General features: G+C 35.2%; 17 protein-coding genes, 1 long non-coding RNA gene and 3 pseudogenes across 24 annotated transcripts; 13 read left to right on the top strand and 8 right to left on the bottom strand.

Annotated features, from left to right (window-relative positions):
* Positions 1-6,522: 6,522 nt before the first annotated feature.
* LOC145626194 (uncharacterized) lies at positions 6,523-6,966 on the bottom strand. Its single transcript, XM_081678624.1, has one exon. It carries the CDS (start codon positions 6,964-6,966, stop codon positions 6,523-6,525), a length of 444 nt encoding a protein of 147 aa, XP_081534750.1.
* Positions 6,967-9,282: 2,316 nt separating this feature from the next.
* LOC145626227 (dirigent protein 22 pseudogene) lies at positions 9,283-10,174 on the bottom strand (annotated as a pseudogene).
* A 1,048-nt stretch (positions 10,175-11,222) lies between these two features.
* Positions 11,223-12,883, top strand: LOC145626226 (NDR1/HIN1-like protein 13). The gene is made up of 2 exons (XM_081678656.1): positions 11,223-11,717; positions 12,340-12,883. The coding sequence occupies exons 1-2, from the start codon at positions 11,223-11,225 to the stop codon at positions 12,727-12,729; spliced, it is 885 nt and encodes a 294-aa protein (XP_081534782.1). The 3' UTR covers positions 12,730-12,883.
* Positions 12,884-14,875: 1,992 nt separating this feature from the next.
* On the top strand, positions 14,876-16,409 carry LOC145626224 (uncharacterized). The gene is made up of 2 exons (XM_081678655.1): positions 14,876-15,487; positions 15,634-16,409. Exons 1-2 carry the CDS (start codon positions 14,950-14,952, stop codon positions 16,053-16,055), a joined length of 960 nt encoding a protein of 319 aa, XP_081534781.1. The 5' UTR covers positions 14,876-14,949; the 3' UTR covers positions 16,056-16,409.
* A 3,331-nt stretch (positions 16,410-19,740) lies between these two features.
* On the top strand, positions 19,741-21,053 carry LOC145626223 (uncharacterized). The gene is made up of 2 exons (XM_081678654.1): positions 19,741-20,346; positions 20,475-21,053. Exons 1-2 carry the CDS (start codon positions 19,809-19,811, stop codon positions 20,885-20,887), a joined length of 951 nt encoding a protein of 316 aa, XP_081534780.1. The 5' UTR covers positions 19,741-19,808; the 3' UTR covers positions 20,888-21,053.
* A 4,594-nt stretch (positions 21,054-25,647) lies between these two features.
* On the bottom strand, positions 25,648-27,333 carry LOC145626193 (polygalacturonase inhibitor 1-like). The gene is made up of 2 exons (XM_081678623.1): positions 26,891-27,333; positions 25,648-26,119 (listed from the first exon to the last, which is right to left on the bottom strand). The coding sequence occupies exons 1-2, from the start codon at positions 27,331-27,333 to the stop codon at positions 25,648-25,650; spliced, it is 915 nt and encodes a 304-aa protein (XP_081534749.1).
* Positions 27,334-28,573: 1,240 nt separating this feature from the next.
* Positions 28,574-30,468, top strand: LOC145628374 (uncharacterized). Its single transcript, XM_081680665.1, has 4 exons — positions 28,574-28,947; positions 29,055-29,138; positions 29,765-29,937; positions 30,173-30,468. The coding sequence occupies exons 1-4, from the start codon at positions 28,626-28,628 to the stop codon at positions 30,365-30,367; spliced, it is 774 nt and encodes a 257-aa protein (XP_081536791.1). The 5' UTR covers positions 28,574-28,625; the 3' UTR covers positions 30,368-30,468.
* A 251-nt stretch (positions 30,469-30,719) lies between these two features.
* LOC145628373 (uncharacterized) lies at positions 30,720-35,748 on the bottom strand. Of its 2 annotated transcripts, none has more exons than XM_081680663.1 (9): positions 35,480-35,748; positions 34,008-34,371; positions 33,487-33,609; positions 33,341-33,380; positions 33,181-33,263; positions 32,936-33,013; positions 32,742-32,795; positions 32,503-32,637; positions 30,720-32,395 (listed from the first exon to the last, which is right to left on the bottom strand). In XM_081680663.1, the coding sequence occupies exons 2-9, from the start codon at positions 34,302-34,304 to the stop codon at positions 31,016-31,018; spliced, it is 2,190 nt and encodes a 729-aa protein (XP_081536789.1). In that variant the 5' UTR covers positions 34,305-34,371; positions 35,480-35,748; the 3' UTR covers positions 30,720-31,015. The 2 variants fall into 2 exon arrangements, with proteins under 2 accessions (XP_081536789.1, XP_081536790.1); XM_081680664.1 differs by having other exon boundaries at positions 33,341-33,377.
* A 678-nt stretch (positions 35,749-36,426) lies between these two features.
* LOC145626222 (uncharacterized) lies at positions 36,427-39,759 on the top strand. 2 transcript variants are annotated; one of them, XM_081678653.1, is made up of 8 exons: positions 36,427-36,918; positions 37,138-37,243; positions 37,622-37,714; positions 37,852-38,047; positions 38,161-38,327; positions 38,716-38,921; positions 39,098-39,267; positions 39,407-39,759. In XM_081678653.1, exons 1-8 carry the CDS (start codon positions 36,606-36,608, stop codon positions 39,572-39,574), a joined length of 1,419 nt encoding a protein of 472 aa, XP_081534779.1. In that variant the 5' UTR covers positions 36,427-36,605; the 3' UTR covers positions 39,575-39,759. The 2 variants fall into 2 exon arrangements, with proteins under 2 accessions (XP_081534779.1, XP_081534778.1); XM_081678652.1 differs by having other exon boundaries at positions 38,149-38,327.
* Positions 39,760-47,409: 7,650 nt separating this feature from the next.
* On the top strand, positions 47,410-49,092 carry LOC145626192 (putative nucleoredoxin 1-2). Its single transcript, XM_081678622.1, has one exon. The coding sequence runs from the start codon at positions 47,410-47,412 to the stop codon at positions 49,090-49,092; it is 1,683 nt and encodes a 560-aa protein (XP_081534748.1).
* A 3,948-nt stretch (positions 49,093-53,040) lies between these two features.
* LOC145628372 (non-specific lipid transfer protein GPI-anchored 14-like) lies at positions 53,041-55,602 on the top strand. Its single transcript, XM_081680662.1, has 3 exons — positions 53,041-53,485; positions 53,677-53,781; positions 55,230-55,602. Exons 1-3 carry the CDS (start codon positions 53,146-53,148, stop codon positions 55,379-55,381), a joined length of 597 nt encoding a protein of 198 aa, XP_081536788.1. The 5' UTR covers positions 53,041-53,145; the 3' UTR covers positions 55,382-55,602.
* A 2,332-nt stretch (positions 55,603-57,934) lies between these two features.
* LOC145626221 (uncharacterized) lies at positions 57,935-60,707 on the top strand. The gene is made up of 2 exons (XM_081678651.1): positions 57,935-58,573; positions 60,305-60,707. Exons 1-2 carry the CDS (start codon positions 58,073-58,075, stop codon positions 60,350-60,352), a joined length of 549 nt encoding a protein of 182 aa, XP_081534777.1. The 5' UTR covers positions 57,935-58,072; the 3' UTR covers positions 60,353-60,707.
* A 218-nt stretch (positions 60,708-60,925) lies between these two features.
* On the top strand, positions 60,926-62,082 carry LOC145626220 (uncharacterized). Its single transcript, XR_014110973.1, has 2 exons — positions 60,926-61,491; positions 61,915-62,082. It is a non-coding gene; the product is annotated as an uncharacterized LOC145626220 (long non-coding RNA).
* A 1,884-nt stretch (positions 62,083-63,966) lies between these two features.
* LOC145628371 (nuclear pore complex protein NUP96-like) lies at positions 63,967-78,747 on the top strand. The gene is made up of 5 exons (XM_081680661.1): positions 63,967-66,761; positions 68,248-68,371; positions 74,884-75,032; positions 77,594-77,691; positions 77,911-78,747. Exons 1-5 carry the CDS (start codon positions 64,164-64,166, stop codon positions 78,104-78,106), a joined length of 3,165 nt encoding a protein of 1,054 aa, XP_081536787.1. The 5' UTR covers positions 63,967-64,163; the 3' UTR covers positions 78,107-78,747.
* A 2,730-nt stretch (positions 78,748-81,477) lies between these two features.
* LOC145626191 (uncharacterized protein At5g01610-like) lies at positions 81,478-82,017 on the top strand. The gene has a single exon (XM_081678621.1). It carries the CDS (start codon positions 81,478-81,480, stop codon positions 82,015-82,017), a length of 540 nt encoding a protein of 179 aa, XP_081534747.1.
* A 436-nt stretch (positions 82,018-82,453) lies between these two features.
* Positions 82,454-87,910, bottom strand: LOC145628370 (F-box/kelch-repeat protein At1g55270-like). 2 transcript variants are annotated; one of them, XM_081680660.1, is made up of 2 exons: positions 87,176-87,910; positions 82,454-84,250 (listed from the first exon to the last, which is right to left on the bottom strand). In XM_081680660.1, the coding sequence occupies exons 1-2, from the start codon at positions 87,236-87,238 to the stop codon at positions 83,000-83,002; spliced, it is 1,314 nt and encodes a 437-aa protein (XP_081536786.1). In that variant the 5' UTR covers positions 87,239-87,910; the 3' UTR covers positions 82,454-82,999. The 2 variants fall into 2 exon arrangements, with proteins under 2 accessions (XP_081536786.1, XP_081536785.1); XM_081680659.1 differs by lacking the exon at positions 87,176-87,910 and adding an exon at positions 84,587-87,155.
* A 1,752-nt stretch (positions 87,911-89,662) lies between these two features.
* On the top strand, positions 89,663-95,500 carry LOC145628369 (serine/threonine-protein phosphatase PP2A catalytic subunit-like). Its single transcript, XM_081680658.1, has 11 exons — positions 89,663-90,019; positions 91,007-91,063; positions 91,986-92,069; positions 92,300-92,371; positions 93,014-93,085; positions 93,184-93,224; positions 93,949-94,015; positions 94,149-94,340; positions 94,467-94,556; positions 94,653-94,760; positions 94,910-95,500. The coding sequence occupies exons 1-11, from the start codon at positions 89,927-89,929 to the stop codon at positions 94,973-94,975; spliced, it is 942 nt and encodes a 313-aa protein (XP_081536784.1). The 5' UTR covers positions 89,663-89,926; the 3' UTR covers positions 94,976-95,500.
* A 338-nt stretch (positions 95,501-95,838) lies between these two features.
* LOC145628368 (phytoene synthase 2, chloroplastic-like) lies at positions 95,839-97,816 on the bottom strand. The gene is made up of 6 exons (XM_081680657.1): positions 97,369-97,816; positions 97,229-97,279; positions 96,971-97,134; positions 96,647-96,882; positions 96,365-96,557; positions 95,839-96,232 (listed from the first exon to the last, which is right to left on the bottom strand). Exons 1-6 carry the CDS (start codon positions 97,688-97,690, stop codon positions 96,059-96,061), a joined length of 1,140 nt encoding a protein of 379 aa, XP_081536783.1. The 5' UTR covers positions 97,691-97,816; the 3' UTR covers positions 95,839-96,058.
* A 521-nt stretch (positions 97,817-98,337) lies between these two features.
* LOC145628367 (phytoene synthase 2, chloroplastic-like) lies at positions 98,338-102,920 on the bottom strand (annotated as a pseudogene). Its single transcript, XR_014111421.1, has 8 exons — positions 102,491-102,920; positions 101,780-102,385; positions 100,276-101,698; positions 100,091-100,141; positions 99,509-99,681; positions 99,183-99,418; positions 98,883-99,075; positions 98,338-98,779 (listed from the first exon to the last, which is right to left on the bottom strand). The product of XR_014111421.1 is annotated as a phytoene synthase 2, chloroplastic-like (transcript).
* Positions 102,921-103,051: 131 nt separating this feature from the next.
* On the bottom strand, positions 103,052-105,717 carry LOC145628366 (uncharacterized). 3 transcript variants are annotated; one of them, XM_081680653.1, is made up of 4 exons: positions 105,546-105,717; positions 105,261-105,421; positions 104,300-104,683; positions 103,052-103,873 (listed from the first exon to the last, which is right to left on the bottom strand). In XM_081680653.1, exons 2-4 carry the CDS (start codon positions 105,406-105,408, stop codon positions 103,167-103,169), a joined length of 1,239 nt encoding a protein of 412 aa, XP_081536779.1. In that variant the 5' UTR covers positions 105,409-105,421; positions 105,546-105,717; the 3' UTR covers positions 103,052-103,166. The 3 variants fall into 3 exon arrangements, with proteins under 3 accessions (XP_081536779.1, XP_081536778.1, XP_081536780.1); XM_081680652.1 differs by having other exon boundaries at positions 105,261-105,418; XM_081680654.1 differs by lacking the exon at positions 105,546-105,717 and having other exon boundaries at positions 104,300-104,675; positions 105,261-105,398.
* A 1,102-nt stretch (positions 105,718-106,819) lies between these two features.
* On the top strand, positions 106,820-108,604 carry LOC145628364 (putative polyamine transporter At3g13620 pseudogene; annotated as a pseudogene).
* Positions 108,605-112,742: the final 4,138 nt, after the last annotated feature.

Genomic DNA, 112,742 nt, shown 5'->3' with positions numbered 1-112,742 from the left:
AGCCATTTGAAAACTATCATTATATCAAGACGGTCTAACCATAAACAATAGCGTAACTAATTACTTCTCAAGTTCTCAATACAAATACAGTAGTTTATATCATAAATAACATATATTGCGAAAAAATACAACTCATTCTTGTATATTATTGGGGTTGCGTTATTTGGTCTTATCCTTTTATCTGTTATGTCAAAATTATAGCGCAGGAATAATTTTGATACAAAATAATGCAGGTACAAGTCATAGTTACAATTATATTGACATAAAATACTGGTTTGAGGGACATAGAAACAATCGATCTTATGGCAGGGTTGGCAACTCATCAATTACACAATCTAAGCTGTTTAATTATAAAATCATTTCATTGGATCCTCTACAACTAATATAAATTAATCATTTCAAGTCAAATGCATCATGTAACGTACCTGATCTTCGTTTATTGCAAATTACCCTTTTTATTTTTTATTTTGGGGGATTGCAAATTATTCTTATTAGGGTTGTATGAATATCATTTTCATTTTCATTTTTGATCTAATGAACCAAACTTCCTTTATTTTTTTTTGGGTAAGTAAGATGAAGGGCGCTCTCTACTCCTCAGATGATCAACCTGATTTAAACTACGCCCCAGTAGACTCATAGTCTACATAACCCATGTACCAAGAATGCCACCTCAAACATTTTCTTATGCTTTTTTTTTTACAACCTTTTTCTTATGCTTAATTTTAAGGGACAATTATAAAATTGGGAGGCAAGACATTGGGAAGTAAATAAAGTCAGAGAATTAGAGAAAAAGATTAAACAACACCTAGAATAGATATATTGTTGAGTTTTTGCTTTGTATATATTAGTTTTTTTTTTTTTTAAAAAAAAAAAAAAAAAAAAACTCATGCAACGCCCCTCATAGTATGTGCTTTGTTATAAGCCAACACTGATGATAACCAAGTGCTAGTCTGATGGTAAGAATTATACCTCATTACCTCCTAACCATTCTATTGGAGCATTTCATTTTATTTTTTTTTTATTTTTTTTTTTGACAAAGAGCATTTCAAATTCTACTTGACCTTAATTCCAATAGGTCTAAGGTCTAACAGTTACACCAAATTAAGGACCTGTTCTCATTGACTGAACTCAGCTGAAGTGAACTGAATATTTTATAAGAGAAGGAAATTAGGAGCTGAACTGAGATGAACTGAACTGAGCTGAATTGAGCTGAACTGATCTGAACTGAACTGAGCTGAACTGAGTTGAACCTGAGCTGAATTGAACTGAATTTCAACATAAGAGAACAGACCCTAAAATGACCTTTGTGAAGTTCGGAGACCTATATACTACTTCCGATCTAAATTACTCGCAACTTTGGGGCATTATTTGTAAGATATAAAATATTTCAAAATTGCAAGTAATTTAGACCGGAGGTTTTGAATGACAAAGTTTATTAAACCAAGATGACACATGCTGTACACTTTCACAACACACAAGTGACAAACATATAAAGCCCATAGTTTGAGGGTTTAACAACTTGCTGCTCAAGTACCTTGGCCCACGTAATTCTACAAGACCAGGCCCTGAAATTGTTGTAATATAAGCCCAGAAAATAGAACCCTGATTATCTCTCCTGACTCCTAGTAGCCCACGACATAAAGAGGTTAACCAAAAATTACTTGCAACACTTTGTTTTTATGATTTAATCTCATAATATTTTTTTGGTGTTTAGAGAGTCACAAGGGTGGGGTGAGAACCAATTCCAGGATCTCCTGGAACTGGGAGGGAAGCTCTAACCACTTGAGCTATCCCTCACTCTCTTTAATCTCATAATGTTTGATAACAATCTAGATACGGTAACATGGTAATATCATCGCTTCAAGTCTCCAATATCATTTGATGTGTAACGGTATTCTTTTACAAAATATATCATAACCGCAAAAAATATTAAAATGAAATAAATTTACATAAAATAATTTTGTTGATCTGACTTACTTTAATCTTTGTTACATATTAGATCTATATGCACGCGATACTTATAATTGTTATATTTATACAGTATACTCAATGCATTTTTATAAAATATAAGTAAAATTTAAAGGCATTTTAGGTACTTTAGATGTAAACCATTACCACCACTTTGGCTTATAAAAAAGAAAAGTTATTATATATTGCCTCACTTTCCCACTTACCCATTATAATTTGGTCCCAACTAGACCTCCGAAATTGCTAAAAAGCCATATAATCGAGCTTTCTCCTGAGTGCTTTAAGGAATCAGAATACTTTTGATCACCACATTCCATTCTTGGGAGTTAAGTATTCTGCTAGTAATTAGGAACAACTAATTATGAGATCATTATTATTATTTCATTAATTAATGATTAGAATTGGATTTAGTCTTTCTATCTCAGCTTTTAATACCTCTCAAACTGTGTTGAGAACGAGTTTATGGAAGCATAATTGCAATTAACCTAAAGTAATGATACAAGGCGCTATTATGTGCTAATAAAACACCAAAAATAGAGTTTAGCATAAACAAATGCACATTAAACTATTAAAGTACTACACATATAACATAATAGAATGAATAATATACATCAATAGTGAGAACTTGATAAAAATATACACGTCGTGTACGTACTTCAATTCATATAAGATTAAGATTACTATTACTCTTATGTTTTATGATATGATATCATTGTTTTCATAAGTATAAGGGAACAAGTAATCACAAAAGACTCCCAATAAAAAACTAGTAACAAGCTAAGATATAAAAAGCTGTAAAAAGTTTATTCATTCATACACCACCTATAACACACAAGAAGACTCCCAATAATTGAGACCCATGATTTCACTATTTTTGTACAACTACTAGATAGGATTTTACACGAAGAAATAACAAAATTAACCCTATCAATACCTCACTTTTTATCCTTCTACTACTCAACAAAATACACAAACACATGACAAAACTTAATGGTACGCTAGCTCGTAAATTAAATATATATAACAAAAGCCTTGATTAAAGGAATATAAAATAAAAAGTTTATACTACACAACAATTATACACTAATTAATTACTCGTACTTAATAATTAATATACTCATCAATCATATGATGATGATAATCATCTGCTAAGCAAGGGCCACCAACTTTCCCTAATAGAAGTATGATAAGAAATCATAAACATGAGAAACACAAGAAGAATTCCTACACCCCAAGGTGAACCACCAGCTCTATGGATGGAGTCTTGTTCAGGCAAAGGGATGAACAAACGTCGATCTTCGTAGCTCGATAGCCAATGGACTGCTAACAGAAGAATTACAGGGAATACCATCAGTATTAGCTTCACTTGATCCATCAAATCTTCCCATACTGATTCATAGTTTATGTACCATGAAAATCCTAGAAAGAAAAATACAACTATGAATAAAAAACATAGTTGCACTGGTGGAGGTGACAAATATTGTGTGTAGGAGTTTTGATACCTTGCCATAATTAAAACTATATTTTGTAATTTTTATTATTCAAACTCTTATGAATATATATATGAAGTATGAAGTATGGTTTATTTTGAAATATAGGGTTTCGAATGTTTTTTTTTTTTTTTTTTTTTTTTTTTTTTTTTTGTGGTATGTAAGCTATTTTTTTTGAAAAGTTTTGTGTGTGGTTGTTGTATATAAATGGAAGAAAAATAAGTGGATGGAATTGTTCTGGAAAAAGTAAAGAGGTTCTAGAGTGAAGAAGAGAGGTTTAGTTAGAATGGGGGAGATGCTTTTATATACAACAAAAAGTAGGGGAATTGCTTCTAGTGATACAATAGCTTACTTGATACTCCCTGGATAAATTAAATTATGTTTATGAAACAGAGTGAGTATCTTTTGATATAATAATAGTAAAAGAAAAATAAAGTTAATTAATGTTGTTTGATTGGAGGTGCATAATTAATTAAGCGATAAATAAGTGTACTAATAATTGTGTGCTAAGTGTTGGGTTTAGGAGGAAGCTATGTCCCACGCTCATTTCAAAATTCGTGGATGAGATGCACTACTATTGGAATTAATCAACACGTACAAAGCTAGAAATTGATAAGGAGTAGATGTTTACCATGTCATTCAATTCATTTCAATAATTGAGGTGAATTAGTGTAATTGGGTTGGTCACTTTAATTTGCAATTGTCATTTTCATGAGGTAACTACCAAACAATCTTGTTGTGATCCTACTCCAAACACTCGTTATATATATTTTATGGAGTAATAAATATAATTTCTCTTAGTGCATACTACATGGATCTAGCGATATGACTTTATTTGGTGCATATACATGACTTTTCTCTTGATGGGTCATGTCACTCAAATGTGCATAGGTGGATCTAGTAAGGAGCATGGATGACATATGACCATAATAATAGAGAAAAATGTTAGTTTTAGACAAGTTAAATTAAATAAGATATCCATTAATCTAAGGATTGTAATTAGTTAGCATCCCTCAATGTAATAATGATCTTAGATTTGTCTCTTCAATCATGTAATCATATTTAACAAATCTAATTAAGTATGTAGTGTTCTCAAAAGACATATACTATCACATCCTTTTTGAATCATCTTAGCTTGAGCTATATGTGTGTTTATTAGTGGATGAAACAAAAGGTAGCTAATGGACTAAGATTAGAAGTGTAGCATATCACATGCATGCCTTTGTTTGGTCTTTGTATGTGATGTGACTTAATAGCGATGATCTATAATCAATATATCTGTTACACGTGTGAAAATGGAGTATAACCGTTTTAAAACGCTTGTTGAAAACCGCAAAAAGTCAAATGGGGCAAAAAATTGGAGATGAAGAGAGTATTTAAATTAAAAGAAATCGCGTGTTATCACGCTTGTCTTGCTCAAGTAGGTAACCCTATCGAGCTAATTTATTATTTAAAACCTTTGAAATAATATGCTATTAATTAATAAATACACGGCTTTGTCATGGCTTTACTTAGATTGAAGAAATTCTGCTTTTAAAATTATGCCGATCCATGAAGATACTTTGAGGCCGGTGTTAAGTTCAATGGTATAGATTCTTTCATGCACAGTAATTATTTAGTTTTAGCCAATGACTACTTGCCACGTACAACCGACCATGGACCAAATTATGGGAAAAAGAGATCTAAAATTATGCTAATTTTTCAATACAATATACTCATTATTGGGAGGAGCATTATCTGGAAATGCTGGTCCATCTTCAAACTTTAGTTTTTTTTTATCACTTTATCTATTTGTATATTGTAAATAAAGCATATTTGGAAGGAAAAAGAAAAAAATAGGGGTATACAGTAGTCTTATTATGCGCATAAAATGTGCTTGACCAAATATCTATGTGCAATTGATACTGTTCCAAAAACCCAAGTGCATGAACTGATTTATACATAATCCTTTTTAATGAACCTTCTTGACCTCAAACATGTGACTTTTAGTTCTCTATATATAAGTCCATGCATAACGTAAGTTACGCAATGGTGATATTTAATCTTGTACGTTTTGAAATTCATTTAACCTTAACCGTGCAAATAACATGGACATTCATGCGTCATCTAGCCCACATAAGAAAGCAAAAGTTCTATCTACAATACGTATATGCAGCATGAAGTCCCGTGAGAAGAATTTTTTTTTGTATTAAAACAAAAATCATCAAGATTTGACTTTGTGAATTGTATAAAATTAGTCAATATAATCTCAAAAACGCTTGGCATCGTCGCCTGTAATTATCGGTACTTATTATACGCACACAACGCAATAGCCCGTAGTAATTAGGAGTATGGGCTTTTGTGCAATCCAAAAAGCTTTAAAGTTGATGGTATCCAAATTTCCACAAGATTAGGCCTTTCTTGAAAATATATGGTCAACAATTTCAACTCTTTTAAGCCAACTTTGGGGAAGGTAGGCTTGATCAATCCAACAAAATTTAGGGTTTTCCTAAAATTTACATGTACATTAACACAAGTTGGGGAGTAATAAGACTAATAACTATTGATCCATATGAATATATTATGCCCCACGTAGTTGGCTCATTGTTTGTAGTTTATTGGAGTAAACCCCACAAACACCTAATTAGCTTAGATCTTATCTTCACTCTTAGCCAAATAGAAATATTGTTCCACTTGCATTAAGAGAATGATGAATGACTTTCTTGACTCTTTTTTTTTTTTTTTAATTAAAAAAAGTTTTTATTCACCTAATGAGTATAATTTAACTAATTTGACATCTATTAAATTAAGTTATTCACATACCAAGATTTAAGATTTAAAATGGTAATGACGTGTACGAAATTTGATCATAGATCCGAATAACCACACTAAAAAGTCTAGAACTACAATGAAACACTAAAATTACATAGTTTGATGACTTTGATCTAGATATAGTGAGGAAGATACATAGTTTAATCAGATCTTATTGAATACAAGCATAAAACCACTTGACTAATCATCATACATACAATAATTAAAATTAAGATAAAAAAACATAAATAATTGAAAATGATGAACAATGTAATTAAGAAGGATGAACTTTATGAGAAGAAATCCCTTTCCAAGCAGATTTCATAGAATTAGTAGCAGAATTAAGAGCACCTTCAATATATTTCTTAGAAGCAACATAAGCAGCAGTTTCCATAGTTTTACCCATCCTTCTAGAAGCTTCACCTAAATTCAACAAGCTATAATATTCAGCCATGGCTTCAGTCTCCAACTCTTGTTGAAACCTCGTAAACTCTTCCATTGCGCTTTCCATTGCTGAATTTAGCTCAGCCTCTGCTTCTTCCATGGCTTCTTCCGCGCTTTCTTCTTCTCTGTTACACTCTAACTCCATTGCTGCCCATGATTTGTACGCCTCGATTTCGAATAATTTCATTAAATCTTCTATGTTTGAAGGATCAAAGCTCTTATCGTTGAGAGCTTGGTTTGATAAGAAGCTGAATTGAGCTATCAAATCTTCCATTTTTAATTTTTTTTTTTTTTTTGGGTTTGGATCTGTTTTTTATTCAGAATTAAGCTTAGTACTCTGTTTTTGTTTTTATGAACTCTGTTTTTGATTGAGAAAGTGGGTGGTGAAGAGTTATGAAGGGAGGATGTTTGGATAGATATTGATATTGTTGTTGGAAGACATCATCATATGAGCAAGTGGCTAAAGAAATTCCTCCATTTTCTTTTTTCTTGTTTGTATAACAGTAAAGTTATACCGGTAACTTTTGACTTCTTTTGCTTGCCTAGGGCCTGACTGAACTAAATTGAAGTGAAAATAATTTGAAGAGAACAGACCTTAAGAGAGTAGGTGTTCATTATTATTGATTTACGTCTACTACTGGTAGTGGTTAATTTTTATTTTGGCAGCTGTGAATGGTACAAATTTTATAATAAGAGTTCCTTACAAACCCATTACTTCTGGTACCTACTTTCAATTTGTGGGAACACTTGAGAAAGTCCAAGTTTATTTAGTTTGATAAACAAAAAAATGTAGTTTAACAGTGAAATTTGTAAATTAATCAACAATTTTTCATTATTTGTAAACCTTACGCTTGTTGATTTTATTACAGAATCATCATGTTGAATGACATATTTGATCTGCATACGGAATTTTCATTTGATAAATGTTTTTTTGTGTATCAGCTAGATAAACTATAGTTTACTCGTTAAGGCTTGCAATCTAATCATATGGATAACTTAGGAAAACAGAGCTAAGATAATATTGTAGGTCATTAGTTGAATCTTAAAAAAGAAATAATAAGGGTCTGTTCTCTTCGGCTTAATTTCAGTCCAGTTCAGCTCCTATCAGTTTAGTTCATTTCGGTTTCTAATTGCCTTCTCTCACAAACAATTTAATTCAGTTCAGCTCATTTCAATAAACCAGAACATGCCTTAAGTAAAACTATTAGTAATGGTAGTAATGTACAATAATAAAAATGGGCTGTTGGTCAATAAAACTTGAAGTCAAGCCAACCCATACCAGATGGGCTGTTGGGCCTGAGCCCAAAGGCCCCAAACTCTTATCAAAGTATTAGATCAAAGATTCAAGATGTAAACCCAATACCAGGCCATGTTTAAGATTGTGACTTTTTTTATTTTTTTTTTAATTTTTTGAAGGGTGACTAATTAATTTGATTATGTGACATCAAGTAAATGTTTCCCATTCCCTCAAAAAAAAAAGAAAAAAAAAAGAAAAAAAGAAAGAAAAAAAAAGTAAATGTTTCCCATAGTTGGTGCAAGTTTTTATTTATCTTTGATAATTGTAAATTTGTAATCCTACCAAACCTCAATATTGTGATCCTAACCACCCACTATTTGAATAGTCTTTGAAATTATGGCTTTGCCCATGTTATAATTGTCAAACACATACTCACACTTTAATTTCATTTTCTATGCACATTTGTTAATGGCTACTGCACTAATTAATATGATAAAGTTTTTTTTTTCAACAAGTTAAATTGTATGGACTGTGACCAAATATAATTGTAATGATAGCAAAGTATACTTATTTAGGTGTTTGGAATTGACTTCAAGAGAGGTTACCACTAGTTAAAACAGGATAACAGTCCAGATACAATACTATTTATTTTTGCTAATGAACGATTATTTGATTATTGGCTGGTTTATTTAGCTTGTTAGCTAAGGTTAAGGCGTTAAGCTAAGCTAATACATATGAAGTGATATTAGCAAGATATGCACCAGAAAAAATATGTTTGACCCATTGATTACATATACGGAGTAAAATCAAATTTCGATCAAAATAATTGGAACAAAAGCCCTAATGGGCCCAAATATTCATAGCGACCGTTTATAAACGAGTACATTAGGCACACCTAACGGTAATATCAAGCAAAATTACAAGGACTCATGATGATTGTTCTCTGTTGTATCTTGATCTATATATGTAGACAAAATATTTGAGCTTGCTGAATCATAAAGTATTGTTCAGACAACAATACTATGTTAAAGTATTACAAACACCATGATTATTTGACTAAGCATGTCTTTAACTTTTTGGATGCCTTGGATGCTTCTTGTTGAAGCTTCATTCAACTCATTCATCAATATTAATGTGGACCATATCATGACTACGACTATTCAAGTTAATCAAGTACTAAGAAAGCTGAATCTTTTACCTATTTGTGCTTACTGTTTGGCGCTTTTTAGATGAAATCACAAAAGTAACACAAAATTTTAATTTGCTAATAACTTGAAACACACCGAATAAACTCTTTGAATTTAAATTTGATTAAATCCATGCGTATATTAAGTTTCAAATTACACAGACTTATTAAGAACCAACAAAATACCTGAAATGGTAATTAAACTCAATTTCAATACAATAACCTTAAAATCTGATAAATCAATTCCTGAAATAGGTAAATTGATTCACTCTTACATATTATCAATAACTTTTACCAAAGTATATGCTACGTTATATCGGTATATGAGAGTGGGTCATGCATATTGACCACTTTCAAATATCTTTGATTGTCTAACTTACTAAAAATGTTTATTTTATTTCTAGTAAGTAGTAATACAAAATTAATAATGCATAACATAGCAATCATATTGAACGGTAGCATCACCATTCTTAAGATTAAAAGTATAAGTCCTAGCTTGAACATAACCTCTAGCAAACCTAAACAATCCACTTCCACCAATCACAGGCATTTCTCTAACCTTATTAAACACCATATTCCTCCCTAACACTGTTATGGTACTACCATTATACTTCCCTTCCACAAAACCAAAGTTCATGGCCATGAGAAGCCCTACGTCCGTTTGGCAAGCCGAGGCGTAGAACCCTTGAGCTCGTCCTACAAGCTTTGACCCTAGTTTAGGACCTTCCGTTAACGGGTTATCAATCATGTTCATCACACCAAACGCGGTGGTGGACTTCCTTGGCGGGTTAACCACCTTGACTGATGTTGGCCTTGGCCCTCCAACGATGTCGTGCCAATAGAATTTGAAGTGAGTTAGCTTTTCTTTCTTGAAGTTTAAACCAAGGACTTGGGCTTCTTCATCTTCTATGGTTCTATCAAAGCTAGCTTGGGTTGCTCTTGGGAGGGAAAGGGAGTAGAAGAAGATTAAGAGAGAAAAAGTGGTTATTTGGAGAAAACTTTGCATTGTGGAAATAATAATGTGGTGTAGTGTGGTAGGGACTTTGATTATTTTTCCTAATGGAATGTGCTTAGTGTTTTGATCTCAACCATATACTTGTATATATAGTGGAATTGAGGTGACCGAGTCAAAGTGAAAAATAAAATATTAGTCTATTGAATATCTCATTAGTAATTCTTTTAGTGAGCTAATGTCTAAAAAAACCCTTTATTATTAATTAATATTTCGTACAAGATTAATTATGTGTGATGCATAGGAGATTAGGAGTAAGATGAAAAGATAGAGTTACATAACCGGTTGATCTGGATCCATACATATTTTTAATGCAATAGATAATTATAGCACGAGGAGGATGTTTGAGTTAAAAATCATTGATGCTTACTAGTGCCGGCCCATTTTGAAATTATATTAGACATATATAGCCCATTAACTCTAGATTGAACTCTTTTTTTTTTTTTTTGGAGAAAAACTCTAGATTGAACATGAAGCAAAATAACTTAAATTTGACCTGAAATAACTTGATTTGAATTTGTCTAGATACAATTGCAATCAAAATGATCAATTACCTACCGGTATATAACTCCCATTTACTAAAAATAAAAATATTTGAATGCATGAAATAGTGTTAGCTAGATTATTGATATAGATATAGTGGCAAATATATATATTTTTTTGACAGAGATATTGTGGCAAATCTCGCGGTAACAATGTTGTTAGTAAAAAGGTGTAAAGTATAGAGTCAAATTTAATATTTGATGTTAAAAAAGTAGTAAATGTGAAATAGAGAGGAAGGGCGTGACAATTGACAACAAGACAAGACGACTTATTTAGAAGGTGTAACAACCTCTCATCCCTAATTTCTCTTTTCCAACCCAATAATTTCCCACCATTATCCACCCTCATCATTTTTCACCATGACAGAAAAACAATACAATTCCAACATAAGGAAGAAAAGGAGAAATCACAATAATAATAACATTATTTTCAACACTACAATGCCTTCCTTGTTTTGCTCCAATAATAATAATCTCATACATTAATTGTTAGAACCCAAAATTTCATCCCCTATTTCCTTCCTCATTGTGAACACCGCTCCCCATTTTATCGATGGAGGAGCGGGTCCCTGACCACGACCATGATCACGACCACGACCACAATCGTAGCTCCACGAACAATGAGGATCAAGACGAGGAGTTTGACGATTTTTACAATATCTATCATGAAAAAAACAATGTAACGGAAAATGAAGACGAGGAAATGCAAATTGTACCATCAACAAAACATGAAGACTCCACTCCACAACCTCATTCAACGTACATAATCCAAGTCCCTAAGGATCAAATATACCGGGTTCCGCCACCGGAGAATGCCGGGATTGTGGAAAAGTACCGGAACCCGGTGCAAAACAACCAAAGTGGGCATCGCCGGCGGTGTGCGTATTGGTGTTTGTCTATATTCCTTGTGGTTGCCTTCATTGTTAGTGTTATTGTTTGTGTGAATCATTTTACGTTGAGTCCTAAGAATCCTGATTTCTCTATCAAGCGTGTTGTTATTAAGAACCCTCCTCCTTCTTCTAAGAAGAATGCTTCTCCTAAAATACAGGTAATTTAATTATTGAATGAATTTTCCTTTAATTTGTGTAAATTGCATATTATTCGTGATGTATGTTTAGTTTGAAGATAATGTTTAATTTGATTTTCTTGTTTGTAATTAATTTCAATAGAGGCTATGAATTAGTTGACTTTTGCTTAATCTTTGAGGTCAATCTTTAATGATTTTATTTCCGATAATTATTCAATATTTTTAGCAATGTATTGAATCAAATTATTAAAAAATTTTAAATTATAAAGTACAAACATTTAGGCAATTCAATAACACATACTCCTTTGATCCTTTCGTAGTTTTATTCCATAGAGATGTTATATTTTACATGCATGTTATCCAATGCACAATACACCTTTTATCCTTAATATACTTAGTTTAATTTCATATTATAAATATCATGAAAACACATATTATAATTAATATATCAAGATCACAAGTGACATAAGATAACATAGATAATGTAAAAAGATTATGTAATTTCCATCAATATTTGTTTGGACCTTAAACAAGTGATATTGGATTTAAAACAAATGATATGATGTTAGCTCAATTAAAATTAGCCTATTGTATATGTATTCAATTCTATTGTATTAGTGCATACTAATGTTGATTGTAATAGGTATCCTTGGAGACAACGAATCCAAATAGTGTGAATGATATCGGTTATGGACAAGGAAACGCCACACTCATGTACAAAGGGAAGGCGATAGGGCACGGCTCGTATCCTGCGCTAGTAAATCAAGAATCAGGCAAATCTGATGAAGTAGATGTGGTTCTTGCAGTTTCGTCGAAAGGAGGGTTGCCAAAGGAATTAGTGTCTCAGTCTCATAACAGCAACAATAATCGTAAAAAAGCACTGGTTTTAAACCTATTATTGAACATCCCTCTTAAGTTAAAGACTTGGTTATTTACCAAGAAAATTGATGTTAAGGTTGGTTGCAAGTTTGAGGTCAATTCTGTTGGAGAAAAGATCAGAGTTTTATCACAAAAATGTGATATCCAAAAATAAACACAATAACGGGAAGAAGATCGACTATGGTGTTCATTTTCTAAACTAGAGTAACTCTCATAAACGAAATTGACTTCTCTGACTTGACTTGTGCAAATTTTTTTTTATTTTTTTTTTTAAAAAAAGAAACACTTATTAGCATTTGGGCTAATTTTTTCCCATTCATTTGTTGCGATGTTTAATTTCTCGTTGGTTGTATTTGTAAAAAAAAATTGACGTTGCATTAAGTAAATTAGTTTGAATCCTGTTCAATGCATGCGTGTTAGTCTTGTTTGATTATACTTTTAAAATATTAATATATTTATAATTTTTACTTACCAATGGAAAGAGGTGATTGTGATTAAAAATAAGAATTTACAAACGCGAAATGTAAGCCTAGCAATTCATAATTCATTTGGGAACATAGTTAATTAGCTATTTGTAGTTATTTCTTGGAAAGAGGATGCAACAAAAAAGAATTCTCCTACGAAATAAAAATGAAATTTCTAATTTGAATACCTCTACTTCAGCTACCATGCTAGATAATCACTGACGTAATTTAAGAATTATATCCACCAAATTTTACTTTTTTTTCATTAAAAAGAAAAAAGAAAACAAAAAAGAAAAAAGAAAAGTAGTTAAGCTGTATCCTTTGCCTGCGCCCGTTGTGGAATTGAATGTCATGGTCAACGGAAAGAAACAATGTTGACGGAAAGAAATAATGTTTCTGCTTAATTATCATAGGAATAATATGGATTATTAATTGGGAAAGTGACTTTCATTCAAACCAAATTTTAATTCTAGGTAGGCATGTGAGAGCTGTTTCTGATGTACGATACATTCAAGTGTACAAAACAGGACTGTTAAATTATTTAGAAAAAACCAATTGGGTGTTGGTGTAGTGGTGATTGAGACTACACTTAGTAGGGAGAACCTGTGTTCGATCCCCCGCAACAACAATTGGGAGGGGACTGGAACCTATACCACCCAGAACTGATCTCCGAATCCGGATTAGCCCAAAGGGTGAACCGGGTAGAACACCAAAAAAAATTATTTAGAAAAAATGTAGAGTGCTAAGGGCTGTTAAATTTTACTTTAAGTTTATTTATTTATTTAAATAAAACACGTCTTTGGTGATTTTTATTTGAAATTAGGTGAAAACATATTATAACAAGATCTCATATAAGTGTTTGTTCTTTATACGTAGATCATTGGTTTGTAGTTAAAGTTCAAGTTAAATAACTCAACTTTGTCCTTGAAACGACAATTTTGATTTTACAACTTTAACAAATTTGATAGAAACGGAACATGACAGATAAAAAAGGTATAATTAAATACGTGTAATATGATTGATTTATTAATTACAGAGTAGTGTAACATGGAAGCATTCTATATCTTCTAGAAAATTTTCATATTAGTTGCTTTATGAAAACAAGTTAAACAGCATGCATGACAGAGTTCCGTTTAGTTATTACATTACTCAACAATACAATTTCTTTCATTCTTTCTTATATTAGATATCCACTTCATCTACTAGAATTATTTCAAAAATAACAATTCAAGATCATTTTCACAAAAGATTAAAGAAACAAAGGTGTAACCAAATTAGCTTGACACATCACAGAAAACTTTTTCTACGAATTTGAACTCAATCTAATATGAAAGTTGGCCTTGACATTTAATACAAGTCTACATAATTAGACTACATACAATCTGTTGAAACTATGCAAAATGTCATTTTTATTAAAACAAAGTGAAAACATTAAAGAGTTTTACTTTTATTATGTTTGGTTGGTATGATTTTCTAGAAAAAAAAAATATGTATAGGATCATTAGTCAACTCTTTCTAAATTAGCTAGCTAATTAATTTCAGCTTTAACCCCAAGCCACCTCTACCTTCACAAGTCACAAGTCACATGACATATGCACATAGCTTATAGCTAGAACACTTTCTTATACCTTAAAACTTCAAATTAAAAAGTCCATTCAAATTTTCAACTCTAGCTTTTTTTTTTTTTTTTTTTTTTTTTTTTTTTTTTTTTAATTTTTTTCACTTCTTTAGAACTCTCTAGAGTTAGACTCCTTTGAATTTTATTTTTACATCTTAAACTCTCCCTCTCTTTTTATACCCCCTTATTCCTTACGCTCCTCTCAACACAATATTATTACACCATAACTTGGCTTCTTTATTTCTCTCTTACTTACATCCCAAGCTCTCAACTTAAGCCAACATCACCTCAAATGGGCACCCTAATCGGGCATGTCTTACCGGGTTTCGGGTTCTTCGCCATTGGATTATGGCACCTCTTTAACAACCTTAGGCTACTAGCTCTTAAAGGACCTTATAAATATAAGTCCCTTCCATGGTTCCCTTCCAACTTCCGTCATGTACGACACCTCGAACTCTACTTGATCATGATAGGTTGCTTCTCTTCCGTCGCTATGGAGCTCTTCATCGGGCCTAACCGCCATCAACCCTTCGACACTGATGGGACTATCCCTTCGAACCACCTTCACAACTTCGAACACTCGTCTATTTCTCTCATTTTCTTTGTCTATGCTTTTTTTGCCCTCGCCCTAGACAAGTGGGGCGGCCCTAGTCTCCCTGCCCAGCACGACGTCCTTCAGTTCCTAACTGCCCTCGCATTTGGGCAACAACTACTCCTCTTTCATCTCCACTCCGCTGATCACATGGGCGTCGAAGGCCAGTACCATTGGCTCCTTCAGTTAGTCATCTTCATTTCTTTGTCCACCACTATCCTTGGCATCGCGTACCAAGGTAACACCAATACACGTGAAATAATTATATATTGTACTCCCTTCGTCTCTATTAATATATGTGTTTTGACTTTCTTAGTATATATGTATGTATTTATTACATTGGTTGATTTTTATGCACTGAACTAAAATTATTTTTATGAACAAAGAGTTTTGTGATTGCGTTCACAAGGTCCCTTAGCATACTCTACCAAGGAGTGTGGTTAATGGTGATGGGGTTCGCTTTGTGGACCCCGAGTTTGATTTCAAAAGGGTGTTTCATGCATATAGAAGAAGGCCATCAAGTGGTAAGGTGTGATGGAAAGGAGTCCCTTCATCGAGCTAAGGCGCTCGTAAACATTCAGTTTAGTTGGTTCTTGATATTGTTGGCGGTCTTTGCGGCGTCGTTTTATGTCTTTATGATGAAGATTTATGGGGATAATATGGAGTATAGTCCTATGGCTTTGTCCGATCAAGAGGAAGAAGATGTTGAAGCGCAGAAGATTGGTGGAAATTTCACTGAAACGCATAGTTTTGTAAGTGGGACCGGAAATAGTAATAATAAGGCTATTGATCATATGGAAAGGTAGATGGGTAACATCTCCGCCAGTTCTTATTTAGCTGTCACATTACTCAATTAAGTATGTACAAAAGAAATAATGAAATTCTTTTGTGTGTAAATAGTGTTTAGGAAGGTTACTAGTGATTGATGGTGAATATTATTGTGTATATTTTTCGATTTTCTTCATTATTCTTCTCAAGTTTACACTTGAATTACTTTAAGTTGGGTCCCAAAATGTGATTAGTGATGATACTTTTTGGATGTTAGCTTGATATAATCGAAGATTATTGATAGGCTAAACATAAAAGGAAGTTTCGTAAAGTTTGCTGAGGGAAGAAATCAAGAATTACAAGGACGCTTTGTCATCTATTTTTTGGTATCATTTTCTTGGCTTGTAGCTTTCAAGGGTTAGGTTGTACTTTTTTATTTTATTTTTTTATTTTAAGTAGAGTTTAAACCAAATTAGGGGTCCATATTATATGCATCGTGTGTTACTCGTACCTTTGTTCTCGAGGCACAAAAAGAATTGTGAGTATATTATGTATCTTGTGTCTATGGTTCGTTGATACGGAGTACAATACTTGAATTGTGAAATAAATTATATTTATATACTAGGTGTGTGTGTATATATATATATATATATATATATAAATCTTTAATGTATTTTTTACTCTGCTTTGTACATTGCTCAGACACTTATTTTAAATTATTGTTTATGTTAATGTCTTATGCATGTGTGTTCATAAACGCATACTAAAAATCACAATTGATATATATGTGCATTTTCTTTCAATCTTTCGTGATTGTTTTTAATCAATGGTGAGATTTTAATATAATTTGCTATGAAATTTATATTGACATTCAAATTCCAATGGTGTGACATTTTATGAATATCAAAATCTAAAAGGTCACTCGGATCGGTAATATATATGTTCATCATTTTGACATTCAATATTATTAGTCACTTAACATGTCAATTTTCTTAACAATTAGAGCTAATCAACATATTAAAGCTTGAATCATGTTATCCTTAAGTAGTATGCATATAGTTAACCTCTTTGACTTAGCTTAACTTATAATAGATAATTTGCTCAAGTTGATTTGGAATTCTTTCTAACTATATAAAGTTGGGATATAAGCTTCTATGACGTATACATATACATACACATCAAAAGCTTATAATGTTGAGCAAAACTAATTGATTATTACTTAACATTTGTCCAAATTCTAATCACTTGAAGGAATGAAACTGATAGTTTTCAGTAAAGAAGTCAAGTATATGTTCTCGGTATAACTCCGACCGAGCAATGATATGATGTACTTTAAAAAAAAAGTCATAATTACTTGTATAATTAAATGTTACTACTTGCATATTTCTTTTAATTTTACAAAAATGTCACTTGCACATTTCTTTCCAAGAAAATGTTACTTGTACATTTCTTTTTTAAAAAATGTTACTTGCACAACAACACAACTGCACAAGTTTTAGTGACATGAATAGGCCAAATAATGACAAACTAACGATGGATGAAAAAAAAAAATTGTTCTCAACAATGGTTTTTGTACAAGCATCTTATAATTAATAAATGACATGTTTGACTTTTGATAAATCATTTTGTAATTAAATTAACTAAACCTAGTAGTGCTTAGCTTATTAACGGTTATTAGAGCATGCATCTCCATTAGAAATTCTTCGTCCTTTGTCAAGAAATTTATACGGTTTAAGGCCCTAAAGCTAATTCTTGATTAAAGAACTAGCTTGGATATTAAATGAAATATAACGTACAAATTATTTTACTTACATGCTACTATACTTTGATCTAGATTAGGAGAATTGAACATAGTCATGATTCTATATAAAATAAAGTTTAATTCATGATATAATTTGCTTCTTATCCAATGGGATTCCATAGTTTTGACCAAAGAAATAAGCAATATAAATACGCTCGAATATGTCACTTGAATATTCTCTAACGTCAAATGTTATCTGTATATATATTTGAATATTCCAGTGACTTTAGAATAAGGGTATACGTAAACCAAACTGTGTATGTGATTCAAAGATTTGAATAAATGGCAGCAGGCTTATTATCATGTAGAGTAAATAAAGGATCCTCTCATTTTGTAAAGGGGACTCTTATATTCCAAGCAAAGAAATGCCATATTTAGAATAAAAGGTTTCTTTTATCAAGAAACATCTTATTTAAAAAAGGGGTCTCTTATAACCCAATCAAAGTAACCCTTGTTTAGAATATAAGATTTCTTTTATATGGATTTAAAAAAAAAGGGAATTGATTTCACTGATGCTGTTGATCACATTTGTAGTAGTGTGCAAACATTAAAAAAATTTACTTTGATCTTTTTTTTGGTTGGATTCACCTTTTAAGAAAAATATACTCGGATGGGTGAGGTTGGTGAGGCGGCTGATTAAAAAAAAAAAAAAAAAAATTCAAAGATAACTTTACATTAATAAGTTCGAAATAAATATTTTTTTTAGGTATGTGCATCCAAATGTGGTGTTATATTTTTTCCTTACTTGCAATGCACCATTTTGACACTTATTTTAGAAATATATAAGATTATGTAAATAAACCATTGAGAAAATTTTGCCTTCAATAAGAAGAATGTAATAAGTAGTGTTTAAACTGTATAGTTTAATTCATGCATTTACCTAGTCTACTTACTTTTTTAAATAGTGCGTCAAAAAGGTGTGATGAAGGTTAAAAAAAAACAGAGGAAGTGTTATGTACTTATGTTGTTCATGGCTAACCATTAATTTTCTAGTAAGATCAATTAGCAATTCTTTCATATATCATGGAAAGCATAGATGTTTAAATCTTACATTTTGCATATGATAACTATTAATGTAATTATTACTCAACGTCTATACCAATCCTTATCCACTCTTAGAGTCCTAGACAATGCTCAACGGCATCATCTAAAGAAAAGTAGTTAAACTCTATAAGAATTTTCTTTTTAAAAAAAAAAATTAACCTCATGTATCATGTATTTCATTATTTAGTTTAAGCTGGCCTCACTATTAATATAATAATATAATGTAATACGGAGTAATATTTTCTTTATGTCAAAAATGGGAACTACATAACACTAGGTGTACGATGTAGTGATTACCCTTGAATTGTCATTAGTCTTGGTAATTACATTAATTATGTCAAAAATGGGGTTTATTACGATAATTACTCCGTAGTACATTGCTGCCGTAATGTTGTACTCCGTAATCTTCATACTTCATATCAAATGACCTTCATTGTGGATTAATGATGAGGTATTATATTGGATAATTAAAAACCATTTTTTGTTATTTTTGAAATCCTTATCACTCCGTACTACGGAATACTACAATTTTTTTTTTTGGTGCTTAGAGAGCCACAAGGGCGGGTGATGAGAATCGATCCCAAGATCTCTTGAAATCGGGAGGGGAGCTCTAACCACTTGAGCTATCTCTCACTCTCCCGGAATACTACAATTATAATATAATGCATGCTCCATCATTGACACTAATCCCTTACAATTGTATTTTTCAAAATAAAACTACACAAATTTTTATAATTAAACTTTCCCTCCCTTTATATATATATATATATATATATATATATATATATATATATATATATATATATATATATATATATATATATATATATATATATTCCCTTATTCCTTTATTACACTACACTACGTACACCATAACTTAGCTTATTTCTTTCGCTCTTCCTTAGCTTAGCTTCATTCCTCTCAATTCAAGCCAATACCACCTCAAATGGGCACTCTAGTCGGCCACGTCTTACCGGGTTTCGGGTTCTTCGCCATTGGATTATGGCACCTCTTTAACCACCTTAGGTTACTTGCACTTAACAAAGAACCTAAATACAAGTCCCTTCTATGGTTCCCTTCCAATTATCCCCATCTTCGGTACCTCGAACTCTACTTGATAATGATAGGCTGCTTCTCTTCCGTTGCTATGGAGCTCTTCATTGGCCCAAACAACCATCAGCCCTTCGACACTGACGGGACCATCCCTTCGAACCACCTTCAAAACTTCGAGCACTCCTTCATTTCTCTCACTTTCTTTGTCTATGCGTTTTTTGCCCTCGCCCTAGACAAGCGGGGCGGCCCTAGTCTCCCTGCTCAGTACGACGTAATTCAGTTCCTAGCCGCCCTCGCATTTGGGCAACAACTACTCCTCTTCCATCTCCACTCCGCTGATCACATGGGCGTCGAAGGCCAGTACCATTGGCTCCTTCAATTAGTCATCTTCATTTCTTTGTTCTCCACTATCCTTGGCATCGCGTACCAAGGTAATACAAATACACGTATCATTATTATATATTTTCCCTTCGTCTCTATTTGTTCTTGCTACTACTAGGTACTCATCAATATGTTTTTATTATGATTTTTACTAAACTGAAATTAATTTTATTAATAGGAAGTTTTGTGATTGCGTTGACAAGATCCCTTAGCATAATCTACCAAGGAATATGGCAAATGGTGATGGGGATCGCTTTGTGGACCCCGAGCTTGATTTCGAAAGGGTGTTTTATACATGAAGAAGAAGGCCATCAAGTGGTCAAGTGTGATGGAAAGGAGTCCCTTCATCGTGCAAAGGCGCTCGTAAACATTCAATTTAGTTGGTTTTTAATATTGTTGGCTGTCTTTGCGACGTCGTTTTATGTGTTTATCATGAAGATTTATGGGGATAATATGGAGTATAGTCCTATGGCTTTGTTCGATCAAGATGTTGAAGCGCAGAAGATTGGTGGAAAATTTACTGAAACGCATAGTTTTGTGAGTGGGACTGGGAATAGTAATAATAAGGCTATTAATCACGTGAAAAGGTAAATGGATACGCAACAACTCTTTCAATCTGAATTTAGTTGTGATATCTAAAATATGTACAAAAGAAATTATCGAAATCGTTTATGTTGATATATCTTATGTAAATACATGAACACTATAGTTTACAAATTGTAAAATAGTTGTGTTGTTACTTGTACATGTTATACTAACTGGGATTAGCGACACAATGACATACTAATAACGTATAATGACATTTTTATCTATAATATTATATTTTTTTGAAAAGTATCTATAATATTATATAGTAGTACGTTTTTGGGTAAATTGGAAAAATGCCAAAATTAGATCATTTTCATTTGTTCAAGCATTTGGTCAATCCGACTCATGACGTCAACGAATTAAAAGCAACCTTTTACCTTTTTTCTTCTTCTTTTTATTTATTTTATTTTATTTTTTTATTTGTCTCTAACTTTTAATTTTCTTTTAATTAAGTTGACATCTTTCTTAGTGTTTACTCTATAATCTATATTACTTTGTATCGGTTAGAGGCCTTAGAGAGCATCTCTAATAGCAATTCTTCATCCTTTGTCAAACAATAAACGAATGCTATATCATATGAATAATCTTGGGAAAGCTAATTAAGTCTTGACGTACTGAAGATCGAATAATATGATTAGATATTAAAAGAAAATTTAACACACATTGTACCAGTTATATTGAACGCCTCTTATTTCTAGATTATTTTGTTGAAAAATACTACGTACATAAATACTTTGGTTTTACATATTGCTTTACTTAGGCGGACCAAACGAGGTGAAGTGAACATAATATTAGCTAATAAGATGTTTACTCTAGCCCAATAATTAGGAATTATCTTGAATTAATTAATCGAATAATGCCTCTAATAAACTAATTAATATGAATTTTTCAAACATATAACAATTTGAAATTAGATGATATATTTTCCCTTCTTATATTATCCAAGGGATTCCATAGTTCTTAATAAAGAAACAATACGAATAATATGTCACCTGAATATTTTATCTTCAAATATTATTATGATCAATATTTATCATGTATAACTATCATTTTGTTTGAAATTAGCTATTATTTTATCAATTTTAAATTACACTTTCAATACTGAAAGTGTAAATTCATTTGTTTCTTGAAGTTCAATATGGTTCAGATTTTTTTTTTTTCCAGGGCAGTCGGCAGTGCACGTGAAATACTATATACGAAGTATCTCTTTAATTTTCGTTTTCAATCTTATGTCCTTTATGATCTCCTCATCTGGTAACTTTAACGTTAACATAGTTAATTTTGTCATAAAAACTAGCTAGTTAATTAGATTATCAGTTATAATTTAAGTCAACAACCAATCATAAGCTCATAACATAAGAGTTAATTAAGTACAAAAAGTTGATTATACACAATCTCAAACTTCATATGAGTAACTACATACTGTGAGGAATTATATATTTTTATTAAAAGCTCTTGCTAAATCATCATAGTTGGTACACAATCACATAACACACACACAAAAAAAGACACATTTGCCAAATTGCCGTTTCAAGATCCCATGATAACTTAATTAGTTTTGGTTGATATGCATGCATGATCCCCATCTCATAAAAAAGAATCACAAATGTAACCAAAAATTATTATTCGTCTAATATTAATAAAACCCACTATAGCTAAAAAAAGGGGGCATATTTATATAGTTATTTTGTGTTTTTCGATCTCTTACAAGTTACAACTATTATTTGCTCTTATGTTGAATTGTATTCTACATAATACTATATATAATTTTCTCCAATTACATTGTACTATACATAAGGAAATAAAACTATACATTACTTTCTCTTATTGCATTATACAATACATATTGACTATTTAGCCTGCTTTTCTTATAACTATTGTACGAAGTGTATATTATTGTTCATCTAAAACTAATAAGACCACTATAGCTATCCTATATTATATGTATGTATGTCTTTTCTTACAAGTTACACCTATTATGCTCTCTTTATTATAGTTTTGATTATATATATCTAAGAATAATATAATTAGCAATTTATCTGAGTCTTTAATAGGTTAAACTTAAGCAACTTGCTAAGTGGTTAGCAATCTTAGCATGCTCAAATATATTAGTAGTATACTACCACTAGCATAGTCCAATACTCAAAGTAATGGACCAACAAATAGCGAATGGACTAAATACATTGATGGTCCAACAGAATTGGATTGAACAATAAACAGATGAATATAGCATCAATAATGATGGGCTAGTGTGAAATTATTAAATGATACGGTTTATAATGGTAACATAATATTTGTAGGAAATGTATTTTGTTGGAAGTGTTAGTATCAACAACATATAATTCCTTAAATATTTTTGTTTAAGAATATATATTTTATATTTTATTTGTGTTTAAAATGTAGTGTATATATATAATACACACTAACACTTTGATAATCATCCTATACATTTCTTACTAGCGTTATACTTTGCAATTATCATTCTCTTCAAAATGCCTTATTTCAAAGAAACAAAACTAAACAAAACCTTGTTTCTACTACTAACATCAATACTACTTATTATGAGTTGTATAGTGGGAGGTCAAATAGTATTTCAGGTGCCTGGAAGTCACAAAACTATAACTATGGCCTTGAATGCATGTCCAAACTATAGCACATCTCCAACATACATCAAGTTGGTAGATAATTTTTATTATGAGCAAGTCGTCGTTCCAAAGGAAAAAACTAATATTGTACTACTTGGGCAATGGCATGCCAAGAATAGGACCTCTATCACCTTCAATGGAGGTAGCTTGACCAATCAAAGTACAATGGATTCAGCTACATTTGGTAACAAAGTTCATCCTTTTTGCTCTTATGTATTGTACTATTGTGTGTTACATTAGCCTAATGTATTACAATTGCACGATTAATTATATCAAACTTGTTAGTTAGAATTTCCTTTATTTTATACAGTAGGAAATAAAATATTTACTGTGTTTTATGTGTCAATTATCTCTTTAGAGTTTACATTAATCGATTTTTTTTTTTAAAAGCAGTTTACATTAATTGATGATTGTATATGATTTTTTTTTTTTTTAAATATGATGGCTAGAGAGTTATTCAATTATTTGCAGTGTACAATGTAGAGTTAAATTTGGTTTCAAAAAAAAATGTAGAGTTAAATTCTGGGCTTCAGAAATGGGTTTATATTATGAGTTTAAGTTAAACTCTTGGCAACAAGCCCATTTGCTGAAAATAAAATAAATGCTTGGTCGAAGTTTGAGTATGGGCTTTCTAATGGGATAGTAAACATTTCTGTTATTATTGAATTATGACTATGAATGATATGGGCTTCTTAGAAGAGTTGCATAATTGTTTACTATTTAGTATGCATAGTAGGATTTCTAATTATTAATAGAATTAATTACCTATAAAAGGAGTATTTTCATTTTAACAATTAAATTTTTTATTTTTTTTCAATTTCATTATAGGCGTAGAAGGTGTTGGGTTTGTCGCCAAACATATATCCTTTGTTAACGGTGCTGGTCCGGGAGCTGGACCGGCAGTAGCGTTTAGAAGCGTGGCTGACAAAACGGTGTTATACAATTGTACCTTAGATGGCTACCAAGACACTCTCTTTACCCAATTAAATAGGCATTTTTTTCGAGAGTGCAATATCTATGGGACAATAGATTTTGTGTTTGGGTATTCTCATGCAATCCTACAGAACTGTAACCTATTCTTGCGTACTCCCATAACGGGTCAACAAGATGTTATAACGGCGCAAGGAAGGGCCGAAATGAATGACACGAGTGGGATAGTCATTCAAAACTGTACTATCAGTATGGACCCCAATTTACCTGAGAAGACCGGAGAAGGCTACTTAGGTCGACCATGGAAACCGTATTCCACTACAATAGTGATGGAAAGCTATTTAGATACGGTCATCAATTCCGATGGTTGGTTGCCTTGGGAAGGCAACATCACTTCCCTGAACAACACTTATTATGCTGAATACAAGAATAGAGGGCCAGGCAATAGTACTAGTGCAAGAATAAAATGCCCAGGATGCAAAATCTCAATAACTCTAGAGGAAGCCCAACGGTGGACATTAAGGAATTTCATCAACGGTACGGAGTGGATTCCTACAGGAGTTCCTTTTTACCCAGACCTAATAAACTGATATTTATATCTTAATTAATTGTCTTAATTAGATTGATTATTATTATACTAATACAAATATACAATGTATTACTTGTACAGTTTTTGTATGCTTTCTAAAATTTCTATGGTAATGAAAAGTTATGTTGATTGGACTATTGGTTTCATACTTTCATATAATTATAAAGCCTGCTGTTTATTGCTTTGGGCCCAAGCCCAATTCAACTTAGTTATATATCGTGGAATATCAATCGTCATAATCATTTTTTTTAATGCGGGAATTACCTCAAAAGGCAAAGTTGAATTATAAGCAGGTTTGATTTTGAAACAAATTAACATTTTTTTTTAGGGGAACAAATTAACATAACTATACACATGAAAGTAAAAAAGATAGAAGATACTAAATAAAGTAATTGGTTTTTGACGTAAAAGGCCAAAAAAAAAGGAAAGAAAAAAAAACTTATTCAAAAGCAGGAAGCATAAGGCATATCAAGTAAAAGTAATGTCTAACTTAAAGAGTGTACGTTACACACAAATTACTCATATAAGGGAGCTTATAACTGATAGTACGTAACATGACTAATTAAGAGTGTACGGTACACACAAATAAGTCAGGGCAGCTACTTGTTGCAAGGGGGTAATCCCGGCGCATCACAAAGGCACTTATTATTGGTAAAACCAATAGGGCTAAATTGCTTCAAGCGTCGGCCTTTGGGGAACTTACCACATAGTTGGTTGTTGCGGAAATTGACATATCTCAATTGAAGTTGTCCTAATCGTCTAGGAAGCGAGCCATATAACTCGTTGTAAGACAAGTCAATATAGTTCAACCTCCAAGGTAAGTCGACATAGCTGAAATTAAACTTGAAATGATTATCACTAAGGATGACTCGCTCCATTGGTTTATCACTTGTGAACAAAAATGATGCATCTCCTGTGAATTGGTTGTGGTTCAAATATAACTGGTTAATATTTGCTTGACCCAAAGACTTTGGGATTGGACCAGATAGCCCATTCGTATCAAGTCTTAATATTCCAAGCTCACTTTTAAATGACCCAAAACTTTCCGGAATTGAACCATTTAGTTTGAGCCTGAAATTAATATAGACAGACAACACAAGGTTAATACTTGTATATTTTGTATTTGCTACAATGAATATATAATATAGTACATTGTAATATAAAAGTAGTTAATAGTTACTCCCTTCGTTTTTTTAAGTGCCCCATAGTGACATGACACGTATGCCGATGTAAAATTTTAACAAATAATATCTTTAATTATTATTTTATATATATAATAACAATTGAATATTAATTATCTACTCATAGACAATACTCACAATACTATATTTTTCTTATGTATGATTAACAAACATTGGTCAGAATATGTTTACTGAGTAGTGTCAAAATCCCCAATAGACACTAAAAAAAACGGAGGGAGTAATATACAAGTACAAAAGTACTCGTATAAATTTATTTTTATGCACATGTGGGACTACAAATGCTAACAATGATAAATTGCCAATAGTGCAATGCAACTTTGTAAAATTGATTTCTTAAATTATTATTTTATAAATAAACATTTGTTATTTATTAAATGAAACATTTTGATCAATAAAAAGAATATGTAAATTGCAATTGCAATTAAGAAATCAAATAACAGAAGTTTGAAATTGTGAATTGAGACCCCTGTTTTTTTTTCAACGAGTCATCAATGTCCCAAGGAGGCAAGGATGTCCCAACTCACAACTTCAAACCCTTTAAAAATTACCCCTTTACAGCAATTAATATATAACAACTGGGTAGAGACTAGAGAGCTACATTCGTTTCAAACAAAAAAAAAAGAGGTAGAGAGGTACATACCCGCTAAGAATAAGTACTCCAAGGTCTGGAAGGAGCGACAAAGAGGAGGGAATAGTCCCTGATAAACCACAATTGAGAAATTGAATGGATTGCAGAGTCTTAATCTGGCTTAAAAATTCAGGAATATGTCCAGTGAGATTAACGTCAGCCAATGTAATAACCATGAGATTAGAGAGGTTTGCGATTGTTTCGGGGATTGAACCCGTAAGCTTTGGCAGGTTATCAAAATCAAGAATCTCCAGAAATGGAAGATCACCAATCACCCTAGGAATTTCACCCGATACATTAGCTATACTAGCTTCGAAAAAGCCAGTTAGATGGAACCCCGTGATTCTGCTTTTGCCTTCACTTCTTACATGATTTTCATCGTCGCTACAAGTAACAACATCCCAATTACATCCTGAGAAAGGGTACACGCCGCCGAAGTGATCTTTTATTTGCATCAGCACCTTTATATCGTCTGGGTGGCATGATGCTCTCAAGGGTATAATCACTCGTAAAAATAATAATAATACGAACAAGACCCGATAACAATTACAATGGTTGTTAGAATAATTCATCTTAATTTTTTTGTTTTTATTTTTTAAACTCTTTTGTTGAATTGCTTGCTTCTTTGCACATTCATATATATTAATGTGTCTGTAAACAGTGCGAATTGAAGCTCATCAATGTGGTTGGTCAAATCTTTGTCAAAACTAATTGATTAAGAAAGTTAATATCTCGTAAATCTCTAATAGTATAATAAATCTTTTCATATAATGTAATATCTCTATAAATGGAATAAGTCTTTATGTGAATATGTAACCAAGTATCTTTTTTAATTATTACATACCTTAAATACAAAGTAATATGAAATTGCATTGGAAACTATAAAATCATCAAGATTGAGTCATCGTATCAAAATCAAGATTGAGTAATTGGTCAGTCAAGTTTGGCTTCTTGTTATTTTCAAGTCGAATCAAGTTTTTATGTATTTCATAGCAAGGTTGGCTTGCTTCATTGGATCATTGCTCGGCTCGATGGGTCTGAACAAAAGCTCATTCTTTTCTCTAGAGAAAGGAATGAAATAGGTTATTGTTGGGTTGGATCATGTATGTTTAAATTATGCCTTTAAACTATGGGTAAGTTTGTGTTGATTTTTCCATATTCAAACAAGGTAACAATTATTAAGGGTTGCAGTTTGGTTTTAATTCACATAAATGAATTTTTAAGTTTGTCATCAACCAATCAATCAATCAATCAATAATGATAGCAAAATTATAACAACATTAAACACAGGTTAGACACAAATGTCATCTCTTAATCAATGGAAATCATTGAAGTTTTGATTTGTAAATCATTACTCGTATTATTCACCACTAGAAATCGTTGGACTTATGTTATTCTATATGGATCGGCAAAGGGGTTCTATTATACTAACTTCACACTGAAATCAAAATCATGTATAAAATATTATTCATCTTTTAACTCAAAAAAATTGCTTATTTTATTTGATTTTCCATAAGAAATTCTAGTTTATAATAACTCCCTTAGAATTTCTCATCCAACCTTACATCGTTTGTGTTAATCATAATTTATGAATTTATCTAATGTTCTATTTAAAAATAATATCCACTACTCAAGGCCCACCAAGCTCAAATCGATCCAAATTGAATATCCTCTTTATAATCATAAAATTGGTTCCTTTAAAATCAGCCATTAACAATTAAATTTTGAGAAGAGAGAGAAAACAACAATGGCGTTTCCATTAGTACAGACCACCTCATCTTTGCAATCAACCCATTTCAAGTTATACAATCACAACCCATTTTCTATTGCTTCTACTAATACTACTTTGCTTCCCAAATCCCTTCTTCCTGGATTTCCAATTGGACACACATTAACCCTCATATATCTAATCAATTCCAAACCTTATTGTAAAAAAATTACTAGTAATAAAATTGCAATTTGTGCTTCTTTGCTTGAGAACCCTGTTTTGTGGGCTGGTAGACTTTGTGTATTTTATGCTCTTTTGAAGACTGGTTTAGCTGGATCTCAATCCAACCCTCTACTTTCAGGTTATTAATTTTGGGTTTATTTTCTCTATTTAGAATATTTTTTATGTTTTTTGTTTGGTTATGTACAATTTGAACTGATGGGTTTATTGGGATTTTACTAATTTCAGGTTTAGATGCTGAAATTAGTCATGATGATGATGGTGCTGATTTGGGGTTCTCTAAATGGTTGGAGAAGTTCCAAAAGAATCCAGGTGTGTGTATTTTCATTGATTTTAGTATAAAATTGTTATTTTTTTTTGGCATGAATGTTTAATTTGGTATGTTATACTAGTATATGTTGGAAAAACATAGTGCTTAATTTTGTTAACTTGAAGTTTTCTGCATTGCTCTAAAAGTGGAAAGTGGTATGTGAAAAGGATTAAAGGACATTTACTAATTAGTAGTTAGGCTGAATAAGAGTGTGCAAATTTGTGACTAAAATGGGTGTATCAAAGCTAATTTGACAATTATGTTGCCTTTTGGTGAGAGTTTTGCTCCAACTTCGACTTTCGAATTTGTTCCTTCAAGTTGTTTATTTGTCTTCGGCTTGTTGATCTAGATCAATCAAATTTCATTTTTAGCCTGTGGAATTGAGCAACTAAAACGTATTTGAAAAGATTATTGAAATTTATCCAGCAACCTTGGCCATGACATTGAACTCTAGGAGAACATTAATCTTATGATCATAATCGATGAATAATTGAACTTAATTCATGTCAGTTTAAGTTCAACATACGACTTCTTTTGTGCCAACAGCTGTCTATCTATTTAAAGTTGCACGTATTTTTCACAAGTTTGATCAAGGGAGTAAATTGTGTTCAATTTCTACATTTACTAGACAAAGAAGCTGCTGACAAGCGAAAGTTGGTGAGCAAATGGCATCCTACAACAAAGGGAACACTAAGGAGGAACTATAGGATACCTTCCAAGCCAGAAGGGCGACGACTTCTTAAAGCTATTGCGTCCTTGCTCTCTGAGGATGATCACTTTGTAGACGCCTCTTCACTTAAGGTAAAAGGAACAGAAATATCTCTGTATGAGTTCCATAGAAGTAGGCTGTTGAAAGGTTACACTTACACATCACGATATATACCTTGTGTCCACTGGGATTTCTAATGTTAGTTATGTATGAAGAAGTTGCTTAATTTTTGCTGTAAAGTTACTGTGTCCTCTAGACTTCCATATGTATAAAATGCGTTTCTGCATGTTCTAGCCTTTCCTTATCATTAGATTTCTTGTGTTACAGGGCTGCCAGATTAGAAGGGAGAGTGCACATGGAGAAAGTGTGTGTTGCAACAATGTTAGAGCACTATTTGACGAGCTCCCAACGCCACATCTCATTGTCGAGATTACTCCATTTCCTGCCAGACCTCTAACAGAGAAGGATTATGCCAAAGCGGAGAAATTAGAGAAAGTCCTCAGATCTAGCCCGTCTGTTTGATTTTCTTCTCTATAGCTAGGCAACTAACTTTGTAAATAATGACTTGACATGGTTTACATTTGCAACTCGGCTCAACCTTATTTTCATTATCCTCTTGCTTTGTTTCCAGACTGCAACAACCTGTTATGTCAAGGATCAGAAGTTCCGTGTTGAATGAAAGTGTTTTATCCCCCCCTATTATAAAAAGCATACTTCGTATAGTAGTGTCAACAATCATTCAAGTGTTATTTTGATTTTATTTTGTGCTAAAATGGCAGGATAAATTTTTTTGGCCACTAATTTGCTTATTATCTATGCCTAGACGGACTAACCTCCATAAAAACTTTGTTTAAAGAAATGAAACCCAACTCTGTTTTCAAATAGATAAACAAAGGGGGGAAAGATCAGATAACCCTGCCAAAATGCCTAAAGTAATTCCTGTCAGCCAACTGTTCTGGTATTACATCAAGTAGATTTATCGCCATTCATATCTCAAGAAAATTAAGCAATTGTAATCAAGACGCTAAACAAGGTTGTCCATTTATAGATGAAGTGTGCCTAAAAGAAAGAAAGAAGCAGATCTAGAATCCTACATGAGCCATGTTATTTGTTCCAGCTCTAAGCACTCCATGCAGCATAACTAGGAACTCGTAGGTGCAAATTTTGTGGTTATTTGACCCCAACAGATGCCATCAGGTCCTCGTATTCAGGATCTGAGTCCTGCTTCCTGGCAACCCCATTGTTGTTTCCCTGAGGCCGAGGAGCAGAGATAGAAGAAGGAGAAAAAGGATCATAAACTTGTGGTCTGCCAGATGGGCTGGGGCGCATATTTGCAGGAAAATTGCCTCCAGGCCGACTCAAGGAAGGGGCAGGATAACTTTGCTGATATTGAGCTGGATGCCCTACTCTAGGAGGATAAGGACCACCGGCATTTGGAGCCTGAGGAACTGGACCAAGGTGTCTGGGACCCATGTGTTGATTTGGGTTTGGAGGCCCAAAGTGGCCAGGACGTGGGCCCATCTGATTACCAAATGGTGGACCTGGGAAGTTTTGTCTGACAGGGTGCTGCGTCGCATTTTGCAATGCTGGACGGAATGATGGCCCTTGTGGTGCAGGAGGCAATGGTGCTGATATAGGTCTTTGAGATGAAAATTGCAAGCCTGGTCCAGGAAGAGACTGTGATGGTGCCACGTGTGGTCGTTGAGGTTGGAAAGTGAACCCACTGGAACCCGGAAGTGTTAGCCCTGGAGCTGTTTGACCCATATGTTTTAGGGGGGTAAAACTTGGTGCATGAGGTGCAGAGGATGAAGGGAGAGAATTTCGCATTGGTCTTAATGCATTATTTGAGGATGGATGAAATAGTTGTGTTTGTGGTGATAGTGCAACGCCCTGAGAAGGCATGGGTGAGGAAGACCGCATTTGTGAACCCATTGTAGGAAAGCTACCAGAAAGAAGAGATTGTGGAGCAGAAGCAGGAGGCATTGCCCATCCAGAGGAGGTCGATGGAGGAGTCATGCCTCCCTCAGCTAGTTGAGGAGGCGGGTACCTGGAAGAACCTGCTAAAGTTGGCTGATGACCTACTAAAGGAGAGGAAGTTGAAAATGGAGATGCAGAAGCAGAAAGATTCCTTGGAGGACCAGTTTGGCCTACAGAATAAGCAGGAGGCATATATGTGCCCGGCATAATTTGTGTTGATGTATGTAACCTAGGGGACGGAACTGCAGAACTCTGGTGAGATGAACCAAATCCATATGGAGCAGGATGTCCAGGTCCAAATAATGGACGTGGAAGTGAGGGATTGAACTGGAAAGCCATAGAATTGGGAACAGGTGCAAGTCCAGAAGGTGAGTTATATTGACCTGCTGGCAACCATGAACTTGGGTATGGCTGAAAAGGGCCTTGTGAAGAAGTTGGTATAGATCCTGCACCTGATTGCAGTTCTTGGTTTGCCACAGCTGCACTGATTCCATGAGTAGTAAGTATGTCCTGACCCCCATTATCTTTATCTCCCGTTACAGAGTCTGTAGTTGTAGAGGCAGTAGATTTTACCTGAAAAGCCAAAATGACTTGAGCAAGCAATCTAATGTAGCTTTGTAAATTATAGATGAAATGGAAAAATAATAACAATAACAAAGTGGTCATAATTAGGAACTCACTGGTACTGTGCTAAGTAGCAACTCAATCAAGGAAGCTGCGGCATCAGCTTTCTCATAAGTGTCCGAAGTTATACGAATATATACCTCCTCACAAGATGTTATAAGATCACTCCCATCAGATGCAGTAATTTCAACCTAAGTACAATAACATGATAAGACAGGAGAATTGAGAAACTGAGGGGTTAAAAAGGTCAAGTACAAAGCAGATAGATTCCATATGTTGCATATGAGAATATTACCGTTTCCTTGGTCTCTGGCTTTGTGCCACAAACTTGTATTTTGGTTCCAGTTTCCTACATTTTACCATTTATTTACAAAATTTTACATAAACATTAAATATACTGTTCTTACTTAATTCTTGTACAGAAGATGAATATGAGGAAATTTGCTAATTAGAAGATAAGTTTAAAAGCAGGATCACAACAATACTAACCTTTTCCAATCTTTTCTGAATTTCACCATCAGTGCCATATACTAGGCCAAGAAAATTGTAATCAGGATGTGCTTTTACCTATAATGCACATACAAATTTATCAAGGACTTCTGTTACATTGCTATCAACAGAGGGTTCACTATTCAGTAAACATAGAACAGGTGGAATTAAGGAAATAGAGAGGAAGTCATGCGTAAAAATAAAAGGAAGTCTAGCAAAGTGTCAAGAACGAAGTTTGGACGTACAGGTATAGGAACTGTAGCTTCCCTCACTACAGGCTGATAATCAGATGGTGCCTTGTAATTTGGATTCAGCTTCAGTATTTCCCCTGCAGACGAGCTTAAGTCTTAAACAGAAGGAAAATTCGAACAATATTTGAACATGAAGGTCAAGCAATCAACATACCTATAGCTTCTCGTCTCTCAAGTTCCAAACTTTGCAACTTCTATATCAAAAAAGGAAATGCAAGGGAGTTTAATGGATCAGAGCGAAATAGATACAGCAAAAACATAACAAAAAAACAAAAAGAATATGGAATGAACATTTTGTACCTTGAACTCAATCTGCATAGTAGGTAGCTCACCGTCTGGAGCAACTCTTGCTGACTTTGAATCTTGACTCTCACTTCCTAATGATCCTGATTTCAGCAGCTGCGTGATTTGATCCACTCGAGTCTGCCCAAAATTTGTACCACCACAGAGGCAGTATTATCACTTATTGGCACCTGGAATGGGAAGCTTCTATGTGAACAGTCACAAGGAAGAGATGGACTTTATAGCACCAAGTGAGGAAATGGCGATCTCTGTGGCATCATAAGCAGGACTCCTTTCCCTCAAACAGCCTGGTGCTATAATCGTCTTCGACCCATCTCTAAATCTTGAGATTTTTGCTCAATATTTTTTTTTTGTTTTATGAAAACGTAATCCCCAAAAATAATAATACAAAAATTTTAAAAACAAAATTCAAATGCAGAGGTTCAAAAGGAACATTTTAACATTAGTTTTTCATAAAATCCAAACTGACAATAAGGTAAGAAGAAAACCATGGGGTTGATGAAAGCCCAATTTGGTACCTGATACGCTAAAGCTCTTCCCCTCCTAACAGAAGTATCCTGGGTAAGATCAGGGCTCCACTTAGTTTTCCTATGCAGTTGTCTGTTAGTTTCATCTATAGCGGCATCATTGCTCTCAGTTTTTTTAGCACCTTTGAAAATGGGAACTAGTGAACCTGAAAACTTGTTTTTGGGTATAACAAAACCAGCTTTCCCCTTGAACATTGATGTTTTTGTGCCGGTGGTAGATGATGTAGATGGAGAAGCTGCAGCAGCACGTTGTGCCTCAACATTGGTTGTGTCAACTTTTGCACTCATATTTTCAACACTCAAACTTGCCTCTAATACTCTTTGAAAAATCAATGCATACAGACCATGCTGCAGTCTAAAAATGGACAATACCAAAAGTGAGACATATACCAAAGGAAATAATACACTGTACGTCTATGTAAACATACATAAACACCTCTCATATAGCATATAACAAAAAAAAAAAAAAAAAAAGGCTCAACTCAACTAGCATGACCAGCAGGCAAGTGATCAAGACAAAAACACCCTCCCCCCTCCAGTTTTTAGCAATTAACTAAGTAGTCCAGGACATGAATTGCAGCCAGAGAAATTTCAAAAGATTTCCTTACATTCTAGCAAGTGCCTACTTTTTCATTTATGCTTACCAAATATTCCTCAAGCTCAAGCCCTTGTAATTAATCAAGACAAATTCGCGCAAATTATGTTGGAAATCAACCTTAATTCAAATCCAAAGGTTATCCTCAAAACCAACACATGGCACTTATCATGCAATTATAGATGACAGTGTTGATTGCTCAACCTCGGTAGCAGATATTGATTACAGGCAAAATTGTCAAACTCAACTATAATACTGTACATAACTCAAAATGAAGTGGTGAGTTCAAGCACCAATATCAAAGTGTTGAAGTTCCAACACCGAGGCATGTGATTAGATGAATCAACCGAAACATAGGTCTAAGGTCCAATTAACCTAACAACCATTCAAAAATCATATGTAACTCCTATTCCTGGTACTGAAATTAATGAGCTATTCCTATTCTCTGCAAATCAAGTCCACTTTCATAATTATTAAGTACTCGAATCTAAAACTATGTAGTATCTAGGTTCAAATTCCAAGCTAAGATCCCCTTCATCACCAAAACCCCAGAATGTTAAGTCACCTCATTTATGATACATCAACCAAATTGATAACCCATTTCAGCAAAAACCCTAGTTTAAAGTTGGGAGAAGGAACCCAGTTTTATGCGAATTGTAAATCATTCATCAATGGCGTAAACAATCTAATAGGGGGCTCAATCAACCCTCAAATCGAACTTTTTGTATGAGGTTTCCTATGTAATACGGAATAATGATATTAATTAAAATAAACAAAACCCTAGTTCAACATTTGAGATGCTGCAAAAAGATAGAGAAAGAGTGACTATGTAATGTAAGCAATGAAACAAGATAACACAACCATTTACCTGAAAGCGAGTGGCTTTGAATTCGATTTCCGGAAAAGTTTGAGTTTGGCTCTGAATCTTCTGATTTGTTCTTCAAATTGGGAGGAAGGGCGCAGTTTTCAGGTGGGAGAACTGGAAATTGGAAGGAAGGGATGAAGAACAATGTTGATTCTTTGAGCTATTTGCTTGTGTTATGAAAGAAAGCACTGGACATTTTCTTCTTTATTTTCTCCACTCACAAATTCACTCAACCAGTCTTCTTCTTGTCTCAAGAGAACCTCTTAACTTGTTTTCCTAGCACGTACTGACTCACGAGTTTTGTTGCGAGCATAATGTGCATAATGCTACCGAGTACATTAATAATTTACACCCTAATACTCGTAATTAGTAAAGATCAACCAACCTATATAGTCAAGTAATCAAGTTTACGGTCTCTTATAGTACTCTCTTTGTGGGATATGATTGAAAATTGATTCACAAATAGGAGGTTTAAATTACTTGTAAATCACACTAATTACTTCCTTTATTATTCCTCTTCGGGTATTGCTACTAAAAACTTTTAATGTCAACAATTGATCATCTAATTAAACTAAAAGTTATTATTAAATTGATAGTTAATTATTATTATTTTTGGTTGAAAAATATAATTAGTTTTCAATATCTGAATATCTTGCATTTTCAAATTCTCAATCTTTAATTTGGTCTAATTTTGGACCAAACAACCTCGACGGATGCATTTTTTGCATTTAAAAAATTTCTCATTTTGTCAATTGTCATCGATTAAGGGCTAAATGGTTATTAATAGAGAGAGTTGTTGGTTTATTTTTTCTTGTGGGTTAACTACTTAAGAGGGTAGTTATGTTATGTGAGAATGTGAGATAATTCTAACTAGATAAACACCTAATGCAGGGGTAAAATTGTAAAATCACGTGCATAGTGTGTTGTAAAGTCGTTACTGTCTAAAGTCTCTCTCCTCTTTCCCCATTTTCAGCCAGTAGCCATTACAGCTCCGATTGAAGCTCCATTACCAAACCTTCACTTACCCAGTTACCAAAGCTTAAATCTTTAATCCATAATCATTTGATTGAAAAATGCAAAAGAAGATTAATTTTTGAAAAGTAGCACCTTTTTTGCAATTGAAGCTCCAATGAATCACACAAGAACAATCTTCAAATACGCAATTTCATCAAGGATTCTTCTTCTAACCCTAATTATTCTATGGAGATCTCTTCTCAGTCCTTACGATACTTCTGCATCTATAAACCCTAATTGTCTTTCTGATTCTTCCCAATCCAAAAAATCCCCAATTTTATTCCCTTCAATTGCTTCCGCCATTGAAGAAAGCATTGTTTGGGATTCAGTCTACTTCGTTCGAATTGCTGAATGCGGTTACGAGTACGAGCAGTCTTACGCCTTCTTCCCTCTTTTGCCTATCCTCATTTTCCTCCTTTCTAACTCAGGTTCTTATTTCTCTCTCTTTTCTTTGTAATTTCGTTAATGTCAATACATTCAAGCACAAAAATGACCTAATTTTAAGTTCAATTGGTGATGATGATTGTTAATCGACGAAAGAATTGATTAATTTGACATTTTTTATGCTTAATTGAAGATTGACTATTTTCAAGCTGAATTATTGTGTTTAATTTCTGAATCGTATCCTGTTTGGGCTTTCAAGATAGTTTTCCGGCCGTTGATTTCGGTAATCGGGTATAGAGCTGTGCTGGGATTGTCTGGTTATGTGATCAGCAATGTTGCCTTTGTCTTTGCTGCACTATCTTTATACAGGTATCCCTTCCTTCTTTAATTCAACTTTATTAGCTAAACTTATACGAAGTATAAATGATGATAGTATATTAGTATTAGCTTAAAATTACTGGAATGATGCAAATTATTGCATAAATTGTACTTTGCATTGATCTTCTTCAAGGGCAATTTGGCTTATAAGTACTGTAGAAAGGTATACTATCAGCTGGCCATTTGCAAGGTTCGCGTTTGAAAGACACTCAATTTGATATAGTAATAAGTATTAGTTATGAATTGTAAGTGTTCTTTGTCTTTGTACACCTTCATTGACTTGTAACTCTTCACAAATTTGTGATAAGATGGAATATCTGTGCAGGTAATGTTTCTCATGTGTTGATGTGTCATGTTGTTTCTTGTCAGGCTTTCGGTGGTCATTTTAAAAGATCGAAATGCATCTCTGCGTGCATCTATCTTGTTCTGCTTCAATCCAGCTTCGATATTTTACTCATCAGTGTACAACTCTCTGTCCTTTAATTAAGTTTTTAATGTTATGGAGCACTTAGAATTTACATATTTAGTTAGTTTCGAGTATAGAGTCATGCTTCTATGTGATCATGATATCTTCTCTGACTTTATTTTCTGATATGCAGTTATTCAGAAAGCTTGTATGCTCTACTATCAATTGGTGGTGTGTATCTTTTGATGTCTGGGGTAAACAATGTGCCTGCTCTATTGTTTGCGCTCTCTGGTTTTGCAAGGTCGAATGGAGTGCTTAATGGTGGATATTACGGTTTTAAGGCCCTGCACCAGTCTTATTATGCCATGTATGTGAAGAAGCGTGCTAATGTAAGTACTATTAATTTGCTTCATGTCTAATGTCTCATTGTTGCAGGATTTAAGAGTTTAAGATGCGATGTCCTGATAACGTTTATATTCATTGCTTTCAGTTGGTTCTACAGATTCTTTTAGCAGGAGCATTGCGGTGTATATGTATTTTCATTCCTTTCCTTGCATATCAAGCTTATGGCTATTATAATATCTGCCATGGACGCAATTCAGATGAAATGAGACCTTGGTGCAAAGCAAAGATTCCTTTGTTATATGGTTTTATCCAGAGTCATTACTGGTATGCGATTTCTCTATCCCAACAGTTTTCACTGATAGTGCAGTCAACCTATGCTTTGTTGTTCCATTGTGTTGGATTTGTTTCTGTATTCCAGATTGTTTATTATATTATGAGGCGATCATCAATATGTAATCCACTGAACAACTAGCTTGATGCCATGACTTATAGAGCTGTTTTATAGATTTTCTTGGCTGGTTACACATGTTATGTTTTGCCTAAGGATTCACCTTAAGCTTCAAAATTTCTGAAAAGTGCTTATATTTTTAAAAAAGTGGCCTGCGAGGACTGAGACTGATTCATGGTTTGACAGATATAGTCATTGCATAGTAGAATATCTGTGTTGTTTGTCTTTCCCACCTTAACTGTCTTGAATCGTTCCTTGTTTCAGGGGTGTTGGGTTTTTGCAGTATTTCCAATTTAAGCAGCTACCAAATTTTCTGCTCGCATCTCCTGTGCTATCTTTGGCATTTTGCTCAATTATTTCTTACTTGAAAGCTGATCCAGAGAACTTCTTTTCACTTGGTTTTGGAACAGCATCAAAGAAAAACAATGCAGCTTCTTTGGAAGATGAATATCTCTCTGCTGCAAACAAAGGTAAGGTGATAATGATATCTGCTTTTGTATTGCAGTCACTAAGTGAATACTTGTTGTGTCTATATGCATATTTGTCTCATGGAATTGGTTATAGTTCTTGAAGAACTATGTCATATTTAACTTCAGCATTTTTTTTACCGAGCCCCCTTCAGAATCCATTGTATTCTATTTGACAGAGCCTATAATTGTGAGGCGACGACCAAAGTCTATGATTGTTGAAAGATCCGTGTTTCCTAAAGAGAATCAGGTCTCGGTTAAATCTGGATACTATTCGGCAAGTGTGATTCCTTTCATTATTCACTTGAGCTTCATGGCTGCCACAGCCTTCTTTGTTATGCATGTTCAGGTGATAGTTATTCTCATAGTCGTTTTTAAAGTATTATGTTTAGAATCTTTTGTAGAATATGGATGAGTAGGATGACTACTTTAAAAACTTCATCTTGGAGTCCTTATTTGATTTTAATGCTTTAATTCTTTCTTTGCAGGTTGCGACTCGGTTTTTATCTGCTAGCCCACCTCTCTACTGGTTTGCCTCTTACTTGATGACTTCTTCAGGAAATAGTCGGCGATGGGCACAGTTGATATGGGCATATGCTGCGTTGTACATACTCCTTGGTAGTTTGCTTTTTTCAAACTTTTATCCATTTACTTGAACATTAAGGATGTATTAAGGTCATTTAGGCTCCTTGTCAAAAAAAAAAAGGGGGGGGGGGGTCATTTATACTCGTACTTGCATTCCTTGGAGGAAACTGGAATGGCAGCTTAGGAATGCCTTTGTATGTTCAAACAGCTACGGACTTACAGAGTACAGTGAGAAAATCTGGGCCTGGACACTTCATGGGCAATAATGTTGGGCATAAAAATGGGCTGGACATGACAATTTGACAAAGATTGAAACAAATTTGATTGATAACCTGCAATTTTTTCCATAGCCCTATGATACTTGTACTATAGCTCCTACTAACAATTCATAGTGCACTATGGAGTAAAAGTAAAACGAACAAACAAACGAAAAAAAACCCAAAAGGAATTTAACTTTCAGGCTCGAACTCAACCAACACCATTAGATCAAAAGGCAAGAATTCATGTGCATAAATGAATTATTGAATTGATACTTTGATCAGAATAAGAAGCGTTATGAATATTAAGATTATATATGCAAAACAATATAAGGAAAGATAAGAGTAGTTGATTACAAAGTCAAATAAGTCAGTGTCAAGTATCAAAACACTGAAAATTTAAGGTCACCGACATAGCTACATAGCTAATAATCACTAGACTAATTATACTCCGATTCATAGCTAACAATCACTAGACTAACAATACTCCGATTCATAGCTAATAATCACTATACTAACTATACTCCGACCCAACAAGCTAAGCTGATAAGCTGATACTCCGATCCAACGTTAAATGTGAACAAAACTACTTGTCGCTTCTTTAAAACTAAACATCTTTCATTTTTTTTCTTTTTAAATGTGAACAAAACTACTTGTCGCTTCTTTACACCATGATTCCATCGAAATTTCTTTTTTTGATTACCATGCTTGCAGTCAACTTGAGTAAAGTTTGAGTCAAAGATTAAAATAACTTGCTTCAAAAGCTTCGATTTGAACTTCGGTGATGTTCCACATTGAATAGCGACCGGTCCTAATTTTTTTTGGAGCTCTCTTAGCAAATCTTCAGCTACCATACCGGTATAGTCCCCTTCGGTTTTTAGGAGTCCGGGTTTTTTTTCACTGCAATACACAATAACTAAAGTCAACGATATTTTTTTTTTTTTTAATGATAAGAGACAAGGAATGTTTAAGCTTAATTAGTTACTAACTTACTACAGTAGTACAACGATATTTTTTTTTTTTTTAATGATAAGAGACAAGGAATGTTTAAGCTTAATTAGTTACTAACTTACTACAGTAGTATTAATTATTACAATAAGTACTGAAATTTAATTCATATACATGCTAACATTCTAGGCAACCAGAATAAATCATACAATAGCCCAAGCCCGACTGTCCAAGCCCAACTGGTCATCTAGCCCTTTCACATTTTTATTTAACAAATCAACCCAAAGAAACAAACTTTTGTAAATTATAAGGCTACACGTTAATGAAGCTACCCGTAATCAATCAACTGAAGTCAGCCCTGCCACATCAGCTCTGCCTCATAACAGAATTCCCTAGATTTCAGGAAATTAGTTACAGATATTTTGTTAAGTTAGTTACTGATATTTGTGGGATTCTTACAGAAGTTTCTAGATTATGTATTGATATATATTCACATTTTCTGCTGTAATATCATTATTCAATCATAATCAGATAATTTTTCCCCAATATTTTCTCTCCTTTTCTCCTTAATTTTTCCAGAATTATCACACATAATACTTGTACAGTATATTTGATTACTTTAAGGTAAATAAAAAAATTCAATTATTTTTTATTTTTTGATTTTAAAGGTAAATTAAGGCTACACATAATACTTGTACTTGATTTTTTTAAGTAAAAAAAAAAATAGATCATTTTTTTTTTCAAACGTAAAAAGAACTAGTAAATCATTTACCTATCTTTTTCACCACTTTTTGAAGCTTCTCAAGTGGACATATCGTCAAGATAGTATTAAAATACTCGAAAACGGTCATGTTGGTTCTTCTTCCATGTTTATCCCACTCTCGCTCCCAATTAATTTCGGGTGCGAAATAGTCACCATAATATGGCATTTTCTTTTCCATTTCGGATTTGATCTTCTCGACCTACACAAATATATATTGTGTATTAATAATAATTTTAAAAAAAGTTGAAAAAAAAGGAAATAAATAGGAGGAATTCTAACCTTTTTAACCTCAAAACGTTCTACTGAATTTTTATCCTCATCTTTACACAACCATAGACCATGGATTGTGAAGTCTTTTAGTAAGTGGTCGGGTACCTTCGTCTTTTGGTTTTCCTTTTGGTCGGAATTTTGGAGCTCATAATGAGTCCATGGGAGCTACAAAATAATGAGTGACGTAAACTATGTAAAGAAATAGAGAGTATATAAAGAAAACATTATAAAAGCGGTATAATAGAAGCATGCATGCACGTATACATACATTTTTTCTTAAAAATAAAGAGAATCTAAAGAAAAAATTACAAAGAAGTGTATGCATAAATTGATAGTATAGAATAGCTAAATACCGCCATTGTTAGTTTGTAAAAAGGTGGAGTTGGAGTTGGAGGTGGAGGTGGAGAAGAAGGAGAAGCCATATTTTTCCTTTTTTTTGAAAGGGAAGGAGAAGCCATATTATCACATAAAATGAGAACGTGTGACTACGTTGAATTTTTTTAGTTTGTATTTTGATGTGAAGTGTTGTTGCTTATATATATATAGATACATGATCACTGATCATAAGGACTAATAATAAAAATAAATAAATAAATAAAAAAAAGGAACATAGTGACATTATTTTAAGTAAAAGAATCATGTCAAAAATACACAATTACACAACATAGACATTAATATTGGTGTCTCTTCTTTTTAGATAAATGTATGTGTATTGTTGCAAAAAACATGAACAGAAGTCACACTGATTTTTTTTAAAAAAAAATAGTTCAACAATAATAGACTCTAAATAATAAATGAAAGTAAAACTACACAGCAATTGTTTATGAATTTTAAAGTACAACAATTGTAAATAAACATATGCATTCTTTAAAATTTTAATTAACAAAATACTCCGTATAAATTTGTGAAGATGTACTTTAGCTCTATGTGTATAATGCTTTAGGTATCTTATTTTTTGATAAATATATTCACAAAATAAAATAGTTATTATTATTGGAAATATTAGCCTGGAAAATGTACGTACATGCAAAGAGCGAGGTAGATCCCAATTATTATGAAGTGATTATGTAATTTAAATTAGTAAGTACATCGGTTTAACCATATAACTTATGAAGTAACATCAAACTCACTGTCTAGATGCTACTTTTCTTTTGTATCTTACATAAACAAGACTGATATTAATTCATTGATTGATAGTTTGGTACCATTAACAACCAACTTATTATTTTTAAATAAACACATGTATACCAAGTACTTTGTACGTAGTGTTTCTTAACATAAACATAATTTAGGAGACATAGCAGTAGTGTAGTTTTCATTAAAATCTTTGCATGTGAATGTACATATTAAAAAAAAATGGCAAAATTAACTTCAATGCAAACTTAAAAGATACTTTAAGGAGGAAGATCGAGTTATCAATACTATATACTAAAAGACACACCAGCAATGACACGTGTCATTTCCTGGTGTGTCCCTTATATTTTTATTTTTATTTTTTTTTTTTTGAAAAAAAAGTTATATAAGGAAAAAATCTTTCTACATATAAGTAATAATTACATATGAAATATACAACAGTATGTAGAAGATTTGATTTAGCTTTCCAAAAAAAATATTGACAACTAATAAGTTAAGCAACTAAATTAAAAATAATATTCTTAACATACAAGTAATTTGTGACATGTGAATGTGGACAATTTATTTAAGGAATGAAAGACATACAGAGTATTATAAATTATATATTTATATACGTTTATTACAAAAAAAAATATATATTTGTTTCTTAATTTTTTAACCATGTAATAGAAGCTACGGGCTTAAATAATAAAATGTGAATATTAAATCAACAAATAATATTTTTTATCATTTTTTGATTTTGTCATGTTTTTAAAATCAATTATTGAAAAGTACCGTGCATGGCACGGGAACTAACCTAGTATACTATAGATTTGAGTTTTTTTCATTAGATTATTATCTATAGCAATATTTTGATTAGATTATTGATTTAAAATCACTGATCACATTGACAATTAAGGTAGTTATAAGCTTATAACTTATAAGCATAGTAGTCTAGCTTGTTAATAATAATATTGCAACAGTTAAACATTGAAAAAACACTTTAGCAGTACTCGGTAACTGGTATGTACAAGTACATAGACTAGAGCTATAAAATGACAAATTGACAATGTCCCTAAGCTAGTGGCTAGTGCGTGCTACATAGTAGGTACAACTAGTGAACTAGAGTAGTGGCTACTGAAGCTTTGATCAACAACCAAAAAAGTTGATCAAACCAAAAAGTTGAACAATGTAAAATGAGGAATACCATGAATTTGATTTTCGCTCATGTACTCTAGGTCAAGGTATTATTCATATAGTGTGAATGTGTGATATATATCAAGGTGTTATTCATATATATAATGTGTGAGATGAATATCATCATGTATGTGTACTGTGTAGTAGTTGCATCAGCTATAATGCGGGAAGCTGTAGTTCTTTGAGTTGAAATAGCATTAATTCTCCCATAATATCTGGTGATATTGAGGTTGTGCTATCTGTATGACTGGTCTAAAAAGGTGATTTCACATTTTAGTCCATTACATATCTACCTGTCAAAATTTGCAAATTTGGCCTACTATTTTGTAATAGTCTCTTGATGTTCACTACTAATTTGGTTGTTGACAGAAAACTTCTTATGTGAGCATAATGTTATTAATTTCATTAATTTCGAAATTTAATCAACATCTTTAGTAGTGCTCATTATTTAGCATGATAAATATAATTAGATGATTTGAAGATAATAAAATGGATAATTACAATTTAGTAGTGCTCATCTTTCACAGTTGTGAGGACTTTCTATTTCCCTTTTCTTTTATGACATTTCTATCTTATGCATTCGAGCTAGTAGGGAAGCCTGAACTAAAACCTTCACCAACTTCAGAAAGTGGTACATTTATTCTCCATACTTAATCTGGTATAATTACAAGGGGCATAGCCTCGCAAGGCTGTTGGTGCAGCTGCTGCCTCGCACAGCAGCTGCTGCTGCCTCGCAGGCGTGCAGCTGCTGCCTCGCACTATATGCCGACTTTGCTGCTGGTGTTCTGCTTCTGTGCTGCTCCTTATCTGGTGTTCTGCTTCTGTGCTGCTATTATGCTGGTATTCTGCTTCTGTGCTGCTCCTTATGACAAGTCTCGCATATGTTTGTAACCTTGTATTTTATTTTAATTTTTTAGACAAAAATTGTAATATTACAACATTTATTTATGAACATATGTAAGTTTATACATATGTTAGTGTTTATTTACCAATTTAAGTGGAAAAAATGCAAAAAAAAAAAAAAAAATATTTTTTTTGCCCATTATTGGCACCGGTTTTGAACAGGAACCGGTGCCAATAGCCCCTTAAAAAAAAAACCGGGAAGTGCTATTGCCACCGGTTAACCGGTGGCAATCCTTGTTTTTGCCACCGGTTTTGAACCGGTGGCTTTTTTATACGAGTATTGCCACCCCCAAATGCCCACCGGTTCAAAACCGGTGGCATAAGGGGGTTTTGAACCGGTGGCCAAATGCTTTTTTCGCCTAGTGCTTGGAAGATTTCCACCGCCATTTTCGGATTCATTTGAGAAACCTTTGGAATTTGTAAAAAGCTTGAAATTTGGGGAACCGATTGGGGTGAATTCTGACAAATGCTTTTACAATATACTCGCACTACTGTAGTAACATGAAGGTGAATTGCGCGTGGGATACAATTCGACTCAGAAATTGCGTCTTTTAGAAACAAAATTGATGAATAGAGAAAAGTGGGAAAAACTTTAATTAGCTCTTGATTGAATGAAACTACTAAGTTTGAAACAACATCACATTGAAATGGGAGATGGGGTTTTCGCCATTGATGATCAGTTAAGGTTGAGGAAGAAAGAGAGGGAAGCTCGATGAATTGAGAGAAGAAGCAACTAAAATCCTAACACCAAAACCCCTAACTTAATGATTGGAATGAAGCTGCCGACGTGGTAAGGGAGAAAGGGAGGGGGTTAGCAGGCAGTGTAGGTGGGTCACCGGGGGTGGGACGTTCTAGGTGGCGGCTTAATTAGGAAGAGGGGAAGAGAGAGGGTGGTGGTAGGCTGGTGGTTATATGGCCATATGGGTAAGGGAGGGGTTTTTGGTTTTTTTTTTTAAAAAAAATATTATTTTTATAATAATTATATTGTTATAAATTATTTTTTATTATCATTAATGTTACCATTTGCTTATTAGTATTAATTTGTGATTACCATTGATAATCAAAATATTTAGACTTCATCAGTGATAAAAAAATAAAAGTTCGTAATTACCAAAGAGAATTTCTCTAATTTTTTTACATATTATTAATATACTTGATAATTGGCTTAGATGGTGAAATGGTTATCGTTGTTATAAGAGGTTGAGGGTTCAATCCTCCATATTCATGTTCCTTTTAATATCCTATAGATAATAGGTTTTACAATTTACACAATATAAACCCTAATTAGCAAACACATACACTCCCACTATCTCCTCTTGAGCGTAAGGTGGTAGTGGTCCGATTGACGTGCTTTGTCCGGGTAGTAATTTTGGTGGTTCCTCTCTCACCCAACCAATCTTGTAATAAAGGACGTTTTATTCAAGTCCGTAGGCTAAGTAGAGGAGCAACACTTGGAGCTATATTCTAGACCTGATCTATGGTTAGGCCGGGACGAAGCCTTAAAAAGCAACCCATTCATTGGGTCGGGTCGCTTCTAGTTTCAGGCCAAAAATTTCATGCACAAACCTGCCCAATGACCGGGGCGTGTGGGCTTTTAGAGCCATTTTGGGCCAGGCCAAAAAAAAAACACTAAAATAGCAAAATAATGCATTTCCAAAACCCGCCCAAAAAATTTAAAAATCGGGCTGAAATAAGCTACCTAGAACCCGCCCAAACCTAGGTCGGGCCATATTTGATTAGCTCTACTATATTCTCCCTATATATTTATACTAATCTATTAAAAGACGTTCCTATGAAAGTCTTCCATATGTTTTCCATTGCATGCCACACACTTATATTTAAAAAAAATATGTTCTTCACAAGATTTGAAGACACAACCTCTAATTATAGAGGTGAACATCTTACAACCAAGCTATATGATATTTTATGTTCTCTTATGATGCAAAATATTAATATGTATACCAATTTTACTAACTAGATAAATTATATTGACCCGGGGCATCGTCTGAGTTTAAATACTAGTTTGTAGTTAATTCGCACGTGGAATTTATGCATTAAAAGTATAATTATATATATATATTTTGAAAACAAATATACTTCGTACATTGTATAACTTTGTAGTAGTATAAATATCTATTAATAATATATTTTTTGATAAATTGTTTTATATGTTACTTAAAAATGATAGTCAAATTAGTTTATAAACAGTGAAAAAAAGTCAAGTATTAATACTATTCGGTAGTAAAGAGGCTTTGGGTGATGTTGTGATTAATGGGTTTGAAGTTAGTTTTTGGGGGCCCATATCTATGTTGATACAAGAAAGTTGTTGAAGGAATACCCTAAGCTGCAAAGCATATAAGTAGTGTTGTAGCCGGTTCGTCCCTTAAAACTGTCCAGCAAAGTAAAGAAAAGCGTGAGAGTGGTGTTTGAGAAATCAATAGAATTGGAATTGAAAATGTTAAACTATTTAGTTATTGGTGGTGATAAATCAGCTAAAGAATTGGATTCTTTTGAATCAGATCCATCTGGAAAAGATTCATCTTCAGAATTATCACTGTCGTCGTCTTCATCGGAATATGAGTCTTTTCGAAAAGCCAAACATCGTCGGATGGATGATAATTTAGAAGTAGACAAAAAGGCGGACATAGTAGCATTGTTGTCGAGCAGCAGCCGTGATTTCTTAGTTGACAAAAACGGTGATCGAGTTAAGATAAGCAGTCTTCCCCTCTCCGGTAAATACATCATGATCTGTCGCTTTGACCTTCCTCTTGAATCTTTCACTATACAAGGTAATATATTATGGGCTCTTAAACATGCTTCTTCTAAGTGGTCTAATTTTCAGTTGGTTGTTGTTGCTAAGATGAGTCCCGGGTCCGAACACGATTCTGAGCTTTTCTATTCCTTTCTATCTTCCTTGCCCTCTTGTCTCGCTGTCCCTTTGGATGATTCTGATTTTGAATTTTCAAGAGATTCTCTTATTTTAGATCCCAGTGGAGTCGTTTTGCAACGTTCTTCCTGTAGATTCCTCATACGCCATGGAATTAAATCTTTACCCTTCACTGAAAACTGGATATTAACCCTTGATAATTATCTTTTCAATAAGTCTCGTGCTAGACCTTTGCCTCTTGAGGATCTCTTAAGCCTTAAACTCTCTGATTGCCTCTCTAACATTGCCGCCACCGACACCATTTCTGTTTCCAAACTCACCGATAAGCTTGTGGGGTTATACCTCTACCTCAACGGCCAGTTGTTAGACACCGTGAATCGGGTGTATCAAGAGAGTCGCTCCAAGAACCGCGAATTGGAGATTGTGTTAGTCTACGTCTCCTTGTCGGATGATCCGCAACATTACATGGACTCTGTTGATGCTGTGTTGAAGGGTAGAGGGATATCATCTTGGTGGAAATCGCCGTTGAATGACTCTACATTCCGGAAGTTGTGGCTTATTTGCGACGAATCTGAGAGGGATGAGCTCATCATTGTCGGACCTCAAGGTCGTTTTGTGGAGCTCAAGGGAGCTGATGCTATTACATTGGAGACTGTCCATGATTTGTATCCCTACTCTGCTGAAGCCCTCGCCCACCAGGAGACTACCAGGCTTATTAAATTGAGTTTGGAGTCATTGCTGTTTCCGAGTATAAACGACTACCTTGTTACCCAACAAGGTCTTCATGTGCATCTCAGAGACCTTCAAGGGAAAAAAGTCCTGCTTTTCATTGCCAACTTTGATCCCGAGGAGTCTGAATTCAAAGTTATAATCAAGGGGATGAACGAATGGTGTGCTGAATATAAACAACACTACATGAATTCCTCCTCCAATACAGTTCTGGTGTTCGCACCTGTCTTCTCAGGTGACTTGAAGTTTACTAAAGAGGAATCGGATCCTAGAATGTCGTTTCTTTGGGACTCCACAATGCAATGGCTCATATGCCCCCCTGATCCTCATCGCCAACTTCAAATATATAATCACGTAATTCCCAAGGGTGTAGTCGGCCATGATTTGTCATACATTGTATTCGGAGAGGATGGAGGAATTGTTTCAGCAGATCGACCTAAATTGTCTAACTTTTTTCTTCCTGGTCAGTTGTACCATGATATTCTTCTTTATTACATTGACCTCTTCAACGATGGTATATGACCATATATATCCGGACTGTTATTTAATTAATTTTACGTTGGATCGGAGTATCAGCTTAGCTTGTTGGGTCGGATTATAGTTAGTTTAGTGATTATTAGCTATGAATTGAAGTATTGTTAGTCTAGATTATTAGCTACGAATCGGAGTATAATTACTAATTAGTCTAGTGATTATTAGCTATGTAGCCATGTTGGTTACCTTAAATTATCAGTGTTTTGATACTTGACACTGACTTTCTTATCAATTACTCTTATCTTTACTTACGTAGTATATTGTTTTGCATATAATCTTAATATTTATAAAGCTTCTTATTCTGATCAAAGTATCAAATTCTTATGCAGCAAATTCAATAATTCATTTATGCACATTAATTCTTGCCTCTTGGTCCTAGGATTATAGTACTACATACAAGTATGATAGGGCTATGGAAAAAAATGGCAGGTTGACAATCAAATGTGTTTCCATCGTTGTCATGTCCAGCCCATTTTTATGTCCAATATTATTGCCCATGAAGTGTCCAGGCCCAGATTTTCTCACTGTACTCTGTAAGTCCAATATTATTTCACAAATAAAACTCTGGACATATGCTCGTAACTTTGTCATTACTCGTGGGTGTCTCGTCTTATTGTCTTAATGATGTTTCCTAGGGGGAGATGCGTCTACGACTCTCCTTTCTACTCCGTATACATTAGCTAGGGTCTTCTGTCAATAAGTTTTGGGTGTTTAGCTAGTGTACAAATCGATCGAGCTGTTGTACGTAGCATAATAATGAGTAATTTTATATCATGAAATGTTCAATTTTAATAGAATTAAGCCAATAATGTTTCCATATTTGAATCCTGCTATGCGCATATATGACCTTGAGCAAATATTATTCTTTCATGTTCTTAGTTGTAGATTGAATAAATTTTTGTTCCAAAATTATCTTATTAAACTCGAATGATTCTTGGACTGAAGAACGGACATCTTAGTGGAACGGAAAAAGTATGTACTCCGTACCATATAATTTAGATTATAGACGAGGGTACATATATAGGCAATATAGCTAGAATTAAATGAAGATTGGGTGCAAATTGGGCTACTCCAGCTGCGATGGCCGATGGTAATAATAATGCATGGTTGTCTGAGATGATCATTCATGATTGGTACATTATTATTATAGCAACTACTTAATTTAATGAAACGTTCCCAACTGTTACTTCCATCTTAGCATTCAATTTAAACAACCCCAACCCTCCCTTTTTATGGAATACCAACTCGTCATTTCTCATAGCAGAGTTTTATTGTGAAAGAAGATACTTATGAATAAATTCTATATATAGGATATGCAGCTTGTATATGGAAGTTTCTGTACGCACTTGAGGAAAATGCATGCACCAGATTTACTTGAAGGACGTGGACAAATAGACAATCAAAATTATTCAATGTCTTCCATCTGTATCATAGTTAGTTGTCAGGCTGTCCTTATTACGTACTCCTCATAGTTAAGGTTATGACATATACTACGTAATTTTACAACAAAGTTTGTTTATAATACTCGAGTCATTTCTAGTAAAATAGTACTCCGTATTTGGTGACTATAAATTCATCACAGGGGAAGGATTATGTACTAATTCTAGCTGTTTTACTAACAGAAATGAACATGAGAATCCTAATTTAGTGTTTCAAACATGTATATTGTATACTTGTATTAGTAATTTAGTGTATTACATTAATTTCACAGCCTTGGTGAATGTACTTTAAATACTTTTATTTATGAACACTATGCTTTTGAAATCAGGAAGTTAAAAAATCCACCCAAAAAAAGCTAAACAAATGGGACTCTACTTAAATTTTGTAATAAAGAAAGCTACCATTATTATAAGGGAAAACGTTTTCCCTGAAATAGTGAAATACGGTATGAATTATGTGCTATAAATTGTAAATATTTTCAATCAAATCATTCAAATGAATATAATTACACGCGGCACTAGTAGGGGTGGGCAGGTGGCAGCACCGACTAAGGTGGGGGCTACAATGCTTTCGTGGACACCTACATGTTGGTGGTGGTATAAATAAAGGTTTAGTTTGGGTGTCACTAGTGGAGGTCGGCAGGTGGCCGCTGGTCAAGTTGAGACGTTGAGCAATGGCTAGGTGGTCTGGTGAGGGACTTAGGGTGGTGATCGGGTGGTGGTTGAACAAAAGGTTGAAAATTTATGACCGTGTCAATTAATACTTAGTGAAATTCGCTATGTGTTATTTCTTACTCCGATCTTTTTATATTTTACATTTGAAATCTTTTGTAAAGAAAATGACTAGTGTAAAAAAAATAATAATAATAATAAAAAAATTAGAGACGGAGATAAAACTCTTTTATTAAGAGTACATTTTTGTTGTTTTTGAATGAGCGAATACTCGTACTTATTTGGATGTTTGTGGTTGAAATCAATTAAGTGAATCAACCCATATTTGTCTAATGCGGCCATAAAACAGTAAAACTTATTGGACAAATATCTTATCACGGCCTCACGGGTTGTTTGGACAAACATCTTTCCTTTGGTATTGACTTAATTTTTACCTTTAGAGCTACGGAGCATCTATATTTTGGTTTCCACGTTGATTGATCCCTTCTTCTACGACACAACGAAGTCACACATTTTGGCATTTTTGCGTGTATAAAAGACAAAAATATTTTTCATTATCTATAACAAAATCGTATCGTTAGGATTGTCACTTATAAGTCATAAAAACCGTCGTAGTATCAAATACATATATCTATATAAGACTATTAGAATTTATATTTTTGAGAATCAATGTTGGTCTAGTGGTTAGATCGTTAGTGGCCCTCCTTCCACCTCTGTGAGATCAAATCGTACCCACGTATAAACCATTAACATTCGTACATGTGTGCGCATATATATGTTTTGAATTTCTTTTGCTTTACACACCATAGTAGAAATGTCAAACGTGAATATGAATTACTGCAATTCTCACAAGACCCATTACGGCACTACCTACCCCGTCCATCCCTCCTAACATAGATAATGCTATGAATTGTGATGATGAATTGACAATATTTTCTTTTGACGATTGGGTGGTCACAATGATTTATTTTGACGTGGGTCGTCCTCAGATCATTATTGTTAAATACACTTAATAATAGAAGCCATACTTCGTGTATAACTGATAGAGTATAAAACATATTCCTGGGCCTCAATCATCAACTTAAGCTTTTGGTTGAATTGGTCCTCTAACATGGTATCAGAGCCAACGTGACATAAAGGTCACGGGTTCGAATCTCATCCACCCCCCACTTTCAAGTAGAATATTAAGCGCTGGGTATGAGGAGGCCGGGCCCATGATGCATCCACACTTTTAGCCCAAACGGGTTTTTGGTTGAGTTGGTCCTCTAACAATAACTAATTAATATCCAAAAAAAAAAAATTGATATGTGGAAGCCAAACTGTCTTCTTCATTATTTAAATTCAATTTTTTAGATAGCCGTAACACTAATATATTATTAACAACACATACTTGCCAAGGCACCATTGCTTATATACTTTAATAATTTCTCAGCCACACCGAATTAATTAGGCGCTATTGATATTTTTTGGTCAATATATAAGAACAAGAATTGATGTTTTTGGAATTCATATAAGTTATTTGCACACTTTTATTTGTGAGATGTGAATTGAAAATGTAACCGAGAATTTTTTTTTTTTCTCTTCTTTGCAAAATTGTCAATTTGTTTTATAGAAATTATTAGCACCGGGACTATGAAATGAATTTCGAAAAATACTCAAACTTGTAATTATAAGGTGAAGCAAAATTGAGTAGAAGAGGGTATATGGGGTTATTGCATTTATTATTGGCTAATTGCTTGTCCTTTCTATCTCTACAGTTGCCACCTGTAATTGGTGACATGGACTAACATTTTAATATGGGCACACTTATAAAGCACCATGCTCCATTATATTGAGCACTACTACCCTACTCACAAAAGCTAAATAACGTCTCAATCTAAGAGTGTTATTTATCTCTTCATTATACCTCAGTTTTCACACACACAAAAAAATGGCAAGAATACATAGGAAAGTAGGTTTATTGTCAATTTTAGTGTTGTTGCTAGTAAGTGAGTGTAGTTGTGACATACACAAGGATAAAGAAGAGTGTGCAAATCAACTAGTTGGGTTAGCAACATGTCTTCCTTATGTTGGTGGTCAGGCTAAGTCTCCTACACAAGATTGTTGTACTGGTCTCAAACAAGTGCTCAAGGATAGCAAGAAATGTTTGTGTATCCTTGTTAAGGACCGTAACGATCCCAGCCTCGGCTTAAAGGTTAATTCTACCTTGGCTCTTAGTCTACCTAAGGAATGTCATGCCACTGATAATGCTAGTGTTGATGAATGTCCAGGTACGCACGCGTACATATCTATTTCTTGCTTCTTATCGTTCAAGCCCTTTGAATTGTACTCCCTCCGTGTCTATTTGTTCTTCGTTTTTTAGATACGGAAGGACAAAAGGAGCTGAAAAAATTATTAGAGTATACTTCGTATATCATTATATTTTTAATTAATATTTCCTTATATTTTTGTGGTTGAACAGCACTTCTGCACTTGGCACCCAATTCTCCAGAGGCTAAGGTCTTCAATGATTTTGCTAAAGCTGCTGCTGCTGCTCCTCCAACCAGTGGGACTCCAGCTTCTAGTGGTAAACTTTGATTCCTTTTTCCTTTTCTAACCTTTCTGCCACTTTTAAATTTGTACAGAATTAATCTAATAATAACCCACAATTAGCATCATGAAGGGGATTGTTAAATACCGCCCTCAAATCTTCGAGTAACGCCCACAAAATAAAACTGAATTTACAAACTTACCCTTTTGTATTAGCACAATTGTTTTTATTTTTTGTTTTTATTAGCACAATTGTTTTTAATTACTACCATCTCCGATCACAACACCCATTTCACTCCACTCCATAAACTTTCACCACCACCACCACTACCTCCCTTTACTTACAAGTCACCGCTATCCAACCTTTGTTAATAGTAGTTAGGACAGTTCGTTATTGGTATTTTGGTAATAGGACAATCAATCTATATCAATTGCTCTTAATTCTGGCTGATAATTTGGTGCACCGCCACCACCACCTTATCCTGCTGTTCAGATCTGAACTAGTTGTGTCAATTCTTTCCGATATTCAACCATTTTTTCTTTTATAATTTATGGAATCCTGAAGTTCTGCGATTTCTCCTTTTTTTTTATAATTATTTTTTCTTTATATGTTTTTTTTTTGGTTATTTGTTTGCTGGAATTTGTTACAAAATGATGAATTTTCTGGGTTCATTTAGTGGATTTTGGTAGGAAACGACCCTTTTTTCGAAATCTCTGGGTAGAAACGCCCAAAAATTTCGAACCACCGTCCAAGATTAGATTTTTTTAGGCGTTTCCTACTCTTATGTGCGAAAAAAATAGGCGTTTTGCCCAGAATGTATTTTTATACGCCCAAAAATTATGTTTGTTTGTAGTTAAAATTGTTATTACAGTATAGTTATTGTTATTAATAATGTGAGAAGAAGACGAAGACGACAATGAAGTAGGTGGTAATTGTGGTGGAGGTGGTGGTTGTTGCCAAGAACCAAAGCTGCAGCTTGCGCTCATGAAAAGGATGCTTATATGAAATCAATGGGCTTTGTTAATAATAATATTATTGATTTTGTTAGTATTTTTAATATTAATTTTGTAAAATTGGAAAAATTTGATTGATTTTGAAAGCTAAAGTGGTTGATCATTGATCAATAGTCATTAGTGGCGGGTGACCACTAGAAAAATTTGATTAGTTTTATAATAAGGGTAGGAACGTATTTTTAGGTTATACATGCGGGCGATACTTGGAGATTTGAGGGCGCCGTTTAGCGTTCCACATCATGAATGAAAGATCAAATCTGCCCACCTAACACATGCTTATTTAAAATTTTATTTTATTTTATTTTATTTTATACAGTACTTTGTATTTAATTTTTTTTTTTATTTATTTTGCTCAGCTCCCTTGTCTCTAAATGAATATTTTTAGTTTAACGGTAATTGTCTCACAAAAAAGTAAAAGTAAAACAAAAAGGTAAGGCAGTTTATTATTAAAGTTGTGATCTTGTGTCGCAGGTAAGTCCACTGGAGGAGGAGGAGGAGGAGGTGGTGGTGGTGGAGCGAGCGCCAAGGAAACTAGTGATAGTGGAAAGGGCAAGGGATGTTTGGTTGCTCAAATGTTTTATGGAGCCTTGATTTGGAGCTTTGTTTCACACTTTGTCTTTTAACAGGATTTTAGAAGAATTGCGTTCATCATATAGGTTTATTAAGTTTTATCTTCATGTCTGCTTAATTTTGTCAATTTTACAAGAATTTCTTCGCGCCCTTATGAGTTTTTAGGAAGGTATATGTTAATGTATTACCATCGATTATTTTTAGTTGTAATTTCTGTGAAACTAATGACATTTGAATAATGACAATAAAAGATCGAGTTGTTACAAAAAAACAAGTCTTAATTTTGTACAATTATTTTAAAGGACTATTATTGTTATTATACGTTTAATGGTGAAATGTAACGCAACTAGCCGGAGGTTAGGCAAGTGGCACCACACATTTATTTCTACCTAGCTATGGTGTTGCTATCCTCATAACTACATTGATTAATGGATTTTCATTAAAATTGCTCATCTATCTAAATCAGCTTTGCCTTTCACAATAATGTGGTTATCATCATATCAGTAGTGTTAAATAAACATGTAGGCCTTCCTTGCTTTTGCAATAGGCAATGTAGCACGGATAGTTTAAGATGGTACGTTATTTGTGTGTGATACTCGACATTGACATGTAATTAATATCGCTATCGTTTTATCATGTGCCATAAGTATTGTACCTAGGCTACTTGTTTCCATCCATAAGTAACGTCGGGTTCGGGTAGTAGTTGTTTGATGGTGATTTGGGCTTTGTTTGAGAAATAGTGGTTGATCGGGTTAGGTCGATGACCTGATTTCTGCGCACAGAGTTAATATTGGGATGGAGGCTGCAGCAAGAGTAATCCTTGGGTACTGATGCTATTTTGGCAACAACATTACTTAGACTAGAGATAAATGTCTTATCTTATCTTATGCTCAGTTGGAATATCAATGTTGCATGAATGAAGATCCAACCTTGCTTTGAATTTTTCAATTGGGTTTTATGGGCATGTTACTTTCGTTGGCCCTATATGGCTGTGGCGTGGCCCATAATGTTCAATTCATTGAGAGGTTGTTAGTCGTTGAGATATTAATTTTGCCCAAGACATAGGCATTTAGCATATATCTTACATTTGTTTACGGAGTAATAAGCCAGGCTTGATTGTTGATGAGGGTTAGACGATTGTAGCAACTAGCACGTGGGCTTACACTCTTAGAGGGGTTTGTCTTAGGCCAATAGAAAACTTGCCCTTTTATTGGTAATTATATCAATCGACTCGTGACTTTGACATGCATTTAATTGTACATTAATTACACAGATTGACTCGTAATTTGGACATACATTTAAAAATTAACACTAATTTTGGAAATATTTTTAATGCCTGTCTAATGTCCTGCAAGCGTTTGGCTTCATAGCCTTCATTTGTACTTAGGCCTGTTCTCTTTAGTTTAATTACAGTTCAGTTCAGCTCCAATCAATTTAGTTTCTAATTTTCTTCTACCATAAACAATTCATTTTAGCTCTATTCAGTTTAGTTCTTCTTTTTTTCACTAAATCATAACAGGCCTTTAGAGTACATGTTTTATCTTACATCCAAGTGTACACAATACCTTCGTTTCATATTATTACAACGATTTGACATTTTCTACTCACACTTTAAGACATTAAGTCATTAACCGTTATTTCTTTATAAATTCCATTTCAAAACTCTATTACAACGGTTTGACATTTTCTACTCAAACTTTAAAACATAACATTGAAGTAAAGAATTTAACACTTAAGCCTTATAGATATCAAAAACAAAACTTATTAAATCACATATATAGCACAAATTTAGGAACATCTCAAATCTTATGTTCTCTCTCCATTCTTAAATTACCTGTAACATTCATCTATTTTATTTCTTATGAAAAGCTAGCAACGTTTTCTACTTTGGCATAGATCACCATTATTTATGCTCTCTTATTATTAACCCCAATTGCAGAACTTTTTGTTGTTATATCTTTTGAACTTGTTTGCATTAATCTTTTATTGTTTTACCTCCCAACAACATAATTACAAAACCTTAATTAACTCCATGCCCCTTGGGGCTTGGCCAGAGCTAAGGATTTGCTTATAATTTTTTAAATTTCAAAGCTACTTGCTTAATCATTAGAGTTTAAAATGAAAATTAGCTTGGCTAACCAAACTAGCTTAATTTGCTTTATCGTTTGGCAAGCCAATTTGCTTGAAAAAAAAATGGAGATAGAATGCTAGCCAAGTAATTGTATATTTATTAACATGCTTGAAAAAAAGATGGAGATCGAATGTTAGCCAACTACTTGTATTTATTAACATATGAAAGACAATAAAACATCAAGTTAATAGCTAACCATCGAGACACAAATTAGCTCATGATTTGAAGTGTCAATACAAGCTTCTTTGACCATTAACTTGCTATTGAAAATGCTCTAACCTTCTAAAATTGATGTATTTTTTTTCATAAAAGGTAAGAAAAATAATCATTCGATCAACGGGTCTTACAACTTTACAGAAAAATAATCATTCGATCAACGGGTCTTACAACTTTACAAGTATTTAGGATCGAATATGCTCTATAGCATTGCATAATCTTATCTATGATCATCGTCCTAATCAGCTTTTGGACTTTTCCTCACTCAGTAATCCATTTTTTAATGTAACTCCATTTTTCTTCTCTACCCTCCTCTCTCCTACAAATTCCGACTCTTCTCTCTCTCATTTTCTCGCTCCTCTGAAAAACCTTCATCTTCAATTCTTCAACATCATCAATGGCTTCCGCAAAACCCTACCTCACCATTTTCTCTCTCCTCTTCATCATCACCATTTCTCTCTCCTTAACTCCATCCTTCTCTCAATCTCCAACTCCGCCTTCCGTCTTCGATATTCTCCCCAAATTCGGCCTCCCAAGCGGCCTCTTACCCAACTGCGTCAACAACTACACTCTCTCTCCCGATGATGGCGCTTTCGTCGTTGACCTCGACACTTCTTGCTACATTCAGTTCGATTACCTGGTTTACTACGAGAAACGCATCACTGGAACCCTAAAAATTGGGTCGATTACTAATTTGAAAGGAATTCAAGTCAAACGATTCTTGTTTTGGTTTGATGTTGATGAAATTAAGGTCGATTTGCCTCCTTCCGATTCGATTTACTTTCAGGTTGGTTTGATTAACAAGAAGCTCAGTGTTCATCAGTTTGAAACTATTCATTCTTGCCGTGATTCCGTTTCTGCTGCTCGCGGCGCGAACCTTCGTTCTTGGAGCTTCGAGGTATTATGATTTCTTTTTATTGTTATGTTTTGATGTTTCGATTGTAATTTAATCAACCTTATTGAGCAAGAATTGTAATATTATTGATTTAGGAATAAGCTAATTATGTTATGAATTGTGATTTTCTAATTTCTATAGCTGAATTTGATAGATTATCCAATTATATTGATCAAGATTCATGTTTGTAAACTTGGCAATTGATAAATCAATGATTTAAATTATTCATCTTAGTCAACTCTATCTTTTGGTGGTTTGTCAAATTTAGTTGTTTTAGTCAAACAATGTGAAATAGGAATAAGACTAATATAGTGGTAGAAGATAAGGTGTGGAATTGTCGTTACTAATTTTTGTATTATTGGCGTCATTTGTTGACTTGGGTAATCAATTTTGTAAGGTTTTTGTGTCTTTCTAATTTTATCCCAGCAAGTTTTGAAAGCTTAATCACTGTAGTTAACTACACCCTTGGAGTTGCCAATTGTAGAACTTGCTTCATGCCGATCATCGGCCTCTGCTTTGTGATTTGAGGAATTATTATGTGTTTATGCCCATCTTATTTGCTTGGTTGAAGAGTATGGATCGACATTCTGTTCTCTAATGTTCAATCTTGCAATGCAATACAATTCTGAGAGATGAAGTTTTAACTACTGACAAAGTTCCTTTTATGGTGTCTTGATCATTCTTGTTAGAATTCAATAGCTATTATAAGAGGCATGTCTTGTACTAGTCTCTTGCTCACATTCTGGACATATGCGTTGGTGCATAAGCTGTCATTTTGCGGTGTTTTCTGCTTAAAAGTTAAAACTGTTGTTACAAACTTATTACTCATACTTACAACGGAGTAGTATGCTAAGTATTAGCATTATTGGTGACTTGGTACTTATCTAATGTTGCTTCTTTCTTATTTTCACCGTAGCACTTATTTAATCCTTGCTTAGGGCCCAAAATACTCCAATAAAGATGCTTATTGAAGAACTTGTTTCTTGTAGCTTTCTGATTTGTTTGTTACTGTGATTGCTTGTGATTGGATTAAGGCCAATAAGGTTATGAAAACTTAGATAATATAGGCTAATGTTTTAAAAGGATAGCATTTGTGTGATAATGTAGTTTGTTCTGTTTGCATAATGTGGTTTGGCATTCCGTTCCCAAAAGGTTTAGAATATCCAATTCAAATCTATTGTTGTAAGTTTAAATACTAACAAAGACTCTGCTCTTGACAATCATTTAAAAGCGTGTCTCTCTTGCTAAACATTCCAAGGATGTGGGCTGGTAGTGAGGGGTGCCTTTTTTTTTTTTTTTGTTATTTTCTGCTTGAAATTGCTAAGAACTTACTGCATGGTAGTTTGTGTGGTTCTTGCATATTCTGCTTGCATGGGTATTGTTCCATCAAGGTAAAATAACATGGTCAGTTGGGGAAATTTAAGCAAAGCTGCTTTATTGAGCTCAAGTTTCCTCTGGTGTTTCAAAATTTACCTTGAAGATAGTACTGGGTATTGTAATGTTAGCTATATAGTCTTGCTTAATCAAGATGTAGAGCTAAGTGAGTGGTTCCATTTTTTAAAAACAAGGCCATACATTTTCCTCTATCTTTAATTTGTACTAATCTGAACATTGTGGTTTAGTTGATGCTTAGTGTTGTGTTGTATGATTGATAGAATTTTTCTGCAGCTTAATTTTTGTTTAGTGATTTTCTTATTAAAATCGTTCTCTTATCTTGCCTTATTTTGTCTGCAGCTTCCACCTCCTATTGATGGAGATATCCCTATGTTGCTGACCGAATAAAATGCATCACTTATCAGTGATGAATGAAGGCTCAGATTGCTTGTTTTCCCCATAGTCTAATAGCAGAAGCTGAGATGGCCTTGCCGTAAGACGGAAGTTTGGTCTCCGGCTGCTTAAGATAAAAGTATAATATGTACATGACCCATGTTTTAAGGGCTTACACTTGTATTACTATTTAGTGTAGAATTCTTCTCTGATGAATGTATCGGAGAAAATGTAGCCTAGTAATACCCACTACCTAGTACCTAGAATATGTGTGTAATACTGTAAACAATCCTGTGATGGATATTTTCGGCATCCTGGAATCTACTATTTCGTACATGTTATCTACTTTGAGTTTCTGCTTCGCTTTTAACTTTGTGGCTCATCTCTGAATATACCAGGCTAAATTCTGTTTCTACGTGCACAATTTGGGATTCATTTATCTCACAGCTAAGGGAAATCACTCTTAAAAAAAAGGCATGCTCATTAGAAAAAAGTGTCCATTAACGTACAGTTTTAATTAAGGAAATTAAATCAGCATTGACTTGCAGTATTGAATTGTTTAAGTCTTTACCAAACTTGGCCAAAGATCATAAGCTCGTGTATCACGGGGAAGCTGTCACCCTCAATCCCCTCATCTTCTGTGTTTTACATTATCCAATCCCTTTCTTTGAAACAGCATATGGTCCAATCCAAGCATGGGTTTCTTGACCGTCTTTTCTCTCCTCTCCCTCATCATGATCCTCTTCCAACCCCCCCAACTCGCAGCGACAGCCATCTCCATCCATGAAATTCTCCCTGCATTCGGGCTCCCAAGGGGTCTCTTACCCGACGCAGTCAAGAACTACACCTTCTCTGCTGAAGATGGCAGCTTCATGGTGGAACTCGAAAAGCAGCCTTGCTATGTGCAGTTGGATGAGTACTTAGTCAGCTACGACGAGCTCATATCAGGCACCCTCAAGCTGGGATCAATCACTAACTTGGAGGGAGTTCGGGTGAAGTGGTTACTGCTATGGCTCAAACTTGATGAGATTAAGGTTGATTTGCCTCCTAATGATAACATTTACTTGCAATTTGGTCTTGTCAACAAGAAAGTTGATGTTCATCAGTTCCAGACGATTCATTCTTGTACTTCTCGGCATTTGTGGATGTTAAAGGTACATTCTTTCTGTAATTCTACCCTTTCTTATTATCAATTTGTCAAAAATTATTGATATAGTACTTGAGATCAAACTGTTACTGTGTTAGACTGGTGTTAAATATGTTGGTTGATGACTAGGTGTAATAATGCCTGCCCTTGCTTCTAATCGTCGTGTAAAATGTGAATCTGTCAAGTTGTTGTTAAGGTCAAATTTTTGGGCCGTGTATCTTGAATGCGTCTCATTATTTATAGTGCATAAATACTCATAAAGATTTGCCACTTTATAGATTTGGTTAGAATAATATACCAAGATTGCTCTTTAAAAAATAACTTGTCATGTATGTGAAAAAGAAAAGTGACTTGTCATTTAAAAAATTATTATCTACATTAGTTGTCAAATTTTTAATTTAATTAATGACTCGTTTTTCTTGATGGCTAGGTGCAACGGTTTCCAGCTCAAGTTGATGAAATGCCAAATTATGCTATGGAATGAATAGTGTCAACTACTTCTTAAAGGGTCTATTAATTGGATTTTCTAATGCACGTGCTTTATTGTACGCCTAATAATTACCTCATTTAATAAAATGCATATGAAATCTTTTGCTCACTTTTTAAAGCGTCTTTATAACGAAAAGTGTATAGATTTAATACTCTCTACATCATAGAAATGCATACATTTTAAGTTTATACACATAAGCACGTCAAGAATTCATTAAAACTGTATTGATTTCCAATTGATCATATTATAAAACGATTATTTTGTATGCAAGTGTATTCGGTAATTCAGAGTCTACCATACTAGACTCTAACTAATCCAGATTAGAGTTGTGTCAAGTCTCTATCAGAAAGATAAAATATTGGAGGGTAGTGAATCATTGTATCTAAGATTATTGACACCAAAACTTCATCTACCTTAACATAGCGTATAAGCAAGCACTGTGTCTACAATAGTCAACACCACTTGTTGCATATTTTCATACCTCTCTATTGAATATGTTAAATACGGGTCTGGGCCGCACCCGTCATGGGAGAGTGCAAGTCCACCACTTCACAAGACCAAGTAGGTTCCACCTCAAAACCATATGGTAATGTGGGGAGTAGCCCCTTAGCCTTATATAGTGGTGGTAACTCTTAAATTCTTTCGATGTAGGATTCCATTACCACTACACTCCCCCTTTAGTGTTTTTAGTGTGGGACAAGAGAATGCTCACATGTGGGTTGTTCATGGGTTCAACAGAATCATGGCTGCTCTTTCATGGAGGCTTTTCCTAATCATCCTATCTCTCTCCTCCCTCTACATCTCTAATTCTGATCATCCATCCAACCCCATCAACGACTCACAAGATTGTTGTACTGGTCTCAAACAAGTGCTCAAGGATAGCAAGAAATGTTTGTGTATTCTTGTTAAGTGTTAGAGAATAATAATTAACTAAGATTATACTATGGGGCATTATTACCTATTTCCATTCTTGATCTAAAAACTCTAACGTGAATGGTTGAATTGTTGCATAAAAATATTTTCAACACGTCTCCATTTATGATTTGATTTTCATTTATAAATTATTGCCATCCGTCCTCGATAAAATACTTCCAATTTGAACCCATTTTCACGTTCCGAATAACAACTGTCCACGAATGATTGCCAAGACCTCGATATACAGTTACATTGCCATCACGGAGAATATGCCCTAATGTGCCTGGGATACGCTTCAACATTAAAAAAACGAATATATGTAAAAATTATCGAATATGTCCACCTTGTACGTACAATACACAAACAATTACTTACCAATGCAACACGCCTTCTGTCATTAACAACTACTTCGAAACTTGGATTATTCCATAAATTCATATCTCTCCAATTCTGCATGTGGTTCTTAAAATAATAAATGAAAAAAATCAGGTGATTACTAAAACCTTAGCTATAGACACGTTCGAAAATGTACTATCATTACCTTCTTGATCATACTTCACCTTACAACAAATACTACTTAACTGTATTGCGTTGTAATCTAAGTGCTCAATTTTTTGGTTCAATTCTAAGGGCTTGTTCACATTTACTTAATTCCAGTTCAGTTCAGTTCAGTTCAACTCCAATCAGTTCAGTTCAGCTCCAATCAGTTCAGTTCAGCTCTTAATTTCCCTCTCTCATAAAATATTTATTTCAGCTCAATTCAATTCGGTTCAGTTCAGCTCTAATCAGTTCAGTTCAATTCAGCTCCAATCAGTTCAGTTCAGTTCAATTAAGCTCGGTTTAGTAAATATGATCAGACCCTAAGTCTTCTTATAGTTTGTAAAAGGATAGGGAGTTACAATTATGAGAAATGCCTAGTTACTCACTGTGAGTTATTATAGTAGTAAATCACATGACATTTTTTAAATAAATAGAAAAATTTACACCAACTCTACCCTCTTAATTGCACATAAATTCCCAACTTTACCTCCGAGTTTACCTCCATTGCCTAAAAGAAAACAAAATATAATCCCTCTTTTTTACCCCAAAAAAACCTCACTCAGGCTTCGCGTTTTCGCTCAACATTACACTCTCTCACTCTAAACCCCTAATTTCCGTTTCTTCTCCTTTGTCCGACGACTGTCAAACGCCTACAACAACAACAACGACAACAACGAGCAGCCAAAGGTTTGAAGTTGAGTTGCTCATTCTTTTTATTTACCTTTTTTTTAGTTATGGAATTTGATATTTTTCGTGATATACAATCTTCCTCAACAAGACCCACTTTTGATTGTTGTTCTGCATTTCAAATTTCATCACCATATAAGAAAAGGAAGACAATTTGGGGTGTGTTAAATAATGGGGTTTTACCAGTTTTACGATGTTCTGATTATTATACTGAGCCTTCAATGAAGGAATTAGCTGCATTAGAGGGGATTAAACCTGGGTATTGTAGCAAAATTAGGGATTTTGTTGTTGGGAGAATTGGGTTTGGGAGTGTGATGTTTTTGGGGGAAACTGATGTGAGAGGTTTGGATTTGGCTGAGATTGTTAAGTTTAATAGGAATGAGATTGTTGTTTATGAGGATGAGAGTATTAAGCCTGATGTTGGGGAAGGTTTGAATAAGCCTGCTGTGGTTAGTTTGATACTCAAGTTTGGGAAATCGGGTGTCGATGGTGGGAGCTTTTGTGGGGTTGTTGATAGGTTGAGAGAGAGCTCGGTTAAGCAGGGCGCGGAGTTTATGTCGTATGATCCATTGAGTGGGGAATGGAAATTTAGGGTTCGGCATTTTAGCCGATTTGGGCTGAGTTTGGATGATGAGGATGATATTGTGATGGATGACGCGGATGATGAGCCGGGTCATGATCATGTTGAGATGGATGACGATGTTGGTGTAGGTGGAGGTGGTGGTGGTGAGGATGAGGGTTTAAATAGTAATGGGTTTGATATTGGCCAGAATGAATATGAGCTTTCTCATTCGCTTCCTGCTCATCTAGGGCTTGATCCCGCTAGAATGCGAGAGATGAAAATGTTGATGTTTTCGGGTGATGGTGATGAGGATGAAAGTTATGATGATTATCCGTCGCATGAGAAACAATCGAGTCAGCGAGATAAGTTTCCATTATACAATTCAGGGTTAAAGGTGAATTTTAAACCAAGTCCTCCGCCACCCAGGAAGACTCCAGTGCCTTTGCTTGAGTACAAGTCTAATGGTTTTGATGTAAATGCTCCTGGGACTCTTCTATTAGCACAACAAACTAGATCACCATTGAGGGTCGTTAAACCGGAAGGTTTCAAATTGGACCCTGAGCAAGAAACACCAGTATCTGGTTATCATTCACGAAATATAGTTGATGCTGGGTTGTTTATGGGCCGATCATTTCGTGTTGGATGGGGACCGAATGGTGTCCTTATTCATAGTGGTGTGCCTGTCTGTAGTAATGATCGTCAAGGAGTATTGTCTTCAGTAATAACTCTTGAAAAGGTTGCAATCGACAAGGTCACTAGAGATGAATCAAATGAAGTGAAAAAGGAAGCTGTTGATCAACTATTTCAGTCACCCTTAGAATTACACAAATCGTTGAATCATAGGTTTCTTGAAGTTGAAGTTGGTTCCTTTAATTTAAGCCTTCAAAAAGTTGTATGCGATCGTTTTTCTCTGTCAGATATCTGTCGTAACTATATAGAGGTAGTCGAGAAGCAACTTGACGTTCCTGGTATGTCAGCATCTGTTCGTCAGTCTTTGATGCACCAAGTGATTGTATGGGAGCTGATTAAGGTTCTTTTCTCTGAAAGGGAGGCTAGTGGAAAGGCCGTGTATGGTATAGAGGACAATGACGAAGATATGATGCTGGATGGGAAAGCTGCTCGCCCAGAAGTTGACCCTGAAGCACTCCCTCTGATGCGGAGGGCGGAGTTTAGTTATTGGCTACAAGATAGTGTGTACCATCGGGTACAAGAAGATATGAGCTGCTTGAATGAGGGTGATGATTTACAACAGATCTTTCTTTACCTGACTGGAAGACAGTTAGATGATGCTGTAGAATTGGCTGCTTCTAGGGGGGATGTGAGGCTGGCCTGTTTATTAGGGGAGGCTGGTGGGTCTATGGTGAATCGTTCCGATGTAGCTCAGCAGTTGGAGCTATGGGGAGTCAATGGCATGGACTTTAACTTCATTGAAAAGGATAGGATACAACTTTATGAATTGCTTTCTGGTAACATTCATAGTGCTTTGGCTAATAAAAGCATTGACTGGAAAAGGTTTTTGGGGTTGTTGATGTGGTATGAATTACCACCCGGCACTGCCTTGCCTGCTGTTTTTCACACTTACCAACATCTCCTTACTGAAGGAAAGGCTCCATATCCTGTTCCAGCTTATATTGATGAGGGACCAATTGAGGAGACTGTTCAAGTTGCGACAGAGGGGCGGTATGACCTTGCTTATTATCTAATGTTGCTTCATGCTAGTGACAATGGTAATTTTGCTGGCCTAAAATCTATGTTCAGTGCTTTTGCATCAACTAACGATCCACTTGACCACCATATGATCTGGCATCAACATGGAATTCTTGAAGCAATTGGTGCCTTCAGTTCTAGTGATCTTTATATTCTTGACATGGCATATGTTTCTCAGCTATTGTGTCTAGGGAAATGCCACTGGGCCATCTATGTCGTCCTACACATGCCCTATTGTGAAGCCTTTCCTTATCTACACTCCACAGTTATTCGGGAAATCTTGTTCCAGTATTGTGAAACCTGGAGTTCTCAAGAAGAGCAGCGCAAATTCATAGAAGAAATGGGTGTTCCATCACAATGGTTGCATGAGGCTTTGGTATATTTACTTCCTCAATTCTGCAGTATCTTTCCAGCCACTATCCCATTTTGTGTTATGCCTCACTTAATATATCAGTGTACTATATATTGTCAGCTATTGCAGTATTTTCTTTTGTCACTTTTGAACAGTACTTCTATAACTTATAACTTCTTAATATGTGCATTACCTTACAACAATCTCATTTGGAGTAGGATTACTTGTTTAGTATTGTGTTATGAGGCTACATATATTACTGATATAAGTTTTAGAGTTCAAACTCCAATTAGGGTTTTGGTATAAAACTTTTTTCTTGTAAACAAGCAATGATATGAGTAATATTTTGCACAGCCACACAGGCTTCATACGGTTGAGATTCGGTTCTATGGTAGTAGAAGTGGCTGGAAATTGTGGCAATTAATCTATCTGACTAAATCATTTTTGATAGGGTCTTTTTCTAAACAAGTGCTTCTTTTGGCCATTTGCTGTCACCTTGCTTGAGGAAGTTGTCATTTAGGTTATTGCCAAGGCCTCTTGTTAGCATTTATGGCCATAGCAGGCCCTTAACTTGCTGGATCCACATAATAGTTTTTTGATTTAGTGGTGGGTCGTGGGCCTGATGCAGTGGATTTTAATGGTCATTACTGTTGGCCCTTGGCGGTGGCAATTGAGTACTCTAGTAAGTTTAAGTAGCAATATTGGAATGATTTTGGAAAGTGGGATGTGACTTTGATGAAATAGCCAAGGAGTTAAGTGGTTCTTGGGGCCTGTGTGAATTTAATATCTAAATTGAGTAGTTGGGGGGGAGGGGGGGTTGGTGGTTAACTCAGGTTAGAGGTCTTTGTGAGATTATAATTATACGTGGGAAAGAGAATGAAGAAGAGGTTAACCATGTACCATTTAAGGAAAGGAGTTGTCTTGATGCCTTTTCTTTTCGTGATTTTTCTATTACATGCAGCTCCCAAATTAAAAAGTTTTTTTTTTACTGTTATAGTTATAAATCTAATTGTCTAAGCGTCTAACCCATTAGGAGTTGGACCAGTGCTTATCTACCACGCATGGAATGCTCAAAGATGCTGGTTTTCTTGTCTTTTTGTCCTTTTCTATACCCTTAAATTGCTTAAGTGCCTAACCACCCAAGAGAACATCGAAAAGAAAAGAGAAGAAAAGGACAAACTCATGGACACATGTGAATTAAGATACACATTTCACTTGCTTCCTTCCCATTGAACACGTGTGGCTTGCCCAATCTGATGCAGGCTGATAGCTATCCATGTTCACTCATACAAGCACTTCTCTACTACTTTCCATATGAACAGACACAATCAATAAAGAGGTTGATCAAAGATTATGGTCTATCCTTGCTTCTGTAAATATTAACTCTGTGATATGGTTTGACTGTACTTTATTTTCAAAGATTTGCATGTGCTTTCCGTAGTGCAGCCAATCTCATTTCTTGTTACTCTCCTTTTTTCTTCTTAGTGTTCATATTCTGTATACATTGCAGGCTGTATATTTTCAATATTATGGTGATCTTTCTAAGGCTCTAGAGCACTGCATAAAATGTTCCAGTTGGCAAAAGGCTCATACAATCTTCATAACATCAGTTGTTCATTCTTTATTCTTGTCAGGTAAACTCATGTTCAAATCTTATGATCTCATCATTGTGGATGCCTGGCGGAGTTTTATTCATTTATTTAATTTTTAATTTTTGTTCTTGTTTTTGTTCTTGTTCTTGTTTTTAGTCTATTTCTTATTTTTTTTTTATTTTTGTTTTGTGTTATTGCTTGTGTTCTTGTTTTAGCCATTAGGATTCTTTGATGCTGGTGTTATAATTGATATGATGCTCAGGCTTAGCCAAATTACCCCTTTCTCTAACCAACATAACCTAGTCTGGGAACCATATATGGGTTAGACTTAAAGCAAGAGGAAGGGAGATAAACTTTGTTAGGGTTTCAAAAACTCTATATATGAGATTGGAGCACCAAGTTAATAGAAAGGAGAATGAAATGTTGGAGCTTTTGGTCGCCTGAGTGATGTGAGCCCTTTGGAAGTAAGTGAGAGAGAAAAGAGGCATCTTATTGAAGAAATGGTCTATAACTATAGTGCTTTAACTGTAATGTAACTTTCTTTACAATAAAGTATAAAAAGAATTTCAAAGTACAGCCAGCAATATTGATCTTTTTCTCATAAAACCCTCACTGTCTCTCTTTTATTTTACAGAGCCTATCTCCTACATGGTTTGCTAGTTTCAAAACAGTAAAATAATGAGTAAATCATTTTCATCTACTCCCTCTGTAATGAATTAATTACAAAAAATGAATATTTTATTTCTCATAAATAATAATAAATGTTTCCATTATTTTGTTATTGAGGGATTATGTTTGTTTTTTCTCATTTCTTTGTCGACTGCAAGGCATTAATTGACTTTTACATACCAGCTTCATAAGAATATAAAATGTTCCTTTTAGGGAAAAATTTTGCTGCTAAGTTGAAATCCAAATTTTGGATACTGTTCACATCAGTTGAAACACTCTTTAAGACTGGGCAAATAACATTTATAGTGTGTTTGATTCTGAGCATCATAGGTTTAATAAGCAGATTAACAAACCATAATGTTTTGGGGTTGATAAATCAGCATTATTGTTATTGCTGTCAAAGGAGATTAAAATATGTGATGCTGTTATTGCAGTTGGACTTAATAGATGTATTGGATCCAAATAAATCAAAATCAAATTTTTTCATATCTTTTAGGAAAAAGTGTAAATAACCCCACTAACTTTTCAAGTTTTTTCGTATTACCTCCTTTGAATTATTATTTTTATTTAACCCCCTCACGTTTCGCTCCGTTACTTAAATCACCCCCAAATCACCCAATTCCGTCAAAACTAACGGAATATTCTCAATATTCCATTAGCTAACAACTTAACAACTTAATTAATTTACTAAACTAAATTAATTACAATACTAACCTCTTTATTCTTTTAATCCTCTTATTAACAACTTCATCATCACCTTAATTCATCTTTATCTTCAATCCTCTTCACCTTCATATCATCACCACATCAAAACACACCCTCCATCATCAAAACACTAACCAACACCCTCACTCTAGCCAACCAAACATCACAGCACCACCCCCCTTCATAAAAATATGACCTCAATCTCACGTACAACGAAACCCTAACATCCTCATCATCATCTTGATCATCGCAATTGCAACCTTCTACTTCCAATTCAACATCACCAGCAACTACAACTACATCAACGATTGCGGTTGAAATCGTCCTTGGCCCGGCTAAGTTCTTCGAGGCCCGATTAAAAGTTGGCCAGATTCCAAGAAACAAGCCTAGCTGCACCAAAATTCAGCCCAAATCCTTGAAGAATTGTTCAATTCGAACCCTCAATTATGGTTGAAATAAGCTCGACGTACGCGGCTGAATTCAGGCCAATATTTCGAACTTTAGATTTAGAAATGTAAGTTGAGAAGTTCGAAAATTTGAGTGGGAGTTGTTGGAGTTGATAGATTGAGGTAGATGGATAAGTTTTTGGGTGTGAAATTGCGAGTTTGAGTTGATTTGAGGATGAGTTTTGAGGGAGGAGTAGGTTCGAAGAAAGAGAAGGTGTGCATGAGTGTGTTATGTGGTTGTATTTTGGGAAATGATGAAGGTGACGATGGGATCGCTGTGGTGATGGCGGCGACATCATAGTTGGTGGTGGCGGCTGGAGTTTACTAAGCTGTTGAGGAAGGTACATGATGGTTCATGGTGGATGTTTAATGAGGATGTAGTTTTGGTTGATTTCTAATAATGCTTCATAAGAGTTGATTAATTAGTAAAAAGTGGGCCCCACCGTTAGGCTTTAACAGAAAATGCAAAATAGGGGGTGATTTCACTAACGGATCAAAACGTGAGGAGGTTAAATAAAAGAAAAAAAATTCATAGGAGGTAATATGAAAAATCTTGAATAGTTAGGGGGGTTTTTAACAATTTTCCTATCTTTTAGCAGCTAGTGCCTTTCATCCTTGTTTGCATACCTGTATTGAATTGAACCATGTACCATGTCACACTGTCTCCTTCCATTAACAACTATATTAAGTAACCCCAACTCATTAATTTGCTCTTAGCTCCTCTCTCACAAAGCATAAATACTCCAACTCCTTTTTTTCACCTTTGCTGCTTCAGATCTTAAGCTCTTGCTTTCTTCACTTCTTTCATGAATAAACCTACCATGTTTTGGAAGTTCCACGTCTTTAATCCCTCACCAGAAGAGTTCCTGTGTTGCACATCTTCAGTTGAAAGACTTCTATGCTTTGCCCCATCATGTCAACAAGCTATTAACCCCTAAATTGTCCCTTGTGTTTGACCCTAATTTCACCATGTTCATACATGCTTTACAATTGTAAAAGTGGAGGTGGAGATCATAACTCAGAAAAGCAGTTGTTGTGGTGTGGGCGTGTGGCTATTAGAGATGGCAATGGGTCGGATCTAGACCGGATCCAGGTAGATCCATATGCAGATCCGTTTTTGTAACCTGGATCCAGATCCGATCCGGATCCGTCGGGTATGAGAACTAGGGATCCATATCCATATCCGTTGGATCCTACGGATCCGGGTCCAAAACGGATCCTATACGGATCCTTCATATTTTACTAAATTTGTCCAAAAAATAATGAATAATTTTTAGGATAAAAAAAACACATGCATTTAATTCAACATAACCACTTAACCAGAGTGTAATATTAACAAAAACAAAAAACAAGCAACTCAAAATTCACAAATTAAGTACAACATAACCGAAGTATAAAATTTACTCAAGAAATCAGTCAAACAAGCAACTCAAATAGTAGATCTATTAAAATTACTTGACATGAGTATTGAGTGATACAACCACAGAAAAATTCACTACTTTACATGAACATAACATAATCGAAGTGAAGAATTAGATATAGAAAAGAGGGCTTGATGTTAGTACGTCGGTGAGAAGAAGTTTTGTTGATGGAGTGTGATATCGGAGTTGCGGTCGCCGAGAAATGTTGAAGAGATTGGGCGGCAAGGTTGCCGGAGAGTTGATGTCAGTTCTTAGACTTGCTTGTTTAGTGTAGAGAGAGAAAGTTGCCTTTGGGGTTTAGGGGGCAGAAGAGAGAAGATAGAATTAGGGATTGGGGAGAGCCGTGGGAATGTGGGATTGATTAATGAGAGTGTTAGGTCTGACTTGAGCTAAGAGTTAGTGGGCTGGGCTTGCTTACATGTTACATGAGTGATGAGTTACATTTTAGTATATTTTTTTTTTAAAAAAATGGATAAACGGATCTGGATACGGGTATTTTATTTGGACCCGTACCCAGATCCGTTTTCAAGCACAGGATCCGTATCCGACCCGGATCCGTCGGGTCTAGATTTTGAAGATCCATATCCGTAAAAACGGATATGGATCCACGGATCCGGATCGGATACGGATCCATTGCCATCCCTAGTGGCTATATTTGTTTAAGGCTGGTATTAATTGGTTAACAAATCTTTTCAACAATATTTGGTCTACATTAAGGATTTGCATTAAGCCCTAATTTACTTTTGTATGTTGTTTGCGTGATGAGGTACCATTCTGTATGTTGTTTGCGGATGTATTATTTTGGTGGTTGAAAGGGCCAAAGGGGTTAATGGTAGTTAATGGTAAATTGGAACTATGGAGGCAAAGGTTAGAATCTTGAGGTTCAAGCTACCTCAGTAATATACTAAAAATAGAGAATTAATATGGCTTTAGTACTCCGGGTGAATGCTTCTGAGTGATATGCTTTAAGTACCTTGGGCCAATTATTCGAAATAAATGGTGATATAGTCCAACATGTGGCTCATAGGATTGAATTTGGGTGGCTCAAATAGAATGCACTTCATTGCGCTCCTTAAAAGCTGAAGGGAAAATTCTATAGGAAGTTGTAAGATCAAAGTTGTTATATGGTGTAAGTGTTGCTATATGGTGAAAGAACGCATTAATAAGGTAGGAGTCATTTTGGATATGACATGTTAAAGGCAATATTCTTGGAGCATTGAGTATAATGTGGTCTGTGGATGATGATAAAAATCTAGGCATGTCATAGAGATCATTGAAAGTTCTTCTGATTTACTTTCTTGCTCTTATTTTTGTGTCACCTTTTTAGTTCCTTCTTTAGTTCAATACATGAAAGATGAGTGCAATTTGTTTACTGGTGACGTAAGTCACCACTCTCTTACTCCAAATCGCATATCAGTGGGAAACAGGGAGGAATTGACTTCTCCCAAATACAAGCGATGGAAATTATCTATTCTGGTTTCCTTGATTCTGCCCTCGGGACCTTGTGTTCTTGCTGTAAATAGTATGGGTCATAGGGAAGCATAAGGAGGCCTGTGGCTTGTATTCGCGCCACACCCCCTCCCCCCTTCACACACACACACACACACACCCCACCCCGCCAATCTCCAATGTGCCAATAGTATCCTCATTTCTCAGGTTTGAAGTGGTTGTAATCACCTGTTGATGTCTGTTCATTCCTGTCCCTACTGTGTGTCAGACTTATGTTTAGTCGTGGCTGCTGAAATCCCTGCCTGGCACCTGGTTTACTTGTACTCCTTGTACGAATTTAATGTCAACTTTACGTGCAGAAGTCCTTCTCATTAGGTGCTTTGCTTCCTTTTTCAGGTAGCAACGCTGTGTGTGTGAGTGCACTTTCCTTTTTCTTAGATCCTTGACCAAACTTTTCTGTGTTTCTCAATATTTCAATTTGATTTCTTTCTCCCTCTTTCCTGTGGGGGTTGTAGTGCCTTAGGCAATCTGTTTCACTGAGCGTTAGCTTCTCACTTTCTCAGGGTACAACCCATAAACGAATATTCTTGGTGTAGGTGATTTGAAATTTATAAATATTATCTGGCTTAATGAAATTACTGTATCTTGGATTCCTTACTATATCGCTGACTGTTTTAAACCCCTTCCTCTTTTTGGGTTCTTATATAGTCTTATGAATTGAAATATCTGATCTCGAAGTATCACATTGGACAATTTTTTTTCTAGAATTCCTGTACCTATACCTATAAAAGCTATTCAAGACAACCAGCTGCCCTAAGACATGATGAGATAGATATCAGTCCAAAATTCAAGTGGTTAAGGTTTACTTGGCAGCTCCTGAAACAAGTCTTGGTGGGTGAGTCTTGACAAAGCAATAGGCTGGGTGTGGGTGGGTTCCAAGGGTCAACATTTTCTAGCTCTTGAAAACATTCTGCAAATGGTCAAAACTTGGGGGACTAGACATGCTCTCAAGTGGGATCTTGTTTGGTTTGTCTGAACAGGTAGTTTCTGATATCAACAATTTCAAACCCAATAACTTTTACCTTCTCAAAAACCGTGGAAAGTAAATTTTGTTAATTTGGGACAGAGTATTTGAGTTATTATTTCATTGTATATTTTCCTGGTTAATAAATTAGTCAGTTTGATTGGCTATTCAAGATAAAGTATTGCCTCTCTTTTTAGCTTAGTATGACTGCGCCTTTATTGCCTTATCTAAAAAAAACAGGTGAATTTATATTGCTGCCTAAATAGAGTGATATTCTGTATAAAGAGTTTATCGAGAAAAGATATAAGAAAACATTGTATGCAGCACTACTCATGACATTTCAAACAATATTTATACGAGTAATAAAAATTTCCTCTTTCCACTCAATTTAGCTTATTTTATATGAAGTATGACATTACCAGAAGGCACAGTGAATCTTAGGCTTGAAATTATACCTATGGCCCTGTGCATCTTCGGCTCTTATTTCTAAGTTGATACAACATTGAATATTCCCCTCTGCATTTTCAGCTCTTATTTCTGCTTCATCTTTTGATATTTAAAGTTAGAATCCCCTTTGGTCTTACCATTGTATTTGCTAAGAATGTATATATTGGTGATATTGCACCATCTTACTACGAAATCGAAAATTTTGAAGTTATAACTGAAGTGATTATGTGAATGTGTTTAATTTGATGGTTTTTGGGTAATCTTTCCCATGAATCATTGCTGTACTGCCTTTTCTGTTTGCTTGTCAAAAGTGTTCTAGTTGACTAATTTGGAGCCTACAACGCTCTTGCCAATACTCAAGTCAATAATGTTAGTGGTCTTATGTAAATGCAGCCAAAGACTCAGAGATTTGTATGTTGGCAACGTCAATGGAGGATTATAAGTCAGAGATAGAAGACTGGGACTTGGGAGCTGGAATCTATATCTCATTTTATCTGTTGAGGAGCTCTCTTCATGGTGATCAAGATGATATAAACAAATTGGTAATTATATTCAACTTTACCACATTGTGGCTGGATTACATTTTGAGCTTGACCTAATGCCTCGATAAGCAGCTTCACATGATAAAGCTGTCAAAGTAATGTGAACTTATTGCTTAGGCGGCTGAATCATGTGCAGTTACTGCTTAAGTGGTAGCTGCTTTAGCTGCTTTTCCAGCAAAAGTATCTGATATTCTGTTTTTTGTTTATATGGACGTTATTTGTTGGATATTTTGACTTTTACCACCAAAAAAAATGTTTTTTACCATCAAAACTTCTAAAACTTTTATTTTACCACCAAATAAAAAATTAAAAATTGTTTTTACCACCTGTCGTCAAAAACCTAACGGAATATTTAAAATTCTTTGAATTTCGTGTCAAGCACATGCTCTTTAAAGGTTTTGGGGGGGCATTTTGGCCCTACGGATCCAATTTGAAGTTAAAATTGACAAAAAATGATAAAAAAATGCCTCATTTATCTCGATTTGTGTGAATACGCAAAACAAAACATTTTTGATCATTTTTTGTCAATTCTGACCTCAAATTGGATCCGTAGGGCCAAAATGGCTTTCTAAAACTGTGAAGAGCATGTTTTGCGCACGAAATTCGAAGAAATTTTTTAAAACCGTTAGATTTAACGGTTTTCTTGACGTTAGGTGGTAAAAAACAATTTTTAGAATTTTTTTTGGTGGTAAAATAATAGTTTTAGAAGTTTTGGTGGTAAAAAACATTTTTTTGATTTTTTTTGGTGGTAAAAGTCAAAATTTCCTTTGTTGTTTGCTATTGACAAAATGAAATAATATGATAGTATCTGATAGTGTTTCAGCTTTGGTTACACTTAGCTTCTTAATTTAAGCTGTAGTGGGGCAGCTGGTGGGTTAAATTTTTTTTTTAAAAAAAAAAACTCATTATTCCTCTGTTGTATAGCTTTCCAATGTCTGTGAAGCATGAACTGCCTGCAGGGGTTGAAACCCCCAATACCAAAGTTGGATTGGCAATTCTTGTGATCCATGTCTTGTAGATTCCAGAATTATTTTATGTGCTCCTGGAATGCTTGCTGCAGACTAAATGGTTTGATCAACTCAGGAAAATGAAAGAAAATTAATGGGCTTGGTGTCTCAGGATGAGGGTAGAATGAGTTGAAGGACTTTGTGGCTCTCAGGCCCCAGGCCCCATGCACTGAACTAGCCTAACCTTGATGTGCAACAAGCCCAAAGAAAGACTTGAGGAAACAAATACTCCCTTGATCTTTCTCCAAAACATCTGTATGTGCATTCAGAATGCACTTAGACATAGCACTAAAAAAAACTGTCTATGCATGCTTGTGCCCAGTGTCACATAGTTCTCTCAACTGCCCGCGATCCGCGAACTGGAAAAAGCGACTTATGGTCGGTTTTGGGCTAATTTTGGTCCATTTTAGGCGAATTGCCAACCGAAGAAGCGAATTATAAAGCGAACTATGTGACTCTGCTTGTGCCTAACCTTGTGTTGAATTGTTGATACACCACATGTGTCATTAGGGTCAATTTCGTTACCCTCCAATAGGCATTTCATCTTGCAACAGACACTAATAAGTGATAATTTTTTCTATGTGATAATTGATAGGTCAAATGCAAGCATTGTCTGCTCTTATCGTATCATTGTACCATACCCAAGCTAGTCCTTTGAATTGCTTGTTTCTTGCTACTTGTTAATGCTATACACTTCATCCAATCATCACTCAACATGCTCTAACCAGAACTTTGGCTCCACTATAAGCCTTTATTGTCACAAGAGTGAATCTTCATGATTGACAGTAGTATGACTGGTTTGGTAGACGCCTAGATGGCACTAGATGATGGTAATGGGAATGGATTTATACATAGTATTTCAAGGCAACTATCCTGCCAAGGTCTATGGTAATGCCACTTCATCCCCGAGCATATATTTTTCTTCGCAATTTTCCATTTTCACCCGTAGAATCCTCTAGAATGATAATATATGGTAATGCAATGTAAAAAAAGAAGAGATGCCTAGCATTCTACAGGCATTTTCATTTAATTTAATTCTTATTACCACCATGTAGTACCATCTATCAAGCGGGTGAAAAAGGTAGCAAAATGTGCTTTTTAGGGCTTTAGGCTGGCTCAGATTAGGTGGTGATCGGAGTTCTGGGAGTATTCGGGATTATTGTAAACTTATTTTATTTGAAGTAAATCAAAATGGCTTTTTAATTTGTAGCCAACCAAGCACTTAGCTGATTAGCCTAAATGAAGCCCAACCAGCATTAAAAACTGACAGATGGTTTGTTGAAATCTTTATTACCATAAACTGTCGTAAGGTTTATACAGCTATCAGACAATCACTGTATGAGCAAGCATCGAGACTATTACAAAAGAGATTCAGAAACGAGAACCCATACTAACTTTGGCCAAAACATGTGTGTTAGTAAATTTCACAAGCAGAAGACTATTTATATGGGAGTAGTTCTGTGGTTGCATTGGGAGAATAATTCTGTGATTATCTAGTCCTTCGAGGCTTTTGCTCAAACTAATATTGTGGAATTGTATCATCATCCTCTTCAGGATTCTCTTGAGAGTAAAGAAGCAGCTTGTAGGGAGTTCTTCAATTGCTTAAATAAGTCTCTAGAAGTATTGGGAATCAGACTACCCACAGACGCAAGGTATGCAAGTTTAGCTTTGTTCACTTGTTTATGTTCTGGATTTTGTAATATATACCGTCATAGTTATTATCTCTATTCTTTGGCTGTTAGTTATGAGATGAGCAATAACATGGGGATCATTAGAAAGGCGAAATATAATGCTTTATGTCAGGTTTATGTTTGTCTCCTTTTATAATATCCCCAATACCAGAAACTAACAGCAATCATTGTTTTCCTTAGAGTGGCCTACTCAAAGATGTCAGAAGAGATCAGCAAATTGCTTGTATCTGACAGTGGAGAAGATTCAAGACGTGAAACTCAGTTGACCTGCTTTGACACCATAGCTGCTGCTCCAATCCCTGAAGATCATCGCTCTTGTCATTTACAGGAGGCAGTGTTACTTTTCACTACTTATCTTTCGGAGACAGCCACATAACCTTTCTTCTGGCCAGATAATGACTAATGAATGAACGGATGCATTTCAATCTCAATTGTAAACTTCCGATAGAATTGTTCCACCGATGTGCCATACCAGCTGATCCTTTTCAAGCAGCATGCAACAGGTGTAAAAAATTATGGCAGAAAGTATGCAACAACCTTTGGTATGGTGCTTTATGGCAGGTCATTGTGGGTTTATAATCAATATTTACCTGGTTCTTAAATCATGACTCTCCTAGTCTCCTGATGATGCTACTAGCAATGTACCTGCTCATGGTGGATTAGCATCTGTCTATGACTCTGATTATGTCATGTGGTCATGTGGATACTGGGAGTGCTGCTAAAGCGGATATCCAAGTCAGGTTTGTGGTTGGTCAAGTTTGTGCTGGTCATGCAGGTTAAATTCATGTTCGGTAGAAGTAGTTTGGTTAGTCAGTCATCTTGGGTTGGGTTAGTTTTTTGTCAGCCCTAGTAAAATGTTGTCACATGTTCAAGGTTTAGTGGATCCTGCTAACTTCACATAATAGTGCTAGAATTTGCAGGTCTTTTATTATATTACTAGCTTAAGACCCGTGCAGATGCACGGATATTCATTAATATTTTTTGTGCAATTTTGAGTTTTGTAATTGACTTGATGAATTTTTAATTAGTGGTGTATAATGGGAGTAGGGATGGCAATGGGGCGGGTCGGATGCGGATGATGGTACCTCCTCCATACCCATACCCGCCTAAAAATCTTATACCCATCCCCGCCCCACCACCCATGGCGGGTACAATATCCACATCCATACCGCCCCACCACCTGTGGCGGGTACAATACCCATTTTGAATTGGTATGCGCAGGGGGAAACACTTGGGCCGAGTGTTGAGTGAACAGTTAAGGTTATTTTAGGCCAAATTGTATATAACCCCCGCCAACTTTTTTCACTTTCAAAATGAACCCCATCAACTTTTTAAATTTTATTTAACCCCCAACAACTTTTGATTTCACCCTCAAATCCTAACAGAGTTAACTTTCCGTTTACCTGGGCCCACGTCTATATAACCACCTTATATCGTTATATCCAATTGAATAAGAAAATTCCCAAAAAAACAAAAACTTCGACGGGAGTACTAAATACAGGAACAATTTTACCTAAATGCAGAATAAGTTAATTTTTAAAAAATGATTATATTCCAATTTTGCCCTTGTTTTTATTTAATTCTTTACACTCTTAACAATATAATCATCCCTACCGTTATTTTACCTTTTATCCTATGTAATATTCAATACTATACAAATTGATGGACAATAATGAAGTGCACTATGACGATTTGTTTGAGGTATTAAAATTATGTTTTTTTCCCGTAAAATCTAATTTATAGATGAACAATCAAACAAAATAAAATTTCCATATTATACAATTCTATTCTAGGACATGTCAGGGTGTCGGGATGTGTTTTCAGGGATCAACGATACCCCCGGATCAGAATTCCGGGGGTCAATGGTACCCCCCGGATAAGATATTCGGGGGTCAACAGTACCCCCGGATAAAATTTCCGGGGGTCAACAATACCCCCCGGATCAGATTTCCAGGGGTCAACAATACCCCCCGGATAAGATTTTTGGGGGTCAATATTAATCCCGAAAAAAAAGAACGAAATATTATACAATAAGAACAAAATTACACATATAAATTACTTTAGATGGGAGGAAAAATGAATGTGAAATTTGTGGGATTAGCAAAAATTTTCGGAATTAGCAAAATGTCGTGGGATTAGCAGAGGTAGATCGTAGAAATGGAGAATTTTTTAAGTTGAATTTTACGTTCAAGTTAAAATGATATATTGAGTTCTAAAAATTGAATAAGGGTATTTTAGTCTTTTATTATTTTCATATAAATAAATAATTCCTGCATTTAGGTTATTTTGTACTGCATTTAATACTTTTGAAAAAGAAATCAATTGAAATTGAAAAATCGAAGCAAATCAGCATACCAATTCAAAATCGTCCTTCTTCACTCTTCAACATCAGGTATTCCAATGATTTAAAGTTGTAATTTGAAACTTATTTTCCTTGATGGCTAGGTGCAATGGCTTCCAACTCAAGTTGATGAAATGCTAAATTGTGTTATTGAATGAACAGAGTGTCAACTTCTTCTTGAAGGGTCTATTGATCGGGTTTTCTGTGCATGTGCTTTTATGTACATTTAATAATTTGCTTATTAAAGAAAATTGCATATGAAACCATTTGCCCACTTCTTAAAGCGACTTTAGATAATGCATTATAAGGTTGTATTATATGCATGTCATTAATTGATTAATTATTGTATTAATATCCCAAAGACCCAAATGATCATATTATAAAGCGATTTTTTTGTATGCAAGTGTATCCTATATCCGGTGATTTAGAGCATACTAGACTCTAACTAATCAAGCTTAAAGTGTGTCAAACCTCTATCGCGAGAAAAACTGTAAAATATTTATGAGAGAATAACTTGAATTATATTGATAATTGTGGCTATTATAGTAATAACTAGTTTTATCCCCGTGCAAATGCACGGATTTATAATAATAAGACTTGAAAATAAAAATAAATAAATTAATTAATAAAATTCAATTAAAATGGAGTTAGTTTAAATGAAATGGCTTATATGTAACATTTTTTATTTTTGAATTTGAATTCATATCATGTCTATCCTTAAAATTCTCATGTTAGATACATTATTTAAAATATTTTATAAATTATTGTAAGTTTTTTTTCATTAAATTTTTTTTATCAATTTATTTTTTAAGGGAAAAAAGAAATTTAAAAAAAAAAGCTAAAAAATATTTGGGCGGGAAAATTTTTGTTGTGAATGTGACATGTGTACTTAAGGGATAACTCTGGTGATTACTTTAGTATAGGTGATTACTTTAGTATATAGTATAGATTGTAAGTTTGTAACCTATAAAACAAAACCTACCCAATATAAAACTCTTATCATATAAACTTTCATAATCCTAGGAAATATCAAATTACCATATTACAATATCACTAAGATATATTAAAATCCTAAATATAATATCATAAAATCTATATGGAAAATATATCATATCTTCCTTGTATTCCTAACAACTTGATATGCTTTTTCAAATACTTGATACTTGGGTTAAACACTTAAACTAGAACAACTTCCATTACCAGTTGATCTAAGCACTCGTTGGAAAAATAAAAACCGATTGATGTCACAAATAAGATAATTTTATATTGGAGGGTAGTGAATCATTGTACCCAAGATTATTGACACCAAAACTTCATCTACCTTAACATAGCGTATAAGCAAGCCCTGTGTCTACTAGTCAACACCACTTGTTGCATAATTTCATACCTCTTTAATCTCTGTATTCATGGCTGCTCTTTCATGGCGTCTTCTCCCTTCAATCTCTCTCCTCATCATCCTTTCTCTCTCCTCCCTCTGCATCTCTAATCCTGACCATCCATCCAACCCAATCAACGGTTCACAAGACATCCATGACATCCTCCCAGAATTCAACCTTCCAAAAGGCATCATTCCAAATGGAGTCAAGTCATACACCCTCTCTAATCAAGATGGAAGCTTTACTGTAAACATGGAACACCCTTGTTATGTCGAATTCCTCGACGAACAGCTCGTGTACTATAACAAGGTCATCAAGGGGAAGCTCAGTTATGGTAAAGTGTCCCATGTTTCTGGAATTCAGGCCAAGAAGCTCTTCATATGGGTTCCGGTTTCGGGTATGGAAATGGATACGGACACAGGTATGGTTGAATTCTATGTTGGAGCTTTCAGTCAGAAGTTTCCTGCTCAACAATTTGAGGCTATACCCTCTTGTATGAAAAAGGAAGCTTCCTCTGCATCAATTATTAAGTCAAGATCATTCTGGGTCAACTTGTTCAACTCCCTTTGAATCCTTTCATCTTCAATCTTTCTATTTCCTGCATGAGTAATCTTACTGTACTCTGTTAAATGTAATAAGAAATTATTTAACTTTGTTTTTAATCTATATTTTCCATTGATATGTTTGTGCTTTGGTTAAATCATCTGTCATTGCAAAACAGCTTCTCAACTGCTGTAGAGGTAAGGTTGTATATAAATAAACTCGATATAATTTCGAGACGAAAAGAGTAACATACTGTCGATTATCTTTGCAATTAAACTAGCCATTGTATCTCATACAAGATGCACTGTCCTGAACAAACTTTGGGAACAAAAATCGAACTTCTTGCATCTGCGACTGCATATACCTCATTTTTCATGATAGGAGTACTAAAGGTACGAGGATTGGAAGTATATAGACCATGCATGTATTATTTATCATGACAAAGATTCAAAGAAGAGACCAGTTTTGAGCAATTCGACATGATATTCACAAAAGCATCTGCAGAATCACTGCATGAATTTTTTGTTTGGTTTTTAATGTACTACTACTACAAAGACCAAAAGTCTAAGAATTCTGCAAACAACTGCAGATTTCAGCCTACAGGATTTACATATCCAATTTAATACAGTAACTACCTCAACAAATAGAAACTGATAATGCCATGAGCTGCAAAATCAATACGCCACAGAGGAAGACATGAAACACTAGCTGGAAAAGGGCGAGCTTTTGCTTACTTTTGGGGGTGCTGTTCTGCTTTCTTCGAATATGGCCGGTTGCAAAAATTCTCTTCACAATTTGGAACAAAATATACAATGTGAAGGTAAGCTATATGTCACAGTCTCACAGAAGACAAAAGCAATGAAACAGCCCTTCTGATAGGATGAGCAGCAAAAAAATTGGGTTCTTAAACTGAAAGAACCTCAAATGAATTTGACAATAGAATCTGTAAGACCATTAAGTGGATGAACTCTAATACCAGAAGCAAGGTATGCAAGTCATCCATACATTCTCATGCTTGAAGCACCTGGCAATGCACAATATGACTTTTTAAACCACTGCGGCCTGCTATGCTCGACAATATATTAGTGACCATCGTCCTAAAATGACCTTTCCCACCAACATTTTCCCACAGATGAGGATTACTCTCCACATGTTTATCAGGGCTTGAGACATCAACCATACTGATACTCATGTTATTTCGGATAATGCAAAGCTTACCATTAAGGGGAACGAGTGCAGCAGCCTCTAAAGCCCGAGAACTTCCAAGGTGGAGTTTACTGTCTATAAATTTGATCCATGAATCAGCTGCCTCGTCATACACTCTAAGCTTGCATCCATCCCTACAATCTATAGAATAAAGCTGGCCATTCATGGTGGTGCTCGGATTTCTCCAACTTGAAACCATCCCATCATTCACAGGGTTCCAGCAGCTATTCCCAGGATCATAGGATTCACTCATGACCTGACGATGAGAGCCTAGTCCTTTTAAGTACCACTTTCCATTGTACACCACCCCGATGAAAGGGACCATCCCTGTGCTCATATCTGTGATGGAAGTCCACCTGTTTCTATTTGGGTCATACACCTCTGCTGAACGGAGAGCTCGCTGGATTCCTTCACATTCACCACCAGCCACATAAAGGCAGTTGTCAATTACACAAGAACCAAAGCAATGGCGCCTCCGAAGCATGCTTGGTGCTGGGTGCCATTTATTTGTCCTTGCGCTATAAAAGACAACACGTCTCATGGAACCCCTGAGCGGATCTTCACCTCCAAATAAGTACAGGTGGCAACCGCTTAGAACAGCACATCCAAACCCTCTGGCTTCAGAATACTCTACAGGAACAGGCGGAAGAGGTAGCCAGACCTGATAAGTAGGATCAAAAGCATGCCATGAGATCTTTCCATCACGGTCCCTCTTCATGACATATACCCACTCTTCTGCCATACCCAGGTTTTTTCTGAGAGAATAGTAGTAGTTTCCAGATAGGAGTCGGTGCCATCTTTTGCAAACTAGACGGAGCTTTCGGTGTTCTACTCGGGGGACTCGGATAAGACAAGCAATGGCAAGGTCATCAGGAAGGCCAGGCAAGAGAGGTGGCTGAATACGGGTCCTCTCCCTGCGAGAGTTTTTTGTCTTATGGGCACGAGGATTTATATCTGGCTGGATACAGATCTTTGATCCAGGAACAAATCTTCTTGCACCGACAACCGTTTTTAAACTTGCATCTACCTTGCAGTAGCATGATACAGAATCAACCTGGGAAATTTGTTCACAAATGAGAATCCAAGAGAAAAAATTGAATTAAATGACAGCAGTTTTATAAGGCATCTATTTCCTAACTATAAGAAATTAGCACATCAAACATTTTAAACTATTAGCAATTGACAATAATGAAATATGAGAAAGTAATTTTATTGGAATAATTTAGCACTTGGTATGCTTTCTCATTGGTAGAACACTTCATTAACTTCTCAATATCTGTTAAATCAACCATATAAAACTTAATGCTAAGATTTCTACCGATGGATGAGGCATTTTAGCGAAAAAAAAATAACAAATTAGTTGTGATTGATTTGGATAGTGCACCAATACCTTACAAGCGGCCATAAGGCCCGTAACTTGTCCACGGTCTTGCTTGGTATAAGAAACTCGCGACAGATAGGTGTGCGCGTGTGCCCACAAGCACCATAACAGAGCACTGAAATCAAAACCTAAGAAATCTAGCCAAAGCATATCTAGTCCCATAATATTACTGAGGGAAAAAAACTTTGAAAGCTACATACTAGCAACTGACTGCCAAGGTTTACTTCAGGTTCTTCACAAAGCCCAAATGCCCAATTAAAACAGATGGGACACAATTATACTGTAGCAGGTGGAACGTTTAATGCTATTAAAGATTTGAAAACAGGGCTATCTCAGTAATTCATTGCTGCAAAAGGGAATGGTTGCAGATTGATAGTGACCATGAAGATCTAGCCAGGTGAAGGTTCAACAAGGAGTAAGTATTTGAAAAAAAACAAAAGAAGTAGATTAAGTTTAAGATTTTTTACAGTAGCATAAGAATCGCATGCCAACTTGAAAATTATTGCTGGGCTTGATGCTAGTGACTGTCATAAGTGCTCCTTGAATATCTTCAGAGAAGCCTTCACAGATTTGGGATAATCAGTCATAGGTAAGTGGACCCTTAACTAGTTCAGACATAGGCTACTGGAAGATTGGAAGCTGGAAACTGGATACAGCTTTAATTTTGACACAATTATGTGATCCATGCTGGTTATCATACGCTTGCATGCAACAGCATGAAAAAAAACACACCTAAGATAAATACAAAGTGGTTCCTGTCAAATGCGTCAATAGTCAGTAAACTCAGTACGTTCCAGCTTCATTTTCCCATGTGTATAAAGTCAAGTTAAATAAAGGGCTTAGGCAGCATTCGCAGCAACTTTGCATGAAAGTCATGCTAAATTGCACAGTCAGTTAGCCTCCCCCTCGATCCCCACCAACCATCACTGCTTTTCCAAGTAACTACTTAGACTCTAAAAACCTCTAATGTCAAATGACTCAACTGTTCGTTCACAAAATTCTATCAAGAAGGAGGAGGTTTCTACTGCCATTAGATTAAGCATATATTCATAGAGAAATATGGTTGACTCAGCATTCGGGATTGAGACATAGTAAAAAAGCACACAAAACAGCTTCCCAGGAAATTGACTGGGAAACTCGGAGAACAAATTCTTCCTCCAGATTTGACCTTCTCCTGTTTTTTCAACGTGGGGGCAGGTTGGAGGAGTGTTCTATGCAAGAGAGGTGGGAATGAGATCCATAACTTAAGTTTTATCTTTTGCATTCAGCTTTTTCCAGCCACAAAAATCTCTGTTTAGCCTATATGTACAGTCGTACAGAAAATATGAAGGAAAATTTCACTATACTTCCTCAAACTGACTCCACAGAGATGTGTGCGAATCATACCAGGAGATATTCTAGCATCAATTAGTGCGATAGCTGCCCCTATTGTTCGAAGTTGATAGTACTCTCTGAATTTGCTTCGATTTTTATGGCCTTGTTTGGCAATTTATATTTAGGAGTATCCACTAGTGTAGACAGTTATAATCAGCAGTAGAAGTTTTGTTGTAGGTGTTAAAGTAGGAGTCGTCATTTCAAAAATCATGTCACACAAATTCTAACTTCGCTTAGCATCTTCCACTTTAAAATCTTGGGTCTATATCAAAATTACCAAACAGGAAAACTAGGATTTAACTTGGTCCTAGTGAGCATGTTTAACTCTCACAATAAAATGTGATACTGTGGTTCACTGAATTAGCATCAAAATCAAGAAGTTTTGTATGAAGAAGAAAGATTAAAAGAGACAAAAATCATCACAGTCGTGTAACACGACCCAATTCATTATTCTTGGTACCCCTAAATGTTACACTCTCATACTCTCATAGCTTGATAGTCATCCAATATTTCATACAATGAATTATGTACGACATTCCTAATGTGGACTTGTAGAGTAATAGTCCTTTGCTACTCAAATTCTTTGGAAGTGTCAACTTAGAAGCATCCTACAAAGTTTTACCAAGCATTTCTAAGTTTTCCATCATGTCCATTTAAGGCGCTAGTGGTACAGATGTGTGTAGCACGGGTATGTCAAGGTAGAGCCAAGGAGGCCCAAGGGATCGATTGAGGGAATAAGAAACGGAGCTTTTCACCAGAGGGGGTGTGGTGGAAGCATGCAAGCTAAATTGTACACCTTGGAGAACGAACTCGAATTTAAACAAATAAAGGTACATCAAGTATAAATTATTTCAGCATTCAAGCACCAATTCCCTCCCTTATCATACACCCTCAAGAATAGTAAAAGGAAAAAAAAAATATGTATATATTAACACCGAGAAAAATATCCAGTAACTTGCAAGTACCTATGTATTTTTGAGCAATAAAGGAAATCTAAAAAGAGTAACAATCCTTCAAAAATTGCAGAACCTAAGTCCTCAACCCCAAAAAATAAGCTACCTAGATAAAAGGGTAACCTTTTCTAACCATTTATCAACACATAAAGCCATCAAATTCCACAAAATTTATCCAACAAAATTCCACACAATTCAGCAAAATAAAATCTACAAAATTGCTGATGATTAAATATATAAATATTTCTTAAAAAAAAAAAAAAGAGTTTACCAGGGGAGCTTGAAGACGAAAACCCCTCGGAGCATTTGGCGATTCTTCAGCACCTCGTTCCATATCCAGAATCCAGGAGCACAAATTTCATAAAATCTCTAAAAACAATAAATTTGCTATCTTTTTTTACCAAAAATAAAATCCCAGAAAAATAATAACAGATCGAGTATAATATAAGCTTCAAAGTACAAATCTGATCCAACCCCAGGTAACAAAGACAAACAATTGAACCTCAAATAAACCAACCCAACTTTTATTTTCCCCTGAATTTCACTACAGATGCAAACAAGAAGAAAGAGGGTTTCAAAAAACTGAACTTTCTCTCTCTTAAATCAACTACAACCCCATAAAAAAGGGGTAGCAATGCATAACTGAAGATATTATCACAGCTGGGGATCACCCACCTTACAATTACATCAGTATTTTTACCATAATTCTTGACTTTTTTTTATAATTTTTGTGAAAAAAAAATGGTGGGGGTTGGACTTTGGAGGAAGAAAAAAGTGTGAAATTAGGCTTGCTATTTGAATGCAAAATTTTGAATACAGTAGTATACTATTTCTAGTAGAGTAGAGTTGTAGTATGATTAATGAATGCGTAAAATTAATTAAACTAGTGGTAAGAGAGAGAAAGTAGGAGGAATATAAGGTATTTTAATTAATGAGATGTTAATAAATAATCTTCCTCTACTCTTCAACTACTACCAGAAGAGAAAACGAAGGAAGTTTATCATCAACATTCAACAATAATATTTGGTCCCTAACATTTCAATCCTCTTTTCACATAATTTTTACGGGTCAAACCCGCCGTATTATTTATGGTATTTGTAGCTACTTTGATAGTTGTTGTTGCTCTTACAAGTACTAGTATACTCGCCACCACCTTTTTGTTTTGTTTATATCACTCTTACAAGTACTAGTGAAGTAATGTCTTTTGTAAAATATGGAGTAATAGTACACAAATTATTTAGAATCAATGTAATTGTGTTGTTTATAATCTAAAAGTTTGCAAATTATTCTACTACACAAGTTTTGGTTGGTGTGTGCTTTTATTATATGTTGATTGGTGAATGGCTTTGATTTATTAATCAGATTGGTATAGCAATTTTTTGGTGATATTGATGGTTGAGTTTATATCACATTAATGGTTGTATTATAACATCAACGTCTTTAATAAATACTAAGCTAAAAAGGAGGTAGAATCAGCTTAAAGGGGATGAAATCTCCTTAAATTATATATAGTATTAGGTGGTCAAATTCGATATGGATGTAAACTATTGGAAAAGTAGACTCAGGGCCTGTTTTTATTGACTGAACTCAGCTGAACTGAACTGAATATTTTATAAGAGAAGGAAATTAGGAGTTGAGCTGAGCTGAACTGAACTAAACTGAACTGAATTTCAACGTAAGGAACATGCCCTCATACTATATGTGAAAAATAAGCTTGATATACACGATATAATGCATGCAAAAGTTTGACAGCATCATCATGTGTCGTGCAATGCATGCCTCGTTTCATGTTGTGCTTTTTTCATGAATGATAATGTTTAGCCTCAATCATAGTCCTTAGCCTATTACTGTATATGTATACAAGAACATGTTATCCTCGTGTCTATTGTCACATATTCTTAAAAAGGTAAGTGGTTTATCCATTAAATAACTTTATACACGATAACTAGGGCACACTAATTATTACTCCGTAACATTCTCAATTAATTGTGCTGAGATGCTTCGAAAAAAATTATTGATATAAAAGTGATATTTGAAGATACTTAGGGCCTGTTCTCTTACGTTGAAATTCAGTTCAGTTCAGTTCAGTTCAGCTCCTAATTTCCCTCTCTTATAAAATATTCATTTCAGTTCAGTTTAGTTTAGCCCAGTTCAGTTCAGTTCAGCTGAGTTCAGTCAATGAGAACAGACCCTTAATGAGATGAATCAACCAGTAGTTTAAGAACACAAAATACAATAAATTCTGTCGTTTAAATACTCCATACTATATGCTATTTTACACCCGATTTTAAATCATCTACTAAAATAAGTTTAGACAAAATACTAGTAATTTAAGTTCAAATTAGGATGACCCATTTTACTTGAAAAACCCGATTTTTTGTAATTTTTGAGGTGATTTTCCCTTCAATTTGAAACCCGACCTAGAAACCCAAACAATATGCCAAAAAATGGCCCGATGTGGTGGCGGGCCAGCCCGGCCCATTTGATATTTAATTATTAACAAGCTTGCCAATAGCCACAAATTAAGCGTAACCCCACGCGCTATAACGCAGGTAGCACAAAAAGGCAAGAGGATCTGGAAATGGCGATGTCTAGTTTCGAGTAAACCCAATAGTCTTACTTCGTATTAATTTAAAAATTACAGGCGGAAAAAAAAATCTCTAAAATAAATAATTTTTACTAATTGAAATTATCAAAATTTTTTTGTAAAAAAAAAAGAAAAAAAAGGAGTGGTAATCGTAATCGAAGAAAAGCGAGGGTTTAGTTTTCTCTGTTGAAGCAGCACCGTTGTTCATTCATTTTCTCTCTCCTCCCAATTTTCTCTTGAAATTGGTATCCCTCCATTTTTCTCTCTTTCTCTCTCCTCCCCTTCTCTCTCTCTCACTTTCTCTCTCTTTCCCACTTTCTCTCTCCTCACCATCTTCAAGGAGAAGGAGAAGAAGAAGACGAAGAAGAAGAAGAAGAAGGGTTTCATTCTTCCTGGGCTTCTGGAAGATCTGCTAGGGTTTTCTCTTCTTACAAGATGGGTTTCGATCCCGTTCCTTCTAACACTCATCACAATCTTGATGAGCAGATCGGTCAGCTTATGCAGTGCAAGCCTCTCTCAGAACAAGAGGTTTTCCTTCTTTCTCTCTCTTCCTTTTCTTCGATTGGAATGTACTAGATCGATTTGATTTCTTTTCATCAATTTGGGTTTTTTTTCGGTCGAAATTTTGTGATCTGTTAATTTTGGGATTTTTGTTTGTTTTTGTGGGTTTCTGGTACCTGGAAATGTGTCAAAGTTGCAAGATTTGTTCTGGGTTTGTTGATTTTTTTTTACTTGATTTAGATCCGTTAATTATCTTCTATTATTACCCTCAATTTGTGTAGAAATTTTGGATTTTATTTGAATGGCAACTGGCAAGTCATAGATTGGCCCATCTTGTTTTCTAGAAACAGCTTTTTAATTCTGGGTTTAGCTGGATTTGTGGTAAGAAAGAGGCAATTTTAAGCGCAAGGATGTTGAGAACGAGTTTTCGACTCGAACAAGTATCTGAATTCATGAATCTATGCATTGAATCAGGTCAGATGAGTGAGTGTGAAGTGAGGAAAGTAATTAAACCAGGGTTTCATTACATGGAGTGAATAGTTCATCTCAACAGGCACAGCTAAAAAATAGCAGGAAAACAAGAGGGTGTTTTGCTTGTTATGTTCATCTTGGTGAGGAAGGATTATAGGCAGGATACTTTTTTTTTCCTTTCCGGCTTTTATAGTTGAAGCTTGCAAGCTGGATTTCATGTTTAATCAAGTTGTACCTCAAGGAGAGAGTTTTTACACATTTTCTAACTTGCAAATTACCAATGTGTTGTTAATTATGCTAGTTTAGGTTGTTTTCGAATGGTTCTTACTTACTGTTGACATCACATCAAATTGGAATGGTTATTTGTTGCTCTGGATGATGCTATATTATATAATATGCTGAAGTGCTATACCTGTAACAGCTGCAACTACATGTTATTGGCTAACTAAGAGACCAATCTGTTCAGTTTCAACCACAATTTAAAAGCTGTTGACCAATTTATCTCACCCTATTCGGCTTACATGAGTTTTTGTTAACGTGCAGGTTAGGACATTATGTGAGAAGGCAAAAGAGATTTTGATGGATGAAAGCAACGTGCAGGTGTGCTGTCTACATGCGACTTCATATTTGCTAGTGCTTGCTTATTTTTATGTTTGGTACTGTATCAGATAGCTTACAGCTAGAGATGTGAAAGAGATCCTAGGTGTAGGCTGGTAGCTTTTGTCTTTTACAATTTTACATAGTACATGTGACTGGAGGATGGGTTTCGTATTCATTAGCAAGAGTATAACTTCCATGACCTATTTTTTTTTGGGTATTGTTTTTGCAATGTAGCAAAGATGTTGCTATCCCATTCCCACATGGCCACATGTCAAACTTATTTATAGGCCGTGTTAAACGCTGCTTGATGGTGATGGTGATTATAGCCAAGTGGCCAACTATTTGTGCCTGTTGTCTTTAATCTGAAATACCTGTTAGTAATCTTTTAGAAGAATATAACCGCTCTCAACTCTTCTGTACCTCATTGATTTGTTGAATGTGGGAGCCAGCATACAAGCAACATGTTGAAAGTTTGGTAAGTGGCTTTGGCAATTGGTTAAATAATTCTAAATCCCTGCCAGAATCTCATTTGATGTATGAACGAGGGACAAAGTCGGTCTTAAGCCAGCTATATGCTTGATGTGCAGGATTGATTTTTATTTTGCAACATAGATTAATCTTTTCTCTCTCTATTGGTATCCATGGACTATGCCTGAGTTGGTTATAACTCTTTAGACTATGATGCATATAGGTTTGTAGGAATTACTGTCTTTTCCCTTTTGCTGAGGTTGTCCTATGCATTTGTTTGGATGAGTGCATCTATGTTTACTGGTTGAATTACTTTTTAACATGTATTGGATTTGGCTTTCTATCACTTTAAACTTTTTTTCTTTATCCAAAATATTTGGTGATTATTCAAATGTGGTCATGCCAGTACATTGACCCAATCCTCATTTTTTTTTATAATTTTGTCTGAACGCAGCCCGTGAAGAGTCCTGTGACAATTTGTGGTGACATCCATGGGCAGTTTCATGATCTAGCAGAGCTTTTCCGTATTGGAGGGAAGGTATGCATTCGGTTGGGGCTCTATAGCTGTTGATGTTTGAATGTGAATAGCATTTCTTTATATATACATATTTTGTGTTTAATTTTCAAAAATTCCTTTTGAACCAGCAGATTAAATTTTAATGCAATTGTATATGCCATATTTATATTAATTTTGGTGTGTGTATTGTTGTGGTCTTCGTTTTATTGTAGCCTTTGTTACTGATATTAGCCTTTTCCTTTTGATTGTAGTGCCCAGATACAAATTACTTATTTATGGGTGATTATGTTGATCGAGGATATTATTCAGTGGAGACTGTAACGGTGAGTATCATTCTATTGCCTTACGTGCCAAAGTAAATCAATAGCCAGTTAGGAATATACTCTTTTTATGTCATGCTTGTTTTAGTGAGGATGATGTTTGGCAGCTTATGCAGATCTTTAGAACAATATTCAATTTCTCTTTTAAGGAGTTGTGTACATTAAACTGCTCAAATTTCGATTTTGCTTTCATTTTTGAGCCCTATACTACAAAACTGGGTGGTGCTAGAGGGGATTGTGTTTAATTATGCTGTGAAGCAATCTCATTCCAGAATTCTTGGGGAGGAGATTCTGCTTACTATCCACTCGGTGTGGAAAGTAGGAGACTGCACTTGGCTATACTTGTAACATGGCTTTGTTGGCATGGCTATTAGTGCTTATAGGGCTGGTTTTATCCCCTTCTATGCCTAGTTGATTAATGTATTTGTTGTTTGGGTTGGCCATGGTCCATGGTGATTGTTGGTAGCTTCCAGCTCACCAGACCTATCTGGGTCCACCGCTTATGATGTTCTGAACTTATGTTATTGACCTTCTTATCTAGAATGATATGTATGAATCACACTATATAATATGCAAAGATGCTTATGATGAGAATCTGTTGATGTTGTAATTGATTTTGCTTGGGCATTTGTTTTCCTCATTCAGCTCCTGGTTGCACTTAAAGTCCGCTATCCCCAAAGGATCACCATTCTTAGAGGGAATCATGAAAGTCGTCAGGTATAATTCTTCCCATTGACATATGAGCTTATTTGTAATTTTTTTATGTTAAACTGATGGTCCCTTTGATCTAATTTCCTGGTGGTAATTTTGGGCAGATTACTCAAGTTTATGGTTTCTATGATGAATGCCTACGGAAGTGAGTATCTATCACTCAAACTCTTTCCAGTCTGTATTCAGCTGACTATGGCATATGTAGTATGAGGAACTCCATGCTTACAGTTAGATACATCTGATTAGATAAATTCTTTTTGTGGAGTTGATTGTAACAGAATTATTAAAAGGTATTTGTTATGGAACTATCAATATGCTGATGAGACTTGACTGTAGGTGCACTACCCCACCCTGAGTGTAATCACCCAAATGGCTTGTGATCTGTTTGCTTGTTTTTTCTGTTGTCATTTTGTTTGCATAGCTTTTTTCTTTATGTATGTCATCTTTGAAATCCTTTCCCAATCCCCCCTTCTTCTTATGCTGATGGTGCATTGTGTTTATGCCAACATGTAACCTGTGAGAGGGCTTGATGGTGTGGGATATGGACTTTGCCATCTAGGTTGAATTATGGGGCAGCAATATGCTGACGCTCTATCATGCTGGAAGCTGGCCTATGTGGCTAAGGTGAAAGCCTTGTTTGTATGTGCCATAAAATGAAGGGGGATGTATTTAGGGATTGGAGGATGGATACTATATTATGGTTGGGTGGGCTTCTATATATTGGTATTGCCTAACTGTTGCAAAGCTTATCACTTGTTTTGTGAAGGTTATACAAATGACATGTACAAACAGTTGATTATTGTTTAAGTTATGTACCTGCAGATGTAGAACGTAAACTTATGCATATTTGAATCCCCCTTGTTCCACAGGTATGGAAATGCCAATGTCTGGAAGACCTTCACAGATTTGTTTGATTATTTTCCGCTGACTGCATTGGTAAGTACACCTTGGCTATCTATATTAATTTTGCATTATGTTCATCTGTTTCATATTACATTGCAGTGCATTTTGCTTTCGGTGTTGACATGTCTTTAAATGTCTTCTTCTCAAAGTTTGTTTGATGTTGTAGGTGGAATCTGAAATATTTTGCCTGCATGGTGGGTTGTCACCATCCATTGAAACCCTTGATAATATACGGAATTTCGATCGCGTCCAAGAAGTTCCCCATGAGGGACCTATGTGTGATCTCTTGTGGTCTGACCCTGACGACCGTTGTGGTTGGGGTATATCACCTAGGGGAGCTGGATACACTTTTGGCCAAGTAAAATTTTCACCCTTCTGCTTTTTTTTTTTTTTTTTTTGACGACGCCCTTCTGCTTATTTACCTTCTTTTCATATTCATGGAGCTGCCTGATTGTTCATGTTCTATAAATTTTCCCCTGTTCAGGACATATCTGATCAATTTAACCATACCAATAACCTAAAGCTGATTGCCAGAGCTCACCAACTGGTGATGGAGGGATTCAACTGGGCACATGTGAGTGACAATATATCTTATTAGAAATGTTTGTGCTTAAATCTTTCTGTATGAATTTTTAAGTATTGTATGTAAGCTGTTTTGATCTTCCCCCAGGACCAAAAAGTTGTTACAATATTTAGTGCTCCTAACTACTGCTATCGGTGTGGAAATATGGCATCCATCCTGGAAGTTGATGACTGTAAAGGTCACACATTTATTCAGGTATGCACTGCTTACTCTCTTTAGATCTGATAGGATGCCACGGTCATTGTGCAATGTAATTTTAAATCATCGAGGCTATTGTATTCTGCTGGTTATTTTAACAAACGTGTATGGTAGTTGCTTGATAATTCTATTCTATATTATCACAGTTTGAGCCTGCTCCAAGAAGAGGGGAGCCTGATGTCACCAGGAGGACACCTGATTATTTCCTGTGATTTCAAGTTGCCAATGACAAGATGGTTTCTGGTGGTGGAAAGCCTCCTACCTGATCCTATGTTTATTGAGCGCTATTTCATGGATTGGGGGTTGTTATTCTCCTATGGTGATGAATGGATTTGCTAGTCACATGTGATGCAGCAGATAATCTTCTTTTGACTTCATGCTTCTAGATTATGGTAAAATTCGCGAAAGAGGCGTCTAGGGAGCTTGTAGGAGGATATGAACCAATTTCCAGCAAAACATTGTGGTATCATTAACGCCAAATTTTCTTTGCTTTCTTGGTCCTTTTTTGGCCTTTTTAATTTGTCTTCTAATTTTTTTTGTTTATTCAATGTAGAAGAATGGTTGTTTCGTGGGCTGGGGGTTCTGTAGCGAGACAAATAGTTAATTTCCTATTCCAATGGGTGCTTTATATAATTTTTTCCCCTCAATAGTCCCAAGAATTATGTATTTAGCGGCTGCATTACGATCTTACATCTTGTGCTCTTAATTGGTTCTGGAGACCTTTCATGCTGTTTCAAGTTCTTGGTTTTGCATCTTTACTTTTTTGTTATCTGAGGGGTGTTCTTGCTTTTGATTATAATTTTAGTTATTGTCTAGAGTAATTTATGCCTTGAGCAAATTAGAAATTGAATGTCTAGTGACTAGTTTCTTGTATACTCAATACCAGTAGAATGCACAAAGCCTATTAATTACAATGGTGAAATTTGTGCTGAACAAGTTTTTTTTAAAGGTATGTTAAAAGAAAATTTGTTGCTATAATCTGCGATTGCATTCAAATGAATGAAGTTGAGAATGAGGGTTGCTGTGCTTGTAGCAAGTGATTCTTTATGATGCATGACTTGTTTAGGAACACTAATTAAAGAAATTTGAGATACTATTTGAAAAGGTGTAACTTATACAAACAAGAAAGGTATTAAATGATTCAGTTGATGGCGCGTAGTCTTTTGGTTGGTTTGGTCATTGCAAATTCCTGGGAACTCCTCGTAGTTGTACCCAAAAAAAAAACCTAGGATGTTATTTAAGACTACAAATGGATGATGAATACGAGTCATGACTGTGTACTGGTTTGTTAAATGTCAACGAGGGACTGATTTTGTGCCGGAATACCAATCCATGGCTTTGGCATAAGTTAGTGGCAGCGTAAGCATCTTCTCTGTGCTTCCTACTTTTGCGCGCTTTGTCAAGTTGTCGTAATTGTTTGCCTCATTCTTATCCAAAATCTTCCGGTACAACATCATTGACGCCCACACCTATTCATATATTGCAAGAGTCAGTTTTGTCCAGTCACCAGGAGATATGGACCATATGGTATAGTTGCTATAATCTGATTACATCCTTATATGTTGGATATTAAATGTAGTAGAAAGTACAATGTTGCATACCGGCCACCTACTAGAGATGTCTAGCTGAGAAGCAATATGCTGTCCCTGTTCGTAGTAGTATCTTGCTCTCGCTATCTGCTGCTTTATGAATTCTCGCCATTCCTCTGTTACATTCTTCGAGAATATATCCTCGTTTGTCAACCCAAACTCTCTGAGCTCGTCTTGTGGAAGGTATACTCTTCCCCTTTCAGCACTGGATAAAAGAGATGCACATCATACTCTTATTTGAACAAGGACAGGTCAAAAATATTTAATACTTGTATATATTAGTAGAGAAGTTACTCTTCTGCTACATCTCTAAGGATGTTAGTTAGCTGGTTTGCGATTCCCAAGGAAACCACTGCTTGAAAAATGCTTTCAGTACAAGTCTCAGATTCTGGTGACATTCCTGCTATAGGGAGAGTCATTAAGCAACCTGTTATTGCCACATAATAGCAGTATAGTACAAGCTCTTCATAGTTCTCGTAGCGAGTTTTCCATGAGTCCATTCTCATCCCTTGCATCAGATCTTTGAAAGGCTGATCACCAAGAATGGTAAACTATTCTCAAAATGGAATTGCATGAAATAAAGAGATTAAAGTAGGAACAAATGCGTGTAGCTTAAACATCAATGTCAAGGGGAATTCGCTGGAAAGTATCAGCCAAGGCAGTGTCTGCTATGTCATGAGGACATCCATTGAAGATGTCCTCAAGCCTCTTTTCCCAGCTATCCAATACAGCCGCGCTTGCAAGGTTCTTATCCACTAGCTCATCCGTCCTCTGGCCCCAAGCTGCAATTGTATCATTTGAACCGTGTTAGGCATCTTGATCATTTATTTTGTTTGATTGGAACCTGCAACAGGGTAAGCAGGGAGACAAACGTACCATATACAGCCCACACCGCTTTCTTTCTTTCTTCAGTCATCAGAAGACTTCCTATACCATTTTTATCAGGCTCAAAAATTAAAATAATTAACACTAAGGTTCTTTAAATGTAAACTAGTATAAGAGGTGTATGTAAGTACCTAGATAGTAGGTGGTCGAACGTTCAGCACAGATTTGTCTGCAAGTTTCATAGGCCTCTCTAAGAACGATAGGATCAAACCGGGTTTCTTTCCTGGAAACAAAACCCTTAAACTGCCTCTCAATGATTTGCAGGATTTTTGACTCAACAAGAGGATCAACACCTTTGTAGGGTAGAACAAGGGAGCCTTTTGGCTTGCTATCGAGTACAGCTTTTGCAACCTTGGATTTTCGTACTAATGAGGCACGGCCGTATTTGGGTGCAGCAGCAACAGCCGTAGGCTTTGTGTGCAGCAAGTGCAGCTCTAATGAAAAGTTGTTCATGATATTATTTGGGTTTGATCTTGTTGTTGATTAGTTGAAGCAGAAGTAGTTGTCTCAAAGTCGGACTTTGTTTCTCATAAAAGTAGGAGGTTCATGAGTTTTAAAAATTGACTGGCTGTCATAAATAATGAAATCCAACTATATTTTCGTGAAAGTTTGGCCTAGAATGGACAGCCACTAGAATATAAGTCATTTTCAACGTTTTTTTCACGACTGGGAGTTTAAGTACGTCAGTAGTTCCTTGATTTTGATATATCTGGTTGTTTTACCCAAATATATGACCAAGCTATTTTAGGTCTTTTTGGATTATCTTATGAACAAACATAAAAATTAGTGACGGAAAAATGTCAAATCTGCCCCTCTGATTTTAAAGTCAATTCAGATTTCCGTCCCACTGTTTTTAATAGAAAATTATTTTCTACGGAGTAATTTTCAAGGAAATTCTGTATTATAAAATTGCTTGGTTACAAGCAAAATTACACAGGAAAAAATTTGGTACTCATCACATTACATATTTACATTTAGAAGGAAAATATTATCCTATCAGAGAGCTATTTTTTATTTTTTTTTACCTTTGTCAAACTTGTTTTTCACCCTTTTACAAATCAAATACTATGACTCTATGAGACATAAAATATTTCTTGTTACATTTAGAAGGAAAATGTGCAAATCATTTACGTCAAAACAAACACAAACAGAGCCTATACTAATTATCTGTGACAGAATATGTCAGGAAATAATAATATTACTGACAACCTCTCGTCATAATATGAATCATAATATGCACTAATTACAATCAAGGAGTTTGCCATACATTTGTAAACAACATTATTAGAATAGTTGCCAGAAAATACAAGTACAGTACTCCATTATTCAACAAACTAAATCGTTCCTGCAGGCAGGTTTACCAAATTAATGAGCGACTGATTTTGTCTCTGAACTTCACCACCCCATGGCCTTCGCGTAAGCTAATGGCAGGGTAAGAAGCTTCTCAGTTCTCCCAACTCTTGCTCGCTTTGTCAAATTGTCATAATTGTTAGACTCTATCTTGTCCAAGTTAGCCCGGTACAGCATCATTGATGCCCACACCTAGGTTAATCAGATTCAGGAAAACTCCAGTTTCAGTGTTTCACCAATTATTCTAAGCAATTAACAAATCCACAAATATTCATATTAGAAGAATGCTGCATACCGGCCACCTACTAGCGCTGTCTAGCCGAGAAATACCTTGCTCTGCTTGATCATAATAGTATCTTGCCCTCATTATCTGCTTCTTTGTAAATTCTCGCCATTCTTCAGTAACATTCTTCGAGAAAATATCTTCGTCTGTCAGCCCAAACTCTTTGAGCTCATCTTGTGGAAGGTACACTCTCCCTAATAAAGAACTGCATCGGAAAAATAGGCACTACATTCTTACTTTTGAATTGGATGAACCCAACTACTTGAACAAGTCCAATATTCTGTAATAGGCAGTAATCAAATGAGAGCTTACTCTTCAACTACATCTCTTAGGATGTTAGTCAGCTGGTCTCCGATTCCCATGGACATTGCAGCTTTGTAAATACTTTGTGCAGAACTCACATACTCTAGTGAGATTCCTATTATTGGAACAGTCATTAAGCCAACTGTTCCTGCCACATAGTAGCAGTAAAGTTCAAGCTCTTCATAGTTCTTGTAACGACTTTTCCATGTGTCCATTCTCATTCCTTTTAACAAATCTTTGAACAGCTAATCATGAACACAAATTAATGTTCACAAAACTAACAAGAGATCAAACAAACAAGTAGAAATTTAAGGAGATGACAAAGTAGGTGGAACCTTGATGTCGAGTGAAAATTGCTGGACAGTGTCAGCCAAGGCGGTGTCCAGTATGTCATGCGGGCGTCCATCAAAGATATCTTCAACCCTACTTTCCCAGCTATCCAGCACAGCTGAACCGGTGAGATGGGCATTTTCACCATCCACTAGTTCATCTGTCCTGTGGCCCCAAGCTGTCAGCCAGGAAAAACAATGTGACAGGCAGCACCAAAATCTTGTCTATAGTTTTGCAACAATATATTGTTGTCTCGGACAAATGTAGCTTTTATTGTCTAGCATATTATTACTATGAGATGGCCTCACCCAAAACTTGGTCTAGTTTGGGTAGTGAACCCTCCCCGAGTCCTCTTTTAACATACTTGAGTCCTAAGCAATCAATCGTCAAAGCCTTTATCCCATCCCCCCCCCCCCCCCCGGGAGGGAGAGGGGAAGGGGCAGATTTGTTACGTTGGACTACAGCTCTAGGTAGATTATAGCTGTTAACATTTTGACATATTTCATGTTAAAATTTATTCTATCAAAATTGACATATATATTACATAGTTGAAAATTATTGGTGCATCAGATCTAGGGAGAACATACCATACAAAGCCCAAATTGCTTTCTTTCTTTCTTCAGTCAGCAACAAACTTCCTGTAACATATATATCAGAATAAATAAAAAATGGTAAATCAGAAACTTGCAAGAGGTATACAATCAAGCACTCAAAAATCCTAAAAAGTACAATAAAACAAGAGAGGTTAAAACTTAAAAGGTGATGGAAGTACCCAAATAATAGCTTGTAGCATGCTGGGCACATATTTTTTGACAGCCTTTGTACGCTTCTTTAAGAAGGATAGGATCAAAATGGTTCTGTTTTCTGGGAGTTATACCCTTGGACTGCTTATCAATAACTTCTTGTAATTCAGTAAGAGGATCAATGTCCTTTAAGTCAGCTTTTGGAGTTTTATTGACCTTAAATTTTCGAACCAATGAAGTCTGGTTTATTTCTGGTGCAGCACCTGTAGGCTTTAGGTGCAGAAACTGCACTGCTAATGGGTAACAGTACATAATTTTTTGATCTATCAGTTGCGGAGTTGAATTGAAGTGCTTGATTTATGCTGGATTATAAACTCAAAAGGAAGTAAAACTTTGGAGGAGCCTTATGCTTTTGGAATTGCATTAGAGGTACAGTCGTACAGATCAAATAGTCTGGTTACAATTTGAAACACGTGATGCTATTACTGAACTTTTGAAAACTGTGTATTAATGAATACCTGAGTAGGTTGCCAATTACTTCATATATAATTAGGGAGATTTTTTTTTATGAGGGAAATATAATTGGGGAGGTATTATACTATTATATTCGTATTAATGGAGCAGGTTGATGTTTTTAAAGCTGAAATGGCTCTCTTACCATCATCATTAATTGTCTAATGAATATTTGCAAGAAAAAACCTCACTTCCTTCACATTTTTTCTAGAGAATCTTAACATAGCCTTCCAAAAGTTTCCATCCAACTTCGAGTTTTATACTATGTAGTACAGTACTACAGTAGTATCCCAATTCTTATCTATGACTGCTGAACAATTGGGATACAAGATAGGACTGACGAAAGTCACCATAAAAGTTCCATTATAACTCAACAGTACTTGCATCAGAGTTTAATCCTGCAAAAATAACAGAATGACCAAGGATTTTGTCGCAGATACTTGTATATATCACTAATATGAGTATATGACAGTCAGTCAATACCTAGTAATTCCTTATAGAAGCCTGCCCAGATTGGCACCAGTCAATAAGCTAGTGGCAAGATATGCTTTGTCATGTTTATCAAATTCTCATAATCATGTTTCTCAAACTAGTCCAAAATTCTTTGATGTATAATCAAGGGTGACGACAAGTGCAATTAAAAGTTGAGAACTTCTACTCATTCTACAAAGCAAGCATGATGATGACATCAAGAATGAAGTATTCATTAAAGAACCAAATAATCTATGAGTGAGGTCGTGAGGACATACCAGCCATGAACTAGAATTGTCAATATGACAAACACCTTAGGCTTCTCGCGTCATAATGGTGCCTGCCCTCGTTATTTGCTTCTTCTATAAAAAAAGGAAACTCTTCCATTTCTCTGTCATGTTTCAAGAAAACATTCTAATCCTTCAATTGAATTCTCTGAGATTGTCTTGTAGAAGATAAACTCTCCCCCTGAATTTAAAGAAAGTGCAATCTGTTATTCATGCTCCTGATTATTTCAGGATTTTAATCAAGTATAGCAGTATGACTTACTTTTCTTGTTTGCGAGCTGATTCCCGATCCCCAAGAAAAGTACAGTATAATAGATGCTTTGAGTGCAAGCTGAATAATTGGGTAAAAATCCTAGGACTGGCAGGCTCAACAGCCCAACTGTTCCTGTCACTTAGTAACAGTAATAGCAGAGGTTCTACAAAATTTTGTACCAATCTTTCCATTTATCAAATGGAAAAATGCCATGCCTCTGATCACATCTCTCAAAACCTAAGCCCTAACTATGAAAAAAGAAGGGATCTTTGATTAGTTCCTAGCAGCTGGAACTATAAGTTTATGCTATTTCAAGGGGAAATCTCTGAATAGTTTCCACCAAGGTTGTATTAACTATTAAACATGTCATATAGGCATTCATTAAGGATGTTGTCAAGCCTGTCTTCCCTGCTTCCTACACTTTTGAACTTGTAAGGTAGGAATATGAAGTAAGGACCATCCACAAGTTCATCCATCCTACGGCTCCAAACTGCCATTTTAGTTTAGTATAGAGGTTTTACAGATTCTGTAGCATTCTTCAATTGAGAAAATAGAGACTAATTCAGTAGAGATCCCATATGGCTCTTTCTCTTTCTTCTGTCATTAGTAAAGTTCCTGCTACATCAAAATGAGGCCAAAGAAGACCACGATGAATCTATATCACTAAGTCGCACACCAAAAATGAATGGAAGTACATGGTATAGGATTAGCTTGAAATACCTAAATAGAAGATCTTGGCATATTCAGCCCACATGTTTTGGCACCTGATGTTGGCTTCCTCTCAGAAAATCAGGATCAAATTGGGATCCTTTTCAGAGTGTTCCTGCTTCCTTAGGTTGCTTCTCAAAAAACTTGTTGGACATGTAATTTAGCAAGGTCTGCACAATTTGGAAACCAAAGCCACACCAGGCTTGAAAGTCAATGTACTTACCACTCAACTTTTGGGAGTCACATGAGTAGCACCACTATGGCACAACCCTAAGAAAACAGGGCACCTGAAAAAGCCCTTGCTGAGTCAAATTCTAAGATTGATTATTGTATGAGACCTTTCTGAGGATCAATATCAAAAATAGAGGAGTTATGAGGGAAGGATCTCACTAGCCACCCTCCAGCATAATGCAAGGCACAAGAGGCTAGTACAGGGGGGGGGGGGTGCCAGAATGCTTAAAGGCACCAACCAGGGAAATACCTATAGTCTGCTGAACTGGTATAGATGGCAAGTCAACAAATTCTTGGTATGTGCTTTTCCATGGCCAATAACTAAACATAATGAACAGAGGCTTTTAAAATACTGTATAATTGTTTTTATTAACAGAGTTTTCTGTACACAAGAAGTAGAAAAATCATATCCCTAGTCTCTTTAACAAGCCCGATTTATAGAAACCAAAAAAAGGCATCAATCATTATCTTCCACACCCATTTTCGACACAGGTTTGAAAGCTGCCAATACTACTGATACCTTACAAGCAAGAAAACCAACCATTCCAGCCAAAATATCTCTTGGAGTCAGTGCTGCTATGAAGTCTGGTTTGTCGTGCTTCGTTGCTAAAATCGCAATAGCAAAAGCAGTTACAAATACTAATATTGGACCTTTCAATCCTCCAAACAGCCTGTTGAAGTTATTTCCCTTGTCCATTGATTCAGGAGCTGGTAATGTGTCCACAGACCTCTGCAAGAATAGCAGGTACAGGAAGCCACCAATGCCTCCAGTAAAAAATGCTAAGCCTGTATTCTTACCTCCAGTGATGGAGGTAATGGAGGTGCCAGCAAAAATGAGCATAGCATCATATAGTAACAAAGAATATTTTAGATTTTCGTATTCTCTCATGCTATCCTCATTTGTTATTCCCTTTTCTGCCAGTGACACAGCTTGTGAAGAATTTCTATCTATAATCGAGACAGAATCAGCCCCAAAATGTTCTGTAACCAGACAAGGGCGAAGTTCTACCATTGCCAAGTCACCCCCTTCCCCAAGCAAAACATCTTCAACTTCAAAATTGCAAGTTATGCTGCAATAACTACCCCCATTTGCATAAGATTCTTCCCTTTGATAGTTATAAACACTGATAATTGTCAAGCTTGCACCACCCAATCTCCAACTGCCTGACCTTGAAACAGAAGAAAGGAAGTTAAATGTAAATAAGGAAAGATGAAGATGAATGCTACAAAGTCATATGATATATCTTAGAGAATTGGATGTTGTACATTCAACACTATTCTATATCTTGCACTTTCTTTTTTATCAAACAATCTATAAAATAATGTTAACAGTTTAAAACGTGTATATATAAACATGCGATAAAAAAGCATTATGCTTTGTTGGAAATTAACTCAAAATAAGTAAAACATGGGCTTTAAGCAATTTGGAAAGATTTTATATCATCTTTCTTCAGATTAAAGGAACCTAATGACTAAATTACCAATTCATAAAATAAGTTCGATATCCCACAGTTACAGTTAACTACTAGCAGTCTAGTAGTAGTGAAGTCCTCAAGCAACCGAATCAAGGTGTAGAAAATGCCAACCAACCTGATTCAAGACTTATCCACATAGCCTGAATTCTTCCCAGTTTCGGTCCCAAAAATATATATTCATCAGTTGCACCTCTTTTAAAGCGAATAACCTCAGAAGTGACAGCATCTTCTGACTGCAGCATATGATCTTGACTGATGATGGAAGGAATCCTCTCCAATATTGAATTACCATGCTCGTCAATTATACAGACAAGAATTCCAGCATTCTGATCACTTAGTTCAGATCCATACATAGAACTAGTACACAACTGGACCTTGTACAAAGAATTCGACCCATCTAACTGAAGAGGTGAAAGGATTGTTTCCGGTGTTTCATCCCCATCAAATCTCAGCTCTTTGGTGGGTGAAAGTTGTTTAGGCTTTGCATATTCCTGAAAGTCTAGGCAAAAACTTATTCTAGATAATACAGCCTTTTGAAAATCAGCAAGAAACAATAACACAATACAGTATAGCAGTAATTAAAATAAGTAGACACAGACGCGAAAATTGATCAACTATAGCTTTCTGCAGGCCATGTAGTCATACTAACAATACACCTTCTAACTTACTCCCTCCATGCCACAATAATTGCCAAGTTTCACTCAGCTCTCGGGGAACAAAAGAGGTCAAATATGGCAATTTTAGTGGGACGGATGGAATACTAAGTAAAGATTTTTGAAGACCTCGGAATAGAAATAAGTTCTCATGAAATCCTTAAATTGTAACATCAATACAATTTCTGCAGCAGTAATCTAAAGCACTTTCAAAAACTAGGTTTACAGTATATCAATTGATGAAGTTAATTACAAATTAATTTTTATACAATAAGATGGTAAGTTTACATATAACATATTCTTACTCACATGTTACTGGACATAGGGCAAAATTAAACAATTCAAAGTTTAAATACTACAGTATGAACTAGTTCTGATTATACAGTGATCAAATGGAGAATAAAATGGAAAATATAAGTTTACCTTGGAAAGATGATTTCTTTGATGATACAAGAAAGCGAGGCGGGCGAATGTGAAGATTTCTTCTTGTAAGGTGAAAAGGGATTACTGGGAACTTAAAATTGAGTGCATCAGAATGTTTAATTGTGGGTATTGATAAAAACAGCTCCATTATCAGTTTCCTGCTGTCAAACAAGCATATAAATATAATCAAACATAAAAAACAAATCTAGGTATCAAATTACAGAGACAAACGAAAGATTTCACTTTGATAATCGAATTGGAATGAATGATTCATTGATTGATTACCTGATAGAGCAGAACTAAACTGGCGGGGAATGTTGTGACTTGTGGGGTTTCTGGGTTCACAAAAAAAAATTTCTTTCTTTTTATCTGAAATAATACTGACATATTTACTTAATTACTGTAGACATTAGTGCATACTGGTCACTGGATGATACTGATATGCTGACCAACTTACAAAAGTGGCAAACCTGGTACAGAAAATATCATACTACCTCCGTTACATATTATTTGCAACGATTTGACATAAAATAGAGAGGAAAAATGTCTAATCGTTGCAAATAATATGTAACGGAGGTAGTATTTCCCTTGTGAGGATTGAGTTAGGGCCGTTAAAAACCAACCCAACACGGAAATAATTCAACATTTTTAAAGTGACACCATATTACACTTAATTAACATTAAATTATTGATCCCTTAATACTTTTTTGCAATTGATATGACTTGATAAGGACATAACTTGGAACATCTACTTTGACAAATTTGTGTGCAAGACTATGAGCTTGGAATATTTTGGCCCAAAATCTAACATATGTCTTAGAATATGTCTTATTTTAAATCAAAAAACACTATGCTTTGTTTATTTTATTTTCACTAATTTAAGGGAAATTTAAAGAGAATTAAATATTGAAAAAATAATTTAGAAAATCTAATTAAGGATAATTCCATTCAAATAACTTTGATTCTTGAAAGAAATACCGGGTTTGGTGCCTCTTAAAATTAAATTAACCAAGTGAAAAATAAGTGAACAAAAATTTAGTTAACTTATTAAAAAATTTCAATCTCCCCTAATTTGCGAACCACAGGTTGATGATTCCCTTTTAATGAATCCCACCACCAAAATTATGGGTCAATCGTCTTAACTTGTCCAACAACTAGTCCACCATGTGCTACTAAAGCTAAGTTCCTAAAATCATAATCTTTGCTTTAAAAATTATTGGAAAGCAATCTGCATAAGGGGTTAAGAAGATATTGCGCATCCCAAGAATTATATATTTTTAAAACCATACAAAAATAAATGTTTAAATAATATGATACGGAGTGAGTATTCTCCAATCTTTACAATTCTTTAATCTTATCATTGATTCAGAATCTCCATTATTCTATCTTTTAACAGCTTTGTGTGAACTACATTTGTTTCTGACCAGCTTGCAAGTGGCAATTTCTTCATTTACTTTTCCCTTAAAACAAAGTTCCATAATTTCTTCGCTTACTCCAATACATTTTGGTCTTATATTATAAAGTTTACATAAATATATGCAACCTACAACTTATTGTCATGTTTTGCACATGAATTTGATTAAATAATTGTTAGAGAAAGGTAGCAGAAAAAGTAGGATTCTGTTACATTAAAGTTGAAATCCCTGATTTCTTTCACCCTTTCTACAAAACATTACCATATATATATACAGATTACAGAAAAACGTTATTTGATCTACCCTTTCATTATTTTGCACCCCAAAAATAAATATACATACCATGGTCCAAAATGATGAGCCGATAACCATTAATACAGATCATGCTATCTCAGGCCAAGAGCTTCCGGTTACGGCCACCACCGGTGGCAGTAACCACAAGAAGCTGACCCTCATCCCTCTTGTTTTCCTGATATACTTTGAGGTTGCAGGCGGGCCTTACGGCGAGGAGCCTGCAGTCAAAGCAGCTGGTCCTCTGTTTGCTCTGTTAGGCTTTCTGATATTTCCATTCATTTGGAGTGTTCCTGAGGCTTTGATCACGGCCGAGCTTTCGACCGCTTACCCCGGTGATGGCGGGTTTGTTATATGGGCTGAGCGGGCCTTTGGCCCGTTCTGGGGATCCATCATGGGTACTTGGAAGTTCCTGAGTGGGGTGATTAATGTTGCATCATTTCCAGTACTGTGCATTGACTACATGGAGAAACTGTTTCCTGTGTTTAGTTCAGGATTACCAAGGTACTTGGCAATAACTGTTTCAACAATAATGCTGTCATTTTTGAATTATACTGGACTTACAATTGTGGGTTATGCTGCTGTTGCTCTTGGAGTCGTATCGCTTTTGCCATTTATAATCATGTCTTTGGTTGCTATACCTCAGATTCATCCTCATAGGTGGCTTAGTTTAGGCCAAAAGGGGGTTAAAAGAGACTGGAATTTATTTGGTAACACACTATTTTGGAACTTGAATTTTTGGGATAATGTTAGTACTCTTGCTGGTGAGGTTGACAGGCCTCAGAAGACATTTCCTAAGGCGCTGTTTATAGCCGTGATCTTTACCTGTTTGGCTTACTTGGTTCCGTTGTTTGCTGTAACTGGTGCAGTTTCTGTGGATCAGAATTTGTGGGAGACCGGGTTTATGGCAGATGCTGCACAAATGATTGTTGGGAAATGGCTGAAGATCTGGATTGAGGTCGGGGCTGTTTTGTCTGCAGTAGGACTGTTTGAAGCTCAGCTGAGTAGTTGTTCTTTTCAAGTTATGGGGATGGCAGATATTGGGTTTTTGCCGAGGTTTTGTGCTGCAAGATCAAATTGGTTTAACACCCCATGGGTGGGGATATTAGCATCAACTGTGATCACTCTAGGAGTGTCTTTTATGAAGTTTACAGACTTAATTTCGTCAGCTAATTTCCTTTACAGTTTAGGTATGCTGCTGGAGTTCGCCTCATTTTTATGGCTGAGGAGAAAGAGGCCGCAATTGAAGAGGCCATACCGAGTTCCAATGGGACTGCCGGGTTTGGTGTTAATGTGTTTGGTGCCATCAGTGTTTTTGGTGTTTATAATGGTTATTGCAACCAAGATAGTGTTTCTAGTAAGTGGCTTGATGACCGCTGGTGGGATTGTTTGGTTCTTTTTCATGAAGCTGTGCAAGGCAAAGAAGTGGTGTGTTTTCGGCAGCATTCAAGCTGAGGACTGATTGCAACAGCAGCAGCAGCTATGTACTAGTAAATGGCTGGCTATACATTCATGATTCATGAAATGCAGATTGATTAGTGGAACATTTCTTCTTTTTAGCCCTTTGGTAAATATAGGCATTGTGCTATAGTGCGAGTTGTAACTTGTTTTTCAATCAAAGATTTCGCCTCAACATTATTGCTGTGAACCAACGTTTTTGGATATGAGTATGAATATGAAAATGATCAAATCAATGATGTTTGGACCTTCCTCAAATAAAGCTATAAACAATACTCTACTCCCCACCCCCACCCCTCCACCCCCCCCCACCCACCAATGCTACATTTGACTAATTGTAGTTTATTCTAATAAAGAAAAAAAAAATAATGCCACTTTATTGATTTTGAAGGAATTAGCAACTAACTATTCAAAAAAAGGAATTAGCAACTAAAAATATGGAATGAAATAACTCGTTCCCTATGGGGTTTCTCCTTGGGATATTTTTTATTTCCTCAATGATTTCTCCTTTTGGGAAATTTTACCTAGACTCCATTGCTAGATTTCTATCTTTTTTTAAAATAAAAATAATAATAAAAAAAATTTCCTTCTAAATTAAAGGTTATAATCCACACTTTTGGACTGATTTCGAAAGTTTCTAGACTCCATGTTGAAAAACTCGAGATGCTAGGAGATACACCCCAAGGCCATATAATATAATTTGGACCGTACATAATTATTATATGTTGTTATAAATGTTCGCGGTGTTCAAAATTGTCCAAAATTGAAGGTCATAATCCACGCTTTTGGACCAATATTAGAGGTTTCTGGATCCGGTGTTAAAAATTCTTGAGATACTAGGGGATACATCTCAGGGTCATATAATATCGTTTGGAACCATATATGATTATTATATGTTTTCATAAAAGACCGAGGTGGCCTTGAGTTGATGAAATCGGCGCAAGTTGTAAACGGGTAAATCGACAGTTTAAAAGCAAAGTGGATGGTTCCACCTTTCCAAATTGACACTCGAAGTGTATTAGGGTCTATGAAAAGCATCTCAGCAATTTTTTTTCCCAGGTCAAAAAAGTTCAAAATTGTCCATAAGTGAAGGCTATATTTCAGACTTTTGGACCAAAATCAGCAGTTTTAAGATCTTGTGTCAAAAATTCTCGAGATAATAAGGGATACAACTTGGGGTCATATAATATAGTTTGGAACCATATATGATCATTATATGTTTTAATAAATGTCCGAGGCGGCCTTGAGCTGATGAAATCGACGTAAGTTGTAAACGAGTAAAATGACAATTTAAAGGGAAAGTGGATGGTTACACCCACCTAAATTAACTCCTGAAGTGTATTGGGGTCTATGGGAAGAATCTCAACAATTTTTTTTCATAGGTAAAAAAAATGTTCAAAATTTTCCAAAATTAAAGGCTATTATCCACGCTTTTTGAACAATTGTTGAGGTTACAGGGCCCGGTGGCGAAAAGTCTTGAGACCTTGAGGGATACATCTTAGGGTCATCTAATGATATTTCGAACCATATATGACCATTGTAGGTTGTCAAAAATGTCCGTGGTAGGCTTCAATTCACAAAATCAGTGCAAGTTTCGAAAGGATAAATTGACCGTTTTAAGGCAAATTGGATGGTTCCACCCACCCAATTGGACTCCCGGAGGGTATTATGGACCATGGTAAACATCTCGGCAATTTTTATTTTCGGGCGAAAAAAGGTCAAAAAATTCCAAAATTGAAGGCATTATCCACGCTTTTTGAGGAAATTTTGATGTTACGTATCCCGGTGGCGAAAAGTCTTGAGACCTTGAGGGATAAATCTTAGGGTCATCTAATGATGTTCGGAATCATATATGGGTATATGACCATTATAGGTTGTCAAAAATGTATGTGGTAGGCGTCAGTTCACGAATCCGTGCAAGTTTCGAAGGGGTAAATTGACCGTTTCAAAGCAATTTGGATGGTTACACCAACCCAATTAGACTCCCGGAGGGTATTAGGGACCATATTAAATATATTGGCAATTTTTATTTCTTGGCGAAAAAGGGTCAAAAAAATCCAAAATTAAAAGCTATTATCCACGGTTTTTGAGAAATTTTTTATGTTACAGGTCCCGGTGGCGAAAAGACTTGAGACTCTAGGGAATACATATTAGGGTCATATAATGACATTTGGAACCATGTATGACCATTGTAGGTTGTAAAAAATTTCTGTGGTAGGCTTCATTTCACGAAATCGGTGCAAGTTTTGAAGAGGTAAATTGACCGTTATAAAATCCATACATCATCATCATAAATCATCATCATCATACATCACCATCATCATACATCATTATCATCTTCATCATCAGCATCAGCATCCTCAACAAGCATCATCATCTAAAAATAACCATGATCATGATTAGTTATGATAACCATGATGCTTAAGAATTCAAGCTTAGAAGAACGTTAATCAAGATTAATTGATCCTCAATTTCAAACAAATTAGAACTTTAAAAACAAATTATTGTGGGCTGTGAATGAATGTAACAAATGGATCTGCAAATGGAGTATCAAAGCCCTGTATAATCACATGAGACCTCAATCCCCTAAAGTGTCATGGAGAAGACTAGTGGAACAATAAGGCACCTGGCAATTACAGTTGGGTGCTCAAAAGAATCATGAAATGTAGAGAGTTGGGTCCATACTTTGTTTGGACCTTGCTTACTCCTTCTGTTTCAGAGGTGTAATGCTGGGCAAACAGATCAAATGGGGTTGGTTTCTCTATGCAGGGGGCTGCTGGTCAAGTCAGTGGATTCAACTGATGCTTGTGGTTTTGGTTGTGGTCTAATGACCTGCAGTAGGTGTTTTTTTTGGGGGGGGGGTCTTCAGACTGGGGTTTAAATATGCAGATGGGGTTGTTGTTTGCTGCTGCTGGGTGGTGTAGCAGCAGCGGGGGTAGGCATCATGCTAATGGCATCAGTGGTTGAGCTGCAATTGTTGTGTTGGCTGATGCTACACAGGTTGTGGTCAGCTTGGTGGAGGTGAGTTAGACTATAGCAGCTTGGATTTGGCTGTTGATCCAGGTTCAATTAGCTGTGGGTTTTTGAAAGGTTCGGCTTTTCAGAGCCTTGTGGGCTTTCTTTTGAATATCAGGTCTGCAGTTGAGCTCCGGTTTACTGTCATGCTCGATGTGATGCTTGTTTTGATGGTAGAAGCAATTATGCAGCCTGTGGTTCTATTCTAAACATGTGTTTGATTAATTTTGGTTCTTGAAGTCTGACTTAGTTTTAATTAATCAAACATGACCATCAACATTTTGTAATTTCTAACACATAAAACATCATATATTTCACAAAAAATCAGACATAAGAATCATAAACAAAAATCAATATTGACCCTAACGAGGACCCTAATGATGATTTCTAACCTATAATCTAAACAAAAATCATAGTACTCCTAATACCCTCCGGGAGTCCAATTAGGTGGGTGGAACCACCCAATTGGCCTTAAAACGATCACTTTAGCAATGCGCAACTTGCACCGATTTTGTGAACTCAAGCCTACCATGGACATTTAAGACATCATATAATGGTCATATATGGTTTCAAACAGCATTATATGACCCTAAAATGTATACCCTAGAGTCTCAACACTTTTCGCCACCGGGCCCCGTAACCTCAAAAATTCCTCAAAAAGCGTGGATAATAGCCTTCAATTTTAAAATTTTTTGACTTTTTTTCGCCTGGAAATAAAAATTGCCAAGATTTTTACCAAGGTCCCTAATACCCACCGGGAGTCCAATTGGGTGGGTGGAACCATCCAATTTGCCTTAAAACGGTCAATTTACCAATTCGCAACCTACACCGAATTTGTGAACTCAAACCTACCACAGACATTTATGACATCATTTAATGGTCATATATGGTTCCAAGCGGCATTATATGATCCTAAGATGTATCTGCTAGGGTCTCAACACTTTTCGCCACCGGGCCCCGTAACATAAAAAATTCCTCAAAAAGCTTGGGATAATAGCCTTCAATTTTGGAATTTTTTGACTTTTTTCGCCCAGAAATAAAAAGTCCCGAGATGTTTACCATAGTCCCTATTATCCACCTGGAGTCCAATTGGGTGGGTGGAACCACCCAATTTGCCTTAAAACGGTCAATTTACCAATTCGCAACTTGCACCGATTTTGTGAACTCAAACCTACCACGGACATTTATGACATCATTTAATGGTTATATATGGCTCCAAATGACATTATATGACCCTAAGATGTATCCCCTAGGGTCTCAACACTTTTTGACACCGGGCCCCGTAACCTCAAAAATTCCTTAA

Source organism: Chenopodium album, chromosome 4 (assembly GCF_948465745.1).
Source record: "Chenopodium album chromosome 4, dcCheAlbu1.1, whole genome shotgun sequence".
Lineage (NCBI taxonomy): Eukaryota > Viridiplantae > Streptophyta > Magnoliopsida > Caryophyllales > Amaranthaceae > Chenopodium > Chenopodium album.
This window is presented reverse-complemented; position numbering and strand designations above follow the sequence as displayed.

What these genes read in the sequence shown, in the direction of transcription:
- LOC145626194 (XM_081678624.1), bottom strand. Translation starts at nt 6,966, where the DNA reads ATGGAAGATTTGATAGCTCAATTCAGCTTCTTATCAAACCAAGCTCTC.
- LOC145626226 (XM_081678656.1), top strand. Translation starts at nt 11,223, where the DNA reads ATGGAGGAGCGGGTCCCTGACCACGACCATGATCACGACCACGACCAC. An exon ending in ATGCTTCTCCTAAAATACAG is followed by an intron (nt 11,718 to 12,339) that starts GTAATTTAATTA and finishes TGATTGTAATAG; the next exon opens with GTATCCTTGGAGACAACGAA.
- LOC145626224 (XM_081678655.1), top strand. Translation starts at nt 14,950, where the DNA reads ATGGGCACCCTAATCGGGCATGTCTTACCGGGTTTCGGGTTCTTCGCC. An exon ending in CCTTGGCATCGCGTACCAAG is followed by an intron (nt 15,488 to 15,633) that starts GTAACACCAATA and finishes TTTTATGAACAA; the next exon opens with AGAGTTTTGTGATTGCGTTC.
- LOC145626223 (XM_081678654.1), top strand. Translation starts at nt 19,809, where the DNA reads ATGGGCACTCTAGTCGGCCACGTCTTACCGGGTTTCGGGTTCTTCGCC. An exon ending in CCTTGGCATCGCGTACCAAG is followed by an intron (nt 20,347 to 20,474) that starts GTAATACAAATA and finishes TTTTATTAATAG; the next exon opens with GAAGTTTTGTGATTGCGTTG.
- LOC145626193 (XM_081678623.1), bottom strand. Translation starts at nt 27,333, where the DNA reads ATGCAAATAAAAGATCACTTCGGCGGCGTGTACCCTTTCTCAGGATGT. An exon ending in GGAGTACTTATTCTTAGCGG is followed by an intron (nt 26,120 to 26,890) that starts GTATGTACCTCT and finishes TATTAATTTCAG; the next exon opens with GCTCAAACTAAATGGTTCAA.
- LOC145628374 (XM_081680665.1), top strand. Translation starts at nt 28,626, where the DNA reads ATGGCGTTTCCATTAGTACAGACCACCTCATCTTTGCAATCAACCCAT. An exon ending in ATCCAACCCTCTACTTTCAG is followed by an intron (nt 28,948 to 29,054) that starts GTTATTAATTTT and finishes TACTAATTTCAG; the next exon opens with GTTTAGATGCTGAAATTAGT. An exon ending in TAGACGCCTCTTCACTTAAG is followed by an intron (nt 29,938 to 30,172) that starts GTAAAAGGAACA and finishes CTTGTGTTACAG; the next exon opens with GGCTGCCAGATTAGAAGGGA.
- LOC145628373 (XM_081680663.1), bottom strand. Translation starts at nt 34,304, where the DNA reads ATGAGTGCAAAAGTTGACACAACCAATGTTGAGGCACAACGTGCTGCT. An exon ending in CTATGCAGATTGAGTTCAAG is followed by an intron (nt 33,381 to 33,486) that starts GTACAAAATGTT and finishes TTTTTGATATAG; the next exon opens with AAGTTGCAAAGTTTGGAACT. An exon ending in TTCAGAAAAGATTGGAAAAG is followed by an intron (nt 32,796 to 32,935) that starts GTTAGTATTGTT and finishes GGTAAAATGTAG; the next exon opens with GAAACTGGAACCAAAATACA.
- LOC145626222 (XM_081678652.1), top strand. Translation starts at nt 36,606, where the DNA reads ATGAATCACACAAGAACAATCTTCAAATACGCAATTTCATCAAGGATT. An exon ending in TTTCCTCCTTTCTAACTCAG is followed by an intron (nt 36,919 to 37,137) that starts GTTCTTATTTCT and finishes CTTTCAAGATAG; the next exon opens with TTTTCCGGCCGTTGATTTCG. An exon ending in TTTATCCAGAGTCATTACTG is followed by an intron (nt 38,328 to 38,715) that starts GTATGCGATTTC and finishes TCCTTGTTTCAG; the next exon opens with GGGTGTTGGGTTTTTGCAGT.
- LOC145626192 (XM_081678622.1), top strand. Translation starts at nt 47,410, where the DNA reads ATGTTAAACTATTTAGTTATTGGTGGTGATAAATCAGCTAAAGAATTG.
- LOC145628372 (XM_081680662.1), top strand. Translation starts at nt 53,146, where the DNA reads ATGGCAAGAATACATAGGAAAGTAGGTTTATTGTCAATTTTAGTGTTG. An exon ending in TAGTGTTGATGAATGTCCAG is followed by an intron (nt 53,486 to 53,676) that starts GTACGCACGCGT and finishes GTGGTTGAACAG; the next exon opens with CACTTCTGCACTTGGCACCC. An exon ending in TGGGACTCCAGCTTCTAGTG is followed by an intron (nt 53,782 to 55,229) that starts GTAAACTTTGAT and finishes CTTGTGTCGCAG; the next exon opens with GTAAGTCCACTGGAGGAGGA.
- LOC145626221 (XM_081678651.1), top strand. Translation starts at nt 58,073, where the DNA reads ATGGCTTCCGCAAAACCCTACCTCACCATTTTCTCTCTCCTCTTCATC. An exon ending in TTCGTTCTTGGAGCTTCGAG is followed by an intron (nt 58,574 to 60,304) that starts GTATTATGATTT and finishes TTTTGTCTGCAG; the next exon opens with CTTCCACCTCCTATTGATGG.
- LOC145628371 (XM_081680661.1), top strand. Translation starts at nt 64,164, where the DNA reads ATGGAATTTGATATTTTTCGTGATATACAATCTTCCTCAACAAGACCC. An exon ending in TCATTCTTTATTCTTGTCAG is followed by an intron (nt 68,372 to 74,883) that starts GTAAACTCATGT and finishes ATGTAAATGCAG; the next exon opens with CCAAAGACTCAGAGATTTGT. An exon ending in AAGATGATATAAACAAATTG is followed by an intron (nt 75,033 to 77,593) that starts GTAATTATATTC and finishes CATCCTCTTCAG; the next exon opens with GATTCTCTTGAGAGTAAAGA.
- LOC145626191 (XM_081678621.1), top strand. Translation starts at nt 81,478, where the DNA reads ATGGCTGCTCTTTCATGGCGTCTTCTCCCTTCAATCTCTCTCCTCATC.
- LOC145628370 (XM_081680659.1), bottom strand. Translation starts at nt 84,739, where the DNA reads ATGGGACTAGATATGCTTTGGCTAGATTTCTTAGGTTTTGATTTCAGT. An exon ending in GCCTTATGGCCGCTTGTAAG is followed by an intron (nt 84,251 to 84,586) that starts GTATTGGTGCAC and finishes CAAATTTCCCAG; the next exon opens with GTTGATTCTGTATCATGCTA.
- LOC145628369 (XM_081680658.1), top strand. Translation starts at nt 89,927, where the DNA reads ATGGGTTTCGATCCCGTTCCTTCTAACACTCATCACAATCTTGATGAG. An exon ending in TGGATGAAAGCAACGTGCAG is followed by an intron (nt 91,064 to 91,985) that starts GTGTGCTGTCTA and finishes GTCTGAACGCAG; the next exon opens with CCCGTGAAGAGTCCTGTGAC. An exon ending in ATTTTCCGCTGACTGCATTG is followed by an intron (nt 94,016 to 94,148) that starts GTAAGTACACCT and finishes TTGATGTTGTAG; the next exon opens with GTGGAATCTGAAATATTTTG.
- LOC145628368 (XM_081680657.1), bottom strand. Translation starts at nt 97,690, where the DNA reads ATGAACAACTTTTCATTAGAGCTGCACTTGCTGCACACAAAGCCTACG. An exon ending in TTCGACCACCTACTATCTAG is followed by an intron (nt 97,280 to 97,368) that starts GTACTTACATAC and finishes AAAATGGTATAG; the next exon opens with GAAGTCTTCTGATGACTGAA. An exon ending in GAATTCCCCTTGACATTGAT is followed by an intron (nt 96,883 to 96,970) that starts GTTTAAGCTACA and finishes CTTGGTGATCAG; the next exon opens with CCTTTCAAAGATCTGATGCA.
- LOC145628366 (XM_081680653.1), bottom strand. Translation starts at nt 105,408, where the DNA reads ATGGAGCTGTTTTTATCAATACCCACAATTAAACATTCTGATGCACTC. An exon ending in AAAGAAATCATCTTTCCAAG is followed by an intron (nt 104,684 to 105,260) that starts GTAAACTTATAT and finishes GTTTTTGCCTAG; the next exon opens with ACTTTCAGGAATATGCAAAG. An exon ending in GTGGATAAGTCTTGAATCAG is followed by an intron (nt 103,874 to 104,299) that starts GTTGGTTGGCAT and finishes TTTCAAGGTCAG; the next exon opens with GCAGTTGGAGATTGGGTGGT.